This window comes from Schistocerca piceifrons, chromosome 3 (assembly GCF_021461385.2).
Source record: "Schistocerca piceifrons isolate TAMUIC-IGC-003096 chromosome 3, iqSchPice1.1, whole genome shotgun sequence".
Taxonomy (NCBI): domain Eukaryota; kingdom Metazoa; phylum Arthropoda; class Insecta; order Orthoptera; family Acrididae; genus Schistocerca; species Schistocerca piceifrons.
In genome coordinates, this window is record NC_060140.1 from 455,775,431 (window position 1) to 455,919,609 (window position 144,179).

The following is a 144,179-nucleotide window of genomic DNA, read 5'->3' on the forward strand; positions in this document are numbered from 1 at the left end:
AACAGCCTTGCAATATCACGCACACGAGGAAGAACTGTAGAGGGCAGAGTACCTCTAACTTCTCACAGCAGAATAAATAACTTTCCAACCAATTTACCATCCAAATTAACAGTCAGAATAATCATATGTAATACGTTAAGGCATTGAAGTAAGTTGATCTTGATATCACTCTATTTGTAACTTTAATATTCAGAGATCCTTCCATATGCATTTCCTCTTCAAATCCCGATTGGTCGGAGTGGAATACAAATTCCGTACTGAACGACAGGATCAGTTTGTTTTCCTCGTATACAAATTTTCGAGTCGATTCCACCGTTTGCTGCCCATTACCAAGTTGACGCTTTGTTCGAAATTTCGTTGCCTTACGTCTTCTAGTTCTGTAGCAATGTTTGAAGTTATGCGACCATCCACTGCTTCCCTTGATATCACTATAATCTACACTTGTAATCCATAACGTAGCAGATCACTATCATGCATTTCCTGCAAACTGTATTGAGCGAGTATCCTTGAAACGCCAAACAACAGTTTTTGTAGTAAGTGCGCCTTGTCCTCCCTGGAACATCCCCAGTTTTTCTTTTGCATTACACGTTCACATTGCTGTGGGTGTATTAGAAATCTGTTCATAATTGGTTTTTTTACTGTGCTGCGAATGAACTTTCAGATACTCAATTATGATTAGTACATGATCCTTGGGCAACGATTCTCCTCTACTACTTTTCACTACAAACGGAATTTGTAGCTCCGTGGCCGACAAAGGTGATGAACTACATGGCGCTACACGTGCTTCAGTACCACTTTCACTTGTTAAGCAAGTATCGTCATCATTGCAGTCCTCATATAAATTGTGCGCTCAGTCGAACGTGTATGAAACCACAGATTCCACGGACTCATCGTGCAGAAACTTTAATATTTCATCTGCCGCTTCTTTCTCACTCTGCGAAATTCCTTGGGTTCTTTCGGACAAAATGTCAACTTGTGCAACTGTTCTGGTACATATAGTGCAATATTTGCTTTGTTTAGCATCGTCATTGCTCTGCTTTATATCAGCACCACTAGTTATCTAGCACTGTCGTGAGTTACTCGTCGACTAAGCCGTTCAGCTAAGCTCCGTAGCCTCATGCTGTGCTCACCATTGGATACCTCCAGTACCGCACTCTGTTGCCTTTAGCATCCAATATCGCGGTTACATGGTAAACAATACGTGGGGCTTCGAATGCAGTAACCATCATTGGCCTTTTGCTACCTGGAGCTCAAGGGGATCCTTATTAGACTTTTTGTAATACACAAGAATTAAGTGGTATATGGGGACCTAGACTACTATGGCTTAAACCGATTATTGACACTGATAATTTTACTAGCCCAAACATGTCAAGAAAATGTACTTCCCTTTAATAGAACTCGCACTGTAGAGTTACTGACTTACTGACTACCTGGAGAAGGGGGCCCTGAAACTCTTTTGTCTACTAACTGTCATTTTGACTAGTATCATACACACTAAATATAGATGCACCAAAGCACCATTATATAACCGTTACACAAGTTGTAAGACTATAAACGTTCATTCCATAATGGTGATTTTATATAGTCACTGTATCCTAGAAAATTTCGTGTTCTGACACATGATTCTAACTTTCTTTAAAGCTAACTCTTTTTGTAGAATGTTTAATTATATAATATTTCCCCATGTGTTTAATTTATGATCTTCGACTAACACATTGAGCAATTCATCTAACGTATTACTTACTAATCCGTAAACCTGCTTCTCCAGGAAAATTAACACTTGTTTCAATTATTGCGATTATTCAGCTAGTCACTAATTCTTTCTTTTAGTACTCAGAATCCTTTTTGAACAATGAACAGGATCATCACCTTTCCTGAAAGTGGATATGGTGGCCATCTTCTATTGCCATTGACTTACAATATGTCGTATGATCAAGTCATGGCTCTTGATGCATTGTGCTCAGAATAATCTTCTTGGCGTGGTAATTTCGGCTATCAGAATCACCTAACAAATGCCATAATGCCACGACTAATAACAATTTACATTCGAGGCATATTTAATTCTGTTTCCCAGAAATTCTTGCCTTACTCACACACAGGATGTTGGCTCTCAAAGGCTCACTAACTTTATCTGCCGTAAAGCTTCCCGTGCCACACCGCATCTATACATATTTCACATTCTCGGCTACAGCTTTCCGTGGTGGAGGGACTTCCCCTCCCCTACTACAGTCCTATATTCCCTAAGCATCAAGGACTTAGATACGTTACAATTTAGTGCATGCACAAAATAGCACAGCTTAAGGAAATTACATTTACAAAAAATATTTCTAATTACATAAATTTACATAATGAGGGGGAATTTTTACATGTGCCTCAAGCAAAAGAACTTATCGATAATCGATGTAACAGTTACAGTATTCTTACTATCTGTTATAGTTTGCGCTACATGTGCACTTATATTAACAACTAGCTGACCCGACAGACTTCGTCCTGTCAAAAAGATTTGTAATATGGCAGTTTTTTTGCCTACATGTTTAAAAAAATTCTCCTGAACTGAACCGTCACCCTGGTGATAGGGCATTGTGAATAAAAAATAATTAAATAAAACATATATAAGGATTTAAAAGTAAGTAATCGCTTTATTGTTAATCATGTGAATCATAATTATTATTATTATCATTGTAGTGCTTTGTGGTATACGATGTTTTTTGTTTGATTACCTGGCGCATAGATAAACAAATCTGATGGTTTTCCAACACGGGAACAGGCAACATACAATTGACCATGTGAGAAACATGGGTTTTCTAGATTAATACCACAAACACTTAATGATTGCCCCTGGGACTTGTTTATAGTCATAGCAAAAGCAAGCCGCACTGGAAACTGTAGTCGTTTAAACTCAAATGGCACATCAGTCGGAATCATTGGGATGCGCGGTATGAGAACATCTTCTCCTTTATACTTTCCTTTGAGTATAGTTGCTTCTATCACATTGTTTAGTAATTTTTTTATCGCTAACCGTGTACCGTTGCAAAGACGCGGTTGGTTGATATTTCGCAACATTATAACCACCGATCCAACCTTTAATTGAAGATTGTGAGGTGGCAATCCTGGCAAATCCAGCGAGTTTAAAAATTCCGGTGGATAGTTGACCACATCATCTTGATTAGTAGCCGAATCAACTGATTTATATATCCTCAATTCGCCTGTAATTTGTTCTTGAATTTTGAAATTTAATTCATTTACATCTATGTTTTTTGCAGCCAGTATAGCTCGTTCGCTCAACCAATCATGGTTTCTGTAATTTTGAGAAACATCTGGAAACACCTTCTGAATAAGTTCATCTTTTGATCGAGTTAACTGACAAAAACTTTGAGGAAAGTTAATGCAGCCAGTCAACATGTCTATAGGAAATTTGCCATTACCAATGTCAATGAGTTGTTTAGAGAATATGTTTCCAGATTGGTCATTTCGCAACTCGACACGCATATTCTTGCTTAAATGAAATACTTTGACATGTTTCCACAAATTGGAGGACTTTAGACATGCATTGAGTTCATCAGCTGGCGTTGATCGTGGAATCACTGGCAATGTTTGACGAAAATCTCCTGCTAATAAAATCATTGCACCACCAAATCGGTTATTATTGCTCCGTAGATCTTTTAAGGTTCTGTCTAAAGCCTCCAAAGATTTTTTATGTGCCATCGTGCATTCATCCCAAACAATCAATTTACATTGCTGCAAAACCTTTGCCATTGCAGAGTTCTTCGAAACGTTGCAGGTTGGAGTTTCATTGCTTTGCATATTTAATGGCAATTTTAGTGCTGAATGGGCTGTTCGACCACCTTCAAGCAAAGTTGCTGCGATTCCCGACGAAGCGAGTGCAAGTGCAATTTTATTTTGTGAGCGAATTGTTGCTAATATTAATGAAATCAAAAAAGTTTTTCCTGTACCACCAGGTGCATCTAAGAAGTAAATCCCTCCAGTTTCATCATTTGTTACTTTCATAAGAGTTTCAAATACATACTTCTGTTGTTCAGTTAACAGTGGAAGATTTGTTTGAATTAATTCTTTCAAAGCGTTGAGATCATACAGTTTTTCTCGATGCAACTCTTGGTTAAAAGCGTCATGCATTGGACGATTGGGCGCGGTCAGGCCTAATTGAATCAATAGTTTGTTTGACATTATCAAGCACATGTCCTCAATTGAAATCAATGCTTCATTGTAAATTTCTTCACTGATTTGTATATTTGGATTTCCCATTCTATTCCGTATTTGATACAAAATATCATCACACATATAATCTTTGTACTTGATCCACAAATCAATTGGGTTTGATGGGAAGCATGTAGATATGATTATAGAAAACAATGTTCGTATTTGATGAGCGTGTGATGATATTACAGCATCATTGAGAGTTTGCTCCCAATGAGCGTCATTTTCAAGCAATTGCAAACGTTGACAGGCTTCTCTGTAGGATCCACACAATTCACCATGAACAGTTCGTAACTGTTGGAATGATGTTGGGCCACGTACATTGACTAATAGCAGTCGTAAATAAAAACATTCATCATTGCTTGGATGTACTGAATAAATCCGGCCAATCGCATCGGTGGAATATACATCTGTATATCCTGGAACTGGTTTTCCTTGTTTCCGTCGTATAAATCTCCTTGAGGATTGATTCCAGGTATAATATTTTGGCATTTCAGAATATAGCAATGTTTGTGCGAAATGATCGTTTTGGCATGTCTCAAAAAAACTGGTTAATGTAGTAGATGGTGGCTGAGCAGCTCTTTGTACTGCGTTCTGTGCTGTAAAATACACTCTTTGTCCATTTTCTAAATGCACAGCTAAGTGAACAACAGAAGGGTGTCTCTCATGAATAGGAAAAGAAAATATTCGCCAAACTGCTTCATTACTACTGACATAGCGGCCCCTTTGGTATTGGGTAACTTCATCATTGGAATTCTCTGCACCAATTCCAATCACAGCCATATCACTCCCTTTGGTTACATATTTGCAAATGTATTTAATAGATTTCACTGAATGGCAAGATTCAACGTTGATGTGTGCTTTGAATGTCTTTGATAAAATGGGTGAATATGGAACAATCCAACGATTATCTATTTCAATATCTTGTTGATTTAATTTGACAATTGTTGATTTTCCATTGTCTGCTGTCGATCTGCGACGATACAATGGATAACCGTCATTACCAGTAATTGTTTCCGATATTAATGTCCGTGGATATCGTTTTGAACATTTACCATCCATCATACACGGTGAATTTTGATTAAGAGTTCCACAGGGACCATGTATCATGTTTTTGATAACTACCTCATGCAATCCAGGATCTACTTGTACATTAGGGATTTCAGCTGATATCACTGCATCAACTTCATTTGGCCTTATCTTTTCAACCAACCAAATCAAAATGCGTGCATGTGGCAATCCTCGTTTCTGCCACTCCACAGAATACATCCAGCAGCGTGTCTCACCAAACACATTATGTTTTACGATGAAATCCATTAAAGATTTCAACTTTTGTCTAAAGACTCTGGCTGTAATATCATGACGATCAATGGGTGATTGCCCAGGGAATAACTCCTGCTTGATTTCTATCCATTGCGGATTGCATGTAAATGTGATGAACAAATCTGCTGTACCATAATGACGAACATACGACATGGCATCTTGAGCATATTCGTGCATATGCCGAGGGCTTCCGATGTATGTTGCTGGAAGAATAGTCATCCGACCGACATTCTGTGCATTTCCATCAGTATTAATCGCATCTCGAAGGTGAATATACTCTTCAGATCGGAGTTTGGTTTGATTCAACCTGATGAATGTTAATCTCTCCGTTTCAATTTTTACATACATGTCAACAACATATTTGTGATATAATCGCCGACATTTCAATATGTGATTTTCTTCATTTTCCCGAATCATTAGGCAGTATGAATAATAGTTCATTGAACTGACTTTTTTGTTGGTTTCAGAACCTGTAAATAGATTTTCTTTTAATAACATTCAAATATAAAATTAATATACATAATATAATGACTGAGATATTATCGCCATAGCTAAATTAATATTTTAGTTACCTGTAATGGGATTTATCATTTTTATTGAGAAATCGTAGCCATCTTCACCTTGCCAAAATATAATGGGATATTGCAGTGCATCATATGAGCGGTGTGTTTCCTTTATACGTTGTAATTGATCATTCCGACGATGTAAAACAATATCACGGGATTCCAAGTTTTCTCCAACTACAACGATAGCAACTTCATCAATAGTTGGTGCATTAAAACGTCTTGTATGTTGACCTGCAGGTGTTTTATCAGCTCTGATTACAATTTTGTGATTATCGGATGGCATCAGATCCAGGGCAGTTTTAAACAATATAATCAATTGATTGTGTTGATGAAATAAAGTTTGTAATTGTTCTACAATAGACCTCTTTACTAAATTGTTATGTGCACAACGCAGATCAATTTCTTGTGGTGAATTGCCCATAAAATAAATTTGCAGGAATTTGTTGTCGCTATCTGACACTGGTAACAGTGAACCTGCTCTGTGATATATTTGCCCTTGTATCTGTAAATAAAATAAAATATTATGGTGTGGTATAAATTAATGGATTGTCAGTGATCAAACTTAAATAATATTTGATCTTAAAAAGTATATATTTAGTTTGAACTAATATCTATCAAATATAAAATATAATAAAAGTGTCACTGAAACTGAATCACCATATAATATGATGACTAAGTGATATATAAGTGATTAAGAAATTGAAGATTAGTGACACATCTTAACTTTTGTGACAGAAAATTTTGTTCGCTAAAATAATTATAAGTAACTGCTATAATACATACCTTGAAAGTTGGCATAAAATTTTCCCGAACTACATTTGTTGCCCCAAATGAAGTCATTTGAAAGCAATTGTTATATTGTTGGATATGTGTCAAAAAGTGTATAGAATCTGTTCCTATTCCTGAAACCAATGAGTACAATGGTTCTGGTGGTGGGTCCAATGGTATCAATTTCACTTTACCATTTGCGCAACACAATCCATTGGCTTCGTTTTTGTATTTTAATGCCTTACAGTGTGAGCAAACCGAGTTCATAGAACCAATAACAACACATTGGTAGTTACTGTAGTCAATTGACACATCGTAACTGAAAGCAGCTCGATTCAAACTTGCGCGATTATTAGTTGAATGTCGCGCTCGCGCTTCACGCGTTTGTGATATCCGAATTCTTTCACGTTCATTTCCGTCGTCACGTTCTTGTGCCGTACGATTAGATCGGTAATTAGCTTGGTTTGTAGCATTTCTGGTTCTTCTACCTAAATTGCTTCGTCTTATAGGAGGCATATCAAATATAAATTAGTTTTTCACTAATCACGAACTAAACAAACACTAACTAAGTAAACACTCTGCACAAAACACGAATTTGTTTCGTGTATCAGTTGACAAAAGCAAACTCAGTAGATTAGGTCACAGACAACTTTTTTTTTTTTAAATTTTATATGACTTGAAGTCAAATCCTTTTAAGCCGTACGAATTGTAACGCGATTTTTGTTTGACTGATGTAATGACGTGGAAACTGATGCATTTTATCTCGCGTGCCGAAACTAATACAAAAGAAACGCGAGTTTCGGAACGCGACATTAAACTTCTCCAACTATGTATTCTGTGCTCCAACGCACACACGCACATTGTTTTGATAGATATGATCTTTGACGTTAGGAACACACCTACATTGCTTAGACAACAGTGAGTGCTTGTAATTTAATATGAACTTTATACCATAGCAATAAAGCTCAAATTGACTACGTTTTAGTTACAAATCATTTGTATAGGAAAAAGAAAAGGGCTGTTTTTAGGGTTCATTAATTCTAATTTTTCTCGCCGTAAAAACCATCCTTGAACTTCAACGAACATTTTAAAAAAAGATTTGGCCAAATTGGTCGAGGCGTTGTTGAGTTATGCGCTTACCAACACATTTTGCGATTCATTTTAATATGAACTTTATACCATAGCAATAAAGCTCAAATTGACTACGTTTTAGTTACAAATCATTTGTATAGGAAAAAGAAAAGGGCTATTTTTAGGGTTTTTCCAGCAATAATTCCAATTTTTCTCGCCGTAAAAACCATCCTTGAACTTCAACGAACATTTTAAAAAAAGATTTGGCCAAATTGGTCGAGGCGTTGTTGAGTTATGCGCTTACCAATTTTTGCGATTCATTTTTATATTATAGAAGATATAAATCTTTTCACTGTGTGCGCTACCGGCCGATCTGACGTCACGTCCAGAGCTTTCTAAATCTAAAACCGAAATCTAAAAATCTATGGCCCTGTCGCACCGTTGTGCTCAGCCACGCATGTTGTCTCCGCCTGGTGGTCGATTCCTCCGCACATCAAGCGAGCCGTGCGGACAGCTAAACTACCAAGAGGAAGTGGGTAAATGGTTCTCGTCACCATCGTGATGTTTTCCCTGTACGGCATGGGCTATTAGGCATGGAGCTTCCACGACGTCTGGGGGCGCCGAACTCCACTGCAAGCCAGCGTGCCTGTCGCTGAGAGAGCGCTGTCAGCAGGGCTCTATTCTGCTACGCCAGGGCACGTGTCCTCGCAGCGCCACGCGAATTTCCGTTTAGGCCATCGGTGGACCGTGCAGAGGCAGTTATACCCTGCACCTAAAGTCAGCAGTACCAGCAGTTCCTTCTCACTTCATCAGCAGTTTAGTCTCAGGGTACAATTTGGCTGTACCAGTAGTTCCGTCTCAGCACTACACGCTGCGACTCACACTACTTCGTCGTAATCTTCAGCCATCATACACCAGCGTCACCGGCCAAGTAAAGTTCCAGGTCTCCATGACGACGCCTACCACGACTATTTGGCTCGTCGTGTAGGCACGTCACAGTCACTGACACAGGAGAGATATTTCGACTGTATTTAGTCGTACGGATATGCGTCTAAGGAGATTAAAATGAAGTTTTGTTTTGGTAATAAACAGTTGTTTGAAAGTATCTTTGGTCACTCGTTAGTATGAGGATACATCAGTGGTGTCGAGGAAAAGATTTTATGAGCTCTATCAGTGCTCTTCTCGTCCGCCGTATGTCAGTGTGAAGAGGCTGTCTCATATATCTCAACAGTGGGTTTTGATGTTCTGTTCTCTCCTTTCGTCTGCGATTCTTCAGTGGCGACAAGTCTGTGTCCATGCGTGTTAAAATACGTTTCTGTCGTTGATTTCTCTCTTCCAGTCCGCTTTACGTGTTCAAGTTGGTAGTGTGACTTTTCGGTAATCTTCTATCGTCCGCTATAAAGGACATTAGCGATGGGACTGTTTTCATATATGACTTATACTTCTTACTTTTTATTAGTTTACTGGAGTAATGTTCCATCTTTCTCATTGGTTGAGAGGTGGTCTGGCAAATAGGTTTTCGAAAGATATAACCGCCATTTCAGTGTACAACAGGTTTTATTCTACTATCTAGATTTCGGCCTTAGACGATTTTCAAGTGATAAGTATCAAAACTCATTAGATTTGGGTAGAACACCAGTCATCGTTAACCTTTGTATCTTCAGTTTTACAAAGCAATATTGTCAAAAGTAAACGCGGGAGCATATATGTAATAGGCTGATTTACTGGCAGTTGTTGATTCACTTGACATGGTTGTGGAATAAAATAGATGACCAAATCGCAGGTTGAAGCTTCGCTACATAGGTTTCCACTTGTGCCTCTTCGTTTGTCTTGATGCGTCAATTCATTCTTCTTTTTAGTGTTGTCAGAAGCTGTTTAACCTACGTCGTCAACTATCTGCTGGATGTATTCCAATCTTTGGCTTCCTCTACAGTTTTTACACTCTACAGCTCCCTCTAGTATCGTGGAACTTATTCTGTGATGTCTGTGTTTTCATTCTGCCTCTTGTCCTTGTGTCGCCCATATACTCCTTTCCTCGCCAGTTCTGTGGAGAACCTCATTCCTTACGTTATCAGTCCACTTAATTTTCAGTATTATTCTGCAGTATAATATCTATAGTGCTCCGATTCTGTTCTTTTGACGTTTTCCCTCATTCGGTATTTCAATTACCTTAGAATGCTGTGCTCCAGACGTACATTCATAAAAATTTCTTCCTCAAATTAAGGTCTATGTTTGATACTAGTAGACTTCTCCTGGCCAGAAATCCCCTTTTGCCAGTGCTAGTCCGCTTTTTATGCCCAAGTAGCAGAATTCCTTAACTTTGTCTACTCCGTGATCCCCAATTCTAATGTTTTTCGCTGTAATCATTTCCACTACCTCTCTTTACTTTCGTCTTTCTTAGTTTTACTCTCTATCCATATGATATACACATTAGACTGTTCATTCCATTCACTTTCAGTGAGGATAGCAATGTCATCAGCGAGTCTTGTCATTGATATCCTTTTACGTTGAACTTTAATACCACTGTAGAGTCTTCCTTTTATTTCTGTCGCTTCTTTGATGCATAGATGTAACAGTAGGGTCAAGAGACTACTCCCTGTTTTACACCTCTTTTAATTTGAGCACTCAGTTCTTGGTCTTCCACTCTTATTGTTCCCTCTTAGATCTCTTACATACAGTATATTACCTGTCTCTCTCCGCCAGCCGCGGTGGCCAAGCGGTTCTAGGCCCGTCAGTCCGGAACCGCGCGACTGCTACGGTCGCAGGTTCGAATCCTGCCTCGGGCATGGATATGTGTGATGTTCTTAGGTTAGTTAGGTTTAAGTAGTTCTAAGTTCAGGGGACTGATGATGTTAAGATCTTAAGTCCCATAGTGCTCAGAGCCATTTGAACCATTTGTCTCTCTGCACAGCTTTCCCCTGTTTTTCTTAGAATTTCGAACATCTTGCATTGTTTGACATTGTCGAACGCTTATTGCAGTTGGACAAATCCTATGAACGTGTCTCCTCTTCTATGAACGTCTCTCCTCGTCCTTTATATAACAAAGAGGCGACGAGGATCAAGGTCCTCGTGTTTAAGCTGTTAGTGTGGTTTCTCCAACAATCGTCCCTCGATCGTCGTAGAGGACATTGCGACGGCACTGTTTTCTCTCGTGGTTTAAGGTTATTGCTGTGTATTAGCTTATTTGCTGGAGTAGCGTTCTTTTTTCTCTCATTGGTGGAAAGGTTTTCCTGCGAATAGACTTTCACTTCTGTCCGTCTGTTTTGATGCGGTATGGTATGGCTCTAAGCACTATGGGGCTTAACATCTGACGTCATCAGTCCCCTATACTTAGAACTACTTAAACCTGTCTAACCTAAGGACATCACACACATCCATGCCCGAGGCAGGATTCGAACCTGCGACCGTAGCAGCAACGCCGTTCCAGACTGAAGCGCCTACAACCGCTCGGTCACAGAGGCCGGCTTTTGATGCGGCAGTTTATTCCTGTTGTCACAAGCCGTATTCAGTGGTTTTAGTAGCTATCTGTGATACCTCCGACGCTTTCGGAGAGTCACTGCGTTGTCTTCCATTCATGTGCTGTTGTCAGCGGAACTAACCTCTTTCATGCTACTGGTTTGTGTTGCTGCCAATGATTAATTGGTGTCTTTCTGTGACAGTTCAGGTCCCATGACTGGCTGTGCATTTTCGTCTGCGGTTTGAGTGTGTTCTTCCTTTGTCACGTCTGTCCCTTCTGTCAGCACTGTCAGCGGCGCTAGCACCGTTGCGGCATCTGTCTGCGATGACGTCAGTCCTCCTGCCGGTCCGTCAGTTCCAGCCGTGTCCCGGCCGCCTCTCGTGCCACCGCCGCCCCCGTTGCCGTCACCAGCCCTGAGGACGCCGACGCCAGTGTCTTGTTACTGTCCACACCGCCGACATGCTGCGGCCGATTCTCCCGCCGCTGGCATCGCCATCGCTGTTCCTCTAGCCGGCCCAGTCGTTAAGGCTGACGTCACCAAGAACGTTCAACGTGGTCGCTCCATTGTGGTTGCCGGTTCAGCCACCAATTACCGATGGAAAAACCCGACCGGTTAAAACCGATACCGGTATTTTAATTATGAATAGTCGGTATTTTTCGGTATTTGCTTGGTTTCGGTTACAACAGATTAACATATTTTTTTCATTTCTTACTAATACATGGGGAAAAATAGTTTTGAAAACGAGTAAAATTTGTTCATAGAATTTCTGTTGGGTTGGATTGTCGGATTATTACAGAACTGGGAAAAGTGATCAGCTCCATTTTAATAACAACGCCTGCAGTTAGAAACTAACAACAGACACCCGACACAAGAATCGGTGCAACACTGCAGTGACAGCAATGAACATGTTGCCACGTGGCGTTCCCTATTACACGATTCGCTTGGATGTGCCACATGCAAGGCTTACCAACACGTAACCGAGCGAGGTGGCGTAGTGGTTACGACACTGGGCTCATATTCAGGATGACGACGATTCTAATCCGAATACACCTCCAGATGTAGGTTTTCCACAATTTCCTTAAATCATCCCAGGCGAATGCTGGGATGGCCCCATTGAAGGACATGATGTTTTCGTTTACTATCAATGACAGATTGAGAACATGTTCTTCGTCTCTAATGACCTCGATGTCAAAGGGACGTTAAACTCTAATCTTCCTTCCGTCCGTCCTTTTACCACCACCTAGTCTATACTAATTTTCTCGCTGGCTTCCTGAGACATCAATTGTACTGCAGACAGGTACCATCCGTAGTTTGGAAGTATTTTATGAAGTGCGGTGGCAATGAGGTAAATTTTTTCATCTGCTTTAAAATATTAATAACCTAAGGAAGCATAACAGACTGCGACATCCTATAAGGAGAAAACATCCACAGTGCTGCACCTTAGTTTCTCCCAGCTTATACAATGTTCACATAACTCACAGGAATGCAGGCGGGTGACGTCGTCACAACCTAAACGGCAGTTGTCGACGACGTTCCCCGGCTACATTCCCATCACTTATTTGATCCACAATGTTCTTTGGAAGAGTAGGTAAAAGTTATCCAGAAGATCCATTAAAAGAACAGGTAAGCCACAGTTACTGAGGGAAATAAAATCTCATGGAAAAGAAAGAGGGAAATTTATACAAAGGCCAGGGTCCAAGTCAAGATTGACAATACTTTCATAGTACAACAAATAATTTAATTTTTTAAGGGATGTCGTTCAAATATCAAGAATTATATACATCCTGACAGAACTTAATAATGCATATAATCCTAGAAGTATATGGGGCATTGTCAAATGTAAGACAGGACAGTCAGTCAGTATACAATACACCGTAACGATTAAAGTAAATGATAATGTTATGATAGAAAATTCCCAACAAGCACGTACTTTCAACAATCACTTTTTAATGTAGTAGTAAAACTGGGACTAAATGGTTTAATTCAAGAAACAAGAGAATTTATTAAAATTCCATTTCACAAAACTTAAAGCAACTAGAATTAGCAACAGCATCCATTGCTGAAATTATTAGAATTCTAAAAATTTTTAAAAAAGCAAACCTCTTGTTGTGCCGATGTAATTTCAGAAAGAATTATGACGAATTCTTACCACTTAATAAGTAATCTTCTTTGCAATGTATGTAATGCATCAGTGACTCAGAGAATTTCTTCCAGACAGGTTAAAATAAAACTGTTTACGTAGCATATCATAGTTTGGATTGCAGAAGTGTTTCTGGTCTAAGAATGCTATACATACATTCATTCATCAAACAGTACAAGCCTTAAATAATAAAATAGTGTCAGTTTCTGTGTTTTGTGATCTTTCCAAGGCGTCTGTGTAGATCACATACTCTGTTAGAAAAACTCAAGTTTTATGGAAACGATGACTTGAGAGACAATAGGTTGGAATTAGTAAATTGTAAAAAGCGGTGCTGAAATATTCAAACAATGTTGTAAGGGTAGAAAATTTCAGTGACTATGGAAACATCAGAAGGTGGTCCCCAGGGCTCAATTTTGAGTCTAGACTTATTTTTATGTATGTGAATGACCTTGCACTTGACATTCAAAAAATAGAATCGGTACTTTCTTTGGACGATACTAGCGTTATAATAAATACCATTAGAGAGAAAATCAATTCAATAGATCGTAAGTTCCAAAGAATTATATACTGGTTCTCAAACGATCAGAAAAGCGTGCACTATTTTTAGTGCTGTGGAACAAGTAGTCATACCAACAGTAGATGTAACACATGAGCAACAGTTAGTAAGCAGGAAAGGATGCTCCAAACATTCGAGTGCACATACTGATGAAAAATGTAAATGGAATAAGTGTATTACTTAGCTTCTCAAACAAAGAAGTTCAGCTACTTCTCCTTTTCGTATAGTTTCTATTCTTAGGAACAAACGAATTAACCTACTGACTTATTTTGCATATTTCCACTCAATAATGTCTTACGGAATACTTTTATGGGGAACTCACCACACAGGAAGAAAGTACTGACGGTACTAAGGCGACCAGTAAGAGTTATATGTGGTGTAAGCCCGCGAATGTCATGTAAGTACCTCTTCAAAGACCTAGGCATTTTAACTGCACCGTCACAATATATATATTCGCTAATGAAATTCGCCGTAAATAATCCATCACAATTTAAGAAAAACAATGAGGTCCATACAACACAAGAAATAATACGAGCTTTATTACCCATTACTGAAGCTTTCAGTGGCTCAGCCAAGCAGTTCAGTATACACCAACAAAAATATTTGATGATCAATCCAATCACAGAAAATTCTGACTGTCAGCAAAGCTAATTTAAAATATAATCTAAAGTAGTTTTTCCTGGGCAACTATATTCTATGACCGAGTTTCTACTGAAAACTTTTTGGTTGTCAAAAAAATTAAAAGTTAAAAAAGTAAAAAAGCTAGCTTTGAAGTTTACTGCATGAGTAACACTACAAACAATAAGGTGTTCATTAATGTCAACGCTAATGATGTACACATATCCTGCAAACTGACTTGTCCCGCGTCGTTTTTGATAATCGTTCAATATGCAATCCATAGTTTAAATGTCCCATGAATCGATACCGAGACTGTTACGCACTAGTTGTGAAACGCGGGATTTTTTACCACAAAATGTTTCGTGACTACGTTATCCCATTACCAACTGCTATAAACCCAAGGAAACAAGTCAATACATCGCAGTACTATACATACTGCCAACCATGTAAAAATACTTATATCACCCTGCAGTATAACACATCATAAAACGTCTACGCCATTAGACAACGTCAAAAGTGTCAAACATAAATCCTAGGACGTCTCATTTCGACGCGTTGTACACTCAAGTGTAGTTGTAAACTAAAGACAGCTGCATTCACCTACCAAATATAGTACTTTCCTTGTAACACAAATGACAGCACACAACAGTCATGAAATCTGTTAAGATTATATGTCCTAATATATCCTAAAAACCGAAAATACACCTCTGTTACAACGACTGCATCCATATAGAATGGCCAACCAAAACATTAAACAAAATGCTGCTAATTCCAATAAGTTGGTCCCTGCTTTGCAAGGAAGACATCGCTGACGTGGGCCCAGAAATACTTCTTGGACCCTTCTGTCGTCTCATTCAGCACGCTGATGCACTCCTTTCTTAAAGCATAAACAATTTCAACTTCCTCTCACTTTGATAACAACCACCCTTTATCCTCGAAGTGCAACAGCCTGATGCTGCCTGTGACGTTACCCGATGAATGGTGATTAATTTGAGTGGGTTCTCCACCGCCGATGAGCCATTCTCTTTTTTATTCTGCTCTTTAAACCTTCCTTCAATGTTTCTCTCTGTTTGCCCCATGTGCCTCATCTCATAATCCTGGCGCATCATATCACATAATCCCTCTTTCCCCCTTGAGCCAAACTGATAATTCAGCCTCTGTCCAGTTATCCAACCTGAAAGCAATTTTCGCCCCTTCGTCCTTCGCTGTTAAGTAACTTCGCCAGTTTATATGAGATGTTTCGCCGGTATGGCATGACTGTATATTTCTGCGGGCTTTTCTCGTTTTTTTTTTTTTTTTTTTTTTTTTTTTTTTTTTTTTTTTTTTTTTTTTTTTTTTTTGCACTACCTCCGTAGCCTTCACATCTATTGTAACAGTGTCAAAACCGTTTTCTACGAATATTTCCGAATTGTTTTCATTTCTTCGTCATTGCTCTCAGGACTTAGCGGAATGAAATTATACGAGTGCACAGTGTTTTTTTAATAATGCTAATCTGTGTTTGTGGGGATGACAGGAGATCTTAGATCTTACCAGTTGCTGTACCTGTGAATGTAGGCAAAGGCTTAGCCTTACGTAGATCGTAGTGGGGGAATTTTCGTCAGATGGTGGGCAAGAAAAGTTGCACATAGACTGCAGTTCTGTCACCAACCCTCACTCTATCCATCTGGTAGCAGATCTGGTTGGCTGAGCGGACGTGCAAGGTGGGCTGCAGACGGGCCTTGCTCATCAGACAAACGTAGACAGCTTCAAAAAACAGTAACTTCCGTATGTACCCGCCCTCTGTACAAGCCCTCTGACATTCCATACAAAATTAGGATTGACAAACTACATGCCATGGCAGAGTTTCATTGCTGACCTGGTAATAGCCTGAATAACCTACTTGACTGCAGCTTTAATTTTCGGTAGAATGATCGGCAGCAGTTAGTTGTTCCATAGTTTTCAGTTGCATCCTCTCGTGGTGGTGCTGCAGTGTTATTGCCCTGGCATATTCCCTCCTTATGTGTGGTTGGAGCTTCCCCTCAGGTTGGTTAATATTGGAGCTTGCCACTGTCAGTAGCGTGATGCCGACAGTCTGTTTCGTTAGTTGGAATAGTGTTGACGGGAAATTCTACTGGGTGGTTTGTCTCTGGAGCACCCTCCCTCGACGACAAGTCATCTCAAAAGTACACTTGGGAGCATCTGCAGTGGCCATGCGGTTTGGTTTTTTCCCTGTCCTGTGGACGGTTGTGGCTGTCTTGGTGGCGGTGGTGCGGGTTCTATGATTTCTTGGCCCCAAATAGCAAACATTGCCATTTAGCTCAAATCAATGGCTCTGACACTATGGGACTCTATTTCTGAGGTCATCAGTCCCCTAGGACTTAGAACTACTTAAATCTAACTAACCTAGGGACATCACACACATCCATGCCCGAGGCAGGATTCGAACCCGCGACCGCAGCGATCGCGCGGTTCCAGACTGTAGCGCCTAGAACCGCTAGGCCACTCCGGCTGGCTGCCATTTAGTGGCGCCATGTTTGAAGTAAACATGGTCACAGTAACTGACGACGGGTTCTTGACTGTAGATTGTACAGAGGTGAGGCTCTTCGTATTTACGAGTAGTTTTCTCCCTTGTTATGTGAACACCCCATTGACACTGGGATCACTGCGATGTGCAGATGCCACAGTTGTAGGAAACCCGCCTTATTTATCGCAACTGGCATTTCTGCGTGTCTGGCAGTTGGCAAGAATGCAGCTAGGAGGAGGAGGTATTCAGACAGTTACATTTCGCATACATGCAATAGATTTGACCAACTGTCGTAGTTGAGTGGTGAGGAGCCTCTAGTAGCTGTAGATGTAGGGAACATTCAGCAGTCCTCAGCAGTTAGGATTAATAGGTCAGTTGCAAAGTCTAACAGAAAGAAGAAGTTCTGCTACTAGGTAGTTTGCACAGTAGAGGTGTGGGCCAGCAGTTGCAGGAAGTGTTGGGGAGAGAGTACCATGTCACCATCATTGTGAAGCCTAGCGCAGTGTTGGCTCAGGTGACTGACAGCATAGGGGGATTATGTAGGAATTTTACGAAGGAGGATCAGGTAGTGATATTGGATGGAGAAAGGAACAGTCTTGATAGGGACGGAGAATATGATGTAGGTGGTGATCTGTTTCAGTGTCATGATCTGCCTCATCTTAATGCGGCTGTTAGATGCGTTAACATGGGGCTGGGGAGGGCGCTGATGGCAGAGGGCATGGGTCACATTTCAGGGGTGCCAGCTACGTCTATCAGTAGACAGGGTTTCACTAGGCGTGGCCTGCACCTCTGTTGGTGTGGGAAGCGGAGGCTGGCAAACCTTATAGGTGACAGTGTACAGAGTGGTGATGGGATCACTCATGGAAAAGTTAGAGCTGCACCTTTTTTTAGATAGGTATACCTGTTTAAAGGAAGTCCCTCTAACTAAGGGCTCACCTTCAGAGGACGTCATGTTTCAAGCAGAGAAGGTATTAGCGTATTTCATCAAAATATAAGAGGTATTAGAGATAAAGTTAGTGAACTGCTTACAGATGTTGACTCTGAAATTATTAGTTTGTCGCAGCACAACTTAAATAATTTGTTAATCGAGAGACTTTCTTTACCAGGATACAGAATAGCTGGCTGTTTTTCAAGGAGTTCCTTGCGGGCCGGGGCGTTATGTACAGTCTTAGACAGTAAAACTGACCGCCGGCCGGCACAGAGACTAACTCCGAGTCATTCACTTAAGGTGGCCAATAAAACTGACCGCCCCTGACAACTCTTAAGTCCGGCCATCTACACAATCTGGCAACACTGTAAGATGCGGAAGTGTTAGGAGGAAGTGTTGTCTACTTCCGAGATGTTCACGGACTGTGTGAGCCCGTGGTCTGGTGGTAATCGTTGTGCCTTCTGAACCTATAATCACCTGTTCGCGTCCAAGTGCACTTTTTTTTTTACCACAGTCGGTCTAAAGTTATGAGTCTGACTGAACATCGAAGATAATTCGCTTAACATTCTACCCACCAGCAATAACAAGTATTCCAGAAACAATTCCGCAGGTCAGCTCGTGGCTGTCAGTGTATGTGCCAATTGTCATTTTCGAATTTGAAGTTCTAGTTTTCATCTTGCAGTTATGCATTGGGTTTTGCATACTTGAAAATCATGAACTACAGTTAAGCATTGTAAAATTGAGTCGCAAGTGGAAATAGGTGTAACATCTGCAACACAACGTATACTTTTGGTATAACAGAGGGGTGAATGCAGAGGAGGCAGCTAGAAAGATTTCAACGAAGTGACTATTATTGAACGTCATCAGGTCGCTCATTGAGCATTCGTATGCAGTACTGTTACTGGTGACGTGTTATGATGCCTTTATCGTTAACTTCCTAAGAAGAAATGAAAGGCTGAGCCTCTCCCAAAGACATAAACTCGAGCAAAGAGTAGTGTGAACATAATATTTTACATCTGATAGCTCCAAAAGTGTGTTTTGGGCTACGAATTCTGCCCCAAGGACTGTGTGCAACACAGCTGGAATTTGTTGCCAACAACTGAGACACCTTTCGGTCTCAGCGTAAGAAAATCGAGCAACACAACTACATCACGCGTGCTACTGCATGATAACGCACTTCTTGATTTGAAAAAACAAAACTATCCAGGAGAATGAAATTAAAGTCGTCTCCCAGGCACTCGTATTGATAGAGAAGTCCTCTCTCAAGCACTTGTCCCTCTCGTCATATATTCGTAAAGGTTTACCTTTCCCGCTCTTGATCGATCAACCGTCAACGCAATTCATTTCTAGACGAAAATACTCTTAAAACTACTCTGGTATAATGATATCGTTGGAACCAGCAGGTTTCTACTGGCGTAGAATTTGTAAACAACTTTAGCATTGTCAGATCGTTTTAGATATCGTGAAAGGAAATTCTTTTGCTGATTAATTTCTCTTTGATGATTACTGTAGCGTTTAGTAAACTAATGGAAAAGCCAATTAAAATATTCACTGTACGAATACAAATTAAATTCAGCTTACTACAGAAACATCACGACGACAGACTATCTTAATAAAGCATTAAGTATCTGTAAGACGATCGAGCCTATTTCAACACGAATTAGTAGGACATTACCGACTTTTGACTTCGAAAAGATCTGTATTTACTTCATTTCCTGTATCATTCGCAATTATTATGAAAATGTGGCATTTCATAGATATAATTATGTATTCACAACAACAAAAAATATGTCGTCATTATGAATTTGGCAGTACCGTAAGGTTTTCGCTCTGACACTATGGGTTACTGAAAGTAGCAAGGCGCATTTTGCTCGAGCGTTGTCTTACGATTCCCTTATTGCGTTTGTATCTGCCTGCTTGTAGCTCTGCTACAAAAGAATTAAAAATCTGGCTTTCAGCGAGTCTCGAAAGGCGAACGAAAACAGCTTGCACCTGGTAGCCTGGTTATAATTTGGTTCATCCCAAGTATTTGATATCCTCGGTACCACCCATATGGGGGAGGGTTTTCCCTATCGGCCACACGGGATTTTTATTATTATTATTATTGTCATTATGTCATCAGCAAATCCGATATGGTGTATCTTCCCTCCACTGAAATAGATGTGTATTGTTCGATTCAGTATTTCCATCACATAAATATGGGTTATAATTACGTTACATTGCTGCTAGTAGACATATTTCTCACTTTTTCTTAGACAGTAGCTAGCTGTTACTCCACCATAGGAATTTATGTGCGCAGCATTGTTGCAATACAGACTTTCAAGTTATCCGACTTCTGTAATTTCATTTCGATACAAGATCGTCCTAATCGGATTCAGCTAGTCAGTCTTAATGTGGATATCCGACTACGACTCTCATCATATGATAGTCTGGGTGAACCACATTCTTAATCGGCCTGTTGAATCCAGATCACTTATCTGTGACAGAGAATTAATTCTTAAACACTGTGGAAAATAATAATCCAATATGCTTATCACAAATACGTTATTTAAATATAAATATATGAACTAACGAGATAACAATGTATTTACAGAAGCAGAGACCCATCCATCATAGTAGAGCAGTACGAGATTGGTTTCAGGGCCAAGAGAGGATAAAGCTGTTGCCGTTTGTTCCACGATCACCGAACATCAACCAGATAGAGAATATGTGGGCAGAGGTAACAAGGTCATTGCCATGTGTCCCTACAAATGCAAGCGACCTTTGGACGAATATAGAAAACGTATGGTGGGAAGTAAACCATCACGCTACACTGTCGACGACTTAATGAAATCTATTCCCCTACGCCCTCGAGCAATATTACGTAATGATCGTGGGTGGGTTGGTTACTAAAAGTATACTCGTCCACAAAACCCATGTGGACAATTATCTGATATCGCTCAAGCTTTGCTTCGTCGCAGCTCTTTAGCATACAGCAAGTCCATTTACTTTCAGTCCCCTCCTTACAATTCTTGCAATGCAAGGTAATTGAAAAATCTCATCCACTCGACGCCAACTGAGGAACTGACTGGTGCATGTGTTGTTCAACACACAGTAGTTGTCACCCTCACTGGAATCAATGAATGTTTGTGTGTGTGTGTGTGTGTGTGTGTGTGTGTGTGTGTGTGTGTGTGTTTTCGTGTTAACGCACAATCTGAATCAATACTATTAACATTAGAGAGACAACCGACAATAAATCTTGCATCAAATATGGCTGTAAAGTATTTTAATGCGATGGGAAGGTACAAACTGAATTTTTACCCATCCTACGTCCTGCGTATTACGTTAAGTAAGATGTATTAACTCCATAGTATCGTTAGCAGAGACAGTGCGCTCTTGTTGTCGAGGCTCGCGACAAGTGCAGCGATTAGCAGTGCCCAATGCCGCCGCGATTTGTTTATGTTGGCTTAGCGTGGACACTGCAGCAGACGCTTCGCCCTAAACAGAAAGAAATCACTTTGGCTCTGACTGCAGTAAGCGGATATCACTGCCTACGTGTTCTAATAGTAACCAACGTGAGACTCTACTCACAGGTGCCATGGAGCAATTTCAACGGGTATCATGTCATTAGTCATCAGAATATTAACCAGTGATGAAATGTCCACTCTATTTGAATCCCAAGAAAATAGGAACCTTCTCACAAAGGAATGCGAGGTGATATCAAAATTTATCCAACATACAAAAATTAATTGCAGGGCTTTCATGTATTCAGTAATAGCACACAAGGAAATATTATGTCTTGGAAGCGTATATTTCATTTCCTCTTCTCATATTAACGCCCTTGTTTTAATATGAAGTGAGAAAATAAACACGAAAAACTAAAGTTCCTGAGAAGCATATAAGTCATTTCCTCTTCTCATATCACAACTTTTGTTTTAGTATGAAGTAAAAAAATAAACAGCTTAGAGTTATGAAGCGTAATATGACACCAGATTCTTATCGTAGGCGCTATCGGAAACGCCAAAAGCAGGGAGCTGTCCATTCTTTTGTCTAACAGTCTGTTTACTTTCATGTATTACTCCCGCTAGGAGATTCTTATTTAAGGACTTCTGGGCATCAAGTTCTTCAGCAGAACAAGCCTTACGTTATTGTGCTAATTACGGCATGGAAAAAATGCAACAAAGACGAGTTCCGCTAGAGCAGTGAGGACATTTGCACATGTGTGTATTCAGCAATGCTGCCACAACACTTCACAGAATCCTTGCGGCAGGCAACACAACTGTGCGTGCACTTCAGACATCATTCAGTGAGACGTCAGGAGATGGATGAAGACGTCAAATTAACGTCGTTTTCCGAGTCGTATTCAATCCAGAATGAGGTGTTATTAAGGTAGTTGAGCGTCCTAGCAATTACACTTTTATGATTCCCATATGAGTATTTCGATAGCCAAAAGAACACGTTAGTGCGAAACTATCGGGAACTGCATTAATATCAAACAGCAAGAACTTGAGACAATACGTGGACTCTTCTCTTCGCTGGGTGACCTATTACTGTTATTTAGCATTCTCTCCGTCCTAGTTGTAATGCAAATGGAACTTCAGAGGCGCTTTCCGCTATTCTTGACAAACATCAGCAACCTGTAATCACTGAGAGTCACAACTGCGTGATGATAATGGTTCAGGTTGTCAGTAGTTGTGGTGGTGTTATGCTGTCAAACTGCTTACAGTATCGTTAATGGTGGCGCACATAATTTAGCGCTGACTACCTACTTAAGTAAAGATAGTGTTGTGGCGTTGTCGCTTGTCTTTAGTTGGCCTCAGCTTGAGCAGTATGACTGCAGAGATTATCGTACAGATATTACATTAATCCTGCAATGAAATGCTTAACAAATCTTACCCTGAGCTATGCAGCTGGAATGACTCATTACACAGGTACTCCATGTTGCACTTGGTTAAGTGACCAGTTCGCTGCAATCCTGCTTGTACTGTTCGTAAACACTCGTATACTTCAGAAATGATTCAAATGGCTCTGAGCACTATGGGACTTAACAGCTGTGGTCATCAGTCCCCTAGAACTTAGAACTACTTAAACCTAACCAACCTAAGGACATCACACACATCCATGCCCGAGGCAGGATTCGAACCTGCGACCGTAGCAATCGCGCGGTTCCGGACTCCGCGCCTAGAACCGCGAGTCCACCGCGGCCGGCGTATGGAGATGGTCTCAATTTGATTTTCCATAATCGTTCCGCTGTGGGTGTGGTTTCGTTTACAAAGTCGCACCATACAGCACTCACTCTAGTTGGTATAATTTTATTGTTGATATTTTTCCAGACGTTCCTCCAGTTTTTTGTAGGTTAGGTTACCGGAATTGGTTTGTGAAGACGATGTCTGGTAATATGATCATAAACGGTTCTAGTGTTGGTTTGTGCTCGTGGAAGTCTTATACAGCTCCAATCGCCATAGTACTTTCGGATGTAATCTAGGCTGGCGTGCTACATTAACAGGAGCGTTCCTATCCCCAGGATCTAACGAGAGGAACAGAAGTTTCGTGATGCCTGTCTTAGTTTAAAAGCACGTCTTTAATTCCAAGTCCTCCGTTTTGCCTCTGCAAAGTCGCCGTGTCGAAGGATACTTTGATGATATTTTGTTTCCACACATACCAAGAGGCTACAGCTTATATTTTTATGTGCAGTGACCTGCAGTATCGGTAAGACTGCTCCGACGTAATATATTTTTCTAAGTATGTATGTATTTATAATCTGAACTTTGTGCAGTCGGTCTAACGATCGCATGTCATGGTCCTTCAACAAGGTTCTGATGACATTAGGTTTCCGCTCCCAATTGTTCGTGGCCATGCGCTTGGGATTCGCCCTTAACTACAATCACAGTTGGAGTCTCTCTTCAGTTACATCTAACCAGTGCGCACCTATTGCACTATCGTAAGAACCGAGATACAGTATTTTGGTATTAAAATTTTGTAAATCCGGGTTCGAATCTGGTCATGCACAAATTTTCATCTGATGCTGTTGTTCTATTTTAATGCCCGTGACAGCCTGGACATCTGTCCTTCAATCTGTAATTGATTAAGAAGTCTGTCTATTTCGATTCGTAGTGTCTGTTATTTCGGAAACGTCCTAAGAACAGACACACACACACACACACACACACACACACACACACACACACACACACACATTTATATCATAAGTGCTATTCGGAAAACGTTTGGCAACTCAGTGATAGTGCCAGGCTGGAGCTGTATCAACCTACTCATTTCACTTGATATTGTTGTAATTTGCTGAACAATTCCTGTTTAATAAGTGACAGCGACAGTGTCTTTCATCGTTTCCTTTGTCGGAAACCTGCTTCTTCTGCCCTAGGCTATACTATAGCAATGAGTGATTGCTCACATTCTTGATACCTCACTGGACGTGCTACTGCGACTGTAGCCAAAGATTCAAATCCCACTGGAAAAGTGTGTTTCAAGTCAGATGGTTTTGCTCCTCCCCTACTGTCATTGAAAACGATCACAACGAAATTAAGTATAGGTATTCTATGAAACCCTTCAGTTCATACTGCGGTGCTGTGAAGATGAAAAAGTAGTTTTCACAATTATCAGAAGACTGATGGAATTTGTCAGATTCCACTAATTATGATTGCATCATTAACTGTTGGTTCACAGGCGCTTTTCTGCCGCTTATTGTAACTGTTATTTGTATGTTATAGCTGGAAGAATAGAAACATCAAATTTTCGCCATATGGAATGTTCGAATTCACCTTAAGTCTTCACGTTTCGAGCAAGGGTAGAATATCCGTCAGGAAAGCTGACAACAATAAGCCAGGCCATGCCTGTCTTCTGGTAGATGTGCCAACGACAGTGATCTTAATAACAATATTGTACAGCAAAGAGGCATTGCCAACTCAACCACTGGAGAAGCTCCAAAATTGTGAATCGTGTCTGGTGAATACGCTTTCAAGGTTTCGATCCGATTAAGACAGTAAAACACATATAATTGTCGCAGTTATTAATATATGACACTTAGTTTGCATTCAGTGCATCGATGTATTACAAGTAATTGCACTCTAGCCTCTAAACCTAGTTTCAGAAACGCGAATAAGACTCATGGGCATATAATGAGGATCTTGCTGCCCTTGCCACCCGCAACTTTGAGATGAAGCTATAGTCACTTCCGAGGTCACTCACAGAACACATCAGCTGGTATCCTTCCTGGCACTATAACTGAAACTTGGCAACAGCGCAGAATATGTTTGGCAACTCTATGACCGATGAGTTACTTCTTTGATGGCACAGAACTACCCTGCTAAATTCACTTGATATTATCGTGTCATTTCAATTGAATACTGTAAGTGATTTTCTCTTGAGACGTGACATAAGCATATCAGTTAATGCTTTTGAGTCAATGAAAGTGGTTCCACACGGGAAATACAACTACTCTCGTCTCTTATGTTGCGATTTATTTGCCATAGCGGCTACTGAGTCAGTAAGTACGTCAAAGACCCACACCTGTTCGCTAGCTCCTAGGTAACGTGCGTGACTGTCAGGTGCACGCTGCCTTTGTTCGCCTTTCGAGACTCACTGAATGCAAGATTTTTAATTCCTTTGTAGCAGAACTACAAGCAGGCAGATACAAATTCAGTGAGGGAATGCAAAATTCGTCTTGCAACTTTTAGTAACCCTTAGTGTCAAAGCGAAAAAACTTACGGTAATGCCAAATTCATAATGCCACTTTTATTTTCTGGCGACATACTTTTTTGTTGTTGTGAATACGTAATTTTATCTATGAACTGCCACATTTTCATAATACTTACGAAGCAAATCATGTGAGGTAACACTTCACCAACTTGTCGGGAAGGTGGAAAAAGCACCACCCTTTCTGGATGCTCTCTGTATCTTCCTGGATGTCGAGGGGGTTCTAGTAATACGACCTTCGAGTAAATGGTTAGAGATGAAGAACCTAGTAGTGAATGAACTCATGGATGAGCTGAATGCGAGAGACTACTCTTGAAAAGAATAAGTAGACGATTTATTCATAGTAAGACTTAGAAAATTTGATAGTATTGTTAAACCTATGTGCACTGAACATTGTGAAAAAGTATTTAAAGACAAGCCGCACGAAAATTGGTGTAGTATTATTTATGGGAAGCATGTCCAGCACATATACTGAAAAATTATGTTCCTCGATGAAACTGTAGAGAGGGTTGTAGTGTATCTAGAGGTAGCCCAGGATGGAAAACTATTATGAACACCTCACATAAAGAATATATTCACTGCGAAAGATAATCTTATAAGCACTAGAAGCTGCTGTAGGGTAAACTGAGGTCTAAACCCAGTACGTACTGGATATACACCTCTGCAAAAATACCAATGATAATTTATTGTCATATAATATGAACAAAGTCGAACAGAAGGTGGGTGCGAGGGAGTCTGGCAAAGTGCAGAGACTGGCCTGCTTTCACAAACAGACGGAATTAGCAGGACATCCACTCTTTGGATGGATATTAGGCTAGACATGCCCGCCTTACATCTGTGGCTTAAAGTGGTGGCCGCAGCAGGGACATAGAGGCTAAAAATTGTAAATAACTGGATATACTTAGAATATACGGAATCCCAAATCAGTATGGCGATGGCTGGGGAAATGCCGACTAACTATACAATAACTTCTAGCTGTTTCAATAAACCTTGCCATGTAACAGTTGGAAGCAGGGAGCAGTGGAAGAACAAACCACTACACCGTTCAGGAGACATAATATAGTGGTATACTGACAGGTCGAAAACAGATGAAACCACCGGATCTGGTGTACTGCCTAGAATCTCTTTAGGGAAGATGGCCACAGTATTACATGGTATCTTCCGTCAGCATGTGCACGGAGGAGAATAGAGTAGGGCCTACAAAAATCGTAGCATCTACTTTTATTCAGACAGCCAAGCAGCTCTGAAATCTCTATCAGCCCCTGCAACTAGACCGAAGGTCGTTGCAGAATGCCATGAATCATTTTCTATCGGACATGTCCGAAAGAACAGACACCACACATTTATCCACATACAGAGTGTTTCAGAAGGAATATTAGATATTTTAGCAGGTGGTAGTACAGACGAATTGCATAAAAAAGTTCCATATAAACGCGTCCACAGAGATACAGCTGTTAGTACGTAACCCTAACAAACTCAAAGCAAAGGCAACGAGGACATTCAAATTTGATTTTATAAAATTCCCCCACCAACTTCAATGCACAATTTACTTCTCTTAATAAGACCACTTGTTGGTCGTTCTTTTATGAGGGCTGCATTATTCATAATCCGAACGATCAAATCGGCTCTTGGGTTTACTTTTTCTTTGTAGACTTCGCCTTTAACGATCCCCGCAGGCAAAAATCGAAAGAGATAAGGTCCGGGGACCTTTAAGGCCAAGAAAAGTGCCCATATCTAATGATCCATCTTCCAGGAAATGTTAGGTTTGGATAATGTGTCACCTGACGACTAGAATGTGCAGGAGTCCCGTCATGCTGAAGAAACATACGCATTCTTGTAGCCAAATGAACCTCTTCCAATGACGCTGGAAGCTCATTTTCAAGAAAGTGTAGCCAACTGGGTCCTGTAAGGACCAACATACGAAACGAAAATGCATTGAACCCAGCTATCTGTATGTTCAATAAAAATTGGACGCATGTTATATGTCATTATTTCAACATTTGTCTATACTGCCATCTCCTAGAATATTTACTATTCCTTCTGAAACATCCTGTATAATTATTTGGGTCTCCACGGGTCATTGAAAGTTTTCAGTGCTAGACGCACGACATCGTCCGACCCTCGCGGGAATACAGTGTGGACGCAAGCTAGTGGAACAATGGCCGGGGGGTACCGCGCATGTTGTATGCGGCAAAAATGGGAATTCGCGTCTGACGAGGAGCGAGTGTAGATAGGTGCTGCAGAGAGGTTGACTGCTGTGTCATCATAGTGTCCACTGTCGAAGATTCGAATCCTCCCTCCGGCATGGGTGTGTGTGTTGTCCATAGCGTAAGTTATTTTAAGTTAGATTAAGTAATGTGTAAGCTTATGGACCGTGACCTAAGCAGCATGGTCTCATAAGTTATTACCACAAATTTACAAAATTTTAATACCAAAATACTGCATCTCGGTTCTTACAATAGTGTAATAGATGCGCACTGGTTAGATGTAACTGAAGAGAGTCTCGAACTCCGACTGTGGTTAAGGGCGAATCCCAAGCGCATGGTCACTAACAACTGGGAGCGGAATGTCATCCGAACCTTGTTGAAGGACCATGACATGCGATCGTTAGACCGACTGCACAAAGTTCAGATTATAAATACATACATACTTAGAAAAATATATTACGTCGGAGCAGTCTTACCGATACTGCGGGTCACTGCACATAAAAATATAAGCTGTAGCCTCTTGGTATGTGTGGAAACAAAATATCATCATAGTATCCTTCGACACGGCGACTTTGCAGAGGCAAAACGGAGGACTTGGAATTAAAGACGTGCTTTTAAACTATGGACTTCAACGGCATCCAACCCTTAGTGATTACCTTGTGACAACGCTAGCCGATGTCATGTATATGCGAATCAGGTTGTAGTTCATATTTAGTCAAATAACGAATGGTCAGTATACAGGTATGCAGGCCGGGGTGGCCGAGCGGTTCCAGGCGCTACAGTCTGGAGCCGCGCGACCGCTACGGTCGCCGGTTCGAATCCTGTCTCGGACATGGATGTGTCTGAGATCCTTAGGCTAGTTAGGTTTAAGTAGTTCTAAGTTCTAGCGGGCTGATAACCTCAGGAGTTAAGTCCAAAGGTGCTCAGAGCCATTTGAACCATTTCTGAAGTATACGAGCGTTTACGAACAGTGAGTAGGTTGATACAGCTCCAGTCTGGCGCTATCACTGAGTTGCCAAACGTTTTCCGAATAGCACTTATGATATAAATGCGTGTGTGTGTGTGTGTGTGTGTGTGTGTGTGTGTGTGTGTGTGTGTGTGTGTGTGTGCCTGTTCTTAGGACACTTCCTAAAGAACAGACACTACGAATCGAAATAGACAGATTTCTTAATTAAAGATTGAAGGACAGATGTCCAGGCTGTCATGGGCATTAAAGTAGAACAACAGCGTCAGATGAAGATTTGTACATGACCAGATTCGAACCCGGATTTACAAAATTTTAATACCAAAATACTGTATCTCGGTTCTTACGATAGTGCAATAGGTGCGCACTGGTTAGATGTAACTGAAGAGAGACTCCAACTCTGATTGTAGTTAAGGGCGAATCCCAAGCGCATGGCCACGAACAATTGGGAGCGGAAACCTAATGTCATCAGAACCTTGTTGAAGGACCATGACATGCGATCGTTAGACCGACTGCACAAAGTTCAGATTATAAATACATACATACTTAGAAAAATATATTACGTCGGAGCAGTCTTACCGATACTGCAGGTCACTGCACATAAAAATATAAGCTGTAGCCTCTTGGTATGTGTGGAAACAAAATATCATCAAAGTATCCTTCGACACGGCGACTTTGCAGAGGCAAAACGGACTTGGAATTAAAGACGTGCTTTTAAACTAAGACAGGCATCACGAAACTTCTGTTCCTCTCGTTAGATCCTGGGGATAGGAACGCTCCTGTTAATGTAGCACGCCAGCCTAGATTATATCCGAAAGTACTATGGCGATTGGAGCTGTATAAGACTTCCACGAGCACAAACCAACACTAGAACCGTTTATGATCATATTACCAGACATCGTCTTCACAAACCAATTCCGGTAACCTAACCTACAAAAAACTGGAGGAACGTCTGGAAAAATATTAACAATAAAATTATACCAACTAGAGTGAGTGCCGTACGGTGCGACTTTGTAAACGAAACCACACCCACAGCGGAACGATTATGGAAAATCAAATTGAGACCATCTCCATACGGCGACAAATGACGGCTTGTAGAAACTGTAGCGCACATCTTCTCATGTGAAAATAGAATCAGAATTTGGAACTGGACTTGAAAGAAATTAGCACTGTCAATAGAACCGCAGAAAGTCAAATACCGATACCTGAAGCTTTACAACCCGACTGGAAATGTTACCCGTCCGCAAAGAATAACAGTTATTCGTGGCTTCTGGGACAGTTTGTTTTTTACGTCATAACAAACAAAACTTAGAACTTAGTAGAGTACATGTTCTATATTACAGTAGAACATTTTAAGCTGAAGAAGAATAACAAATATAAGGAATGGCTTTAAATTTTTTGTCTATTGCTTTATGTGGGCTACAAAGAGGTGGGCAGTTTTATTCATTAGAAGAGGAATACTATTGTTACACTTTTCTTATTCCTGGAATATTCTTTTACTTAGGATCTAAAATCAGAACTGTTCTAATGTGGCAAAACCCCACCGGCTCCGAAATTTCTTTTATTGTTGAAGAATATATGGCTTCATTACAGACCTCATATGCATCCAGTGCATAATAAATTAAAATGAGAATATATTTCTGAATGAATATTTGTTATGTATTTTTCCGTCACCCTTTCCATTGTTATAAGTTATGTTCTACAAGGAACGCACGCCATTGGAGGCGGCAATCTGTAATTTATTTTACCTAAATTACCACTTCAATTTTGTTCTACAATTTAAAAGAATATACGGGTGCAAACATGGAATACATGGGAATAATGCAACTGCTCAGTGCCAGGTATGGGAGAGGCATTGTGGCCAGTCCTCGGTTCTTCGACCCCTGCCGTCTTTGACTCCCCTTACCTGGTGCTGAAAGTCTTCTCGGGCTGTGACAGTGTGGTCGTCGGTCCTTCGATTTATAAGATGCAATTGTTTCTTGAGGCAATAGAGGTGATTTGCGAACATTTGTCTTGTCATCAATGTAACAGGACTTCAACGGCATCCAACCATTAGTCATACCTTTGTGCCGGCGCTAACCCATGTCATATACATGCGAATTAGATTGTAGTTCATATTTAGTAAAATAATGAATGGTCAGTATACAAGTATGCAGGCCGGGGTGGCCGAGCGGTTCCAGGCGCTACAGGATGGAGCCGCGCGACCGCTACGGTCACAGGTTCGAATCCTGTCTCGGGCATGGATGTGTCTGATGTCCTTAGGTTAGTTAGGTTTAAGTAGTTCTAAGTTCTAGCAAACTGATAACCTCATAAGTTATGTCACATAGTGCTCAGAGCCATTTGAACCATTTCTGAAGTATACGAGTGTTTACGAACAGTACAAGCAGGATTGCAGCGAACTGAGCACTTAACTAAGTGCAACATTGAGTACCTGTGTAATGAGTCATTCCAGCTGCATAGCTCAGGGTAAGATTTGTTAAGCATTTCATTGCAGGATTAATGTAATATCTGTACGATAATCTCTGCAGTCATACTGCTCAAGCTGAGGCCAAATAAAGACAAGCGACGACGCCACAACACTATCTTTACTTAAGTAGGTAGTCAGCGCTAAATTATGTGCGCCACCATTAACGTTACTGTAAGCAGTTTGACAGCATAACACCACCACAACTACTGACAACCTGAACCATTATCATCACGCAGTTGTGACTCTCAGTGATTACAGGTTGCTGATGTTTGTCAAGAATAGCGGAAAGCGCCTCTGAAGTTCCATTTGCATTACGACTAGGACGGAGAGAATGCTAAATAACAGTAATAGGTCACCCAGCGAAGAGAAGAGTCCACGTATCGTCTCAAGTTCTTGCTGTTTGATATTAATGCAGTTCCCGATAGTTTCGCACTAACGTGTTCTTTTGGCTATCGAAATACTCATATGGGAATCATAAAAGTGTAATTGCTAGGACGCTCAACTACCTTAATAACACCTCATTCTGGATTGAATACGACTCGGAAAACGACGTTAATTTGACGTCTTCATCCATCCCCTGACGTCTCACTGAATGATGTCTGAAGTGCACGCACAGTTGTGTTGCCTGCCGCAAGGATTCTGTGAAGTGTTGTGGCAGCATTGCTGAATACACACATGTGCAAATGTCCTCACTGCTCTAGCGGAACTCGTCTTTGTTGCAATTTTTCCATGCCGTAATTAGCACAATAACGTAAGGCTTGTTCTGCTGAAGAACTTGATGCCCAGAAGTCCTTAAATAAGAATCTCCTAGCGGGAGTAATACATGAAAGGAAACAGACTGTTAGACAAAAGAATGGACAGCTGCCTGCTTTTGGCGTTTCCGATAGCGCCTACGATAAGAATCTGGTGTCATATTACGCTTCAGAACTCTAAGCTGTTTATTTTTTTACTTCATACTAAAACAAAAGTTGTGATATGAGAAGAGGAAATGACTTTTTGCTTCTCAGGAACTTTAGTTTTTCGTGTTTATTTTCTCAAAAAAAAAAAATGGCTCTGAGCACTATGGGACTCAACTGCTGAGGTCATTAGTCCCCTAGAACTTAGAACTAGTTAAACCTAACTAACCTAAGGACATCACAAACATCCATGCCCGAGGCAGGATTCGATCCTGCGACCGTAGCGGTCTTGCGGTTCCAGACTGCAGCGCCTTTATTTTCTCACTTCATATTAAAACAAGGGCGTTAATATGAGAAGAGGAAATGAAATATACGCTTCCAAGACATAATATTTCCTTGTGTGCTATTACTGAATACATGAAAGCCCTGCAATTAATTTTTGTATGTTGGATAAATTTTGATATCACCTCGCATTCCTTTGTGAGAAGGTTCCTATTTTCTTGGGATTCAAATAGAGTGGTCATTTCATCACTGGTTAATATTCTGATGACTAATGACATGATAACCGTTGAAATTGCTCATGGCACCTGTGAGTAGAGTCTCACGTTGGTTACTATTAGAACACGCAGGCAGTGATATCCGCTTACTGCAGTCAGAGCCAAGGTGATTTCTTTCTGTTTAGGGCGAAGCGTCTACTGCAGTGTCCACGCTAAGCCAACATAAACAAATCGCGGCGGCATTGGGCACTGCTAATCGCTGCACTTGTCGCGAGCCTCGACAACAAGAGCGCACTGTCTCTGCTAACGATACTATGGAGTTAATACATCTTACTTAACGTAATACGCAGGACGTAGGATGGGTAAAAATTCAGTTTGTACCTTCCCATCGCATTAAAATACTTTACAGCCATATTTGATGCAAGATTTATTGTCGGTTGTCTCTCTAATGTTAATAGTATTGATTCAGATTGTGCGTTAACACGAAAACACACACACACACACACACACACACACACACACAGACACACACACACACACACAAACAGTCATTGATTCCAGTGAGGGTGACAACTACTGTGTGTTGAACAACACATGCACCAGTCAGTTCCTCAGTTGGCGTCGAGTGGATGAGATTTTTCAATTACCTTGCATTGCAAGAATTGTAAGGAGGGGACTGAAAGTAAATGGACTTGCTGTATGCTAAAGAGCTGCGACGAAGCAAAGCTTGAGCGATATCAGATAATTGTCCACATGGGTTTTGTGGACGAGTATACTTTTAGTAACCAACCCACCCACGATCATTACGTAATATTGCTCGAGGGCGTAGGGGAATAGATTTCATTAAGTCGTCGACAGTGTAGCGTGATGGTTTACTTCCCACCATACGTTTTCTATATTCGTCCAAAGGTCGCTTGCATTTGTAGGGACACATGGCAATGACCTTGTTACCTCTGCCCACATATTCTCTATCTGGTTGATGTTCGGTGATCGTGGAACAAACGGCAACAGCTTTATCCTCTCTTGGCCCTGAAACCAATCTCGCACTGCTCTACTATGATGGATGGGTCTCTGCTTCTGTAAATACATTGTTATCTCGTTAGTTCATATATTTATATTTAAATAACGTATTTGTGATAAGCATATTGGATTATTATTTTCCACAGTGTTTAAGAATTAATTCTCTGTCACAGATAAGTGATCTGGATTCAACAGGCCGATTAAGAATGTGGTTCACCCAGACTATCATATGATGAGAGTCGTAGTCGGATATCCACATTAAGACTGACTAGCTGAATCCGATTAGGACGATCTTGTATCGAAATGAAATTACAGAAATCGGATAACTTGAAAGTCTGTATTGCAACAATGCTGCGCACATAAATTCCTATGGTGGAGTAACAGCTAGCTACTGTCTAAGAAAAAGTGAGAAATATGTCTACTAGCAGCAATGTAACGTAATTATAACCCATATTTATGTGATGGAAATACTGAATCGAACAATACACATCTATTTCAGTGGAGGGAAGATACACCATATCGGATTTGCTGATGACATAATGACAATAATAATAATAATAAAAATCCCGTGTGGCCGATAGGGAAAACCCTCCCCCATATGGGTGGTACCGAGGATATCAAATACTTGGGATGAACCAAATTATAACCAGGCTACCAGGTGCAAGCTGCTTTCGTTCGCCTTTCGAGACTCGCTGAAAGCCAGATTTTTAATTCTTTTGTAGCATAGCTACAAGCAGGCAGATACAAACGCAATAAGGGAATCGTAAGACAACGCTCGAGCAAAATGCGCCTTGCTACTTTCAGTAACCCATAGTGTCAGAGCGAAAACCTTACGGTACTGCCAAATTCATAATGACGACATATTTTTTGTTGTTGTGAATACGTAATTATATCTATGAAATGCCACATTTTCATAATAATTGCGAATGATACAGGAAATGAAGTAAATACAGATCTTTTCGAAGTCAAAAGTCGGTAATGTCCTACTAATTCGTGTTGAAATAGGCTCAATCGTCTTACAGATACTTAATGCTTTATTAAGATAGTCTGTCGTCGTGATGTTTCTGTAGTAAGCTGAATTTAATTTGTATTAGTACAGTGATTATTTTAATTGGCTTTTCCATTAGTTTACTAAACGCTACAGTAATCATCAAAGAGAAATTAATCAGCAAAAGAATTTCCTTTCACGATATCTAAAACGATCTGACAATGCTAAAGTTGTTTACAAATTCTACGCCAGTAGAAACCTACTGGTTCCAACGATATCATTATACCAGAGTAGTTTTACGAGTATTTTCGTCCAGAAATGAATTGCGTTGACGGTTGATCGATCAAGAGCGGGAGAGGTAAACCTTTACGAATATATGACGAGAGGGACAAGTGCTTGAGAGAGGACTTCTCTATCAATACGAGTGCCTGGGAGACGACTTTAATTTCAATCTCCTGGATAGTTTTGTTTTTCAAATCAAGAAGTGCGTTATCATGCAGTAGCACGCGTGATGTAGTTGTGTTGCTCGATTTTCTTACGCTGAGACCGAAAGGTGTCTCAGTTGTTGGCAACAAATTCCAGCTGTGTTGCACACAGCCCTTTGGGCAGACTTCGTAGCCCAAAACACACTTTTGGAGCTATCAGATGTAAAATATTATGTTCACACTACTCTTTGCTCGAGTTTATGTCTTTGGGAGAGGCTCAGCCTCTCATTTCTTCTTAGGAAGTTAACGATAAAGGCATCATAACACGTCACCAGTAACAGTACTGCATACGAATGCTCAATGAGCGACCTGATGACGTTCAATAATAGTCACTCCGTTGAAATCTTTCTAGCTGCCTCCTCTGCATTCACCCCTCTGTTATACCAAAAGTATACGCTGTGTTGCAGATGTTACACCTATTTCCACTTGCGACTCAATTTTACAATGCTTAACTGTAGTTCATGATTTTCAAGTATGCAAAACCCAATGCATAACTGCAAGATGAAAACTAGAACTTCAAATTCGAAAATGACAATTGGCACATACACTGACAGCGTGGCGCCGCGTTCACATGGGCGGCGCCGGATTTCAGGCGGCGGGAGGCGTCTGGCCGGTGGCCGGTAGCCGCTGCAGCGCGAGGAAACGCTCGAGCGTAAGCTGTTATGATCGCGGCGCAGCCACGAGCTGTCCTGCGGAATTGTTTCTGGAATACTTGTTATTGCTGGTGGGTAGAATGTTAAGCGAATTATCTTCGATGTTCAGTCAGACTCATAACTTTAGACCGACTGTGGTAAAAAAAAAAGTGCACTTGGACGCGAACAGGCGATTATAGGTTCAGAAGGCACAACGATTACCACCAGACCACGGGCTCACACAGTCTCTGAACATCTCGGAAGTAGATAACACTTCCTCCTAACACTTCCGCATCTTACAGTGTTGCCAGATTGTGTAGATGGCCGGACTTAAGAGTTGTCAGGGGCGGTCAGTTTTATTGGCCACCTTAAGTAAATGACTCGGACTTAGTCTCTGTGGCGGCCGGTCGGCGGTCAGTTTTATTGTCTAAGACTGTACATAAAAAACAGTATTCCATTTACGTCCAAGGTGTATCACGGCACTGTACTGAACAAATATTTCATTGTTGTGCAGGGCCAGTTGAATTTAGTGAATCTAAACTTCTAATTGTTGTTGTTTACAGGTCCTCTAACTCGGACTTCAGGGCATTTCTACTCAAGCTAGAGAGGGTTCTTGATTCACTTTTTGGGAAGTACCAGAAATTAGTTATGTGTCATGACTTCAATATAAGTTTTGTATATGATGGGGCAAGTAAAAGGATGTTGGTAGAGCTCCTAAACTCATGTGGTCTGATGCAGACCGTATGTTTTCGCAACTAGGGTGCAAGGGAATCGTAGCACAGCCATAGACAATATTTTTATTGCAGAATGAGATTTTCACTCTGCAGCAGAGTGTGCGCTGATATGAAACTTCCTGGCAGATTAAAACTGTGTGTTGGACCAAGACTCGAACTCAGTCCCGAGTTCTAGTCTCGGTCCAGCACACAGTTTTAATCTGCCAGGAAGTTTCAGTATTTTTATTCATTCTTCATTACTAGATGGGCATTCTGTTAGTAAAAGTGTGAATGGCCTTTCAGACCGTGATGCACAAATTTAAACACATAAATGCTTTTATACTCAAACAAATGTCACATACAATTAATTACAAACTATGTAGGAATGTTAATCCAACAGCAATAGAGGTTGTGTGTGTAAGGGTAATTGATCATTTTGTGTCTCACGATTTGCTATCAAATGTACAGATTGGCTTTAGAAGTCGTTTAACAACTGGAAATACTATCTTTTCTCTGCGAGGTACTGGATGGGTAAACAAAAGGTTTCGAACGCTAGGCATACTTTTTGATTTAACTAAGACGTTTAATTATGTTGAACACAGAATATTGCTCCCAAAGTTGGACCATCATGGAATACAGGGAGCAGCTCACAGTTGGCTCACCTCTTACTTTAGCAACAGATAGGTCATTATTCACAATGTTGAGGATGGCTGTAATGTGGGTTCTGAGAGGGGTACAGTCAAATGGGGGGGGGGGGGGGGGGGGTGCCCCAGGGATCAGTGTTGGGGCCATTCCTATTCCTTATTTATATAATTGATATGCCATTTAGTACCTAAGTTCATGGCTTGTAGGTAATAAACTAATTCTAAATCACAGTAAGACTCAGTTTTTACAGTTTATAACACATAATTCAACAAAACCTGACGTTTAAGGAAATTTTTTGGAAATTTTCGGTAAGGTCATATGGGACCAAACTGCTGAGGTCATCGGTCTCCTAGCCTAAACACTACTTAATCTAACTTAAACTAACTTACACTACGGACACCACATGCCACCCATGCCTGAGGGAGGACTCGAACCCCCAACGGGGGCCTGACGTTTTGGTTTCACATAATGGACAGATGATTAATGAGACTGAACAGTTCAAATTTCTAGGCGTTCAGATAGATAGTTAACTGTCGTGGAAAGCCCACGTTCAGCATCTTGTTGAAAGACTTAATGCTGCCATTTTTGCTATTCGAATGGTATCGGAAATGAGTGATCGTTTGACAGGTAAATTAGTCTACTTTGCTTATTTTCGTTCGCTTATGTCGTATGGTATTATATTTTGGGGTAACTCTTCCCAGTCGAAAAGGATATTTTTGGCTCAGAAACGGGTGGTTCGGGCAATAAGTGTTGTAAATTCACGAACATCTTGTCAACCCCTGTTCACGAGTCTGGGCATTTTGACACTGGCCTCTCAATATAATTATATATTTCTTACTGGCATTTCTTGTTGACGATATTAGCTTATTCCCAAGAATAAGCAGCTTTCACTCAGTTAATACTTGGCAGAAATCAAACCTGCATTTGGATCGGACTTCCTTAACTCTGGTGCAGAAAGGTGTGCAGTATACTACTTCATCCATTTTCAATAAGATACCACTCGAATTCAAAAAATCTTAGTGGTAATCCACGCTCCTTCAAATCGAAACTGTGGATTTTCCGCATGGGTCACTCCTTCTGTTCTATCATGGAGTTCCTTGAAAAATTAAGCTGATTCTTGTTGTATTGTTGATTGCATTTACCTAAATATATGGCCTGACTCTTTTCTAGTTCATAATTATTTTATTTTTATCTGTTTTTACTTTTATGTTGTAATTTCATGTACTGACACACTGTGGCTCTAGACCCAGGACTAGCATTAGCATAAACTACAGCTCAGTACCAAACTTAAGCAAATAGTTTCGGAAACTGCAGTTTCCCAGGTGATCGTCCTGAATTCTGACGACGGAAACGGTTTATAGCCTTGTTTCAGTAAATTTCAAGAGATTTGAAGAAAAACTCTTGTTCAGGGGCTGGAGCTCAAGACTGTAGTGGGTAAGAAGGCGATGTATCTTCATACCTAGCTCTTAAGCTACATCCAGTACACTAAATCCATGGGCGTTCTGTGGCCATCCAAGATTAGCAAGCAGTTTCCAGAAGATCGGTATTAGTTGAAATATTTCAGAAATTAGCAGAAAACGTCTACAGTGACGTAAGCCCTTTTACCATAGCAAATGTACTGCCAGTTGGTAAGTCATCCCCGAACTCCTTTTTTGCATAGATGCCTTTTTAAAAGACCATAGGCGGAATCGATATACCACCAGCATAACAACATGCACCATTTTACTGCCCTTTACGCGAGAACTTTGTTGGTACCTCTGAAAATTAACTGAAGACCAGTTTTATCCACATTGCAAATCTGATATGACAACAATTGAGCTTGGTTATACACCGAAGCCAAAAGATCAAAAAATGTTTCTCTGCCTGCATACTAAGCCAATAAGCCTGGCATAACCTAAATTTTTACCCTTCCTAATAACAATGTCAGGATTATGCTTCAGAAGTCCATTAAACCAATATCTTCCTGCTTGATCGCCAGAGAAAGGCATTTTTGTGCCCAAGACTGTGCTGATTTGAGTTACTTTCTTTCTTAGAAGCTTTATCGTGAATCGAAGACAAACTTACTGCAGCGTAACAACTTTGCCTTTAAGTTCTTTTTCAATGTTGGGACTCAACACAGGATTATTGGCGAGTTTCCTAGTTGGCGTCTTCCCTTCATACTTATTCAACCAGTCGCGAATAGTCCTTCGTGGGATGTTAAATGTCCTTGAAGCCTCCGAAACAATAATTCCAGATCTAATTGCTTCAAAGGTATTCCTTAGGTCCTCAGGAGTCCACTTTGCCTGAAGTTTTTTACAGGTCTTAACCATATAGTCACCTGGATGATAAAATTACAGAAACTGCGTTATTACCTACCGGTGTCTTATTGAAGTTTTATTCAATATACTGAAAAGAGTTTGAATATTTAAAATCTATTTGTATGCTTTAATACATGAAATAATTTATTTTAATCATATAGTAAACGTAACATTAGATGAGAATGGCATTAGAAATTTATACGTACCTCCGTTAACTCACGGAAAATATTCAGTGTCAATAGAAAGCAAACTTTTAACACACTACCTCGCTCTGACTACTGTCCAACTCACACTGAGGTTGCTATGGCTGCAAAGACGGTTCAGGCGTGCAGTGAAAGCTCTCCCCTTCGTTATTCGTTACTTCCACGTTACTGCTACGTTCGGAATATTTCCAAATATGCCATTAAACTACACATGGCATTAGAATCTCCACGGCCTTATTATCTCCCTTTAACATGTAACAATGACACAGACAAAAGTTGAATGACAATAAAATGTACATCGAAATATGACAGGTATCAGTATATAAAAGCTATTTAACTACTTCAAATTCATATACATATGTCAGTTATAATGTGTGTTGCTGTACCGATAAGTAAAATAACACATGACGTTTAGAAATGTATACAGTAAAATGTATTACATGTGAAATAGCGTGAGAAGATTACATATTAATCTCTATTAGTCAACAGCACCAGGTTTTCTTTTTTACCATTCGGAAAGCAATATAGAACAATTTAAAAGGTTATGATTAATAGGCACAATTTGATTGCATAACTAGACAATAGTAAATAAATGTAATATATATATATATATATATATATATATATATATATTAAAACTTGGGTAGATTAGTATAGGCAGTAGTGATAACCGTTTCAAACAGTTTGTAACGTGAATGTTAGTACAGGCAGTAATGACAACAGTTCAGTATGTAGGTTCTTTTACACAAGAAAGGTCAGTATAGTACAAATTATTTGTGTAGTATATATAAGAAAAGAGTTGAAGTGCGAGAATCATTAGCGTATGTAATGCGGTGGAGAAATTTAAGTTACAAAATGTTACAGTAATGAGGCTAAAATTGCAAAGGGTCAAGCTGAAGCCACTGGGTAAAACGGCGCTGAACAGTTACCATGTTACTGTGAATATCATTAGCTGGTTGTCGACTTCATTTTGGACCTCCTAGCCCTACTGCTTCTTCTTCTTCTCGCTATAAATTCTCCCATTGCTGGAGAGAGTAATATGACGTTCCAAATTACATTCCAGAGGTTGAAACTCTCATCATCGTGTTTCTGCAAACTGTCTGTTCGTAGCCCAATGTGGGGGCGACTGCTCTATGTGAGAGTTGTTTGCTCTGTTAACAGCTAATAGAATGAGATTCTCCTTGCAACCCTACCTGCTTACTGTCTAACGCGTGAATTAAATTCAAATTTACTAACAAAGTCTGATGACAGCTTGCCGATCTCTTTTCAATAATTTAGCGAAATTTCAGTTACACACTTCCCTAGGCTCTGGGATATTTTTCCTTAGCTACACCTTGTATGATTTATGTTTCTTATCTACAATGTTCTGAAAACCAGCTTTCCAGACACGTATTTATTCCTTGTCCCTCGTTTTTGTTACCTTCCCCAGTGCATCACTGGCTGCTTCCTAACGGCTCTTGGAAGGGTTTCACACAATGCGCAACTGGTGTCGTCTAAGAGAAAGGTCTAAAATATTGCATTCCTCGTCTAATCGCATCTCATTCTATTTTTCATCTTATAAGAATAGCGACCTTTGAAATAACCAAGTAATGATCTCTACATAAATCACTTTTCCTCACGAATGTCTAAAATACTGGCCTTCAGTTTCTTATTAATCACCAGATAGTCAATGAAAATTATGTACACTCTGGCACTCCAGGTGTAATTGTAAATAACTTACTTCTCAAATAAGGTGCCACCTTTAAATTATTGACAGTGGCAAAGTGTCATTTTCAATCAGTTTGCTAATTGGTACATTATAGAAGAAGAAACAGGAGTCGATTTAGAAGAGATAGGGGATCCAGTATTAGAATCGGAATTTAAAAGAGCTTTGGAGGACTTACGGTCAAATAAGGCAGAAGGGATAGATAACATTCCATCAGAATTTCTTAAATCATTGGGGGAAGTGGCAACAAAACGACTATTCACGTTGGTGTGTAGAATATATGAGTCTGACGATATGCCATATGACTTTCGGAAAAGCATCATCCACACAATTCCGTAGACGGCAAGAGCTGACAAGTGCGAGAATTATCGCACAATGAGCTTAACAGCTCATGCATCGAAGCTGCTTACAAGAATAATATACAGAAGAATGGAAAAGAAAATTGAGAATGCGCTACGTGACGATCAGTTTGGCTTTAGGAAAAGTAAAGGGACGAGGGAGGCAATTCTGACGTTACGGCTAATAATGGAAGCAAGGCTAAAGAAAAATCAAGACACTTTCATAGGATTTGTCGACCTGGAAAAAGCGTTCGACAATATAAAATGGTGCAAGCTGTTCGAGATTCTGAAAAAAGTAGGGGTAAGCTATAGGGAGAGACGGGTCATATACAATATGTACAACAACCAAGAGGGAATAATAAGAGTGGACGATCAAGAACTAAGTGCTCGTATTAAGAAGGGTGTAAGACAAGGCTGTAGCCTTTCGCACCTACTCTTCAATCTGTACATCGAGGAAGCAATGATGGAAATAAAAGAAAGGTTCAGGAGTGGAATTAAAATACAAGGTGAAAGGATATCAATGATACGATTCGCTTATGACATTGCTATTCTGAGTGAAAGTAAAGAAGAATTGAGTGATCTGCTGGACGGAATGAACAGTCTAATGAGTACACAGTATGGTTCGAGAGTAAATCGGAGAAAGACGAAGTTAACGAGAAGTAGTAGAAATGAGAACAGCGAGAAACTTAACATCAGGATTGATGGTCACGAAGTCAAAGAAGTTAAGGAATTCTGCTACCTAGGCAGTAAAATAACCAATGACGGACAGAGCAAGGAGGACATTAAAAGCAGACTCGCTATGGCAAAAACGGCATTTCTGACCAAGAGAAGTCTACTAATATCAAATACCGGCCTTAATTTGAGGAAGAAATTTCTGAGGATGTACGTCTGGAGTACAGCATTGTATGGTAGTGAAACATGGACTGTGGGAAAACCGGAACAGAAGAGAATCGAAGCATTCGAGATGTGGTGCTAAAGACGAATGTTGAAAATTAAGTGGACTGTTAAGGTAAGGAATGAGGAGGTTCTACGCAGAATCGGAGAGGAAAGGAATATGTGGAAAACACTGATAAGGAGAAGGGACAGGTTGATAGGACATCTGCTAAGACATGAGGGAATGACTTCCATGGTACTAGAGGGACTAGAGAGATTTATTATGTAAGTGATCAGGCAGTCACATTTACCTGACTTTTTGTGTTAGTCATTTCGGTTTGCGCCTTCGTCTTTATACAGTTAATTTTAAGACCAAGTTGTATTAGATTTTGTGTGGTTAATGAGTAAATGAGTGTGCGAACTACCAGTTGGTTCCATTTGTAGAATATTAGTAGTTTCCTAAGACACTGCAGAGTTTCCCCTTAGGGAGCCGAAAACTCTCGATTCTTTCATTCCTGTGAAGGATGCCGTGACGTGATTTATAAACGCCAACGTACGACCTACTTCTTCAAAAGGATCATCTCACTAATTCCATAACGTAATATATGATAAGTTATATATGGTAAATTTTATATAAAGAAATGAGTTACGCTTTATAGAATTATATTTTGGTTTCGTAGTTTTGTGTTAATGGTCATATATTTGTATTGACTGTCAATCTTATTGTGCTGCTCATGCCGTATAGCTGCACTATGTACAGCATTTGATGTGACCCACTAGTTATTTTACTAGAGCAGATGTACATCCCCCTAAGTAATCGGTTGGAGATATTATTTGTTAAACTTCCATAAACCAGAACAAGATCACTGTACATCCTGTAAAAATCTAACGTAGCCTTATTAATACTCTACGAAGAAGATCAAGATCTTTTACGTCCTTCGGTAGATTTTCTCTGTTTAACTGAATCGGTTTGCCACCTCTCCTAGTTGACCTACCCGACAATGACCTTATCTCAACTCGTGCCCCGGTGCAGTACGAATAATATCCGTTTCCTTTAAAGTTGCTAGCTTCGTAGCGTTCTTAGTTTGGTTGTAAATCTTCTGTAGCTCCGCATATTTTTGTAAGATTCATGAACTTCGTGGGGGCGACTGCTTTATTGCGGAGACATGAGCCCAGTAGTCGTCCTGCGAATCTTGCATCGGGTACGACCTAATATTTTGAAATATCCTTCAAGTTTGCTGTTCTGTCTTTTGAAATAATCTTCGGGAGAAACTGTAGACATGCCTAATTTTAATGAAGTCTTGTCTTGGATACATCCTCTACGTTGAGTATCTTCCGTCCGTTCTCCTGCTTTTTCCCACCCTTCCAATCTGCTTCTCTGACCTCAACAATAAAGCCAGCTCTATTGTCGAACTCTGGATATTCTTTTCGCACTTCTAAGCTAATCTCTTATGGCCATGCCAATTTTTGCTTCCATTTCTGCGATTTCTTCCAGGTTCTTCTGATTTTAAATTGCGGTTTCCTCTTCTTCCTACACTGCACTTTTACCCCGACTCTCATCCAACTCATATTACATAATATATTTTTTTTTTATTTTTCCCTATCATTTCTCTTAAACGATTCTCTTGCTACCTTACTCCAGATGTTCTTTCTCTGATAAACTGATTAACACTTAAACTACATGAATCTGGAAGTAATCTATGATATCCTGTTTTGCTGATTCGTAACGCTACCTGTCTTTCATATACACACAACTATCACTCGTTTGTATCTTATCCAAAATAGGTTAGTGATATTTCTCTATTTTATAGATGTTACATTCGTTCCCGGGTTTCCCCAAATTCCTTATGCCTTAGTTTGCAACGAAAACTAACTGCAGGATCTGCAGACTTCTTGCAGTTCTTCTTCACATGGAGTTTCTCCCCACAATGTGAAAACACCTTCTTGTGTCCGTACAGAACTTAGCTTCATACCCACAGTCTCTACACTCGATACAGCATGTGTGCACCGTTAAATAGTCCTTGATAACAATGGATCTAAAATCCACTGTGGACACCACCTCTCTGACTTCAATGGTATGATGTGTTTTGGATGTATTTTTGGGGCTTGTTATGAATTTCGCCATTACCTGTTGTTCGAATTCCTGTCTCCTGAAATCGGTTTATAGTTTCTACTCATTAATCCTTTTAATGACTTATTTTCAGCAAGATCTGACTCAACGTTAAACGAAATTATCAAGTGTCTCTTCTTCTTTGGTTGCTCCCATTTCAGTACCTCGTTTGACTTTTAATTCTCCAGGATCTTCTTGTTATCTGTCTCAGTCTCCGTATCCAGAATTAACACAATATTTGTGATAGTCATATTGTTAATTTTGGTCATCTACTGTCTAGGACCTAACAGACCGGAAAATCCCTCCACGGTTCTTCCTCGCCTCCTTGTTATTTCATCATTGGTTTCCTCGAGGTAGAAGCGAGCTCAGTGCATTCGTGGGGGCCTTACCACTATGCGAGCGCAGCATGTCTATCCAGAATACATCCACCTCGCACCGGGCCAACTCAAACAAGGCCGCTTAGTGAACGTAATGATCGCAGCTCTTTTTCGTGCAATAACACAGATTACACACTGCTGTAACGGTAACAAACAATTATTCCAGGAATTTGCTCCTCCCCCTTGCTCCAGAATGTGTACCATCTCCACCAACTGCATAGGCTAATCGATAGAGAGGAAGACCAATGATTACCGTCCCGTCGACGACTAAGTTATTGGAGAGTGAGCGCAAGCTTGGAATAGTGAAGGAAATCGACTACTTCTTTTCAGAGGAATCATCTTTAAATTTGTTTGACAACGTTAGTATAGTTTCGTAGCACAGAGCTGCATTCTTCTCGTTGTCATTTTTGCCACCAAAAATCCGTGTCTCAATCATGCAAAGGAAGTGTACGAAGATTAATCTTACAAAATACATACTTTCACACACTTCACCATCTTTGCTACCAGACACTATCATTCCAGGTGCAAATGTTACACGTAATGAAGACATACACAGTGAAATACTTGTTAGATCGCCACATTAATCAGGGGTTACTCTGGGGTAGTCCCTTTGCAAATGTCTTGGCTAGTTTTCCATCACATCCTTATATAGTTAGAAAGTCTTACCCCTCGTGGAAGGCGTCTCGCTGAATAAGAGGCTACACGCTGTTTTTAAAATTTTTAACTACATTTATCTTATATCTATATTCTGTTGGTACTAATAAACGAGTTGGCGGATGCCCATAATACCTAGAGGGTTACAAATTATCAGTTAAGCCTTTCGAAAATTTTAATTGGATTATTTTGTCCATAATAAATATTATACCCGTCATTAGTTTTCTAGAGTACTTTGTTGCTGGCACAAAATCCCACTGTGTTTCTCTTGGCCGTTGCAAAGCTTGCCTTTGTGTCCTTTACTACCTCACAGCTTGAGTACGATTTCCGCAACAAATCTTGCGCTTTAAATCCATTACCTGTTAAATACTCCAGCACCATTAGTGACCAAGCTTACGTCATTAAAGAGGAATCAATCCGTAGAACTCACATCCCACGCTAAACGCGTACTCGCTCCTCTTGCGAACGGGCGCAACCTTTCAGGCATCGTCCACTCCGTATCTACTTCTCAAGCCCTAACTAATAGTACACGATATCACTGTGAAAGCAACAGTTGTAGCAGATGTATCTGAGAATAATAGTAATTATTTTTTATAATAACAAGCCGTTGTAGAGAAACCTGTAAGACTGAGGAGTAACGTTTCCTTATCGAGTACATAATGATGTAGTTAAAAGATAAATAAGTGCAACAGTAAAAATTCCAGTTCACGGATGATGTTGTCTTTGATGAAAATAACGAAGACCCAGAAACGATCAATAGAATTAAGATGTTGCTTACCTAAAAAATTTGGTTCATGGTAATGAAATAAATTGTAAGATATATTTTCGACAAATTCGAATGTAGAAAGTCTATTATAAAAGAAGTAAACATAACTGACAAGTAGGCAAAATATTTCTGACAAAAACAAGGGACGAAGGAAATCTCTTTCGCTAAATATGCTAAATATGCGTACCCGTATTAATCATCCATTTAGAATTAAGTAGTTACTTAAATTGCAGATTTGAAATGCAGCAGTGTTCGAAAGTCGATCTTTGAACGAAGGAAGAGAATAAACAGGAAATGTTTGTAATGCGGTACCAAATTAGGAAAGAAAAAATGTATCAGCGCTCCTAAAATACATCGGAACCAGTAAATACGTGGATATAAGGCTTCCGTCCCCTCTAGTGAGCAATGTGGACAATTTTTGGACGTAAGCAAGTAATTTTTAACTTTAAAAGTTACCAAATTATTTTTGAAATGAAACCCACACATTTCATGTAGAACTGGAAGGAATGCTTCAATACTTCAACGAGATGAGGTGTGTCGGACTTGATCAAGATAATAACACAGCAGATCACTGTCCCGCTGTCCGAAGGAGGGGTCTCAGAAACCCCTGCTCCACACCTAATGTAAACAAAGACATAGCGTACGTATGGTTTGTGTGTTTACTGTTACCATTCTCATATCAAGAGCTCAAAACGTTGAACGTGAGAGATGATATATGCTGTTTTGTTCTTTTGGTAGAGAAATATTGCGAAAGTGGTTCGATGAGCCCACTTACAGGCACTAAAGCGTGTATCGAAGAGTAGCCATGTAGGTGTAGATGCAGATGTTCACCATTCTTTTCCGACATGACGACCCACAGTTCGGCTACCTTCGCTTCTGATGCTGTTTTCCTGAGTGTCAGTTGTTACATGTTCCATTATAAATTACTTCCATTATAAATCCTTACTCTGTCCTCTCCACTGACTAATAATAAATGTAGCATTGTAATATTTGTTATTTTGTGGAGATAAACAGCAGGACAAAGCCTATATTTCAACTATTGTAAAAATTTTTCATTAACTGGAAGTAAAAACAAGAAAAAAGCGTGTAACTTAGCCCACATCACACTTGCACTTTTGTCAAATCGTCAACAGATTTAAATGTGTTATCTGCTCTCCCATACTTTTAAAATCACACTGAAAGTTGTCTCCTCTCTTAAATATATGAGTCTTAATAACTATTCATCATCATTTTTCTTAAGGTTGAGGATCCATCAGACCATCCTTCTCTTTGATATGGTAATATAGTTGAATTTTTTGTGTGGGAAAACACATTCTCTTTATAGGTCACTGGCACGTCAGTTCAGAACACCATGCTGGAGATTACTACCACTAGTGGATTTCTTCGGTATTCCACAAACCTGCTGTAGAATGGAATAGAAGGTAGGACCGATAGAGATACTCAAAATACCCTCCGCCACACACCGTCATGTGGCTTGTGGAGTCCTCCTTGCTCCGTCCATCACGGGTTATTTTGCTGCCTAGGTAACAGAATTTCTTGAATTCGTCTACCTCTTGAGCATTACTTTTTATGTAAATTTCCACGCTGTTCTCAGATCTCCTATTTCTGATTACTTTCGTCTTTCTTCGATTTACTCTCAATACATGTTCTGTACCCATGTTACAGTTCATTCCATTCAACACATCCAGAAATTCTTTTTCATTTTCTCTGAGGACAGCAGTGTAATTAGTGAATCCTATCATTGATACACTTCCACGTTGAATATTAATCCGACCATTGACATATTCATTTCCGTCATTACTTCCTCAATGTTTAGACACCCGTCTCTTACACCTTTTATAATCAGAGCAGTTAGCTGTTGGTTTCCAGTCTTACTTTTCCCTCTTGGTTCTTGTACATTTTATATATTAACCGTCTTTCCAGATAGCTTACGGACATTTACCTCAGAATTCCGAATATCTTGTACCATTTTACACTACTGGCCATTAAAACTGCTACACCAAGAAGAAATGCAGATGATAAACGGGTATTCATTGGACAAACGTATTATACTAGAACTGACATGTGATTACATTTTCACGCAATTTGGATGCATAGATCCTGAGAAATCAGTACCCAGAACAACCACCTCTGGCCGTAATAACGACCGTGATACACCTGGGCATTGAGTCAAACAGCTTGGATGGCGCGTACAGGTGCAGCTGCCCATGCAGCTTCAACACGATACCACAATTCATCAAGAGTAGTGACTGGCGTATTGTGACGAGCCAGTTGCTCGGCCACCATTGATCAGACATTTTGCTGGTCAGGGCAGCAATCGAACATTTTCTGTATCCAGAAAGGCCCGTACAGATCCTGTAACATGCGGTCGTGCACTATTCTGCTGAAATGTAGCGTTTCGCAGGGATCGAATGAAGGGTAGAGCCACGGTTCGTAGCACATCTGAAATGTAACGTACACTGTTCAAAGTGCCGTCAATGCGAACAAGAGGTGACCGAAACGTATAACCTATGGCATCCCATACCATCACGCCGGGTGATATGCCAGTATGGCGATGACGAATACAAGCTTCCAATGTGCGTTCACCGCGATGTCGCCAAACACGTATGCGACCATCATGATGCTGTAAACAGAACCTGGATTCATCCGAAAAAGTTACATTTTGCCATTCGTGCACCCAGGTTCGTCGTTGAGTACACCATCGCAGGCGCTCCTGTCTGTGATGCAGCGTCAGGGGTAACCGCAGCCATGGTCTCCGAGCTGATAATCCATGCTGCTGCAAACGTCATCGAACTATTCGTGCACATGGTTGTTGTCTTGCAAACGTCCTCGTCTGTTGACTCAGGGATCGAGACGTGGCTGCACGATCCGTTACAGCCATACGGATAAGATGCCTGTCATCTCTACGATAAACCGCAATCGCGATAGGCTACAATCCGCCCTTTATCAAAGTCGCAATCGTGATGGTGCGCATTTCTCTTCCTTACACGAGGCATCACAACAAAGTTTCACCAGGCAACGCCGGTCAACTGCTGTTTGTGTATGAGAAATCGGTTGGAAACTTTCCTCATGTCAGCACGTTGTAGGTGTCGCCACCGGCGCCAACCTTGTGTGAATGCCCTGAAAAGCTAATCATTTGCATATCACAGCATCTTCTTCCTGTCGGTTAAAGTTCGCGTCTGTAGCACGTCATCTTCGTGGTGTAGCTATTTTAATGGCTCGTAGTGTACATTCTCTAACGTTTTTCCAGGTATACAGATCATTTGAATTTGTCTTGATTTTTCTTCATTCTTGCCTCCATTGTCAACTGCAACGTCAGAACTGACCCTCTGTTACCTTTAGCTTTCCTAAATCCAAACGCAATGTTGTCCAACATATCCTCAAGTTCCTATTACATTCTTCTGTACATTATTTCTAAGCATGAGCTGTTGACATGGTTATGGCAAAACTCTCGCACTTGTCATCTTTCGCTGTCTTCGGAATTATGAGTATGATGTTTTTTTTCCGAATGTCAGTTGGTATGTCGCCAGTCATATATTCTACACACAAACGTGAATAGTTGTATTGTTGCCAATTCTCCCATGGCATTTAGATATTCTGAAGGACTGTTATCTAATCTTTCTGCCTTATTTGATCTTGATTCGTCCAAAGCACTTTTCAATTCCGAATAATATTGGTTCCCCTGTCTCTTCATTTGTAGCACATCAGTCAAATCCTCCTCCTTCAGAGAGGTCTTCAATGCACTCTTTCCACCTATTCGCTCTCTCCTCCGCATTTAACAGTGGGATTCTCATTGCACTGTTAATGTTAGCACCCTTGTTTTTAGTTTCGCCTAAGGATGTTTAGACTTTTTTATATATTTTCTTTTCAGATTTCTTCACATTATTCTTGTAACCATTTCGCCTTAGATTCCCTGCACTTAATATATATTTTATTTATACGTCACTTGTACTTCTGCATTCGTGACTTTCGCTAAATATTTTTATTCTTCCTTCTTTCGTTGATCAATTGATGTATTTCTTATGTTACACATAGCTTGTTCGCAGTTACCTTCCTGGTACCTACATTTTTCTATCCAACGTCTGTGATAACTCTTTTCAGAGATGTTTCGAACTGAACTGCCTTCTGAACTATTCATTACAGCAGTATCGTAGCCACAGACAACTTCTAGAGTCACTTCATTTCTTAGTACTTCCCTTTTCCTCTACCCCACTTTTTGATCATTGATTCGTCCTGACTAGTCTCATAAACTTCAGATGGTTCTTCATCATTGCCAAACTATGATCTGAGCCTATATCTGCTCCTGGGTAAGCCTTACAATACAATATCTGATTTCATGATCTCTGCCTCACCATGGTGTAATCTAACTGGAATCTTCCTATATCTCCCGGCCTTTTCCATATATACCTCCTCCTCTCGTGATTCTTGGAAAGAGTATTCGATGCTACCATCTGAAATATATTCCAGAACTCTGTTAGTCTTTCTCCGCCCTCATTCCTCCAACCATGCCTGTATTCTTCCATAACCCTTTATTCTAAGCTTTCCCCTACAACCAGGTTTCTATTTACCATGACTTCTGCGTGCCGAATTACTCATTCAATACTCTTCCATTGATCGTGCTCTAGGGAGCGTCTTTGATTCACAATGAAAACGTTCTCGGTTTCGGGTTCGAAACCTGCCACCGCTAAAATTTAAATTAATAATCAGCATTGGCGGCCGAACAGTTCCGGCAGTGTGAAGTGTTTGTGTCTGTCAGTAGTGGTTTATCTTGTAGTGAAGTCGAAGTAGATACTCCGTGCGAATTGGTATGGGTGGAGGTTATACTTAACAGCCGAACTAAGTTAACAATTGGCTCCTTCCACCGACCCCCAGACTCCGATGATATAGTTGCTGAACAGTTCAGAGAAAATTTGGGTCTCGTAACAAATTAATACCCAACTCATACGGTTATAGTTGGTGGGGACTTCAACCTTCCCTCGATATGTTGGCAAAAATCCATGTTCAAAACCTGTGGTAGGCAGAAAACATCTTCCGAGATTGTCCTAAATGCTTTCTCCGAAAATTATTTCGAGCAGTTAGTCCACGAACCCACGCGAATTTTAAATAATTGCGAAAACACACTTGACCTCTTAGCCACAAACAATCCAGAGCTGATAGGGAGCATCATGACTGATACAGGGATTAGTGATCCGAGGTCGTTGTAGCTAGGCTCAATACCGTTACTTCCAAATCCACCAGAAACAAACGCAAAATAATTTTATTTAAAAAAGCGGATAAAGTGTCACTAGAAGCCTTCCTAAGAGACAATCTCCATTCCTTCCGAACTGGCTATGCAAATGTAGACGAGATGTAGCTCAAATTCAAAGATATAGTAGCAACAGCAATTGAAAGATTCATACCTCATAAATTGGTAAGAGATGGAACTGATCCCCCGTGGTACACAAAACAGGTCCGAACGCTGTTGCAGAGGCAACGGAAAAAGCATGCGAAGTTCAGCAGAACGCGAAATCCTGAAGATTGTCTAAAATTTACAGACGCGCGAAATTTGGCACGGACTTCAATGCGAGATGCCTTTAATAGGTTCCACAACGAAACATTGTCTCGAAATTTGGTAGAAAATCCGAAGAAATTCTGGTCGTATGTAAAGTACGCAAGCGGCAAGACGCAGTCAATACCTTCGCTGCGCAGTGCCGATGGTACTGTTACCGACGACTGTGCCGCTAAAGCGGAGTTATTGAATGCAGTTTTCCGAAATTCCTTCACCAGGGAAGACGAATGGAATATTCCAGAATTTGAAACACGAACAGCTGCTAGCATGAGTTTCTTAGAAGTAGATACCTTAGGGGCTGCGAAACAACTCAAATCGCTTGATACGGGCAAGTCTTCAGGTCTAGATTGTATACCGATTAGGTTCCTTTCAGATTACGCTGATACAATAGCTCCCTACTTAGCAATCATATACAACCACTCGCTCACCGATAGATCTGTACCTACAGATTGGAAAATTGCGCAGGTCGCACCAGTGTTTAAGAAGGGTAAGAGGAGTAATCCATCGAACTACAGACCTATATTATTGACGTCGGTTTGCAGTAGGGTTTTGGAGCATATATTGTATTCAAACATTATGAATCACCTCGAAGGGAACGATCTGTTGATACGTAATCAGCATGGTTTTAGAAAACATCGTTCTTGTGCAACGCAGCTAGCTCTTTATTCGCACGAAGTAATTGCCGCTATCGACAGGGTATCTCAAGTTGATTCCGTATTTCTAGATTTCCGGAAAGCTTTTGACACCGTTCCTCACAAGCGACTTCTATCAAGCTGCGGGCCTACGGGGTATCGTCTCAGTTGTGCGACTGGATTCGTGATTTCCTGTCAGGAAGGTCGCAGTTCGTAGTAATAGACGGCCAGTCATCGAGTAAAACTGAAGTGATATCAGGTGTTCCCCAGGGAAGCGTCCTGGGACCTCTGCTGTTCCTGATCTATATAAATGACCTGGGTGACAATCTGAGCAGTTCTCTTAGGTTATTCACAGATGATGCTGTAATTTAACATCTAGTAAGGTCATCCGAAGACCAGTATCAGTTGCAAAGCGATTTAGAAAAGATTGCTGTACGGTGTGGCAGGTGGCAGTTGACGCTAAATAACGAAAAGTGTGAGTTCCAAAAGAAATCCGCTGGAATTCGATTACTCGATAAACAGTACAATTCTCAAGGCTGTCAATTCAACTAAGTACCTGGGTGTTAAAATTACGAACAACTTCAGTTGGAAAGACCACATAGATAATATTGTGGGGAAGGCGAGCCAAAGGTTGCGTTTCATTGGCAGGACACTTAGAAGATGCAACAAGTCCACTAAAGAGACAGCTTACACTACACTCGTTCGTCCTCTGTTAGAATATTGCTGCGCGGTGTGGGATCCTTACCAGGTGGGACTGACGGAGGACATTCAAAGGGTGCAAAAAAGGGCAGCTCGTTTTGAATTATCACGTAATAGGGGATTGAGTGTGGCAGATATGATACGCGAGTTGGGATGGAAGTCATTAAAGCAAAGACGTTTTTCGTCACGGCGAGATCTATTTACGAAATTTCAGTCACCAACTTTCTCTTCCGAATGCGAAAATATTTTGTTGAGCCCAACCTACATAGGTAGGAATGATCATCAAAATAAAATAAGAGAAATCAGAGCTCGAACAGAAAGGTTTAGGTGTTCGTTTTTCCCGCGCGCTGTTCGGGAGTGGAATGGTAGAGAGATAGTATGATTGTGGTTCGATGAACCCTCTGCCAAGCACTTAAATGTGAATTGCAGAGTAGTCATGTAGATGTAGATAAGGAGTCACCCTCATTCTGCCAACGGCCTTGTCAAAGAGGGCGGAGAAGCGGACAGAGATTCAGGGCACACTCTTGCCCCTGGGGAGGGAAACTGTCCCTAAAGGTGGAAGAATCAGAAATGATCGACGACATGAGGACGCTGAGGGCAGTGGAAACCGCTGCATTAAAGACACGTAATTTGTATCCACAGTACGTGTGGCCTGCAACTGAAAAAGTGTCATGATAACCCCTCCATTGGCAAAAGATTTCCGAAAAGGCCGGGTGATCCGGGAAGATTTCAGTTAGATTACGTAATGTTTAGACGAAGATTCCGAAATCAGCTAATGGATTGTAAGGTGTACCCGGGAGCAGACGTAGACCCAGCTAACAATGTAATAGTGATGAAGAGTAGCTGAAGTTTACGAGATTAGTCAAGAAGAATTAACACGTAAAGAAGTGGGATACGGAAGTACTAAGGAATGACGAGATACGCTTCAAGTTCACTAAGAACTGTACTGCAGGCAGTACAGGTGAAGATGAATGTACAACTCTAAAAAGGGCAGTCACGGAAGCTGGAAAAAGAAAGATATATACAAAGACGATAACTGCAAAGAAACCATGAGTAACAGACGAAATACTTCAGCTGATCGATGAAAGAAGGAAATACAAAAATGTTCAGGTAAATTCAGGAATACGGAAATACAAGTCGCTGAGTAAGAAAATAAACAGCAAGAGTATGGAAGCTAAGACGCAATGGCTGCATGAAAAATATGAATGGATCGAAAAACAAATTATTACCGGAGGGACTCACTCAGCATATAGGAAAGTCAAAACAACATTCGATGAAATTAAAAGCAATGGTGATAACATTAAGAGTGCAACCGGATTCCATTGTTAAATGCAGAGGAGAGTGTGTATAGGTGAAAAGAGTACATTGAAGGCCTATATAAGCGGAAGATTTGTTGATGTGATTGGAGGAACCAGGAGTCGATTTGCAAGAGATAGGGGATCCAGTATTACAGTCACAATTTAAGAGAGCTTTGGAGGATTTAAGATCAAATAAGGCAGAAGGGATAGATCACATTACAACAGAATTTCTAAAATCATTAAGGGTTTCAGAAAAATATCATCCACACATTTCCGAAGACTGCAAGAGCTGACACGTGCAAGAATAATCGCACAACCACCTTAACAGCTTAGGTATCCACGTTGCTGACAAAAATAATATACAGAAGAAGGGAAAAGAAAATTGACGATATGTTAGATGACGATTAGTTTAGCTTTGTTGTTGTTGTGGTCTTCAGTCCTGAAACTGGTTTGATGCAGCTCTCCATGCTACTCTATCCTGTGCAAGCTTCTTCATCTCCCAGTACCTACTGCAACCTACATCCTTCTGTATCTGTTTGGTGTATTCATCTCTTGGTCTCCCTCTACGATTTTTACCCTACACGCTGCCCTCCAATACCAAATTGGTGATCCCTTGTTGCCTCAGAACATGTTCTACCAACCAATCCCTTCTTCTAGTCAAGTTGTACCACAAACTTCTCTTCTCCCCAATCCTATTCAGTACTTCCTGGTTAGTTATGTGATCTACCCATCTAATCTTCAGCATTCTTCTGTAGCACCACATTTCAAAATCATCTATTCTCTTCTTGTCCAAACTATTTATCGTCCATGTTTCACTTCCACTTCCATCCTTCCACTCCATACAAATACTTTCAGAAACGACTTCCTGACACTTAAATCTATACTCGATTTTAACAAATTTCTCTTCTTCAGAAATGCTTTCCTTGTCATTGCCAGTCTACATTTTAAATCCTCTCTACTTCGACCATCATCAGTTATTTTGCTCCCCAAATAGCAAAACTCCTTTACTACTTTAAGTGTCTCATTTTCTAATCTAACACCCTCAACGTCACCCGACTTAATTTTGACTACATTTCATTATCCTCGTTTTGCTTATGTTGATGTTCATCTTATATCCTCCTCTCAAGACACTGTCCATTCCATTCAACTGCTCTTCCAAGGCCTTTGCTGTCTCTGACAGAATTACAATGTCATCGGCGAACCTCAAAGTTTTTATTTCTTATCCATGGATTTTAATACCTACTCCGAATTTTTCTTTTGATTCCTTCAGTGCTTGCTCAATATATAGATTGAATAACATCGGGGAGAGGCTATAACCATGTCTCACTCCCTTCCCAACCACTGCTTCCCTTTGATGTCCCTCGACTCTTATAACTGCCATCTGGTATCTGTACAAATTGTAAATAGCCTTTCGTTCGCTGTATCTTACCCCTGCCACATTTAGAATTTGGAAGAGAATATTTCAGTCAACATTGTCAAAAGCTTTCTCTAAGTCTACAAATGCTAGAAACGTAGGTATGTCTTTCCTTAATCTAGCTTCTAAGATACGTCGTAAGGTCAGTATTGCCTCACGTGTTCCGATACTTCAACGGAATCCAAACTGGTCTTCCCCGAGGTCGGCTTCTACTAGTTTTCCCATTCGTCTGTAAAGAATTCGCGTTAGTATTTTGCAGCCGTGACTTATTAAACTGATAGTTCGGTAATATTCACATCTGTCAACACCTGCTTTCTTTGGGATTGGAATCATTATATTCTTCTTGAAGTCTGAGGGTATTTCGCCTGTCTCATACATCTTGCTCACCAGATGGTAGAGTTTTGTCAGGACTGGCTCTCCCAAGGCTGTCAGTAGTTCTAATGGAATGTTGTCTTCTCCCGGGGCCTTGGTTCGTTTTAGGTCTTTCAGTGCTCTGTCAAACTCTTCATGCAGTATCATATCTCCCATTTCATCTTCATCTACATCCTCTTCCATTTCAATAATTTTGTCCTCAAGAACATCACCTGTATAGGCCCTCTATATACCACCTTTCTGCTTTCCCTTCTTTGCTTAGAACTGGGTTTCCATCTGAGCTCTTGATATTCATGCAAGTGGTTCTCTTTTTTCCAAAGGTCTCTTTAATTTTACTGTAGGCAGTATCTATTTTACCCCTAGTGAGATCAGCCCCAACATCCTTACATTTGTCCTCTAGCCATCCCTGCTTAGCCATTTTGCACTTCCTGTCGATCTCACTTTTTAGACGTTTGTATTCCTTTTTGCCTGCTTCATTTACTGCATTTTTATATTGTCTCCTTTCATCAGTTAAATTCAATATTTCTTCTGTTACACAAGGATTTCTACTAGCCCTCGTCTTTTTACCTACTTGATCCTCTGCTTCCTTCACTACTTCATCCCTCAAAGCTACCCATTCTTCTTCTACTGTATTTCTTACCCCATTCCTGTCAATTGTTCCCTTATGCTCTCCCTGAAACTCTCTACAACCTCTGGTTTAGTCAGTTTATCCAGGTCCCATCTCCTTAAATTACCAGCTTTTTGTGGTTTCTTCAGTTTTAATCTACAGTTCATAACCAACAGATTGTGGTCAGAGTCCACACCTGCCCTGGAAATGTCTTACAATTTACAACCCGGTTTCTAAATCTCTGTCTTACCATTATATAATCTGTCTGAAACCTGTTAGTATCTCCAGGCTTCTTCCATGTATACAGCCTTCTTTTATGATTCTTGAACAAAGTGTTAGCTATGATTAAGTTATGCTCTGTGCAAAATTCTACCAGGCGGCTTCCTCTTTCATTTCTTAGCCCCAATCCATATTCACCTACTACGTTTCCTTCTCTCCCTTTTCCTACTGACGAATTCCAGTCACCCATGACTATTAAATTTTCGTCTCCCTTCTCTGTTTGAATAATTTCTTTTATTTCATCATACATTTCTTCAATTTCTTCGTCATCTGCAGAGCTAGACGACATATAAACTTGTACTACTGTCGTAGGCGTGGGTTTCGTATCTATCTTGGCCACAATAATGCGTTCACTACGCTGTTTGTAGTAGCTTACCCGCATTCCTATTTTCCTATTCATTATTAAACCTACTCCTGCATTACCCTTATTTGATTTTGTGTTTATAACCCTGTAGTCACCTGACCAGAAGTCTTGTTCCTCCTGCCACCGAACTTCATTAATTCCCACTATATCTAACTTTAACCTATCCATTTCCCTTTTTAAATTTTCTAACCTACCTGCGTTATTAAGGGATCTGACATTCCACGCTCCGATCCGTAGAACACTAGTTTTCTTTCTCCCGATAACGACGTCCTCGAGTAGTCCCCGCCTGGAGTTCCGAATGGGGGACTATTTTACCTACGGAATATTTTACCCAAGAGGATGGCATCATCATTTAATCATACAGCAAAGCTGCATGCCCTCGGGAAAAATTACGGCTGTAGTTTCCCCTTGCTTTCAGCCGCTCGCAGTACAAGCACAGCAAAGCCGTTTTGGTTAGTGTTACAAGGCCAGATCAGTCAATCATCCAGACTGTTGCCCCTGCAACTACTGAAAAGGCTGCTGCCCCTCTTCAGGAACCACACGTTTGTCTGGCCTCTCAACAGATACCTCTCCGTTGTGGTTACATCTACAGTACGGCTATCTGTATCGCTGAGACACGCTAGCCTCCCCACCAACGGCAAGGTCCATGGTTCATGGGTGGGCAGTTTAGCTTTAGGAAAAGTAAATGCACCAGACGCGCAATTCTGACGTTGTGGTTGATAACGAAAGCTATACTAAAGAAAAATCATATACAATACGTACAGTCATACTCAAAAGTATCCGAACAACCTGAATTGCATTTCGCCTGATTCGCATGCGACCGGCATAACGCAGCTGTCTAGCAGGTCTTCTAATCGCTTCTTGGTACAGCCGTTTGACTCTTGAAAATGGTTCCAACAAGTCACCACTAGAAACACTGTCTCTGTATCTCAGTAACTCATGATTTAATGTAATACCACGATGCTACAAATATCAGGGAACACCTTATCAGAGATAAGACTGTCCTTAAGCTTGTAAGCTCACATTTATTACAATAAATGACATACCTGAAATGTTACCACTCTCATTATTACGACAGATAGGTAATGCACGTAGTAAGTTCGTCGTATTCATGATTTCCTCTTCAAAGTAACATACACCACTTATTATTCAACACAAAATTATATTAAAAATTTAAGTTGTCCACGAGCAGCTAGTTGAGAATATGTATGAACTTCAAATGACACGACGAACTGTCTCGTTCTGTTTATGGATTCAAACCCAGGTCAGGCAGACTAAGCAAAGATTTTGTGACTGACGCAAACTAACAGTCATTCCTGATTAGGCATACAAAGAGTGATATACCGCCATTTTAGACAGTATCAGTTAGCAAATATCAACTTTAAATTACATAACACAAACATTTTTTACGGACGCAAATTCCTCCCCAGCATCTCTTGTCCCTGTTAACGAACTACGAGAGGTGTTAAATACTGCTTCTTCACAAGTAACTTACTTGAAATGCCGTGAGGTAAAGCTTTGTGTTAGACAGGGATTCGAACCCAGAACCTAATCGGATTGATATCGAAACACAACCAACTGTGATTTCCTTGCCAGTAGCTAGATGTTTTAACTGCAATGACGAGAAGAAACATTAATTTTTTCCTTCCTAGTACTCCAAGCCGGCAACTATCGCTGTTATATTCTAGAGAAAACGAACGATAAATATGGGTTTATTGCACCAGCAGCGACATGTGAGCGCAGGACGGAGTGGCCGTGAAGTTCTAGGCGCTACAGTCTGGAACCGAGAGACCGCTACGGTCGCAGGTTCGAATCCTGCCTCGGGCATGATGTGTGTGATGTCCTTAGGTTAGTTAGGTTTATTTAGTTCTGAGTTCGAGACGACTGATGACTTCAGTCGCATAGCGCTCGGAGCCATTTGAACCATTTTTTTGGCATGTGAGCATGTTTGAACTAGAAATAATATGACGAGAGAGCCCCACACATGTCGTTGTTGACTACACACAAAGAGACTTCAGCTACCGAATTTTTCTCCACCAGCAGCACGGAATAACATCTTATTATTATCCACCAACAGATAGGTGTTCTCATGCTAGAGCTTGATAATACATAATGAAATCTTTAGTGCCGGGCCAGGATTCGAACCCATTCACACGTAATATGTGGAGATGTTGAGAAATCTGCAGTTTTGCACAAACAACAAATTGTAGCGGAGCTGTATTGCCACGAAAGGATCAAATTCCGCGTTAAGGGCGATCTGAGTTGCATTCTCAGTTCAGAACCAATTTCACCGACATACAGAAGCTCAGATAAAAGATGGAGAAAGTGTCCTGTGACTATACATAGCGTTTGTTTCGTCACTAGAAATACATAACTACTATAAGAAAGGTTCCTGGTGATAGAGTTTCTACATGTCGCCACTCCAGACTTTATTCTGGTCCAACCTAAAGCCTACTTGGCAGAGAAGGAATATCATCTTTAATGTGAATTTCAGACCACACTGCCAGTAGATCTTCTTCACTTGGTGTAGTCAGAAGCGAATGGAATCATTGTCTCCGTATCTAAAATCGTTGACACGAGTCGGAATCGAACCCAGACTATAGGTATAAGACCTTCCATCAGTCCAACAGACCACCAAACCCTCTTTACTCTGACTCATGTAAGGCCACACTGGATGAGAATTCTGACACACAGGCTCCCTGTAGTAAATTGCAGCATGTTCAGTAAATTCATTTACTTGGTTGACCGAATCACCATGAACTAGCTGCCTCGGCTACCCAGTGCATACATTCGACTCTATTTTGTAATCACCGAAATAAAATCACGAAACTGCCACCTACACAGAACTGCCAACAGTGTAGGATGCAGTTCTAGGCGATCAGTCCGGAACCGTGCACCTGCTACGGTCGCAGGTTCGAATCCTGCCTCGGGCATGGATGTGTGTTATGTCCTTAGGTTAGTTTAAGTAGTTCTATGTTCTAGGGGACTGATGACCTAAGATGTTAAGTCCCATACTGCTCAGAACCATTTAAACCATTTGAAGTGTAGGATGCAGAAATCTAAATAGGAAGTGTTCCTTTCCACTTGAGCTATTCTATCGCGCTATCTGTTTGTAAAAAACACCGTGAAGCGCAAAAGAAAAGCTGTAACTGTTTCTCTCATTGTCAGAAGTCTATACCCGGCCATTTGCATTACCTCGCAGCGCTATGGTATGCAGAAGTCCTGGAGGAATTGTTGTTCAGCTCTGGAGCTGTTGGAGCTATGTGTCAGCTAGTAGCGTAAGGTACGTGTTGTGCACCATGTATAAGATGTCGCGATTTCGAATACATTTACTACTAAACTTTTTTAAAACGTAATTCTGCTGACTGCTGAAGTTACCAATCTAATGGAGCTTTGAACATAATTTCCTGCACTTCTCAACCCAAAATAGTCGCATGTGGAAAAAGGGCTAACTTCTGTGACATTTTGTTCTTTTCAGGTTTAATAGACAGCCAGGCAGCAGATGCATCTCGAAACTTTTGATTTATGTATGGGGAGAGCGCATCGTGCCCAAATACATCAGAAAAGTATTTTCTACATTAGCTGTCGTGTGGTAGTGTCATTTCTCCAAACATTGTTTGACACCTTTAACTCAGAATAAGTTTTCTACATGCATGTTGTTGTGTCGGTAGCTGGGCCGACTCCGTGAAGTTGAGATGGCTGAAAAGGCAAGCTAGACTAACGCAGACTGGCGTGATGTACTGGAACAGGATACGTAATTAATGTTAGGAAGAAAAGTACGGAGCAGGATTAATACTTATCTTTAATATGATTGTGGTACATCGATCTTGACGATACACAGGAGACTTTAAGTACAATCACTGTATGGCTAATGGCGCCTTGCTAGTTCGTAGCCATTAACTTAGCTGATGGCTATTCTGTCTCTCGGCTAATGAGAGAGAAAGGCTTCGTACATCTGGTCGGTAGCTAGGTTCTCGTACAACTGGGCGGTAGCTAGGTTCTCGTACAACTGGGGCGAGTGCTCTCTCGTATCACGAGACCTGCCTTGGTGGTGGCGCTAGGTCTGCGATTACACAGTGGCGACACGCGGGTCCGACATGTACTAAATGGACCGCGGCCGATTTAAGCTACCACCTAGCAAGTGTGGTGTCTGGCGGTGACACCACACATGTAATCAATAAACTGCATGTGCAGCGTCAGACTGTTATAGATAACATCAGAGAATTCGCATATATCGTTGATGATTAATTTCGCTCTCATGTTTACTATTGTTTCAAAAACACTAAAGGAAACCTTACGAAAACTGTGCACTGTATTATAAGAAATGAAATAAAACTACCCACGATAACCTTACGACGAAAGTCTGTTTCAATAAAACTGAGTATCTGTACACAAGCACGCCTCTATCGACACGAATTAGTAAAATACTACTCACTTTGATTTTGATTGGGTCTGTGTTTAATTGGTATGCTGGGTCATACTCAAGAGGTATGCAAATGTGGCATTTCATAAATACAGTTTTTTTCCAGAGCCCCGAAATTTGCTTGTCAGCAGCGGAAAGAGGCGTTACCTGTTGTGCAGCATTGTAAATTATTCACCATTGCACTATGAGCCGAAAGCATTTTCTTGCGATTTCCTTATTGATGTTTGATCTGACTGCTTATAGCTCTTCCACAGAAGGGGTAAACCCTTTAAAGTCAGTGAGACTGGAACCGCGAACCATAACTGACGCTTTTTCACAGGTCAGCACGTTACCACAGAGCTGGCGAACAGGTATGTGCGTCAGCTTCCTCTTACGAGGCCAATAGTGGCTAGAACTCATAAACCGCTATTAAAAGGACGAGATTAGTTGCGATTTCCACCTGCAACGTCTTTCCTGGGCTGAATACCGTAAGTTTACAATGTTTTGTTACACCTCAAGCGATAATAACTGAGATTATTCAATGGAAATGACAGGTAAAATCAAGTGAACTTTGAGGCTTAATTCCGTGCGCACAAGGGAGTAACTCGTCGATCACAGAGTTGCCAAACATACGTTCCCTTGTTGCCAAACCTCAGTTACAGTACCAGCAGGAAGAAGACGAACCGATGTGATCCTACAGCTGGCTGCGAAGTGACCATAGCTGGTGTGTCGAAGTCGCAGCTGCTACGGCCTGGAATACATAATGCGACTGATTCGCATTTCTGCAATTAGGTTTAGGGACTGGAGCGTAGTTACTAAACATACTCAGAATTGACTGCAAACTATGCATCATAAATGAGTAACTCTCGTAGTTGTTTTTACATTTCTTTCGCAAATGTACTCAAAACTAAGAAACTCATTCCCAGGTGTTTTCGTGCTTCGCCGATAGTCGAGCGACTAAGTGTAAGGTCAATGAGTCGGATACGAGTTTTGCAACTGTGAAATACTTTATAGAAGCGTATATTAAATTTGAACTAATACTGCGAAAATTTTGTGCTTGGAGAGCTTCGAATGAAAATCTTTCTGTTTATTTCAAAGGAAAACAATTGATTTTTTAAAACATTGTCTGTCATACACAACTTGAAACAGCTGTTGTCAATCAAATCATATAGAAGAACTGACAGCGACGTATATCGGAAGGCAGTAAGATATCTTGCCTTTTGGTTTGGCGGTACTCGACAGCCATTTCTAGGAGCAAGTAAATGCAGAAAGGCAGCGCGTTTTTGTTATCTAGTAGTGTCTTCATCAATTATTTTAGTTTTAACGTAATCTGTGAGTAATTGCTGATGTTTGATATTAACATGAAAAGGATTCCGTAGACAGGGTAAGAACCTGTTCTTGGGAAACTACTTCTATATTCACCAAAAGGTATTAAATGATATTCAAGGACGTGTGTTCAAGCAGCGGTATGAATAACATGATGATAATAATGACGGTAATAATCGAGTTATCCGGTAACTTCACACTTCACAGTGGATTTTCTCGAACTAAGGAATCTGCTAAATTTGTGAAAATTCAAAATGGCTTTACTTCCAGCCTATAATGCCTAGAAGAGTCCTTACATCCTGCTGACATGAGAATAGCATAATCTCCGCGTCAGAAGCTTACTTCTACTTAACCATTTAATAGACCCGCATTTTTTCTACCGTTACTAATTTTGTAAGCTAAGCACATCATCCGTTTCAGCACACTCTCGAGGCTGGGAAATGTGGCCACAATGGTCTGGAACGAACTATCACAGGTGCACTGCGTGGGTTGAGGAAGTTACTTTGAAGGGGCAGAAACAGATTTATTTTACCTCTGGTAACCTCAAGAGAAAGACGTTATAATCCATAATCCGCATTTAACATCACGTTCCTTCATTACCAACTGGGCAGAGCCGGTTTACGTTGGGAAATGACATAGCGGAAGTCATAGCAAACAGAAATACAGTCGCCAGTAAACTCATTTACATTAGAAAATTTTTTTTTATTTGATCAACCGATAGCCATTTAAAGGAACAGGTCTCTTATTTTATTTGTACTTGATTGAACTAGAGACGTTGAAAAATTCGGTGCTTGACTGTGATTCGTATTCGTATCTCCTCGTTCGAGGATCTGAGTCTCTCAGAACAGTATAGTTCAATCATTTCGTTCCTTTTCCCAAGACTGCAATCTTCTCTAGAACTCCTCCAAAGGATCCAGTACAAAAATATTCATAATTACATTACAAGCCCTATCAAGTGCACACCCACCTGCTAGTGAAAATTAACGTGCATTTTTAATGTCTGTTCATGTGTTGCAAACAATCGCATTAGGTGTCGTCGTTTCTGGTCAAACACGCACACATCTTACTGTTGGTGAGTAAGCAACTGATACTTAAGCTATATTCGTGGATGCACTGTAGGTCTGCAGTTCGATTGTCGCTTAGGCACAAAACTTTCTATCCTTATTTTAGATTCAAACACCTAGCAGCTCGTAAGAAAAATCGATACATAACATTTGATTTTTCTTAGTCAACAATCCGATTACGTGTTGGGTTCGTATCACCGTCACAGAACTTCACACCTTGCACTTCATCTTTAAATGCATGCACACTTTGTTACTTCAGAATGGAGGTATATCAGACATCTTTCGTGGTTAGCTAACAGGGACGAAAGGGTCTTGATGGGGGTCCCGGTTTATTACACAAGAGATTCTTCCATGTGCGCACGGAATTAAGCCTCAAAGTTCACTTGATTTTACCTGTCATTTCCATTGAATAATCTCAGTTATTATAGCTTGAGGTGTAACAAATGATTATAAACTTACGGTTTTCAGCCCAGGAAAGACGTTGCAGGTGGAAATCGCAACTAATCTCGTCCTTTAAATAGCGGTTTATGAGTTCTAGCCACTATTGGCCTCGTAAGAGGAAGCTGACGCACATACCTGTTCGCCAGCTCTGTGGTAACGTGCTGACCTGTGAAAAAGCGTCAGTTATGGTTCGCAGTTCCAGTCTCACTGACTTTAACGGGTTTACCCCTTCTGTGGAAGAGCTACAAGCAGTCAGAACAAACATCAATAAGGAAATCGCAAGAAAATGCTTTCGGCTCATAGTGCAATGGTGAATAATTTACAATGCTGCACAACAGGTAACGCCTCTTTCCGCTGCCGACATGCAAATTTTGAGTCTCTGGAAAAAACTATATTTATGAAATGCCGCATTTGCGTACCTCTTGAGTATGACACAGCATACCAATTAAACACAGACCCAATCAAAATCAAAGTGAGTAGTATTTTACTAATTCGTGTCGATAGAGGCATGCTTGTGTACAGGTACTCAGTTTTATTAAAACAGACTTTCGTCGTAAGGTTATCGTGGGTGGTTTTATTTCATTTCTTATAATACAGTGCACAGTTTTCGTAAGGTTTCCTTTAGTGTTTTTGAAACAATAGTAAACATGAGAGAGAAATTAATCATTAACGATATATGCGAATTCTCTGATGTTATCTACAACAGTCTGACGCTGCACATGCAGTTTATTGATCACATGCATGAAGAAAACTTATTCTGAGTTAAAGCTATCAGACAATGTTTGAAGAAGAATAAAATGACACTACCACACGACAGCTAATGTAGAAAATACTTTTCTGACGTATTTGGGCACGATGCGCTCTCCCCATACATAATACAAAAGTTTCGTGATGTATCTGCTCCCTGGCTGTCTATTAAACCTGAAAAGAACAAAATGTCACAGAAGTTAGCACTTTTTCCACATGCGACTATTTTGGGTTGAGAAGTGAAGGAAATTATGTTCAAAGTTCCATTAGATTGGTAACTTCAGCAGTCAGCAGAATTGCGTTTTAAAGAAGTTTAGTAGTAAATGCATTCGAACTCGCAACATCTTATACATGGTGCACAACACGTACCATTACGCTACTAGCTGACACATAGCTCCAACAGCTCCAGAGCTGAACAACAATTCCTCCAGAACTTCTGCATACCATAGAGATCCCAGATAATGCAAATGGCTGGGTCTAGACTTCTGACAATGAGAGAAACAGTTACAGCTTTTCTTTTGCGCTTCACGGTGTTTTTTACAAGCAGATAGCGCGATAGAATAGCTCAAGTGGAAAGGAACACTTCCTATTTAAATTTCTGCATCCTACATTTCAAATGGTTCAAATGGTTCTGAGCAGTATTGGACTTAACATCTTAGGTCATCAGTCCCCTAGAACTTAGAACTACTTAAACTAACCTAAGGACATCACACACATCCATGCCCGAGGCAGGATTCGAACCTGCGACCGTAGCAGGTGCACGGTTCCGGACTGATCGCCTAGAACTGCATCCTACACTGTTGGCAGTTCTGTGTAGGTGGCAGTTTCGTGATTTTATTTCGGTGATTACAAAATAGAGTCGAATGTATGCACTGGGTAGCCGAGGCAGCTAGTTCATGGTGATTCGGTCAACCAAGTAAATGAATTTACTGAACATGCTGCAATTTACTACAGGGAGCCTGTGTGTCAGAATTCTCATCCAGTGTGGCCTTACATGAGTCAGAGTAAAGAGGGTTTGGTGGTCTGTTGGACTGATGGAAGGTCTTATACCTATAGTCTGGGTTCGATTCCGACTCGTGTCAACGATTTTAGATACGGAGACAATGATTCCATTCGCTTCTGACTACACCAAGTGAAGAAGATCTACTGGCAGTGTGGTCTGAAATTCACATGAAAGATGATATTCCTTCTCTGCCAAGTAGGCTTTAGGTTGGACCAGAATAAAGTCTGGAGTGGCGACATGTAGAAACTCTATCACCAGGAACCTTTCTTATAGTAGCTATTCACTTCTAGTGACGAAACAAACGCTATGTATAGTCACAGGACACTTTCTCCATCTTTTATCTGAGCTTCTGTATGTCGATGAAATTGGTTCTGAACTGAGAATGCAACTCAGACCGCTCTTAACGCGGAATTTGATCCCTTCGTGGCAATGCAGCTCCGCTACAATTTGTTGTTTGTTCAAAACTGCAAATTCCTCAACATCTCCACATATTACGTGTGAATGGGTTCGAATCCTGGCCCGGCACTAAAGATTTCATTATGTATTATCAAGCTATACCATGAGAACACCTATCTGTTGGTGGATAATAATTTTGATTTTTAATGTTTTTTCATTCGTTGTCGATACTAAAGGTATCTGACGTTTTTGACTCCTAGTGGGACACAGAACTATTTTCGAGATCACTGTAAGTTCAAGATGTTGTTCTGTGCTGCTGGTGGAGAAAAATTCGGTAGATGACGTCCCTTTGTGTGTAGTCAACAACGATATGTGTGGGGCTCTATTCCCAGTGAGCACTGAACTTTTCGTCATATTATTCCTAGTTCAAACATGCTCACATGTCGCTGGTGGTGCAATAAACCCATATTTATCGTTCGTTTTCTCTAGAATATAACAGCGATAGGTGCCGGGTTGGAGTCCTAGGAAGGAAAAAATTAAAGTCTCTTCTCGAGATTTCAGTTAAAACATCTAGCTACTGGCAAGGAAATCACAGTTGGTTGTGTTTCGATATCAATTCGTTTAGGTTCTGGGTTCGAATCCCCGTCCAACACAAAGCCTTACCTCACGGCATTTCAAGTAAGTTACTTGTGAAGAAGCAATATTTAACATCTCTCGTAGTTCGTTAACAGGGACAAGAGATGCTGGGTAGGAATTTGCGTCCGTTGAAAATGTTTGTGTTATGTAATTTAAAGTTGATATTTGCTATCTGATACTGTCTAAAATGGCGGTATATCACTCTTTGTATGCCTAATCAGGAATGACTGTTAGTTTGCGTCAGTCACGAAATCTTTGCTTAGTCTGCCTGACCTGGGTTTGAATCCATAAACAGAACGAGATGGTTCGTCGTGTCATTTGAAGTTCATACATATTCTCAACTAGCTGCTCGTGGACAACTTAAATTTTTAATATCATTTTGTGTTGAATAATAAGTACTGTATGTTACTTCTAAGAGGAAATCATGAATACGACGAACTTACTACGTGCATTACCTATCTGTCGTAATAATGAGAGTGGTAACATTTCAGGTATGTCATTTATTGTAATAAATGTGAGCTTACAAGCTTAAGGACAGTGTTATCAGTGATAAGGTGTTCCCTGATATTTGTGGCATCGTGGTATTACTTTAAATCAAAAGTTAATGCGATACAGACAATGTTTTCTAATGGTGACTTGTTGGAACCATTTTCAGTAGTCAAACGACTGTACCAAGGAGCGATTAGAGGACCTGCTAGACAGCTGCCTTATGCCGGTCGCATGCGAATCAGGCGACATGAAATTCAGGTCGTTCTGATACTTTTGAGTACGACTGTACAAGAACCTAGGGGGAATAAGAAGAGCGAACGACCAAGAACGAAATGCTCAGATGAGAAAGGGTGTAAGACAGGGATGTTGCCTTCCACCCTCACTGTTCATCCTATATGTTGAAGAAGCAATGATGGAAATAAAAGGGGGGTACAGGTGTGGAATTAATATTCAAGATGAAGGGGTATCAATGATACGATCCGCTGATGACATTGCTATCCTGAGAGAAAGTGAAGAAGAATTATATGATCTGCTGAGGGGAATGAACAGTGTAATGGCCGGCGGGGGTGGCCGAGCGGTTCTAGGCGCTTCAGTCTGGAACCTCGCGACCGCTACGGTCGCAGGTTCGAATTCTGCCTCGGGTATGGATGTGTGTGAAGTCCTTAGGTTAGTTAGGTTTAAGTAGTTCTAAGTTCTGGGGGACTGATGACCTTAGAAGTTAAGTCCCATAGTGCTCAGAGCCATTTTTAACCATTTTAACAGTCTAATAAGCACAGAATATGGACTGAAAGTAAATCGAAAAAAGACGAAAGTAATTAGAAGAAGCAGAAATGCGAACAGCGAGAAGCTTAACATCAGGATGATGGTCACGAAGTAGATGAAGTTAAGGAATTCTGCTACACAGGCAGCAAAATAACCAATGACGGATGGGGCAAGGAGGGAATCAAAAGCAGACTAGCACTGGCAAAATGGGCATTCCTGGCCAAAAGAAGGCTACTAGTGGCAAACATAGGCCTTAATTTGTGGAAGAAATTTCTGAAAATATACGTTTGGAGCACAGCATTGTATGGGTGTAGAACATGGACTGTGGGAAAACCGGAACAGAAGAGAATCGAAGAATTTGAGATGTGGTGCTATAGGCGAATGTTGAAAATTAGGTGGACTGATGAAGTAAGAAAAGAGGTGGTTCTGCGCCGAATCGGAGGACGATAGGACGTCTTTTAAGAAATCAGGGACTGACCTTCATGATACTAGAGGGAGCTGTAGAAGGTTAAAAACTATAGAGGAAGACAGAGATTGGAATACATCCAGCAAATAATTGAGGACGTAGGTTGCAAGAGTTACTCTGAAATGAAGAGGTTGGTGCAGGAGAGGAATCCGTGGCGGGCCGCATCAAACCAGTCAGAAGACTGATGACTCAAAAAAAAAAAAAAAAAAAAAAAAAAAAAAAAAAAAAAAAAAAAAAAAAAAAAAAAAAAAAGGATCGTTACATGTTTTCTGTGCCTCCTCATTCCGCCTCCGGCGTCGGAATGAGTTTCTGAACTACTCTTTCTCTTGATTGGCGACGTGCACTACGACCAGGTAACAGGTATACTTCAAAAAAGAGACAGCATTGGTCGTATATTTTTTACTATTGCAAAATCGATTTTCTGTCACTGAGTGACCATCTTCAGTGCTATATTGTATAACTTAAATTGGGATGCACTGTTGTCACTAAGCTTACGGCAATCACATAGACTTCAGAAGTCTATGTGATTGCCGTAAGCTTAGTGACAACAGTGCATCCCAATTTAAGTTATACAATATAGCACTGAAGATGGTCACTCAGTGACAGAAAATCGATTTTGCAATAGTAAAAAATATACGACCAATGCTGTCTCTTTTTTGAAGTATACTCTTTCTCTTTTGGGTTTGCTGTCCGTTCTGACAGAAACAACTTTATCAGTGAAGTGTTCACAGTATCTCACCCTCTGCGCTAGCTACCCATTCATGACGAATCTACTCCCGTTATACGATTTCCTGCTGCCGCTGATGTTGCCTTTCTCTCGTCGTACTAGAAATCCTTGTCTTCTCTACATTTCACTTTACTGAGCCCCACTATTTATAGATTGAGCCTTAGTACTTCCCTTTGCAGAATTTCTAGCTTCCCTACCTTGTTCAAACTTCTGACGTCCGACGCCCCGTTTCTTAGAAAATTGGTTATTCAACCTTTCTTCATGGTCACCTTCACCATGGCGTTCCTCTCACGGAGATCCTGATGGGGTCTCGTCTGGAATGTTTTGTCAATGGAGAGTTCATCATGACCCCTCTCAATTATATTCCACATGTACTGTAGATACACATTATGTGTCTTGAAGGCAGCGGTTTCCATTGGCTTCTGTATCTCGAAGCCGTTGATCGTTGCTGATTCTTCCGCCTTTTAGGGACAGTTTCTCACCCCAAGAGTGCCCTGAACCTGTCAGCTGCTCCGCACTCTTTGACGAGGCCATTGGCAGAACGAGGGTAACTTCTTCTACTGGACGTCTTCGGCTGCTATTGTTGATGGCTTTTATTCAGAACTAGCTGACCCGACAGACTTCGTCCTGTCAAAAAGATTTGTAATATGGCAGTTTTTTTGCCTACGTATTTAAAAAAATTCTCCTGAACAGAACCGTCACCCTGGTGATAGGGCGTTGTGAATAAAAAATAATTAAATAAAACATATATAAGGATTTAAAAGTAAGTAATCGCTTTATTGTTAATCATGTGAATCATAATTATTATTATTATCATTGTAGTGCTTTGTGGTATACGATGTTTTTTGTTTGATTACCTGGCGCATAGATAAACAAATCTGATGGTTTTCCAACACGGGAACAGGCAACATACAATTGACCATGTGAGAAACATGGGTTTTCTAGATTAATACCACAAACACTTAATGATTGCCCCTGGGACTTGTTTATAGTCATAGCAAAAGCAAGCCGCACTGGAAACTGTAGTCGTTTAAACTCAAATGGCACATCAGTCGGAATCATTGGGATGCGCGGTATGAGAACATCTTCTCCTTTATACTTTCCTTTGAGTATAGTTGCTTCTATCACATTGTTTAGTAATTTTTTTATCGCTAACCGTGTACCGTTGCAAAGACGCGGTTGGTTGATATTTCGCAACATTATAACCACCGATCCAACCTTTAATTGAAGATTGTGAGGTGGCAATCCTGGAAAATCCAGCGAGTTTAAAAATTCCGGTGGATAGTTGACTACATCATCTTGATTAGTAGCCGAATCAACTGATTTATATATCCTCAATTCGCCTGTAATTTGTTCTTGAATTTTGACATTTAATTCATTTACATCTATGTTTTTTGCAGCCAGTATAGCTCGTTCGCTCAACCAATCATGGTTTCTGTAATTTTGAGAAACATCTGGAAACACCTTCTGAATAAGTTCATCTTTTGATCGAGTTAACTGACAAAAACTTTGAGGAAAGTTAATGCAGCCAGTCAACATGTCTATAGGAAATTTGCCATTACCAATGTCAATGAGTTGTTTAGAGAATATGTTTCCAGATTGGTCATTTCGCAACTCGACACGCATATTCTTGCTTAAATGAAGTACTTTGACATGTTTCCACAAATTGGAGGACTTTAGACATGCATTGAGTTCATCAGCTGGCGTTGATCGTGGAATCACTGGCAATGTTTGACGAAAATCTCCTGCTAATAAAATCATTGCACCACCAAATCGGTTATTATTGCTCCGTAGATCTTTTAAGGTTCTGTCTAAAGCCTCCAAAGATTTTTTATGTGCCATCGTGCATTCATCCCAAACAATCAATTTACATTGCTGCAAAACCTTTGCCATTGCAGAGTTCTTCGAAACGTTGCAGGTTGGAGTTTCATTGCTTTGCATATTTAATGGCAATTTTAGTGCTGAATGGGCTGTTCGACCACCTTCAAGCAAAGTTGCTGCGATTCCCGACGAAGCGAGTGCAAGTGCAATTTTATTTTGTGAGCGAATTGTTGCTAATATTAATGAAATCAAAAAAGTTTTTCCTGTACCACCAGGTGCATCTAAGAAGTAAATCCCTCCAGTTTCATCATTTGTTACTTTCATAAGAGTTTCAAATACATACTTCTGTTGTTCAGTTAACAGTGGAAGATTTGTTTGAATTAATTCTTTCAAAGCGTTGAGATCATACAGTTTTTCTCGATGCAACTCTTGGTTAAAAGCGTCATGCATTGGACGATTGGGCGCGGTCAGGCCTAATTGAATCAATAGTTTGTTTGACATTATCAAGCACATGTCCTCAATTGAAATCAATGCTTCATTGTAAATTTCTTCACTGATTTGTATATTTGGATTTCCCATTCTATTCCGTATTTGATACAAAATATCATCACACATATAATCTTTGTACTTGATCCACAAATCAATTGGGTTTGATGGGAAGCATGTAGATATGATTATAGAAAACAATGTTCGTATTTGATGAGCGTGTGATGATATTACAGCATCATTGAGAGTTTGCTCCCAATGAGCGTCATTTTCAAGCAATTGCAAACGTTGACAGGCTTCTCTGTAGGATCCACACAATTCACCATGAACAGTTCGTAACTGTTGGAATGATGTTGGGCCACGTACATTGACTAATAGCAGTCGTAAATAAAAACATTCATCATTGCTTGGATGTACTGAATAAATCCGGCCAATCGCATCGGTGGAATATACATCTGTATATCCTGGAACTGGTTTTCCTTGTTTCCGTCGTATAAATCTCCTTGAGGATTGATTCCAGGTATAATATTTTGGCATTTCAGAATATAGCAATGTTTGTGCGAAATGATCGTTTTGGCATGTCTCAAAAAAACTGGTTAATGTAGTAGATGGTGGCTGAGCAGCTCTTTGTACTGCGTTCTGTGCTGTAAAATACACTCTTTGTCCATTTTCTAAATGCACAGCTAAGTGAACAACAGAAGGGTGTCTCTCATGAATAGGAAAAGAAAATATTCGCCAAACTGCTTCATTACTACTGACATAGCGGCCCCTTTGGTATTGGGTAACTTCATCATTGGAATTCTCTGCACCAATTCCAATCACAGCCATATCACTCCCTTTGGTTACATATTTGCAAATGTATTTAATAGATTTCACTGAATGGCAAGATTCAACGTTGATGTGTGCTTTGAATGTCTTTGATAAAATGGGTGAATATGGAACAATCCAACGATTATCTATTTCAATATCTTGTTGATTTAATTTGACAATTGTTGATTTTCCATTGTCTGCTGTCGATCTGCGATGATACAATGGATAACCGTCATTACCAGTAATTGTTTCCGATATTAATGTCCGTGGATATCGTTTTGAACATTTACCATCCATCATACACGGTGAATTTTGATTAAGAGTTCCACAGGGACCATGTATCATGTTTTTGATAACTACCTCATGCAATCCAGGATCTACTTGTACATTAGGGATTTCAGCTGATATCACTGCATCAACTTCATTTGGCCTTATCTTTTCAACCAACCAAATCAAAATGCGTGCATGTGGCAATCCTCGTTTCTGCCACTCCACAGAATACATCCAGCAGCGTGTCTCACCAAACACATTATGTTTTACGATGAAATCCATTAAAGATTTCAACTTTTGTCTAAAGACTCTGGCTGTAATATCATGACGATCAATGGGTGATTGCCCAGGGAATAACTCCTGCTTGATTTCTATCCATTGCGGATTGCATGTAAATGTGATGAACAAATCTGCTGTACCATAATGACGAACACACGACATGGCATCTTGAGCATATTCGTGCATATGCCGAGGGCTTCCGATGTATGTTGCTGGAAGAATAGTCATCCGACCGACATTCTGTGCATTTCCATCAGTATTAATCGCATCTCGAAGGTGAATATACTCTTCAGATCGGAGTTTGGTTTGATTCAACCTGATGAATGTTAATCTCTCCGTTTCAATTTTTACATACATGTCAACAACATATTTGTGATATAATCGCCGACATTTCAATATGTGATTTTCTTCATTTTCCCGAATCATTAGGCGGTATGAATAATAGTTCATTGAACTGACTTTTTTGTTGGTTTCAGAACCTGTAAATAGATTTTCTTTTAATAACATTCAAATATAAAATTAATATACATAATATACTGACTGAGATATTATCGTCATAGCTAAATTAATATTTTAGTTACCTGTAATGGGATTTATCATTTTTATTGAGAAATCGTAGCCATCTTCACCTTGCCAAAATATAATGGGATATTGCAGTGCATCATATGAGCGGTGTGTTTCCTTTATACGTTGTAATTGATCATTCCGACGATGTAAAACAATATCACGGGATTTCAAGTTTTCTCCAACTACAACGATAGCAACTTCATCAATAGTTGGTGCATTAAAACGTCTTGTATGTTGACCTGCAGGTGTTTTATCAGCTCTGATTACAATTTTGTGATTATCGGATGGCATCAGATCCAGGGCAGTTTTAAACAATATAATCAATTGATTGTGTTGATGAAATAAAGTTTGTAATTGTTCTACAATAGACCTCTTTACTAAATTGTTATGTGCACAACGCAGATCAATTTCTTGTGGTGAATTGCCCATAAAATAAATTTGCAGGAATTTGTTGTCGCTATCTGACACTGGTAACAGTGAACCTGCTCTGTGATATATTTGCCCTTGTATCTGTAAATAAAATAAAATATTATGGTGTGGTATAAATTAATGGATTGTCAGTGATCAAACTTAAATAATATTTGATCTTAAAAAGTATATATTTAGTTTGAACTAATATCTATCAAATATAAAATATAATAAAAGTGTCACTGAAACTGAATCGCCATATAATATGATGACTAAGTGATATATAAGTGATTAAGAAATTGAAGATTAGTGACACATCTTAACTTTTGTGACAGAAAATTTTGTTCGCTAAAATAATTATAAGTAACTGCTATAATACATACCTTGAAAGTTGGCATAAAATTTTCCCGAACTACATTTGTTGCCCCAAATGAAGTCATTTGAAAGCAATTGTTATATTGTTGGATATGTGTCAAAAAGTGTATAGAATCTGTTCCTATTCCTGAAACCAATGAGTACAATGGTTCTGGTGGTGGGTCCAATGGTATCAATTTCACTTTACCATTTGCGCAACACAATCCATTGGCTTCGTTTTTGTATTTTAATGCCTTACAGTGTGAGCAAACCGAGTTCATAGAACCAATAACAACACATTGGTAGTTACTGTAGTCAATTGACACATCGTAACTGAAAGCAGCTCGATTCAAACTTGCGCGATTATTAGTTGAATGTCGCGCTCGCGCTTCACGCGTTTGTGATATCCGAATTCTTTCACGTTCATTTCCGTCGTCACGTTCTTGTGCCGTACGATTAGATCGGTAATTAGCTTGGTTTGTAGCATTTCTGGTTCTTCTACCTAAATTGCTTCGTCTTATAGGAGGCATATCAAATATAAATTAGTTTTTCACTAATCACGAACTAAACAAACACTAACTAAGTAAACACTCTGCACAAAACACGAATTTGTTTCGTGTATCAGTTGACAAAAGCAAACTCAGTAGATTAGGTCACAGACAACTTTTTTTTTTAAATTTTATATGACTTGAAGTCAAATCCTTTTAAGCCGTACGAATTGTAACGCGATTTTTGTTTGACTGATGTAATGACGTGGAAACTGATGCATTTTATCTCGCGTGCCGAAACTAATACAAAAGAAACGCGAGTTTCGGAACGCGACATTAAACTTCTCCAACTATGTATTCTGTGCTCCAACGCACACACGCACATTGTTTTGATAGATATGATCTTTGACGTTAGGAACACACCTACATTGCTTAGACAACAGTGAGTGCTTGTAATTTAATATGAACTTTATACCATAGCAATAAAGCTCAAATTGACTACGTTTTAGTTACAAATCATTTGTATAGGAAAAAGAAAAGGGCTATTTTTAGGGTTCAATAATTCTAATTTTTCTCGCCGTAAAAACCATCCTTGAACTTCAACGAACATTTTAAAAAAAGATTTGGCCAAATTGGTCGAGGCGTTGTTGAGTTATGCGTTTACCAACACATTTTGCGATTCATTTTAATATGAACTTTATACCATAGCAATAAAGCTCAAATTGACTACGTTTTAGTTACAAATCATTTGTATAGGAAAAAGAAAAGGGCTATTTTTAGGGTTTTTCCAGCAATAATTCCAATTTTTCTGGCCGTAAAAACCATCCTTGAACTTCAACGAACATTTTAAAAAAAGATTTGGCCAAATTGGTCGAGGCGTTGTTGAGTTATGCGCTTACCAACACATTTTGCGATTCATTTTTATATTATAGAAGATTTAAGCAGTGCGGGCGTTCGAAACCGAGACACATAACGTTTTGATAAGTATTCAAAGATGCTATTCCTAGACCATGGGTGCTATGTTGATAAATCATTATAAATCAGTTCTGTGGTACTGCGATATTCCCCGGTCAACTTTTAGCTGCACTATCGCGTAGGTGATGTGAAAGCTACAAAAAACTGACAATGATCTTGATGATACAAACAAACTCCACTCTTGTCTATTACAAAGTTATAACAGCCCGAAATTTTCGCACTATTTTTCGAAAAATATTTGTAGCAAAATTTCAAGTAACCTTCAGTAGACGAATCAAAAGGCAGTATTGCAGATATTATTTGAGATGAGAGAATAAATAACAAATGCACTTCTGCAGATGAACTTTAATAGACAGTTATTTAGAAAACGGGGGAGAGTTTATTCTGCTTACGAAGTCCGAAGTTTTATTTATTTCTTCTGTATAATTTATTTTTAACCCTGAGTATATCTAAGCACTCCTCTGGATGATGACATCCTAGATTATCAATGCACTGACCAAAACAAGAAAAAAAATCCAGTAAACATGTGCTCTAAAATGCATTCCTTAATAGCTATGAGCACTTGTTCGTCTTTGCTACTTTGAAACACAACTCTTCTAATGGTCAAGTGCTCGTAAGTTTTAAGGTATGCGTTCTAGAGCACATCTTTGCTGGATATGTTTTTCTTATTTTGGTCCATACTACCTCTTCCCAAAATATTGAAAGCAAAGAACTTGCAGTAGAAGAGATTGTTTTCACAGTGTCGAAGATGAAAAATTGCTCGTAGCTCTTAAGGTATGCATTTTCGACTGTGTTTTTACCGAGACTTATTTGATTCTGGTATCGCGTACTTTCAACTATATGCGTTTACGCGTTTCTAAATGTTTGTTGTGGCTGTCAACTGTTTGTCTACATTGCGAATCTAATTTCTGCTGAATGTTAGTTTTGCCTAGAAACGAAAGCCTAAGTGTATAATTCACGATCGAGCGGGGTAGCGCAGTGGTTAGCACACTGGACTCGCATTCAGGAAGACTCCCGGGTCCGGCCATCCTGATTTAGGTTTTGGTGATTTCCCTAAATCGCTCCAGGCAAATGCCGGTATGGTTCCTTTGAAAGGGCACGGCCGACTTCCTTCCCCGATGAGACCGCGGATCTCTGAGTTTGGTCTCTCCCCCCAAAACAACCCAACCCATTATTCGCGTGTTGTTTGACATTTCATGTACTTTCATTTCAGACCATTTACGACCAATATCAGTTATTAAGGTCTTAACATCAATCTTCATCTCCCCCAAATAACACCCAAGGAAAACAAAAAACAGTGTGGTTTTCTTCACAACCAGGAATCCACTTGTTCTTTTGGTAAATTTGTCCACTGAACGTACTGCATCGGCTTTTTGTTTGCTGCTGCAGATTCAGATTATGGAGTGGTCTACCTAGTGTTTTTATCTGAATTTTTCACTGAGATTCCTGTCGCTAGACGGTGTTTTTAATAACTCACTTATTTTGTTCATGTTTGCTACTTTCACTGTCAAAGGAATTTTGACGCTTGTTTGGAAAATAGATGCTCAGCTGGTGGTGAATTCATTAGTTTTTTTGTTCTGTACCGATAGCTCTGCTTTTGTAAAATATACAGATATTGAAATAATGCCTCTTAGTTTCAAATTATAAGGGCATAATTATGTTCAAACTATATATAGCTATTTATAACGGTATTCAAGTTATTATTTCTGTATTCAATTTAATTAAGCATTACTTTATGTTTACGAATGCATTAGCATTAACTTGAAGAAAGATTTTAACACTGGATTACAAGTAGTTCTGCACACTACTGCACTCTAGTGGAAGGAATATAAAGCTCTAAGTTAGAGCAGCTGTGGTTCAACCTCCGCCGTAACAAGCGTGTAGAAACCGACGGTCGAGCCCTACACTCAGTGCTAATGAGAGCAGACGGTGCCAATCTGCAGTTGGCTCCAAGCTTCAGAAAACCACTGCGAAGTGATGCCGTGGCACAGCGACACTATCTCTGCAGAGCCACCCCTGCCTTACGATTCAATTACATTGGTTTCTTTACAGCTTTGTTGTCATCTCTGGCTTTTGATTTATTTGTTATTTTATTTTTATTGTTTTGTTCTAGCTACACATGAGTAATTTGCGTTCACAATAACATTATTTACAGCTTTGTTGTCATCTCCGGTTTTTGATTTATTTGTTATTTTATTTTTATTATTTTGTTCTAGCTGCACATGAGTAATTTGAGTTCATAATAACATTATTTACAGCTTTGTTGTCATCTCTGGCTTTTGATTTATTTGTTATTTTATTTTTATTATTTTGTTCTAGCTGCACATGAGTAATTTGAGTTCATAATAACATTATTTTGATATTTTGTATTTTCATGTTTTTTTGTAGTGGGCAGTGGGAATTTTGGTGGTGGTTGTTCATCCAGGCGTTCTGGGGTTTGTTCTTTCTACGTTAGTGGCAGCATTGTGAGAATTAATTCATGGAATATTTCGCTTGTATTTTGTGCAAGTGTCCTGGCTGGGTTAATTTACTTTTGGTTCTGGGGCTCTGGTTGTTTGTGATTTTGTTGTTCTTATGGATTCCATGCCTGGGCTGTCTTGTACTACGCGTCTTCAGTATTGTGCTCTAACGTTTGTGAGTCTGGTTTGGAGAACCATTCTTTTTGTTACTCTAGAGTATATGTCTCTTCGTTGCTGGTGAAGCATGGTAGTTTTGCAAAACTTAACATTAGGTGTCTCTCTGTAGCATGCAGAGCTTTTGTGACAGTTTTGTTTATACCTGTCAATGCTGGTGCTATCCGTTCTAAGCTCAGTCTTATGAATGTTTTGTATGTGTGGAGAGCAGTCTTGATACTACATCCATGGAATATCTTTTGCACTTGCCTGATAAGCCTTTGTCTTTTTCAAATTCTGTTTGACAGGAATTGTAGTTGGGTTTTCCAGTTTAGATTTTGGTCCAGGTGGGGTTGTGGGGTTGTGCTGTTGTGGAGACGTTTACCCTTGATAATTTTTTTTTTTTTTTGTGGTTCTACTTCTCCCACTAGAATAAAGAAAAAGGGCTTTTAAATGCTTAATTATACCCTGTAGTTCTACAATTGTTGTGCATCAAAAACTGTTTTCATACAAAATTAATGGTTCCCTTGCTTGACATTATGAAGCTTAGAGATTCACATACATACTTTTTAATACTTTACCTGTTTGGCATATTCATGTGGCTGTGTTTTTAGCCTTAGGTGTGTGTCCCATAGCTGTAGTTGGATTTCCCTTCCTTTGTGTTCTTTCTTTTTTCATGCGCCTTTGGTCAGTTTTGCTTGATTTGCTAATTTTCCGTCCACTCTTCTAACTTTGTTAATTGCGTGAATGTGTGTGTGTGTGTGTGTGTGTGTGTGTGTGTGTGTGTGTGTGTGTCTGTGTGTGTGTGTGTGTGTGTGTGTGTGTGTGTGTGTGTTGTAATATTTCTGGCTTATTCAGCCATCATATTAGGCTCCAGGAAGCTATTCCCAGGGCAGTGGAGATGCAAGGAGCATAGAGATGACGTAATGTGGGATGAGGTACCGGTGACAGATGTTAGATTCGGTACCATTCGCGTGAGAAAGACCGCCTGCATGATGCTGCTGCTCTGTGATTGGCTGCTGTGTTCGGCGGTAGGGCGCCAAAACGTTAAACTTTAGTTGTTATTATTAATTAAATCTGTTATCCAAATTACTTCATTTTTTAAAATAAACATCTCTCAACAGCCAGCTATCAATCAGTCATTGCAAAATTATTAAAATCAAAGTATTACTAAAACAAAAGACTGACGATATTACTGCCAATGCACTTCGGTGGCGTTCGGGTCACGCCTTCCTGGCTTGGCACACGAAGTGTCTCGGGCAGTCCAGCTCTCCAGTTCTGACCGTTCCAGTAGACAGACATGTTGTCTGTGGCGGGATGTATTTCATGTTATTTTAGCCAGATGTAATGGCTGTGGAAAGATGTGTTCAATACGTTGTGATCAACAATAGTTTCTCGTGTCTATATCAATAAAAAACGCAAGTGGCATCCTAAATGAGTTATAGTTTATTCGTAGCAGCAGCTCCTTGCGAAGTTAATTTCAGCCTCAAGAAAAATAATCCACGACCCGCGTGCTGTTTTCTGCACTGGGGACGTCATCATCATGAAGACAGCAGGTTAGTGAAGTGTATAAGAACATACGTATTCTTCACGTGTACTGCATGCACAGTACAAATGTGTTCAGTGACATATCATCTGCAGTAATGCAGAGGAGGTAAAGAAGGATGAAAGTATTAACACTATCTCACTTTTATTCCTTTTTTCTTGCCGTAGTGTGTGTGTGTGTGTGTGTGTGTGTGTGTGTTTGTACCCAACAACATGTAGGTGAGCGCTTTTTTCTTTCTTGTTTCAGAGAGGTACGTGTGCCACATTAGGTACCTATAGAAGTGGTAATATTATTGTCCCTTGTCTTACCCCTGCCTGTGATGTGAAGGCATCTGACACCTGGTCTCCAACGCTGATTTGCACTGCTTCTCTTTTCAGTTTGAAATTAATGTTATCATTTTGGTGGGGTTTACAGATCTGCCAGTTTGCAAGATAGCCCTGCGTATCATATTTTATCAAAGGCTTTCTCTATATCGAAAAATATGGCTAAAGAGTGCAGTGGCCTGTCTTCATTGCTTCTGTGATGCACCACAGGTATTACTTTGTTTAATTCTACGTCTTTTCTTAGGTGGCCTGTTAGAGTTGTTTCATATGCTTTGGCTATGGGGTGCACACAGAGTGGCCGCATGGTTTGCGGCATCATATACCAGATTGCACGGCCCGTTCTAACAGAGGTTCGAGTCCTCCCTCGGGCATTGTTGTGTGTGTTGTTCATAGCGTAAGTTAGTTTGCGTTAGTTTAAGTAGTTTGTAAGTCTAGGGATCGATGACCTCAGCAGTTTGGTACCTTAGGAATTCACACACATTTGAACATTTTTGGCTATGGGGTTTTTAAGTAATTTTGGTCTCCTCACAGTGGCTTGAACTCTGACTAGCAGCCGTGAGTCAAGCAATGCCACTGGTACTGTGTATTATTTGCCTTGTGTTTGGAAGCGATCACCGATATTTTTTCCTGTCTTCTGTCAAAATATGGCCCCGCTGAAAGAACCCCACTTAGGTTGTTGCGATTGAGGGGATCCTAGCGTGATCTGGTTGTCGTTCAGGTGCTGGGGCTTTTAGCTGCCATCTGTCTGTATACACTACCTGTGGCTTCCTTTCGTTCGCCGCACAACGAATAGAACACTGGAAGAGAATGAAGTCGGCGAGAAACATTTTGAAACAAGCGTTTCTGTCCAGTGACTTGTATGACCTCAGCTAACAGTTTAAGCTGTCAAGCATCATTCGATCTGTCTGTGCTGTTGTGGGGCCGTTTACCCTTGGTAATGTTGTTTCTGATGGTTCTGCTTCTCCCACTAGAATAAAGAAAGAGGGTTTTTAAATACCCTGTAGTTCTAACAATGTGTACTATTGTTTTGCATCAAAAACTGTTTTCATACAAAATTAATGGTTCCTTTGCTTGACATTATGAACCTTAGAGATTCACATATGTAGTTTCTAATACTTTACCAGTATTGCGTATTCCTTTTTTTGTGAGTGCCTTATCTACAAGTATTTGCTTGTATTGCATTGTCCGCTCTCATTAATATGATCACCACCTCCGTTCGACGTCAAAGTGCAATAACCATTAACAGACGACAGTTGGCAGCACTAGCAGTGAACGGTATGCAGTGTGTGTCGCTGTGACGCGGACAACACTGCAATCGTTTTCGAATTGCGGAAACGGAGCGATTTATTCGATATCCAAGAGGTCATGATCATTGTTTGTCGGCCACGGATGGAAGCATTTTCAAAACTGCAGAGTTCGTAAACACTTCGAGTACCGCTATCATTGAAATATGCAGTGTATGGAAAAATGGCGTTACCCAAAACTGAAACCGAGGTAACTGTGATAAACCACGGGCCATAGATGACGGGGATGGACGACGGCTGCACTCGTACGGACGATTAGACGAGCAACTGTTGAGACTGACCGCCTATAACAACCAAGGGCTACCAACAGTGTCTTCTCAACGAACGTTGCTGCGTCTGGGTCTCTTCAGCAAGAGCTTGGTTCACGCACTCACGCTGACTGCTGATTATCAGTGACGAAGGCTGGAATTTGCAGGCCATTATCACAACCAGACGTCCAATGAGTGGCGACAGGTGGCCTTTTCAGATGAATCACGTTTTATGCCTCATTAGACAGATGACAAATACGCTACAATAATCGTCGCAAGAGTCCGGGCCCAAAGAAGGAGCGCTATGGCCTGGAGGACAAAAAAATGGTTCCAATGGCTCTGAGCACTATGGAACTTAACATCCGTGGTCATCAGTCCCCTAGAATTTAGATCTACTTAAACCTAACTAACCTAAGGACATCACACACATCTATGCCCAATGCAGGATTCGAACCTGCGACCGTAGCGGTCACGCAGTTCCAGACTGAAGCACCTAGAACCACACGGCCACACCGGCCGGCCCTGGAGAACATTCTTGTGGCATTTCCATAGGTGATCTAGTGATTCCGGGAAGCACAGGTGGGCAGCACAGGTGCGGCTCTCTCCTTGCAGTCTATGTCCACCCCTACAAGTAGTTTTGTGGCGGTGTTCGTAGCGACAAACACTTGACTGTAGAAATGGCTTACGAAGTCACCGCCACACTTTTAATAGTGGGCCGACCGGTCCGCTGGAACAGTAAACAGAAAGATGAAGCCCCAAACACTCTGATTAAATAAAAGTCGGTACTTATCTTTATTTACTGAAGATACAGAAACACAGTAATGAGCTCGGTGTCTACAGAGATCTGTTTAGTTCGAGTCGGAGCGGCTAGGTCAGCGTCGGCTGACGACAAACAACAACTCTGCTGCGATGAACACACAACTGACTACCCAGTACACAATTCGGAGGCGAGTATACAACTGAGCGGCGAATACAGAACTGTCCTAGCGCTCGCGACTCCAGCGCTTAAGAAGCCAGAAGCCAGCGGTGGCGCGCGCTGACTTGCGGCGATTTCCTGTATCGCTGGCGCTGCTTATGCGGACGGCGTCCGGACTTTGATGCTGCCAACCTTTTGGCAGCGGGCTCGGGTGGCATTACTGGCTAGGACATAACAAGTAGTTTGTTTCTGCTCGGCATAATGGCATCTGCAAGCAGGAGAATGCAACGTCCACACAGCTCACTGTGTACGTGCGTGATTAAAAGAGCTCGACGATGAGTTTACTGTACTGCCCTGGCCGTCAAGTTCGTCGTATTTAATCCCAACTGGGAATCTGTGGGGCCACCTCGATAGAGCTGTTCGCGGCGTGGATCGTCAACCGAGCAAACTAGCGCAATTGGCCACATGCAGTCGACGCGGCATCGCTCCACATACCAGTCCGTATCTCCCAGAACCTCATGTCTTGCAGTGGTCCGCACTCCAAAAAATGGTTGATCAGGCGTTTGGCAAGTGGTCACATTAATGTAACTGGGCAGTGTTTCCCTAGTCCTTTAGAAACCATGTATGGATAATTTAATGCGCTCAAGAGTTGGTGACAGAGGTCAGCTGTATATTGTACAATGTGTGCGTTGATTGACCTTTAGCAGATTTATGCTGGTGGAGTTCGAGCACTTGACGAAATAACATTGCGTAGATTCCACCGTTTTTGTGTAACATTGGCCTCAAATCAATTTCTTTTGTTTAGTTAAATATTTTTGTGTGTTTGATCCATCCACACGCAGCTCCTCATTCTCCATCGTTTCAAACAGTTAATCTGACGGTAGTGGAGAGAGATCAAGGCTTGAATTCACTAAGTAAGTTCAGATAGATTTAGGGTGCAATAAGTATGCGGATACGACAAGACATGGACAAGAAGAGAGGTTTGTAAAACCAGTAGGCTAACGAATGAATATGTAAACATCAATGACACAATTGTTTTTACAACTATACTTCCGTATGGATCCACAGCCTCTAAATGATTTACAAATGAAAACATGGTCCGTTGTAAGCTGTACATTAATGTTGTTTATTACTTAGTGTGATTAGCTAATTACTAAATTGCATCATCTCCAAGCATATGCATGAGATCAACTTCTGTTCATCACGTCTTAGATTGTGTAAATGTCATATCCATCTTACAGATATACGGCTGTACGTCAGAGGCCATCAATATAGTATGATTTGGTTTCTGCCTACATAAATTTACGGATTACGGTGTGCAGCCACATATATGTAAGTGAATGCCATATTTACACAATGTAGGCCGGCCGGGGTGGCCGAGCGGTTCTAGGCACTTCAGTCTGGAACCGCGCGACCACTACGGTCGCAGGTTCGATTCCTGACTCGGGCATGGGTGTGTGTGATGTCCTTAGGTTAGTTCTAGGGGACTGATGACCTCAGACGTTAAGTCCCATAGTGCTCAGAGCCATTTGAACCATTTTTACACAATGTAAAACGTTATGCACGTAAGTGTCGCGCAAGTAGTTAAAAATAACGCAATGTTGAAATCAGCTGATCGCACCAAATAAATAAAAAACACTAATACACAACCTATAACGGATCACATTTTGATTTGTACAGCTATTTTTTATATACGATGAAACTGCACTTGTGGTCTGAGCAAACTGTATCGAACGTCTGAAGTGATCATCTTCATCTCCAGGAGCTTCACTGGAGGATGGTGTTTAGGATCCTCTCGTGCAGCCCTTGGATCTATGGATGGCCACCTGAGACGGTCGAAACCGGCTGAGCCGTAGTAAAAATTGTTGTTTTGAAAAGCGCGCCGCAGCGCGTAGTGTAAACGAGTCGCTTTCCGTTTCTGGCGGTGGCGCCGCTGTGGCATTCGCAGCTTTGGTGTCGCCCTCTGGTGGGAAAGGGGAAAAGTTGCCTGTTCACGTGCATTTAAGGAGCGCTATGAGCTCCGCAGGAGGTCAGTCGGAGGCAGTTGGTCAGCCAGGGCAGTCTGTTAGTCTGGGCGAGTCTGGTCAGTTGGTCAACCAAGTTAGTCTGGGTCTGTCTCTCGTCCGCATTGGTAAGGTGGTTAGTGTCTGTCGGTCGTCCGGAGTGCTAGTATATGTTAGGCCGCCAGTCTGCTCGAGTTAGTCCGGGCAGTGGTCGTTGGCGGTTGCATCGATCGGTCGGTCGGTCGCGCACTAAGACACAAGATGACTTGTCCGTCTTGAGCGTCGGCGCATGTGAGGTCGCCACGTCAGTCCAGTGGGCCGCGCCGTATAGCGGCCGACACGGGAGCAGCAGGAGTCAACCGACGACGTCGGTCTGGTCGGTCCGAACTGCGACGCCGTGAGACGGGAGATGGGCGCGCCTTCCTGTGGCCATTGAAGCGTCTGGCAGCGGACGGTTCGGGAGAGCGTTTTGGGGGTGCTCCGCCAGGTATTCGCCAGAAATCCCAGTTTATTAGAAGTTAAGTGACTGGAGATATGCTGTTCATTTACTTGTTAAATTCTACATGCTTTCTTGGTCAGTCTCTCGTCCCCATATTGCTCGTCTGTCTCTCGTCCGCATTTGTTAGGCAGTTAGTGTATGTCTGTCTGCTGTACGCTAATAGCTACCTCTGTCGTGTTTGTAGGATTCGGTGTTAACGAATTTATAGAATTAAGGTAAAGGCCGAATTCCTGAAATATATTTTTGTCATGCCTATCATCTTGCGAGGCGGTGCATGTGTAATGTAGAACATGTTGTACTCTTTATGTAAGTCTGAATTTCATGGGGTTTTATTTAAATAGTCATTTTTATAAAGTTGCCACCCTTCCACCGTAAGAGCCCTTTTAAAAACAAATTGCACTTTTGGTGGCAAATAATTTCTTAGTGTGAGTGTTTGTACCATTTCCATCTCTCTTATGGGGTGTATAGTTAATGTGTTTGTGTGAGTTGTTAAAATTTTTAGCTTAAAGTAATCTGGTGTGTTGCAGATTTGCACCAGTGTAGTTTTTCAGAGGTCGTTGTGAGCGGTGGTGACTACGGTCGTGTTGAAAGGGGGCGGAAGCTTCTCAGCCCGAAGGCTCCTACTGTTTTTGAAAAGGATTTTAGGAATAAAATTCACATTTGTTGAAGGTAATTTTACTTTCCATGAGTTAATTCCTGGCAACTACTTCCACGCTCACCTAGTGTGATTAAATGTGTTAATGTTCTTGGTGAATCGCTAGTAAATAAAGTAAATTCTTTAAGAGAAAGTTTTGAAAAGCTAAATCCACGGTTCACCGGCTACATGAAGAATTAATGTTTATTAAAATCTCCTGGCAGAATAGAACTGCTTGGCGGACCGTAACTCTAAGCTGGGGTCCAAATCCCAGGTTCATACACCAGTTCGCCACATTCCCTTACCCTGCAGGAGATTTTAAATCAACAGTAATTAGACTAGTTTTTCACTATAATTTATTTCTTATTTTTATAGAAACAGCAGTACTGTCCGTTTCAAAATCCATTCTACAGCTATTCACTGACTGTGACACTGTTTCTAGTCTTGGTAGCAGAGCTGAAAGGCTTCAACTGGTAAAACCGTTAACATGTCGGCCATGTTCCTTTTAAATGTCCTGTAAAGTCCCAAAACGAAGTGCTTTAAGACATTTTTCACTTTCAAGAAAACAAAAAAGTCATACAAGGACTCAGATCAAATGAGGAGAGAGGGAGGGGGGCGAGGGCTGTGGATAACAGGAATGGCATTACAAGCAAAACCTTCCGTTGAGGAAGTGACCGTGTGACATGGGGCGTTGTCATGGTGCAAAACCCACTTTCTGCTATGCTCGATCTCACTCAATTCATCCTTTTCCTGAGCCTTTGAAGGACATCTTCGTAAAATACTTGCTTGACACTTTTCCCTGGAGGAACAAATTCATTATGCACTATAATTCTGTCAAAAACCCAAATCAGTGTTCCTTCGATCTTTGATTACCTCTTCCGAGCTTTTTCTCGGTCGAAGAGATGTATTATTGTGCCATTCCTCACTCAAACATCCACGATTCAACATCTGTGATCACACGATTGAACCATTCTAGGTCACTGGTAATCCTTTCAGGAAGATCATGGCACACGTTTCCTTGATTGTCCTTCTGCACAGTTGTGAAATTTTTCGGCGAAATTTTGTCAAAGCCTTTCACATGTGTAAAACTTCGGTCAGATCTTGATGTACGGTGAAAGTGTTTAACAGGTTACCCATCACCCTTACTGTCAAACGTCGGTCTGATCTCACAAGAGAATGCACACGTTCGACGTCTTCGTCGGCTTTTAAAGTTGGTTTCCCCGTTCGAGCTTCATATTCAACGTTTGCGAAGCGTTCCAAAAATCATTTCTGCCAGCGAAAATCTTGTGTTCCTGATAAACAATGTTCCCTGTAGGCCTGTTTCAGCTTTTGAAAGGCCTCCTCCACGGGTTCCCCAAGTTTAACACAAAACTTGATTGCATAACGTTACTCTAAACTCCGCTGTTTAATTTTGGTAACATATAACAAAAACATCGCAGCAATGATGACGCTCTCAAAAATCACATGACAGGTGTACGGAGATAAAACTCGGACTGAGCATCCGTAAGGCATAAACCTACCGGTCTACACACGTAGAGCAACACGGCGTTGCCAGATCGCTCGCAGTGCTGTCAGTCTCTTTACCTTTCTCACATACCTCGTACGTTTAATAATCCAGGAGTTTTGAGATCAGCACATACTTCACCGCAGAGTGAGCATTATTTCTGGAGATACATGTATTATCTCGGAAAATAAAAGTAATCTTAACAAATGCGGCAGTCACATTCCTTTCCAGACGATAAGAATGTCGTTCTTTCTAGCCGAATGCTAATAAAAAAATAGGAAATCGTCGAAAGGCAAGTAGATAACCATCTGCGAGAAATAACGTTGCCCATGTGGTCTGTAAACTGATCACCCAGAATATTGCAACTATCTACGTAATAGCCGGTGTATCCATCTTTGGTACGGATAACTGTGGCGATTCGTCTTGGCATGCAGGCGATAAGAGCTTGATAGGTCGCTGGAGGGAGTTGGCACCACAACTGTACATAAGGGTCATCTAATTCCGTATACACCGGGGTGGGTGTCGATGAGCTCAGCCGCCACGTTCCATCACATCCCAGATGTGTTCGATCAGATTCAGGGCGAGTTCGGAGGCCACCACATCAATTGGAACTCGCCACTGTGTTCCTCGAACCACACCATCACACTCTAGCCCTTGTGACATGGCGTATTGTGTTGTTGAGAAAGCCAATGCCGTCAGCAAACATGATCGTCATGAAGGGGTAGACATGATCTGCAACCTCTTTGCCGTCCTGGTGCCTTGCACGAGCTCCACTAGACCCATGAATGCCCACGTGAATGTTCCCCAGAGCATAACGGAGCCGTCGGCATCTCGTCTTGATCCCGCAGTACAGGCGTCAGGTAGCTGATACCCTGAAAGACGGCTGGCCGGAGTGGTCGTGCGGTTCTAGGCACTACAGTCTGGAGCCGAGCGACCGCTACGGTCGCAGGTTCGAATCCTGCCTCGGGCATGGATGTGTGTGATGTCCTTAGGTTAGTTAGGTTTAATTAGTTCCAAGTTCTAGGCGACTGATGACCTCAGAAGTCGCATAGTGCTCAGAGCCATTTGAACCATTTTGAACCCTGAAAGACGACGGATACGCCCCCTCATGAAGCATGTATCCGGATTCATCAGACCATGCACTCCTCTGCCACTGCTCTAACGTCCGGTGCCGATGGTTCAAATTCAAATGGCTCTGAGCACTATGGGACTTAACATCTCTGGTCATCAGTCCCCTAGGACTTAGAACTACTTAAGCCTAACTAACCTAAGGACATCACTCACCTCCATGCCCGAGGCAGGATTCGAACCTGCGACCGTAGTGGTCACGCGGTTCCAGACTGAAGCGCCTAGAACCGCACGGCCACACCGGCCGGTGATGCCGATGGTCCATGTGCCAATTTCTGTCGGAGTTTCCATTGTCTTGGTGTTAACATTGGCCCATCCATGGGTCATCCATGGGTCATCGTTAGGAGTATTCGGTGCACTGTGTGTAGAGAAATATTTGTACTCTGCCCAGCATTAAAGTCTGATGTTAGTTCCGCTAGAGTTAACCGCCTGTTCTGTTTTACCTAACTGCCCAATGAACGAAGTGCGAAATATGTGATTAAGGCTGGGTGCCCAATCCCACTACGTCTGGATGTGGTTTCTCCTTCGTTTCGCCAGGTGTTGAAGCACTCATAGAACACGCGACAAGTCTTGCAGTTCCCGAAATGCTTGTGCACAATTTTCCCTCGGTCAAACTCAGAGAGATCGCGAGCCTCACCCTTTCGACACACGAACAGAACGTTCATTGACACGCGCACAGTGCAGTCATTCCTCGTCAGGTGCTGTTGCTCTCCCCTGGACGGGATTATATCGATAGTAGGTCGGTAGTCATAATGTTCTGGCTGATCAGTGTGTGTGTGTGTGTGTGTGTGTGTGTGTGTGTGTAAGAACCAGTGGCGCGCGTGAGCGGAGCGCAGTCCCGTAGTCGGCTACTTTCCCGATCCCTGGGTTCGGTTCAGTTCGGCTCGCCTCGGCGCGACCGTAATAGCGCGCGACGGCCGCCGAGTGGTCCACTCTTTCCGATTACTGCTCCCGTAATCACATTTACGGCCGGCGCCGGCCGCTTGCACACGATCGGCCCCGTCTGGACGCGCGGCAGACGGTCGGGGCGGAGAGTCGGCGCGTTAGCGGAAGCCTTGCCGCAGACGTCGTCCCTTAAAAGGAGGGAGGGAGAAAGGGGCTGGGGAGACGTCGGCAGCTAGCATGCAGATCGCGTCGCGTCGCCGGATCCACGTAGGGACGCGAGGGTCGCCGCCCGCCTGAGTTACCGGCTGAAAACAAAAGAGGAGTCCAACTAGAAAGTAGGTGTCCGGACTGCTTCTGCCTGTGCAAGTAGACGACGACTAAAGTCCAGCTTTCGTAAATAGAGCTACTGTCTCCCTCTTGTTCGCTACCTGCACTGGTCCATATCAACGTAAACAGGATGCGTGTTTCTTTGTCTACTGGCACAGAATCGTCCGACGGTTGTGCAGTAAATAGTGACTCACACATATTTCTTCTCAGAACATATTCATTCCGTTAAAATTTAGCGACTTATCAATCGGCATTTGAGAGAGGGAAGCATTATATTCACTCCATCAACCCATTAGTACGTAGGAACAACTTGTATTTTGAATGGGCATATAGACAGGTGCTCTCCATTTCTAATGATTTAAAAATAATGAATTCCCTGTTCTAGAAAAAAATATATCCACTAATACACTTCAACTAGTACAGGATACAGGTCAGTTATAGATAGTGTAATAGTCAATAGAAGAATACTAGGTTAAACAAGTCATAGTGTGAAGACGTTTTGATATTGGCGCTGGTCACTATCGCATAATGTATCAAATTGTCAGTTTCACCAAATGGAATCAGAAGCGAGGAGAGGTTTATAAAACATAATTACTCCAATGCGAAACGTCGAGGGTGTATCTTAGAATACATTAAGAAAAGAATTAACAACTAGCCACTCGGGCCACTATTCAAGAATAATGGACAAATATTGAAAGAAGTTATTTGGAAATCTGCAAATGAAGCACTAGGAAACAAAAATAATTATCGCCGTTGTTGTCGATTAAAAATTTGGTCAACAGAAACTGCGGAAGCCATAAGAGAAAAAAAAATATATATATATTTCTACACTGGAAAATAAAGTCTATATACACAAAAGGAATTACTGCAAAATCTGTAAAAATAGCCCAGCAGCAAGCTTGTACGGCTACATGAGTAATATAGAACATGATAGTTACGACCATCACCAGATAGCTTATAAGGCATTCAAAACATCAAATGAAACACAGTTATAGAATTCGTCTCATAATATTTCGAAAGAATAGTGTATTAAATACTGTAAAAACCTATGGTATGATGCTAACATGGAAGAGAGGAAAGAAAAAGATCCATAAATGGAGGTAGAAGTCATTGACGATATAATAATAAAATAAAATTTCTATCGTTAATATTTCTTTGAATTGAAGCTACATCTCGTCTACACTTGTTATTGTTATTTGGGAAGATGTGGAGATCGTCTGTCACTAAGGCGCCAAGCGAATTTTTATCTCCTTTTTTGAGTAGAAGACCAACACAATCGAAAAGAAATAGGATTAGATGGAATTAGACTTAATTAAATATGGTGCATTGTAAGCACACCATAAATTATTACATTTGTTTAACATCTGCATCTACATGGCTACTGTGCAAATCACACTTAATTGCCTGGCAGAGCGTTTATCGAACCACCTTCATATTATTCCACTCCCGAACAGCGCACGGAGAAAACGAATACTTAAATCTTTCCACTCGACCTCTGGTTTCCTTGATGATTATTATGATGGTTTCTCCCTCTGTAGGTCGGTGTCAACAAAATATTTCCCTATTCGGAGGAGAAAGATGGTGATTGAAATTTCTGAGAAGACTCCATCGCAACGAGGAACGCCTTTGTTTCATTGATGGCCACCCCAAATCCTGAATCATGTCCGTGACACTCTCATTCCTTGCTGCGCTTCTTTGAGCTCTCTGGATGTACTCCTTTAACCCTGTCAGGTATGAATCTTAACACCGCGCAGCAGTACTCCAAAAGAGGGCGGATTAGTGTAGGCAGTCTCTTTAGTAGATCTGTTGCATCTTCTAAATGTTCTGTAAATAAACGCAAACTTTGGTTCGCTTTCTCCACAACATTTTCTGTGTATTATTTCCAGTTCAAGTTGTTCGTAATTGTAGTTCCTAGACATGTAGTTGAATTTACGGCCGCAAATCTCGGGATTTTGTGTTCTTTTAAATTCGACGCGCTCTTCTGTTTCTGTAACAGTTTTCTGACATGTTTTGTGTATCATGAGGAATCAGCTCCGTCGTTTTTTTAATTTATTTGGTATAAATGTCTCAATTTCAATCGATAATATTTCTTTGAATTCTAGCCACATCTCGTCAACACTTACATCGTCTCTCACAAAGACGTCAAGCGAATTTTTATCTCCTTTTTTTGAGCAGTTATATTTTTTATTTCACAGTGATAAACTGGGCGCCTAGCACTGTTACGGCCATTCCTCTAGTGTCGGAGAGACATCATACTTCACCTGCCGTGAGGCCCTCGCTGAGGAGAACTGCGACTCCACTCTTAGTTGGAGAGGCGTGGGATAAATAAGCCGTATAATCATAAGACCCGGGAAGTGGTCGAAGAAGATGTCTTGGAGAAATACGATGTCAACGTCTGCTGCATTGAGCACGTCTTGGAGCAACGACAACTTCGTACGTGTCCGAATAGCGTTAACGTTCATGGTCGCTAAGCAATAGGTCTGTCGATAGTCTCCTGCAAAGGGGGCCACCGTCAGCGTCGCCATGAATGTTGGCTCCTGTAATCTGCAGCCAGCGTTGCTATTCGAGAGGGGCCACTGCGGTCGTAGAATCGTCTTCAATGTCGTCCGCACAAGTCCAGTAACTTAACCGTGGCTGTGGTAGGATACTTGCGAGCTGAGTCACTGTTGTTTCTGGCTGTGTACCAGTGGCGGGCGCTGTGATCTGTTTGCCCGAGGGAGCGGAAACGGGTGTGCCGAAGTCAGCGAAAGTAACAGGTGAGGGCTATTCTGTGTCATCCATTTTTTTTCCGTCTCGTCGGCCGTCCGGCCGTCAACCGGAGGATTCGTCCGCTGGAGGAAATCGTCTGAGAGTGTACGACGTCGCTTCTTACGTTCCCTCGGTGACCTCTTTTTACGGACGTGGGTTTCTGTGTCCCATCCCTCCCAGACGGAAAATCAGAGGTCGGTACAACCCTAGCATCGAGTTCCATTATTTCGTCCGAATCTTACTGTGGAGTCGATGGGCAGCTTTCTGCAATCTCTGTGGACAATGTAAAGGTGTTGGTCAACACAGGACGTGTGACGGGTGTGCATTCTGACGCTCCGTCTTCCAAGTGGCCTTTCATCTCCCATGACGGTCGACGTGTCACCCCTGCGTAATTCAGGGGGAGGGCTGTTAGCGTAGGAGGTGGTATCGGGTCACCTAGTGGGATTTGTGTTACGTGATGTTTAACACACACCGAGCGTACGTGACCTCGTGGCGACAACCAGAATAGCTACAGGGCTGTCCAATGTACATTACGATTGTTCGACATCCACTATGACTAAGCAGGATGCCACGTGTTTCGTTAATTCAATTTTGACTTGTCGGATGCCGTTTAGGATCGGGTAAGTCTCTAACGTGTTCCATTTTTCAGCCACGTGGGTAATTACCGTCCCATGTGGTCGATAAGCTGCGGTAACTTCGTCCAGTGGCACTTCGAACGGGAGTTACTCTTAGTGTGCGTCATCCTAGTCCTGTATGGTCAATGGTAACCGCCCCGATGTGACCACCGGAATCTTTGTTTGAACTTGAGTGTTCGCACATCCGTTCACTACAGCGTCACATCACTCGTCATCGACCAACTTGACGTAGACGACACTGCTTGTGTTGGATACATAGATACCGAAGATGTGGTATGGTGGTATTTGAACTTCGTCACGGATGAACCGATCGATTTCAAAGGCTCGTGGTTTTGCTGGTCGGGCTGGAAGCTGATATTGATGGTCATCTTTCTGTAGGAATGCGCCGTAGCGACCCACAATGGAACCTCCCCATCACATCCCCCTCAGATTTAGTTACAAGTTGGCACAATGGATAGGCTTTGAAAACTGAACACAGATCAATCGAGAAAACAGGAAGAAGTTGTGTGGAACTATGAAAAAAATAGCAAAATATACAAACTGAGTAGTCCATGTCCAAGATAGGCAACATTAAGGACGATGTGAGATCAGGAGCGCTGTGGTCCCGTTGTTAGCATGAGCAGCTGCGGAACGAGAGGTCCTTGGTTCAAGTCTGCCCTCGCGTGAAAATTTTAATTCTTCATTTTCAGTTTATGTGACAAACTCTTAAGTTTTCATCACTTTTTGGGAGTGATTATCATATCCACAAGAAAACCTAAATCGGGCACGGTAGAAGAATCTTTTTACCCATTCACCAAGTGTACAAGTTAGGTGGGACGACAACATATTCCTGTCATTTGACGTATATGCCGTTACCAGTGTCGTATAGAATGTGTCAGACTAGCTTTCCTGTGGAGGAATCGGTTGACATATGACCTTGCGATCAAATGTTTTCGATTCCCATTGGAGAGGCACGTCCTTTCGTCTACTAATCGCACGGTGGCATCCTTTTGCGGTGCGGTCGCAAAGCACAGACACTAAACTGATTACAGTGAACAGAGACGTCAATGAACGAACGAACAGATATAACTATGCGAAAATAAAGAAAGTAAACTTTTCACTCGAGAGAAGACTTGAACCAAGGACCTCTCGTTCCGCAGCTACTCACGCTAACCACGGGACAACGGCGCTCCTGGTTTTACACCATCCCTGATGTTGCCTATCTTGCGCATGGACAACACATTGTGCTTATTTTTTTCATAGTTTCACACAACTTCTTCCTGTTTTCTCGATTGATCTGTGTTCAGTTTTCAAGGCCTATCCACCGTGCCAACTTATAACTAAATCTGAGGGGGGTGCGATGGGGAGGTTCCCTTGTCAGTGTCAATGGACGCGAGTACTAGCTGCGGCAAGGAAGTAAACAAACTACACGCGTTGGCGACTCTGTGGAATGGCCGCAAACAACACTTCCTCGCTGTTTAGCTGCCGAAAACACTGTTGCACTTGTGCTCTCTGCAGATACAGAGACTATCAAAAGTCTTCAAATAAAACATTTCCAGGAGTCCACGTCCGACAGCATAAATTCTACAATTGTCAGGTAAGTGAAGCAGGTCCACATATAAACAGTGAATAAAAGCTCCCAGGCGCCTAGCCTCCCCGACTAGTCGACTTAGTGAGACACTTGTTAGGGTGGTACTGTCCTTACGTGTCCCCTACGATACTTTTTCTCTCCACCGGTGTGCACCACCTCCCACGCCCGAGTCGCAAGCGACGATCAAAGTTCAGAACAGAGGCCAAGTACCCATATCCAGATACTCACCAAGGCTCAAGCCCCTTACCAAAATGTCTGCACCCTCCATGATAGGGTTCTAGGCGCTCAGTCCAAAACCGAGCGACTGCTGCGGTCGCAGGTTCGAATCCTACCTCGGGCATGGATGTGTGTGATGTTCTTAGGTTAGTTAGGTTTAAGTAGTTCTAAGTTCTAGGGGCTGATGACCACAGCTGTTAAGTCCCATAGTGCTCAGAGCCATTTTGAACCTCCATGATAGGGAAGCCAAGGCTAACTACCCTCCTTTGGAAACTGACAATGTCTTCTCTATTGTGGAACCCTTAACTGATATGTAACTTGGGGTCAGACTCACTCCAAAGCGGGTTTATATTGAATCTGCACAAGGTATGTGACGGAGCCTTATAATGGCACACACAAAATTTCTATGTAGAGCACTAGCTCCTCATATAATTTGTTCATTAAATTAATTAACCAAAGTTCCCCTCCACAAATGCTGATGGCAAAGGATCCTGGTGTGTGTGGATTTTCAACAAATAAATGCTGTCCTAAAAATTACATTTACTTTGTAAGGAGTATGCTTCGCCGGCGATGGGCGAAGCATGACAGAATCTCTGACCAGAGAGTAGTTTATTGTTAGTTGTTGCTTGTCGCTAGTCTGCGCGAGTCGACAGTTGTCAGTCTGCAGTAGTCGGTCGGCTTTAGTAGCGAGTGGACGGTAGTAGTCCGTGGGGAGTCGGCATGCGTCGGCTGTGTGCTCTGGTCGCGACTCTGGTCAGGATTCTGGAGGATGAGTATTGTTGTAGAAGATAAAGAAGCAGCCTTGCGCATAATTAATAATGTACGTTAATTGTAATTTAATTTGTCCAAAGAAAATGCCCCAATAATAATTTTTATAATATAAAGTAACTCATTTAAAGAAAAGCTTTCATTTCAATTTCCAAAGCATTATCATTGCTTCCAAGAATCCAAAAAAAAAAAAATACATGGGCCAGCATTTCACGAAGTTGTGTCGTAGAATGTATAATTAAGAGCAGATATAATTGCAGTTTTTATTGAGGTAAGAGTTTTTGCTTTTTTATTCAGTATACAGGGCCGAAGGTCAGCGCTGCTGTCCTTATAAAATTTACCGGATATTATTTGCGTTAGGAGGTTACATTTTGTTCATGGTCAGTTACCATTTCTATCAATTTTGTGGGGAGTTTACGCTTGGCTCCATTTTGCATTATTATTTAACATTTTTTGTGTGAGGAGGTTACACTTGGCTCCATTTAGCATTTTTATTTAACAATATTTCGTGCGGAGAGGTTACAACTTTTTTGAAATAGAATACAAAATTGGTCATGAACTTATAAAAGAAACAACCATGTATACTAACGTAAACCAAACATGTAAATGTTTCTCACATGACAGAGGTGTTGTCAGGAAGCTATTACTGTATGGAATCTAGCGTGCTTCTCTGCTATGACAAGGAGCATCAAAGAGGACAGGTGAAACTTATAATTTCGATAAATATGTAATCTGATGCAACACCACAGTATCACCTAATGAGTAAAGTGGTTCCGTGGGTTCCATCACTGAGAAATCTCAGTTAGAGTTCTGGTGACTGAAAAATCAACAGAAATCCTACAGGCCAGAACTGCATATGTTACAGACAGTACAACGCTAGGCGGTGTACTGTTGATGGCTGATACTCATTTTGGACTCCACTGCATGGAGACCTTGGAGACCAATCGAAGCGCGAGACCGAATAAATTGTTTGTCTGGGTGGCCGGAAAAGTGAAACTGTGAAAAACATTACTATGCAGCAGGGGCGGTAAAGTACGCAAGCGACTCCTGAGGCGGCCAGGAACCAACTCTCCCAAACTTTCTTCCATCCCGTGCCCAGAAAGCGACCGCTCTGCTGCGCCAGAAACTCGTCGCCGAGAACCAAAGTTTTCGCCAGTGGTGGTCTTACAACAAATTTGTCAATACTCCCACTAACGGCCGCTGTGGCCGTGCGGTTCTAGGCTCTTCAGGCGCTGCTGCTGCGGTCGCAGGTTCGAATCCTGCCTCGTGCGTGGATGTGTGTGATGTCCTTAGGTTAGTTAGGTTTAAGTAGTTCTAAGTCTAGGGGACTGATGACCTCAGATGTTAAGTCCCATCGTGCTTAGAGCTAACTTTTTTTTGTAGTCCATCAACCTAGATGCCAATAATATTCCTTCCCGCCAATTCCCGACGGTGACTGCAAATCTGTGCTCACTTAATAGTCGAGCAGCCTACCACAGCCTCTGCCAAGACTTTGTGCACGAAGCTTTGTCTATCCTGTGGAGCTTAGCGACCATTTCTCCGAAATGCCCCACAGCACAAAGCAAAGCCGTGGCGCCTAGCCGGTTCGTTACTGCCCAAAGTATGGGGCTTCCCCGAGAAAGCTGACCCCCCGCCACTGTAAAAATAGCGAGAATCTGTCGCTCTGGCCTCTCAGACCCAACACCAAAAGGGAAAGCCGGCAGCCATGCGCCCGGACTTTGTCCTCAATTCTCCAATAGCCCCCCCCTCACACCTCCTGCTATTGTGAGCAGCACAAAAGTTTGCACTTATCTCCAACCTGAAATGGACAGAATTATGATATGCATGAAACCTACTCGCGATCATGTATTTGCTGGTATGCAGCATCAAGTTCTCTACTTTGGATGACAGTATACAAATTCAGATTTTAGAAACGCGAGGTATGCTGGTTTTATGGCCCTTAATAAGAAGGCCTGTCATCTTGCATTACCCCTCTGCTCGCACTAAGTTTTTACATAGCGTGCATGAGTCACTTCAGAAATGGGGACAGTTTGGCACACTATATGCCCAAAGGAACCAAAGAGTTCAGTAAGGAAACAAAGGATGAGAACTGCCAACCCTCTAGCCATTCATCACAACATGGCAATATTCTCTTGGACACCACACTTGTTCACTCATTTTATATCGCACATTTGGAGAACTGGGCACCAGGCTGCTGTCCAAGATATTTGAAGTGAGTGTTCCAGGTTGGACTGAGGTCCTTACAATTAATGCACACAAATAGCAAATTACAATAACCAAAAGTTCTATTAGTACCACTAAGAAAACATCTGAGACATCCACAAAGAAAAAGAAATGGAGACCACATTTCTGTTTGGAGGTGTTTGTTTGATTTTAATGTGCAATCATATTCATTTTCTCGAAAAACATATGCAGAACAAGAGTCAAACCCCAGACATACAGGTCGTAAAAGTAGGAAAATGAAACACAACAAATAATGGTGGAAAGTATTTATACAAAGTGAATAGACTATTATGTACATAGACATGTAGATTACCACATAAATGAGTTGATATCTATAAGATCATTTAATAATGGGAGCGAAGGTAATTATATTGGTGTAGACATTGAACATCAGTGTGTTTCACAGGGAATATGCACAAAGAAAAGACATATAAACATGCGATGAAAAAGGAATGGTGAGATCATTTGTGAAAGACGTATTAGAAATCTGCCATTAGAGTTTCTGCAAATGTGTGTAAATCTTAATTGGAACTGAGTTGTGTTTTAGTCACCACACCAATTAAATGCCTACCATAATGACTGTAATGTAAAGAAAGTTCCACATGCATACCTCAATCCAAAACATTTGCCACATGCAGTGTCTTGAGTGTAGTGTGGTTTGTCCTGATAGAAGGTGTACATCGTCGTGTCGAGGTTGGGGTGAGAGAGGGACAGGAGATTGGAGATGGTGCGTAGTCACATGTACCATGAACTGGAGGGCATTGTGGAGCGATGCAGCTATCAACCACACAGAACCTCGCCAGGCTGCCATTGGGTCGCTGTTTGAAGGCGAGACACTTGGGAACAGATGGCTCACTACTGCGTTGATTACTGTTGTCTGCACTGCATGACGATGTATGCATTCCCCATATGACGTACTGTTAGGCATGTTCACAAATTGAGTAGCGAGGCGTACCTTGATTGGAACCCGTGTGTAGACATTAATTGCATCAATTCAGTCCTCATCTGTGAGCCCGACACCTTCAGGTGTATAATCAGTTAAAGACCTAACGTCAAAACACTCCAACGGCCTTCCCACTGTAGTAACACTGGTTCCCATCAGATCACCGAAGTTAAGTGCTGTTGGGCTTCGCAAGGACATGGCAAGCACACGGCCACCAGCGACTGATTTCATTTGGTTCCCAAATGACGTGTCATACTAATTGTGGTTATGCATCTCAAGGTAAATGGTACTGGCGTTTATCTTAATTACTTCTCTATCAACGTTCAGACATTTGATGAACAGACAGACACGATAAGTAATGCAGTTCACCGAGGATAAGAGAGCCAAGTGAATCCGGGCTCAGAGGACGTTATGGCTAATCCAACGTCTATAAGCGATTACGATTTGGAGACTTCGCTTAATTGTAAGTCCAATAGTGTCCTTTATTGTGTAACCAGGTGGACAGAAATTCTTCTTCTTTGTGTTCAGCTCTGTGACTGGTTTGCTATAGTACGCTATTCCACTCTTCTGTCTACTTTCCTCATAATTTCCGAACACTTAGCACACTATACATCACTCAATTTGCTGGATCCGGTAGTTTCTTCCCTCAATAGCTCCTTCTGCTGTTGTTCCAATAACGTTACTGCATCACTATATGTGTAGATCTCATTCCCTATATTCTCCTCTGTATCTTTTTACTGTCAAATCTGTCTGAATTCACCTCATCTTCAAAGTCTTTCTGTTGCACCAAGTGTCCTTGGCTTCTATCCGTCTTCGCTCTCGGTTTCCTAATATTAAAGTTCCCTACATTCGTAGGGTCACACATCAAGTGCTTTCACGATCCGCTTCCCTATTTCCAGACTGACGTTCTTGCTGGTGATTAAGTTATTTATCAAGTTAAATGCATTTTTGGCTTGGTGCATTCTGTTCACAACTTCGTTCCGGCTGCTACAATCCCTTGTGAACCTGCTTCCAAAATAGGTAAATTCTTCTATCACTTATAACTTTCCAGTTCTCATACCTAAAGGCTCATATGCTGCTTCAGAAATGCGTACCATCCCTTCTGTCCTTATATTTTATGCAAATATTGGCAATGATAACTTAAGTAAATAGCTATACACGATGTCTTGCGGTTAGTAGGTGTATTAGCTACTAATAGACGTGACATCTTCCTTACTTTCCCATAGTTTATACTTAGCGAGGTAGCGCAGTCATAAACTACAGGGCTTTTAGCTAGAAGAACGGTGGTTCGAATCCCCATCAGACCATTTAGATTTAGGTTTTCCGTGATTTCGTTAAATCGCTTAAGGCGAATTGAGAGACGATTTCTTTGAAAGGGCACATCCTTCCGCAATTCTAAGGGCTGCTCCGTGTCTAATAGCATTTCTGTCAACTAAGCGCTAGGAATTAATCTTCCTGTCTCCATTGCTTCTTCTTTTTGCAATATTTGTATGTAGTAACAAAGGAAATGCACAGGAATCTGCTATTACTTGTTACTTAATGACTGAGGCTCCCATTACGGAAGAAGATTGAAATACTAACGATATTATGAAACAAAAGGAGGAAAAATGTGTTAGAAATATTGGTCACATGTTTAATGCAAGTACGTATTGCACTGTATGTTAAATATGCGACATACCAACGATCTAAACTCTTCTGGACTCTACAACACTAGTTATTCCATCATCACACAATTTAGTCAAATGAAATATCGTGTAGGTAGGGCCTCACTTCGGGTAGATCCGTCATCTGGTGCAAGTATGTTCAATTGATAACACTTCGGCGATTTGCGTGTCGATGAAGATTATATGTTGAGGAAAACAACGAAACACCCAGTCCCCGAGCGGAGCAAATCTCCGACGCAGCCGGGAATCGAACGCCGGCCCCTCACATGCCATTCTGCCTCAGCTATAGCGGTGGTCACAATTTACACTGACATTGCATGTTCGTTTAGCGGGTAAAATTAAGCCCAGTAATTTTATTTAGCCACATTTACGAATGAATGATATTTTGGTGTGTTAATAAGCATTGTTCGATATTTGAGTGTACGAATTTTAATACAGTTGTCGCATGTGAAAGATACATTACTGTTATAGCAGTTCCAGCTCTTTCATGTCGACTTCAGAGTGAAATATTTGTTTAGTCTCGTGTATCAGTGCTAATAGCTGCGGCACTTAACAGTTTATCCTCGGAGATCAGTTACAAGATAATGACGTGCTTAAGAGAAATCTATAGAGAAGAGAGGAAATGTCTTAAAAGGGCAGGTTATAGATTGGCTCTGTCTTATTTTCCTTACTTAGATCTGGGTTTAACTTTATAAAGCGACTGCTGAGTTTAATTTATCTCTTCGATCAGTTAAGTGCGCCGTACGTTAGCTTCTGGATTGGGACGTGACCCAGATTTAATTTATACTAACGCGCAAGTTTAATGGTTGATGATCCGGTACAACGGTCACTCTATGTTTTTAGATTACTATCCACACTCGTCTAGCCACTTCAACTACGTAATACACCAAAGGTAAGACGCAAGTACACATACAAACAGATTAACATAGAGCTTTCCTACTGCGCAGTAGAAAACATTCGTTTGCATAATTAAAGTACAATAACGACATAATCTTTGAGTGGATAATGTCCACTATTAGTGGACCTGCTGCAATGGTGGAGAAGATAAGGGGTGGGGGAATCCCATGAAAGACTGATGTACAGTTTTCCGCTGGTTTTCTCTATAAAACTTAAGACACTTCTAGGTAAGATAACTACAAATCTGAGTTTGAATCACACATTTTAGTCGTCGTTCCGTTGAAACTGTATGTATTTTGAGAGTTTGAAGCTTGTATGAAAACAATAACTATTGAAAGTGTCCTGTAATCCCCTTTCATTATTTTATTTGCTTTCTAATCATAGAGAACTCTCTGGCACGCGTGTGTGAATGAATGTGGGTGTGTTTCATTTTGCTATAAGGTGGTTTAGTCTGCTGCAGAGAATCAGCGGTAGTCGTACAGAATAGCCAACCCTTGTAATTTTCAGGTAGGCAAAGAGGTTTGCTTCCCTCGTCTGAAAGTTACCGATGTTAGGTTGGTGGCGGAAGCCTCACCTCTGGGTTTTCGTAGCCACGGGGTCGCATGGGAGACGTTGGAGTGTCTGGTTCCAGCTCGCCGAGGGTCTGCAACCGAGGTCTCTTCCAAGAAGGGTGAATTGATTAAACCGCATGGCGCATTGTCTCATAGCGAAAGGGGAGCTTTTAGCTTTTGGTCTTGCGTTTCGTCTTATAAAGATTGTTTTACTGGGTCGCCGCAAGAAATGCAACGCTTTTGCAGACTTTCAGTTTGATTCCTAAAGCCGACTTTGGTCCGTAAGAAGAACGTAGCACAAAGGAATTCAATATGTTGAAGCAATCTCACGTAGGAAGTGAGCCCTCGGTTCGGCGTGAAGCTTTGTGTGCCTGCGACTGCGTGTGTGTACATTCTATTATTTCCCGAACCTTGGTAATTTTTGACTCTTCGTGAATCTTCTTTATTTCATTAGTAGGTGTCCGTTGGAAACCATCCACGTGGGTTAATATCAGAGTTTGTTGGCCCTCTTCCATTACCCGTTGTCTATTCAAATGTGTCCCCTGGAAAACGTTAATTGTTCGTGACAGCATGGTTTAATGTTACTAAAGTTTGGCCACGGAACGTAGAAATTGTGTCTCCGCGAACCACGTGGGCACACGAGTCTGTTGTGAATCGTATAGAATTTCACAAGTAATTGTACTTAATTACCAGGCAACAGCAGTTATGTAGATACCTTTCATCAATGTTTTAAGGAATAAATAAATTTACCTCCAATCTTATTCATTGTACCGATGTTACATCTCCGTTACCTACGCAATTTATCTTGTAGTTTTCCTTGTTAGCCCATCCACGGTGTTTCCATGCTTACAGGTCCAATAATTAGGGTTCCCTTTTTATTTTAAACAAATGCTTTAGAAAAGATCTTGTTTTCAGGAATGTTGCTGCATGCTGCTCTTCTGCGAAGTGTCCACGCACTGTTTGCTTTATTTTAATATTTGGTTCACGTGAACAATGCCGGGATCATATCAATAATTACATCCCATTCTTTATGAGTGACTTTATAATGAATGTTTTATGAGTTTTTCTTATGAATAAATTTAGTAATTTTCCGATTCAGTGCAACCTCTTGTCATGTGGCTAGAGTTGGTGGCGACCCAGTCTTTCACGTTGACTTCAACGTCAGATAGCATTTTCTTATTCAAAGTGCATTTCGCGCACCTTAGACATAGCAACCCTTTACTCACGCTACTTACTCTATGGCACTGTAATATGTAACCACACAGGATATTTCGAAGCTGTAAATTTTCTTTCTATTGTGAAATATAAGAAATTGTTAAGCCAACAGACAATAAGTGAATTGATACCAAATTATTAACGTCTTTTTATGGTCTATAAACAACATTGCCACATTAAAGGTTTTCGCACCAGTCGATCTCTTACTTTCCTAGATGTATGTTGTGAGGTAATGTATGGATAACTGTGTATAGATTAATGAGAAAGTGGAGAATTTAAAACACTATGATGTTAGCAAAGAAAATTATTTCTGTAGCACTTATTACGGCGAAGCAATCAAAAGATGGGAAATATTAGGCACGCCTACATACCATATAAGCAAGATGTAATTGGACATTTGAAAATGTTCTACTTGAAACAACTAAGGAAATATATACAATTCTTGACGATGCGTCAAGGCTGTGTTCATTGACTTCCAACATTTTGTCATACGTTGTACCAGCTTCTGTGCGGCTTAGCAAATCCTTTGTCTTATAAGACAGGCATAATCCTGGAAAGACGACGTATAAGATCTATTATCCTACCTCCTGAGAATATAAAGGAGATGCTACTCCCTGTTAAGGACAGTCTCGGCCTCACGATCCCTGGGATTTATGACATTTCTCGTGAGTGTGGTAGCAGTCACATCGGCCAGTCCATTCGCACCGTTTCCGAATGCTGTACAGAACATCGATGGCTTAAAATCGTGAAATGGATTAATCTGCAATTGCTGAGCACACCCTCACAAACACGAAATATTATTTGACGAAACAAAAGTTTTGTCCGAGACTCCTGCATGGCGGGACTTTGTAATTAAAGAGGCTGTAGAAATAAGAATATGCGACAGGAACTTCAACAGTGACAGCGGATGTAATCCTAGCGGTACATGAAAGCGAGCTCTCGGTGCAAAGGAGGGAGAGATGTTCGTCGCAATGTTTACGCAACTACGGAAGCGGTGGCGCCATCAACGCAAACGTTGACGCCATCCGCAACAGCATGACATAATTACCGACCAATCAGAAGCCATCAGAGCAGCTGCTTTGATAATCAGTTGGTCCTGATGAAGACGACAGAGGTAACCGTCGAAAGATTAAGGTTTTTACCTTGAATTTACGAGCAAGGAGTCGGAGAACGTTTTATACAAGAGTATTTTCTTTCATTAGCGGAAGCAGTTGATATTGTGGAGCTTGCTGTACTTTTGCGTAAGATGAAACATCGCAGGATTGGAGCGAAAAAACTCTGCTGAGGTTAACTTCGTAACTGGAAAGAAGGAAGCAAATAGTTGTCTTGCAATGTCAACAAACAGAGAATAGATTTGAATTTGGCCACCGCAGCCATGTAAGGAGCGAGGGACGGGGTGGAGGGGGGAGGGGGTACCACGAGGTTATGTGCAGAGTTCGTAGCTGTTCTTGACATACAGACTCAAATGGAATATTCAGTATTCAGTGATATGACAAGAACGAAGAATCGAAACAAAAAAGTCTGTTTAACATGGGCTCTCAAATGCATATGCTAAGACCTATGCACCTAGTCTTCATCAAATTCTTCTACTGCTAGCTCTTTGCTTTACGTACTCGAGGGAAAGAAAGTGTGAGCCATTAATAATAATGATAATAATGATCTAGTAAACGTGGGCTCTAACACATATACGATGAGCATTTTTTCAGTAGTACAGATGTGTTTCACAGTAGTTGAGATGAACAAGTGCTCGTAGCTCTCAAACTATCGTATTTAGAGCCCCTATTGGTTGGCTTTTTTTTTTTTCGCCAATACTGTGACATCTCAAAGTATGGAAAGAAAACGGCTTGTAATAAGACATTTGTATCCCTTTATTGAAGACAGAGAACTGCTTAGTGTGTCCGCAGCTCGTGGTCGTGCGGTAGCGTTCTCGCTTCCCGTGCCCGGGTTCCCGGGTTCGGTTCCCGGCGGGGTCAGGGATTTTCTCTGCCTCGTGATGACTGGGTGTTGTGTGATGTCCTTAGGTTGGTTAGGTTTAAGTAGTTCTAAGTTCTAGCGGACTGATGACCATAGATGTTAAGTCCCATAGTGCTCAGAGCCAACTGCTTAGTGTTCTTAAGGCACCTACTACACATTTTTGCTTCGATTGATAGCTCCTCTCGTGTCGCAGGTTACTGAGCATTCCACCTGGAACACTGTGTATCAATGAAGTGACACTAAACTTATGACTCAAAAATGTTGACACAAATAGCATGGTGATGCACTTGCGACGTAATATAAATTGTGTTTCTGATAGGATAGTGGATAAAATCAGTACGTGGCTTTCAAAATACGGATCGAGTTTTAACTACAACAAAACTCAATACATACAGTTTCTGACACGGGACTCCTGTGAGGATCAAACTTTTCGTTAGGTAATCAAACCGTCAGTGGCCAAGTTTCCTTTGAAGCATCAAGTCCAACATCTTGTGCGGAAGCTGACTGCAGCAACCTTCAATATAAGAATAGGTCCCTGTTTTCTCTGCCCGTGAGGGTTTGTTTATTTTGATTACCTTCATTCTGTTATCTCTTATGGTGTTACATTTTGAGGCTACCGTGTGCATTCACCAAGAAAATTCCTAGCCCACAAAATGGCAGTCAGTACCGTGTGTCAGTTCATGAATTTCATGCAGGCAGTTGTTGTCTCCGAATTATACTAACTCTGTCATGTATTACACATATTCCAACACGGGATGTGCTATTGACGGTGATGACACATTCAAAAGAAAAACCAAGATTCACTCAGTGAACACTAGACGGAAAAACGCTGTGCACTTGATAACACCTGCGTAATCATTGCACAGAAATGGGTGCACTATTCAGCACGTTTCATTTTCAATAGGATTTCAGTAGAACTCGGAAAAACAGAGTGTTAAACCCCAATTATTGAAATCCAATACTGAAATGTTCCATTGCACCACATCCCTATTCTGTGCAGCAGTTTCTCACAGTCGTTCAGTGCTTTTCTCTTAAACGTGTTGAACAGGGTGGTTATTATTAAAAATAGACTTTTCGCCCAGTGCAGACGGATACTACTTGCAGCATCGGTACCCAGTTTTGTGGGAATGATGATCAGACTGTGAGCTGAAGGATTTGCGCTTTAGTTACGTCAGTATCACGATTTTCCGTTAGGTGTCGGTACTGGTACGGAGACGTAGGATTTAAATACAAGCAGCAGTGTGCATTGCGGTTGCAGTCAACATGCGTCTGGTCAAGTTGAGCAAGGAATTACTCGTAAAACTGTATCATCAAAACGACAGCAGTAGAGCTGCCTGCTCTTCGCAAGTATAGACGCGTTAAAGAAATACGGAGAGGTTCTCTCCCCTCACCGGCGTTGAAGAACATGATTCGGAAGTTCGAATTAACTGGCGATTTGGGAATTGCTTGTGGGAGCGTACGACGGCCTTTTGCGCCCCAAATTGTTGAAGAAGCTACTGTTTACATGGCTGAGAAATGGTTCAAATGGCTCTGAGCACTATGAGACTCAACTGCTGTGGTCATAAGTCCCCTAGAACTTAGAACTACTTAAACCTAACTAAGCTAAGGACATCGCACACATCCATGCGCGAGGCAGGATTCGAACCTGCGACCGTAGCGGTCGCCCGGTTCCAGACTGTAGAGCCTAGTTTGTCATAGGGCCAATCTGAAATAGCAAAATTTTAATTATATCCACCCTGTGCACAAGTATCTTCGCTCACAAATTTTGTTAATTCCTTAATTCTTTCCCTTATAAATTTTCAAATCAACATTATGTAGACTATGTACTGCCTAGTTCAGTAATCGTTGAGCGTGGGCTCGCATAGTCCTACAGAAATCGAAAAAACAAGGAAATAGAAATAAATAAATGGAATGTAAATCAAATAATCTTAAATCAACGACTAGTGCTTTTGTTAGCTAAGTTCCATTCTTTCCAAATTAATTTCAAATCAAATTATCTAACAATTCGGATTCTTTAATCAGTGACTAATAATTTAAGACCAAGCAAAGAGATGTTGGAAATACACTGCCATGAGCAGTAATACCCAATAATCTGCTAGCAATCACTATTTTATTGCTTTTGTATTACTGACTTTACTGTGAGTTGTGTCTTCGACCACACGATGTGACAGTCAGTACAGACAATATGAGGCCATTCTCCTACGACATACTGACATAGAGCAATTTTATTTTGAGTGTTGGTCGTAAAAGAAAAATAGAGGACAACTTGGGATGCCTAACGAGGCCTCAGATGGCCGTCATACGAAGAGTCGTAAAGTGGAATTGCGACGTACGTGCGGCAATAAACAGGCGGAAAGTTCCAGCCAGTGCAAACCGGAAGGAATGTTCTCGGTGGAGCCGCTCTTATCTTACGCTTCTATTCCGCTGCAAGACCATTGCCCTTTTATTAATGGTGGCAAATGTAATAAAAATAAGCCTGTTACCTAAAAACTGTGAAGACTGTCACATCGTTAGCAGCCACTGTCATGAACGTTCCGCACCTGCGACTGTTTAGTTCAGTACAGTTTGTATATCATTTGTTCCAACGAAGGAAAAATAAGGTTCTTTTAACATAACATGAGGTTAGATTTAATTTTACAAATTATAAAAATAGGTTTATGTATTATACTTAACAGATTGTCAGTAAATTTATTTCTTGAACTTCCCATACCCATCTTCCCCATATGGAATAGCTAAGTTTATTGGAAGAAACATAGAAGATCTAACAAAGAACGGCGTGTTTCGCCATGCGATCGCTTGCTCGACTCGAGAGCGTTACAGAAATGCTCAACGATCCTGAGTAGCATACGCTACAAGAGAGGAATTGTGCATGACACAGAGATTTTCTGTTGAAATTTCGAGGGTTTACATTCCAATAAGATCAGGCTTCAAATTATTTTTCCCATATACTTCTCGCGAAACAACCACGGCGAGAAAATCAGAGAAATTAGAGCCCATATGGAGCTTCACCAACTGTCATCCTTCTTGGGCGCCATTCGTGAAAGAAACAACAGAATGAAAGGGGGTAGATAGGGGTACCAAGCGTACCCTCCGCCAAATACAGTAAGGTGACTTGTGGACTAAAGATGTACATATGTTGTTGTTGTTGTTGTTGTTGTGGTCTTCAGTCCTGAGACTGGGTTGATGCAGCTCTCCATGCTACTCTATCCTGCGCAAGCTTTTTCATCTCCCAGTACCTACTGCAACCTACATCCTTCTGAATCTGCTTAGTGTATTCATCTCTTGGTCTCCCTCTACGATTTTTACCCTCCACGCTGCCCTCCAATACTAAATTGGTGATCCCTTGATGCCTCAGAACATGTCCTACCAACAGATCCCTTCTTCTAGTCAAGTTGTGCCACAAATTTCTCTTCTCTCCAATTCTATTCAATACCTCCTCATTAGTTATGTGATCTACCCATCTAATCTTCAGCATTCTTCTGTAGCACCACATTCCGAAAGCTTCTATTCTCTTCTTGTCCAAACTATCTATCGTTCATGTTTCACTTCCATACATGGCTACACTCCATACGAATACTTTCAGAAATGACTTCCTGACACTTAAATCAATACTGGATGTTAACAAATTTCTCTTCTTCAGAAACGCTTTCCTTGCTATTGCCAGCCTACATTTTATATCCTCTCTACTTTGACCATCATCAGTTATTTTGCTCCCCAAATAGCAAAACTCCTTTACTACTTTAAGTGCCTCATTTCCTAATCTAATTTCCTCAGCATCACCCGACTTAATTAGACTACATTCCATTATCCTTGTTTTGCTTTTGTTGATGTTCATCTTATATCCTCCTCTCAAGACACTGTCCATTCCATTCAACTGCTCTTCCAAGTCCTTTGCTGTCTCTGACAGAATTACAATGTCATCGGCGAACCTCAAAGTTTTTATTTCTTCTCCATGAATTTTAATACCTACTCCGAATTTTTCTTTTGTTTCCTTTACTGCTTGCTCAATATACAGATTGAACAACATCTGGGAGAGGCTACAACCCTGTCTTACTCCCTTCCCAACCACTACTTCCCTTTCATGTCCCTCGACTCTTATAACTGCCATCTGGTTTCTGTACAAATTGTAAATAGCCTTTCGCTCCCTGTATTTTACCCCTGCCACCTTTAGAATTTGAAAGAGAGTATTCCAGTCAACATTGTCAAAAGCTTTATCTAAGTCTACAAATGCTAGAAACGTAGATTTGCCTTTCCTTAATCTTTCTTCTAAGATAAGTCGTAAGGTCAGTATTGCCTCACGTGTTCCAGTGTTTCTACGGAATCCAAACTGATCTTCCCCGAGGTTGGCTTCTACTAGTTTTTCCATTCGTCTGTAAAGAATTCGTGTTAGTATTTTGCAGCTGTGACTTATTAGGCTGATAGATTAATTATTTGTAAGCAGAAAACTGAGTACAATTACAGCGAAGTTTTCCAAGAAATGTAAGATGGCAACAATTACCGAAACAGACCTACAATTTTTCAGTCAGCAATCAGAACCTTAGAATAGAGTGTAATAGATTTAGTAACAACTAGACCACTGACAGTTAACTCAGCTGCAAAAAGATATCAGCAGTGAACAGCAGTAGGCCTAACGCCATTCCAGACTGTCGTGGATTCAGATGGTCATTGTTGAATAAACAGCTTTGGGACAATAATGCTATTGAGACAAATGCAGACCGGGGAATTACTGTAGTCATCATTCAGAATGATGACCACATTAATGAAACACTAAAACTAAAAAGAACGTTCTTAAATTCCAACAATATGCTATGAAGAAAATGGATAACAGTATGTTTCCTTTCAATAATGATGAAACATTCAGATATAAGATTCTGAACACGTGAACGCTGGAACAACTAAATAGATTAAAGCAGGAAACTGGTGCAACCAATTCTAAACATATCAGATGTCAGGGCTGTAAGCAAAATAAGAGAGTGACAAACTCGTGAGAGTATATATTTTGCACTAAATTTACTTGATTAAAAATCACATCGAATCAGATAACATGACTAAAGAGGAACATTCTTTTGACGTCATTAAGAAGAGCTTAAGTGTGAATAATTTTGTCACAGTGGAATATTGGAATTAGTAGAATTTGTACGGTTGCTTCTCGGTTTTAACTACCTCAATTTTCATGGTAAAAGATACCGACCACCTAACGGTTTAGCTACAGAAAATAGTGTAACTAGAACACTGGAAGATACTTTCATAAACAATTAGGAAAAGAGGAACTTCTTGCCAGATTAAAACTGTCTGGACTGAGACTCGAACCCTGAAACTTAATCATTTTTCGAGTCCTGGCCGGCCACGGTGGCCGAGCGGTTCTAGGCGCTTCAGTCCGGAACCGCGCGACTGCTACGGTCGCAGGTTCGAATCCATAACTTGAGGGACAAATTTTGTGCAATATTCACAAAGATAACTTACTTGATTCCGAATGGAAGCAAGTGATAGTCTGTTTCTTGGATTTCTCATTAGCAAAAGGACACACCGATGCCATTATTAACACACAGTCCGATCATCCACAAAAATAAAAACAAGCATACTTCCATGCTCTGGTTATTGGGATATTAAGAAAAAAAAGGTTCAAATGGCTCTAAGCACTCTGGGACTTAACAGCTGAGGTTATCAGTCCCCTAAACTTAGAACTACTTAAACCTAACTGACCTATGGACATCACACACATCCATGCCCGAGGCAGGATTCGAACCTGCGACCGTAGTAGCCACGTGGTTCCGGACTGAAGCGCCTAGAACCGTTCAGCCACCACGGCCGGCTGGGATATTCAAATTGCCGCCAAATGAAACTCAAATTAACCAGTGATGTAAAGTCTTGTGTTAATATCTTATATAAGAAATAAAATACGGAATCAGTCATGTGACATCACTGTACAAGAAGAGAGAAGAGAAACTAAAGTATGTAGTATACAATGCCAACAGCGAAAGTGAATAAAGTCTGTAAGAAGGATGAAACATTTTCCTCGGCTACCCTTAAGAAGACCACGTGATTTAAACAGGGGGGCGTCGCGGTTCTGACCATCGCAGAGGCGTCAAAAGAAGGAGCGAAATGTGAATAAGAGGTGTTGTGATGACGTTTCCATCCTGTGACACTTTGGGCAAAATCTTGGTGTAATTTGCTGCCAGTGTGTCATTATTAACACATGAATTTATGAGCAGCTGCTTTCGTTTCGTCTGTATCGACACATTGCTGTTTGAAGCGCCATCGAGCGTAAGGGTGGCGTCACAGGGCGCTACTCTTTTGCAGCCTTACGGAGGATGATTTAAGGCAACTTTGAGCTGAATTTCACAACTTCTGTATCGAAATGGGAGGCACTTACGGAGTTTTGAAAAAGTGATCGCCTAGCTTCGGACTGTCTCCATTTGTGTAATCGACCCGCAAATTATTATTGCGGTTGTCATTCGCACTTTCACAATGTACTGTCCTCATATCACTGTATCTATTGAAACATGAACAAAGACACAAAAGAAGATATACAATGTAATTTTAGATCAAGCACCCTGAGGTGACAAAAGCCATGGGATAGAAACATGCAAATATACAGATGGCGGCAGGAGACCCAAGTTGTCAACAACGCATTGTGAAAGCTAGCGGTGGCTCCAAAGTGGCACGACTTGCAGTTACATGGAATGGACTGGATCTTGGCTATGGAGATGACAATGTGCCGTGTCATCCGGCCACGACTGTCCGCGATCGGTTTGAAGAACATTCAGGACTTTTCCAGCGAATGATTTGGCCAGCCAGATCGCCCGACATGAATCCCATCGAACATTTATGGCACATAATAGAGCGGTCGGTTCGTGCACAAAATCTTCTACCAGCAACGTCTTCGCAATTACAGGCGGCTAAAGAGACAGAGTGGTTCAATATTTCTGCAGGGGCCATCCAACGATTTTTTTGATTCCATGCCACGTCGACGTGCTGCACATAGCCGGCCAGAGGAGGTCCTACACTGCGATAGGAGATAACCCACGACGTTTGTCACCTCAGCGTATTAAAATACGGGAAATAAAAACTAAAACTCAGCGAAAGAGAAATAGGCTATTATCAACTGAAACTGGCCGTCATAATAAAGCGGCAGCTGAGTGTCACGTATTTAATAAAATCAATAAAAGGAATACAAAGAAGATAAACACGGAGACCTGCCTAGAAGACTTATGATAAAGCCTGCACTTATGGTATGAACACAAATTATTCTTATTCAGGTAATAGAAGCTACATCTACGATGACTTAATATACAAAGCCCTCTAAGACATTTGTGCGTACCTTACCGGTAATATCCTTCCCTCTATTGTATATTTGCGCTGCAACTCAGCAACGAGTACGTTAGCGCCCCGCTGGTGTGCACGGCGTGCTCCGCTTTACCGATTTTAGAGCGTGTGTTACTCGTTTGAGTCTTCGTGTTGCCGCTGGACAGTGTACAACCTCACACGCTACACCGTTACAGTGTCTTACGCTGTCCAGACTAGCTCCGTCGGAGGTGGCACACTCGGTGAAGTGCATTAGCGTCTACATGCTACAAGTTGGGCTGATGACAAACTGAGGTCAGCTGAAGGTAAGGACCTAACTCTCGTCGTTTTCTTTTACTGCACTACAAGGGAACAACGGAAAATATCTGGTTAGAAGCCTTTAAAAACGCACGTCTTTGTCCTCCCTCTGTACCACAGCAGAGTGACTTGTGTGCTTGCACGTATGGCCATGTAAAACGAAACTTTGCAAAATTTTATCCAACTAACAAATTTAATTGATTTTTGAGTGTCCTGGCAGAGTTTTTTCTCTCTGGTTGCGTTTCCTATTATAACAATTATAGCTCCCTGCCGGAGTGTTAAAAAGTTTTAAATCACTGCCTTAGTGTTTAAGAAGTGTTTGATACATATATGCGCACTATTTCGTGTGTTACTCTAATTATATTTCGGTATTGGCATTAATTATTGCCTGTCTGTGGGTCTTAAATAGTTCGTTTTCTTAACAGAATTAGATGTTTGATAATATTTACTCAGAACGTCTTGCGTTTTACTTGGTCTCTGTATAATGTCAAGTTGTCTTTTTCATATTTTTGTGAGTATTATTGTGTATCTTTCATCGATTTACATGTTAGTTTTTTTAATTTAGTACTTACCATGTACACCCAGTTTAATGACTCAAATTGCCAAATGTGTACATAGAGGCTTGGTGGAGAGGCCAGCTCCTTTTTGAAAATATTGTCTGGATTAATGGAAATTGTTTCAAATTCTTAAAGTGCCCTCATGGCATGAGATTAATTCTGATGTATTTGTTGTTAAGTCTCACGGCAACAAACCTGTAGAGATTTTGTTTTTGTGTAGGACTTGGTTCAAAGTAAACTAATTTTGTGGGCAGTTATATTTCTGTGACTGGCATCTTCCATTCCCAGCTGCTCGCTCTCCTACACCTCGCCCTCATTTCACAGTCTGCACTAGGTCCACAACCCACTGCATTTTGAACTAGCTATGCTTGTGTGCCGGAAGCAGCCACCATGGCATATATTTGTTCCTGTCTTACTCGAATTTTCCCACGCTCGTAACGGAATTCTGAGTGTTATTTTGCCTGCACAGTCACACTACACCTCAGTCGCCATTTTTTCTTTTGGAATCACTGGAAACGTTTTATCGCACGTTTTCACTCTTTTTGCCAATGTGGTGGACTCTTATCTGGTCATCGGTCTCCTCAAGCGAGCGTTTGAAATATCTTCAAGAATTCGCAGTATGCAGTCCAAATTCACTGGAGTGCAGCGTATACCAGAAGTAACTCGCACTGTCGTCTTCTGAACAGTGTTTACAACTGTGGTGTGTCCTCTAGACTGTGTCGCTCCATCCATCCAGTGGGAAGTAAAGTGCCGGTTGTTCAATAATTAATATAGGGGTTTCAATGCTTTGTGGTATTTATTACCTTCGGCTACGAGTATAAGTAATACGTCAAATGAAGGAACAACTCAAACAGTTGTGTTTTATAGCTGTTTACCACTGATTTATGAGTTGATTGTTTGTAGTACGGGACGACCAAGGGTGACTGAAGAACATGTCGAACCAGTGGGAGAGTCTTTCACGCTAAGCTCCGAGAAACCAGTTAGGAAGGCTAGTCGTGAATTATCAGTGACGCTAAAGTCACTGGAGTCTTTTAATGAGACGTTTACAGCTATGTCGTCATCGTTTGTAATTTGCAATGCTTCACGATGATGAAGATTTTCTGGATAGAATCGTCTTCAGTGATAAATCGACATTTCATCTCAGTGGAAATGTGAGCACACATATTGTGGAGCGAATCCCTGTGGGATGGTACAGTTGAGACGAGATTCCCCTAATCTGAATCATTTTTTATGCCATATCCCGCCCCTTTTTCTGTAAATCAACTGTATGTTTCTTGTCTTGATGCACTAAAACTATGGCTCTTTCCTCAATTGGAAGAAGCTGAACCACAGTCTGTGGACTGGCCACAAGAGGCCGGGTGACAGAGCCCGTTTCGCGTGGCCTCCTCGTTCGCCATATCTGACCACCGCATCCGACGCTGTGCGGATTTTACCCTTCGGGGTTGGTAAGGGGTCACGTGTACGTGCCTCCGTTACCAGTTCATCTACCTGACTTATGCATCAGGACTCAAGCAGTTGTTGCAACAATTACTCCAGACACACTGAACAGGCTTGGGAAGAACTCGCCCATCGACGCGATGTGTCCTCTATGACGAAATGTTGCTCACATCGAACATTTTTAAGAAAAACTGTTTGAATTGCTCTTTCGTGTGTTGTATTGTTTTTAATTGTAATGTGAGTGTAATAAATGTTACAAAGCCTTATAACATAGACATTCTTTATGAAACATACAGCATTCTGGAGTGGACGAGGTTTTCGGCTCATACGGTGATGTCACAGGCGACTTCTGAGAAACAAGACATGACAAATATCGTTTGCTTTTGGAGTAGGTATGTAGTTGTGGGTGCGCTAGATGAGGAAATTCCTATTTTGCAAAATTATTAACCATTGTTCTAATACAACTACAATTCACACTAAAATCGCCAGTTACAAGAAAATAAGTTGGAGATGAGAGCATCAGCAATGGAACTTTGATGAAATTTTTCAGGTGTTTTTAATATCTTAGACAGTGAGAAATGATAGTTCGTTATGTAGTTAGATAAATGCACAAAGTATGTGTATGCTCAATTTTTTCAAGTACATTGCATTATACTATAATGTTTTAACAAGAATTCTAAAACCTTAAGAAAGCATTTCTTATTCCAGATATACATAGCGTTGTTCCAACACTGATACTGTTGCATTAAATCTTGAGATTGTTCCTCACTGTCAAATTACCCTTAGCGTTAAATATGGTAAAACCTTCATACCGTGTACTAATAGTTTTGAACCTTCTTACTGATACCTTCCTTTCCTCGAAGCCTGCGCAAGCAGTAAATATGGTAACATTTGCATCTTCCTTTGAATTTATACTAACATTAAAGAAACATTTCCCAGACGTCTCAAGCTGCACTCACATAGCCGATTTTTTTGTTTAACAGGAATATTAGTGCGGAGAGTCGTCCAAGAAGTGCTGTACAAGCCTCGATAGCTCTACTTTCGTAAGGCATGTCTCTCCTCTAACGGTCAAGTACTGATGACCTGTTGAATACTTTTTCTATACTCTGCATGACACTATGTTGGAGGAGAAAACTTCCAATAACCACATTTACTGAAGGAGTTCTATAATGTTTTCTAAAATAAAATTTCTTTCTCCACATGCTAATTTGGTGAAGTTGTCTCATTTCTGTTTCTTTGTCGGGAATGCTATGGTTCTTGAGAACATGTGGGATTGTAGATGTGTGTCAATGATCACCTTCAGTTTCAAGCTAAAGAAAAACCCATGACACAGGAATTTCCACACCTCTGGGTAAAAAAAGCGCCCAGCTCAAGAAACAAAGTAGAAATTCCTTCAAACAGCTCTGTCTCTTAACAGTTCGTCCGTCACTAGCTATGTGTCTTAATAGCATATAACTCGATTCCACTTGTGTTCGAGCGTCCTTGAAGTCAGTAACGTACTTCGGTTAACTGTCACCTTCGCATTCCTTTCTTTAGGGAATCAGCTATTTACGATGCCTTAAAGAATACTTGGAGAGTGTTCCTCCAACTTTTCTCCTCATTTCGGAGTTTAGTTCGTTTCATTCTAGCAGCTTTCCTTAGCACCAACTTCGCATTGCTTCCAGGTTTTTCTTATCGTACTTTCTCCTGTTTCTTTTCATGCCCATGTGTTACTATCTTGAAGAGACAATCATATCCTTACTTTTAGAGCAATAGTCGATGTACCGCCTTCCTCTTCTTCATCTTCTTCTTCCATTTCAAGAAGTGGTATTGGCTCGTTCCGAAATCAAAGGAATTTAATAAAACTGTTGCCTCCATCTTTTCATTGACCATCCTATAGCCTGCCATCCAGTTTGGTTAAAATGTAATGCTTGCCATAGTGGGCACTGCGGTGGTATCCTTTTTGTGTCATTAAACCAGTGGTTTTGGTAATGTCTAATTCCTACTGTTGTTATTGTCTTCGGGACTAGCTGCTATCTTTAGTCTTCACTTCGCACTCTTTCTCTTAAATGTTAGTCCAAGAGGTGACTTGAGGGACAGTATCCCAGCTGCTTCAGTTCTTAGAATCCCGTTTTCTGTACCATACATGAGAGCAGACTTAGCCGCCTGGTGGTGCAGTCTTGATGTTACTCCTTTCCTCACATTTCTGCCAAGGTACCTCCTTATACAACCAATTATACACATAGTATTCTATTTCGGTAAATTTCAAATCAAGTCTGAATTATTTTTGTATATTGATATTTCTGTCTCGAAATATTTAAGTGAATTTACCTGATCTATTACATTGTTGTTTATCACTGTTTTCCATCTTCTTCCGTGCTTGCCATAATTCCATAATTCTTTTTTTATTTCACTAAGTTTGTAAAATATTATTTAATTTAACAACATTTTATTGTAAAGTTCTTAACTGACTACTGGGAGAACCAGGTCGTCCACAAATGAAATTGTGTTAATAAATTGGTTCCTTCTCGAGTGCATCCTGCATATATATATATATATATATATATATATATATATATATATATATATATATATATATATAAAGCAACAAATAAACTGGTATAGACGTGCATATTCAAATACAAAAATGTGCAAACAGGCAGAATACGGCGCTTGGCAGGTTATCAAACTTTAAGTCAGTTTGAGCGTGGTGTTATTGTCGGCGCAAGTGCGATGAAAACAGCATCTCCGAGGCAGCGATGAAGTGTAGATTTTCGGACAACCGTTTCACGAGTGTATCGTTGATATCGGGAATCCGGTAAAACATCAAATCTCCGACATGGCTGTGGCTGGAAAAACATCCTACAAGAACGGGACCACCGACGACTGAAGAGAATCGTTCAACGTGACAGAAGTATAACCCTTCGTCAAATTGCTGCAGGTTTCAATGCCGGGCCATCAACAAGTGTCAGCGTGCGGACCATTCAGTGTAACATCATCGATACGGGCTTTGGGAGCCGAAGGCCCAGTCGTATAGCCTTGATGACTGCACGATACAAAGCTTCACGCCTCGTCTCTGCCCGTCAACAACGACGTTGGACTGGGAACATGTTGGCTGGGAACATGTTGCCTGGTCGGACGTGTTTCGTTTCAAATTGCATCGTGTGGATGGACGTGTACGCATATGGAGACAACCTCATGAACCCATGGACACTGTATATCAGCAGGGGAACATTACAGCTGGTGGAGGCTCTATAGTGGTGCGTGGGGCGTGTGCAGTTGGAGTGATATGGGACTCCTGATACGTTAGATACGACTCTGACAGGTGACACGTACGTAAGCATCCCGTCTGATCACCTGAATCATGTCCATTGTGCATACCGAAAGACTTGAGCAATTCCAGTACCACAATGTGACACCCCACCCGTGCAGAATTTCTACAGAGTGGCTCCAGGAACACTCTTCTCAGTTCAAACAGTTCCACTTGAGCATATCTGGTATTCCTTGCAACGTGCTGTTCAGAAGAGATCTCCACCCCATCGTACTCTTACGGATTTATGGACAGCCCTGCGGAATTCATGGTGTCAGTTCCCTCAGTAACTACTTCAGACGTTACTCGAATGCATACCACGTCGTGTTGCGGCACTTATGTGTGCTGCGGGGGCCCTACATGATGTTACACAGTTGTACCAGTTTCTTTGAGTCTTCGGTATATGAATACGGAAGAGCCAAAGAAACTGATATATATAGGAGGAGTCGCTAACTATTGCCACCCCACCTAGAATAACTCCGAAAGTGTAATAGGAGCTGAAAAGTTTGTGCGACAAATCTTGCATGGGACAACGGGGGTCATAATATTACGTCGGTTTTTGTTGCTAGCTGTGGTGGCGTCAGAGATATGAAGGACAACTTTGTTGTTTTAAATGGGATGTTATAGTTTGATATTTATTTTCTGATAGCGGGTATCGAGACGAATCCAATGATGTGTAACAGTAGGGTCATTGAAGGTGAACGATGGTCAAAATGGTGGCATGAACGTCTATTTACGGAAGGTGCTCAAAGTGATGATTACTGTTATCAATGCAGTGCTGCAATCTTCTTATCGTGGAGTAAGTGGTATTCCTCATCACGGCGGAACTTACAGAAGCACATGCTCTGACCTGTCTCTTATGTCGTGCAAATAGTAAATAGTATCCATCCAACGTGAGATTGACATGTAAAGACCATTCGACGGTTTCGCAATACAACACAAATAGCAGTGATAATATTAGTATCGTCGAATCAAGCGAATGTGGATGATGTATTCCTTCGAAGAACAAGTCGATATGCTTCTCATTTACGGAGAATACCAATGAAATTCAGTGAGAGCTAGAGACTTATATGCTGAAAGATATCCTCAGCGTACTCACCCTACACGTCGTACATTTAAATACGTATATGATAAATTGAGAACAACTGGATCTTTAACACATCGGAAACATATCCAGCATAGGAAGGTTACCAGCGAGGAAACGGAAATTGGTATTCTTGCCACTGTGGTTCGAGATCCTTGTGTTGATTCGCTTCAAATCGCAAGGGAATCTGGCATGAGTAGTGTTGATCGTGTCCTGCATAGCCATAAATATCGTCCTTATCATATCAGTCTCCACCAAGAATTAACTGGTACGGATTGTATGCGTCACATTGAATTCTGCCGAAGGGCTCAACTTCAGATTCAGATGGATGACAAATATATTAATTTGATTTTTTTTACTGACGAGGCTACATTGACGAACCAAGGAAATGTTAATTTGCATATCATGCATTATTGGGCAACTGAAAATCCATGTTGGCTGCGGCAAGTTGCACACCAAAATCCGTGGACGGTGAATGTATGGTGTGGGATTCTGGAGGACAAAATTATAGGCCCCTATTTCATCGAAGGAAATCTTAATGGTAGGAAGTATACCACATTCCTGCAAGAAACATTACATCTGTTACTGGAAGAAATACCTTTAGGAACAAGGAACAGAATGTGGTATCAATCCCTTGGGTGACCGGCACATATTTCGCTGATGGCTAGAAATGAGTTTCAGAGGCAGTTTCCAAATCGATGGATTGGACGTGGAAGAGATGTGTCATGGCCAGCTCGTTCGCCAGGCTTGACAACTCTGGATTTTCTCTTTTGGGAGGATTCGTAAAAGACATTGATTATAAAGACATTCCAACTACACCTCAAGGTATGCGAGAGAGTATTGTCAGAGTGTGTGCTTCGGTAAGTGCCGATGTGATAAGGAATACCACTCAATCCATGATAAGAAGATTGCAGAACTGCATTAATACCAATGGTCATCACTTCGAACACCTGTAAATGGACGTTCATGCCATCTTTGTGACCTTCGCTGACCTTTAAAGACCTTACTGTTGCAAATCATTGGATTCATCTCGATTGTCGCTATCAGAAAATAAGTACCAAACTATAGCATCTCATAAAAAGTTGAGGCCAAATTTTATTTTATTTTTATTTTATTTATTTATTTTTTTTTTTGAGTTACCAGTCTTCCAACTGGTTTGTTGCCCCTCGCCACGAATTCATCTCTTGTGCCAATCTCTTAATCTTAGAGTTGCACTTGCAACCTACGTCATCAGCTATTTGCTAGATGTGGCCGTGCGGTTCTAGGCGCGTCAGTCTGGAAGCGTGTGACCGCTACGGTCGCAGGTTCGAATCCTGCCTCGGGCATGGATGTGTGTGATGTCCTTAGGTTAGTTAGGTTTAAGTAGTTCTAGGTTCAAGGGGACTGATGACCACAGATGTTGAGTCCCATAGTGCTCAGAGCCATTTGAACCATTTTTATTTGCTAGATGTACTCCAATCTCGATCTTCCTCTACAGCTTTTGCGCTCTACAGCTGCCTCTGGTACTATGGAAGTTATTTCCTGATGTCTTAATCGATGTCCTGCCATACTGTCACCTGTCCTTGTCGCTGTTTCTTTCACATATTCCTTTCCTATCCGATTCTGCGCAGAATCTTAACATTCCCTACCTGCTGCGTCCTTTCCATGTTTGCATTTGTAGCACATCGTTGTTCTTCTTCTGACGAGTCCTCGTAACTCTCGTGTTTAAACATTTTTCCCCATACAAAAGCTTTTCATTTCACCAGTAATCCTCTTCCACCCAGAAAGATTTACTTCGTATGTGAACAATTTCACTCGAGTTCGTTTTTTTTTTTTTTTTTTTTTTTTTTTTTTTTTTTTTTTTTTTTTTTTTTTTGTATCAGTTCTATGTCTTATCGCTGCGAACCAAGTGACGTGTTGCAGCCGCACCTTTCAGGTCTTGAAATATGCTTGATTCTTTGTTACATTATTACCCTTATGAACTTAATTTTGCAAATAGTTTAGATTTCATGCTGGTCCTTTATCTCTATCTTTCGTAGAATTTCGAACAATTTACTGCACTTCACGATCTTCAGTGCTTGCTCTACATCTGACATTGTCGTGAAAGTAAGCTAGGTGTCCTTCATTTATTGCTTCTATCGCTAACAATCTGAAATTATTAAGACAGGCTAAGCTGACTTTATACTGTAGTCGAATAAAGAAACAACAGGCTTATATGTGTGTTTGCCTTCTATTTGAGAGTGTTTGTCTTCCGTAGCACTCGTAAAAGTCAAACGTCATTTCCTCATCATCATCATCATCCACTTTGAAATCACAACAGTTCTGCTTCGTACAGCAAGAAAGCCAGAACGTTAAGAAAGCAAGAGAAATGTTTAAAAGTGAAAATAAGAAGTTTACCCCAGTTTCCTGTATAATTACTAAGATGGTACAAATTTCAGCTCTCGCTTCTTATCACATAATTCGAGCTGCAGAAAAGATTCTACATGGTAGCCAGTTTCTGTTTCTTCACAAAATTTGCTGTCAAGGGAAAATATTCAATAAAGCCACGTAGTACAGCATAAGGAAAGAGCACATTATTCTTTTATGATCATGCTTCTCACTCATAATGAACAGATCTCGATATATACGAACAGGAAAGTTAAAGTATATCATTCTGAAAACTGTGTTTTTATATCTTGAAAGACATTAGCAAGAAATTTTCCAAAATTGTGCAATTTGTTACGTGACTGAGGCAAATAGCTTATCCAGCCCTCCATCTCTAAGGACCCAGTGGCTTTTTAATCTTCACCACCTGTCTGATCAGATGTCATCTTGTTACAGCTTGCATACTATTAAGCGGCTATGCTGGAAGCTGGAACCTGGAATGGGAAACCATGACGACTGATGACTAACTGCACCAACGCCTATTAAAAAGCAAGATAACCGGGAGTCCCGTGATCACGGTTAAAACTTAATCGCGATTAAGTTGTCTCTGTGCTGCACCAACGTTAAACGTCGATTACTGAAACGTGGTTAGCTACTCGGGAGTTTGACCGCGGTTAATTCCGCGTGTTACAAGGGAAAGCGCCCATATACATGCAAAGATGATATTCGCTGTCTGCCTGTGGTAAGGGTGTTGTAACCGCCTTGGTCTGTGGTACCTACGCGCGCTTTTCATATTGCTGGCATAACGTGAGCGTTGTTACTGCACTATAGAGAACAAGAAAATGATGCCGAATTTTTCCAAATTCGAAGTAGACATACTTTTGCAGTTGGTTGCCCTTCAGTTCAAGTATATTAGAGTGTTAAAAACGGATGGTTGCACAGTTAGGGAAAAACTGGATGCATGCTAAAATATAGCAACACAATTTAATTCAACTCCAGGTAAGATTAAATTTTATTTGAATCATAAATCAATAAACATCTGTTATTAATGTAAATTAAAAGACTATTTTTCATGGTGCTTAGATCAATATTGAATAACAATTCAAGATACAGACAACAAAACTTATACTAGCTACTGTATAATATACCCATTTCAGATGTAACAAAAAGAAGGTCTGAAAGGCTTAAAACATGTTACGAGAATTTGAAGAGGAGGTTGCGGAAGGATTTGGCTGAAGAGAAGGTTGAAGTCTATAAAACAGGAGGAGGGAAGACAGTACCCGTGCCTAAAAGCAGTCCACACGAGGCAAAACTACTGGAAATAGTTGGCCTATCATTGAAGCGACTGGAAAATGCCTTTGATTCGGATGCACAGTACAGTGTAATAATTGATCTAAATATAGATGTAGTTGATGATGCAGCAGTTGGTGATGCCAGCAGTACCATAAACAGTAATGAAACTGTGACTGCTGTTGAAGCTGGCGAAAGCCTGATCCCAGCACAGGTTGTTATGGAGAATGTTCAACAACCCTTCTCCGAACCTTCAAGTGCAGAAACATCGGAGAAGGACGCCACCGAAACCTAAATCAACTTCCACCTCTGCACTCGCAGTATGATGCAGAAGAGGATAGAAGTACTCCAGCAGCAGCTGGAAATGATGAAGAGAGAACTATGAAAGAAATGAGAAAAAAATCTCAAAATTTTGGCACTAAAAGAAAAATTTAAATTTGTCCACTATAATAATTTCAAATAAAACTAATTATTTTTTGTATGTATTAAGTAACAGTTTACCGCAGTGAAAATGTTCAATTATAGTGCGACGAACTGCTCGTCCTGATAATGTGTCATCACGATACATTTGTTGACCGGGAGGCATTGGCTCATTATCGTCTATATTTGGGCTCCTATCCCTCAACAGCCGCATAATTTCCGTATCTTCTGGTGGCTCTTCCTTGCTTGTGCTCCTTGCAATATTATACAAAACAGCTGTACTCACTATAATTGCCATTGTCTTTTGTGGATTACACCTTATTACCATAGATAAAATGGGGAATCTCCTCTTCCACAAACCATATTCTCTCTCCAGTGTTCGTTGTTGTAATGTGAGACCTTTTATATGTGCTCTGCCGCAACTTGTGGATTTGAAAGTGGTGGCATGCATAGACGCTATCTCCTAGTAAGTGACCGACTGGTATTTCACCATTTTCAAACTGTGCCCTCCAGCGCAATTACGAAATATTGTACTATCATGCACAGAGCCAGGCCACCGAGCGACAATGTCCCGTATTATTAAATTGTGGTCGCTGATTGTTTGAGAATTAAAGGAGAAATATGATTTCCCATTGGTGAAAAGTTCTGCATTCCATCCCCCAGGTGACTGAATCCTTATGTGAGTGCAATCCACTGTACCAATGACTCCAGGAAATCCAGCCAGTGTTGAAACCATCCATCACAGAGCGAACTTCCGCTCGAGAAGAAAACTTTATGTATTGACGAGACATTGTTGTTATGATCCCCGACACTTCACTTATAATTCTCTGTGCCGTTGCAGAATGTACATTAACACTGTCACCAATTACTATGAAATGCTCCAGTTTCGTATGCCCTTAATGTCATCAGAAGTCTGTTCATGGGCGAGACCGGATTATTTCAGTAAGTTGGAAATTCTTACCTATCAAGGATTTGATCCAATAACCACCATAATGTCTCTTTTGAAAAACGAAACCTCTCTTCTAATTTCCGGTCACTGTAATCTTCGAAAGGATTTCCCCTTTCCACAAGTACACCAACATGGTTGCGACGATTTATATGTTGAAGATACAGAATTTCTTCGTCTCCTAGGCCATCCAAAACGTCAAAACGCGCTGTCATGTGACGTGTTTACAATAAGTTAACCACAATCAATTCAAGACAATCGACCCTTCGAGTTTGGTTAACTTTAATCACGATCAAATCCCTCGATTAACTTTGATCGAGGTTGGTGCACCCGAATATCGTGTTAATCAGGGTTAAATTCTGACTTGACCGTGGTTAACTTTTAATCGGCGTTTCTGCAGTCGGCCCTGACTGTTGCTTATCTAAAGGCTTCTCGGGACAACAAAAACATGATTTTCATTATTGCGAGTAAAATTTTAGAATTTAAAATGCCGTCATGATCTACTCACTAAGAGGGATAATCTTGTGTTAAGAATGTAATACAATGCTACAGGTGTTAACAGTTAGAAACTGTGTGTTTGTCTTGAGGCAGTGTAACTAACGGTGCGCAAATACCCTGATTTCATTCATCCAGTATTTGAGAATGAGAGCACTTAGTGACTACCAACAAATTTTACACAATTCCAACCTTTACGACATTTTCACGCTGATACTCTGCGCAAAATGATGAAAGACAAAGTTTATCGTTTGCCACAGGTTCGCTGTTCGTGCAGTAAAACTTCACCGTCACGCTTTACGTCTTAGTATATTGCTTCTGTACTATTGACTGTGTTCGCATCACAGTTGGCGTATAGTATCCACATACACCACTGCATATACCTGCACAATTATATTATTGTACGACACACAGCTGAGAAGATACGGCGTCATCGACATTTAGATGCAAGAAAGACTAGCTTCTGTTTAAAATAGCGCGCAGTAAAACTTTAACATAAAGCCTGAAGTTAGAATTTATTACTTCTTTACTACTAACTCTATTCCCAACTCTCTTTGCAGACAGTATTTACATTTATCACTGAATGTACCTGCAAAATTATATGATTGTACGACATATAGTTCGAGATATGAGATCATAACCGTCGAAATGCGTGAAAAACTTGCTTTAGCTTAAAACGGAATGGAAATTACACAGACTATATTGATCCAGTGTTTCATAATGAGAGCACTTCGTGACCTTCAACAAACTTCGAGGATAATTTCAAACCTCTTCTTAGTTATTCTCAAATATTCATCTCATTGTTAATCAGACGTTTGAAGCTGTTTTATTCGGATGTTTACTGGTTGTCTTTGTTAGTTATACAATACATAGCCCTAAAGACCGATACCGACCTATTTATCCACAGAGCTCTCGTTTCCAGTCCTCTCCATCCTCCTTTCTCTCTACTCCTCTACTTCGATGCATAAATTACTGAAGAGCACTTAACGTGCATTACTGCGATCATGTCCCCTTATGATTCCTCGTAGCAGACACTGCAGTCGAGAGAAATGTAAACTAGACGCTATGCTGTCAGGTAGCTGCTATCGAGCACTGAGGAAGCTTCCACCAACGGATGCATTACGTCATTAGCGCGATCCATCACGCCGCTCTGATGCATTTATCTCACACCAGAGGAGAGCCTGGCTCTTGAGCAGAAAGCCATTTCACTATGCACTGAAGATAGAAAAGTACTGCTTAACGCTTACGCGCATATTATTTGTAGATCAGTTTAAAGACTTCTGGTGTGATAGAACTGGATTATTTTCGTTTTTCTTTTCTATACTTGTTGTTCGCTATATAAAGGTCATAGACATTAGACACGATGAAGATTTGCTGTTCTTCAACAGGTACACAAACGGATCGAAACATCCTGGAAGGTGTTCCAAAGGATATGTGTAGAGCGGTGCCGAAGATGGAGAGAGGGGTGTGGGGTGTGGGGGGAAGGCTGCATAGCAATCTTTGGGCACATAAACACTCAAGCATTTCTCTCATTCACTATTATCACTCACCAGATGTCTACATGGTTCACAGTGTGAAGCATCGAACTGACGATTCGGTTCCGTCACTGGTTTGAGGTTGCTCTTGTAGGTACAAAGTTTCTAACAACGACATCTTCCCGTAAAGTAGACTTTCTACTATAATCGTGGCAGATTTTAATTAATACTCCAGTCTGAAGAGATGTGAACGTCGAGAACGTTTAATACAAGGCCGACTCTTCGTCGCCAAATGGTTCAAATGGCTCTGAGCACTATGGGACTCAACTCTTGAGGTTAGTCCCCTAGAACTTAGAACTAGTTAAACCTAACTAACCTAAGGACATCACAAACATCCATGCCCGAGGCAGGATTCGAACCTGCGACCGTAGCGGTCTTGCGGTTCCAGACTGCAGCGCCTTTAACCGCACGGCCACTACGGCCGGCTCTTCGTCGCCACGTCTATATAAGTCTCTTTCGTGCTATGTTGCTCTGTGCGATTCTACGTCTTTAGTAACACATTCCGATACGCCCTGTCGACAATTAGGTCATTAACAACGGAGTTCAAGTTTATATTGGAGGAAACGTAGGAAAAGAAACCGAATATATGCTCTTCTAAGGAACCATTGGTGTGAAATTTATCACAGCAATAATTAAAATATGTAGATGGCTATTGTGTGTTAATATCAGTTTCAATAAAGCGTAAAGTTTATAAAACAAAAAAAAACAAAATAAATCACTGAAAACTGATGACGTACTGAAAGTCTCAGAGTGTGCATGATTACTGAACAATGGATTGTTCTAACCTCATTACTAGAGCGTAGAGAAACAATTAGAGATTTTTATTTGAAAAGTTCTTTTTATCAGATAGTCGTCGCGCCACACTTATTTCTTTTTTAATTTGCCTAAACCACGTAAATATTCATGGTAAAATCACAAGTCTTATAACACATTTAGAGAGTAATCTCTCATCTTCAGGTACTGTACACAAGATCTTTAAGAAAATACCAATTTATAATAAAGAACACAATAATAGTCTGTTTTACCTTACATTCATTCCTCTTCATATTCTTCACGCAGCGATAAACCACAGGCTCATTTCTATCTGCATATCATCTCCTTCCGTTAGCCGGTGCAAACCCCTCGTATCACGTGTTCTGTTGTGTGTGTTCTGGGAGAAACTGATTGCCATCCTGGGGCATTAGAGGAGGAGGAGGAGGAGGAGGAGGAGGAGATTAGTGTTTAACGTCCTGTCGACAACGAGGTCATTAGAGACGGAGCGCAAGCTCGGTTGAGGGAAGGATGGGGAAGGAAATCGTCCGTGCCTTTTCAAATGAACCATCCTGGCATTTCCCTGAAGCGATTTAGGGAAATCACGGAAAACATAAATCAGGATGGCCGGAGACGGAATTGAACCGTCGTCCTTCCGAATGCGAGTCCAGTGTGCTAACCACTGCGCCACCGCGCTCGGTGGGGCATTAGAGATGTGAGCCATCTACGCACTGGGCTCCTAGCTCTTATTGTGGCAGCGATGTAAAAGTACATCGCTGAACAACGAATTTGATGAGGCTCTTGATGAATGTTATTGACTTTCTCCGTAAGACTTCATCAGCCCTGCAACCCTCCCAAACCGAACCACTTCCCCACATTGCAGAGTATCGGGCGCCTAGACACTTCAGCCTTTCAATTCTCTTAAAGCGTACCGCTTTCTCCACATTGTACATTCCTGGGCATACACAAACATTGATAAAAACCTCTGTATTGAAATTCATTAGCCTCAGTGAAATTCAGGGAATTTATAATCAGTGATGAATAATCAAAATTCAAGATAGAAGACAAGTACTTCTGTCACAGTAACGGAAAAACAGTGTTACATGAATTTCAGATGAATAAAAGCAATCTGACGAAGTCGAAATGTGAAAGTAAGAATCACTACACCCCTCGATGGCAACGTGCGCCGTGTCATAATCTGTCAGACATAGAACAGTGGACAGTAATCGGACTACTGGAATTAAATTTGACATATTACAACAATTCACTTTTCATAGCAGATGCTGCTATATTGTGCAGTCAGTGGCCACCAAAATATAGGAAGCGGTGACGGACGAGTATTGGATAACACAGCGTTATGTCACAGCATGGAATTACTCTGTTAGTTCGCTTTCTGATAACAAATGGAAGACTGTGACCACACCTGTTGGTTGATGCTGGAGCAATGAGTCGAGTGTGTACCTCTCTCGGCCTAGGTCTGTTACGGGCCTTGTCCTGCATTTATCTAAATTCAAAGAGGGCTGTGATTCAGTAGTATACCAAGGTTAAACAACAAGTTTTTCCTGAGTTGCCTTAAAATCTTACGGCTACTACACTTTCCTATAGACAACAAGATTATCATCCAACAATCTGAATGTGCTGTTAACCACATCTGCTAAATCTTGTCATGATCTCATGGGACCAAATACGTTTCTTGTTGTACGTTCACCACTTAGTATAACATCTCGTATTCTGTTAGTCAAAACTTCTTCAGGTCAGTCACATTTTTCTGGGAGACCCCACTACCATTCGACAGTGGGGTATAGTATCTGACAGCTTTGGAAACCTAGAAGACGAAACCTACCAGTTGAGTGGCATCTTCTCTTTGCAAGGTTCCACATGTTGAAACAGCGAGCAGAATTTCGCACGAGCGTTTCCTCCTAACCTCTTAACTGACAAACATGAAGCTGTTCAAATGGTTCAAATGGCTCTGAGCACTATGGGGCTTAACATCTGAGGTCATCAAGCACCTAGAACTTAGAACTACTTAAACCTAACTAACCTAAGGACATCACACACTTTCATGCCCGAGGCAGGATTCGAGGCTGCGACCGTAGCGGTCGCGCGGTTCCAGGCTGAAGCGCCTAGAACCAGCCGGCCACCTGAGCCGGCCATGAATGGTTAATTTCTCAATATATACACTATTAAGTCCTTAATACATAAACGGAAATGTTTTTTTTTCTGGCGTTATTGTCATGTTCTGCCAAGCACTGAGGGAAAATTCGGTAAAGGAAAATAGGCCTTTTTTAAAGTCCAGACGACTTCTTCATTTTGAGCAAGATTCATCTCCAGTACCAGGAAACTTTCATCAACAAATGTCAGTTGGGGCATTTTGCGAGAGCAGGGTCCATTGGTCTGTCTGCCATTTTTCGCGACATTATCTAAAATTAATCAGCAGATTATGTAAAATACTCCACCAAAGTTTTGTTTCATTACAGTTCATGTCCTCAATGCTATAAGGTCAGTGCATCACTTCTCATTCAGTTTCTGAGCGGCTTCTTACGTGCATGTCCGCTCACTTGGAGCATCGAGAATTGGTTCAATTCTAGGCTGTCTAACATCATCCCGAGTTTGAAACAGAAATACTGTAATCGAATATTGAAAAACCTGAGACTGTCAAGAGTGGCGTTTAGTTCATTGAAGCCAGAAAAAGGAAAGGATGTCACGGATTTTTTAAGTACGAGGGTCCTTCAATAAGTAATGCTCACATTTAAAAAAAAAACATTAATATAAGTAGACAAACGTCCTTGTAGGTGCTTCACATTTGATGTTTGTTCTGTGAGAGCGTTTCGAACAGTTCTGGCAGATCGCAGAGGTGCAGTACAGCGTCAAGATGGGGTCGACGACTCACGTTACAAGCAGAATTCTTGTGTGGGGAAAAATAAACCGTGGTGAACACCCATAAACGTTTGTGTGCAGTGTATGGCGATCTGCAAATGATAGTACAGTTTTGCGATGGGTAAAGAAAGTTACCGCTTCAGTAAACGCATAAACAGAGCTCCATGATCAGCCACGCTCGTTCGGATCCCATTATTCGTGCATCACAACTAGACAATTGGCTCTACAGTTGTCGGTCAGCTTTGAAAGTGCGTCTGCAATAATCGAGACTCTCGGGTATTCAAAGAGGTGCTCACGACATATTCCACGAACGCTCACAGCGGAACACAAGATTCAAAGGTAGGCCATTTCATCTGAATTGACGAAGCATTTTGAGACCGATGGAGAGACCTTTCTGTCGCGGATCGTTGTGGGCGACGAAAGCTGGGTGCACCACTTTGCACTGTAAACAAAAAAAGCAGTCCATGGAGTGGCATCCTCGTTGTTCACCACAAAAGAAGACATTCAAGACAACCCCCTCTGCCGGGAAAGTCATGGTGACAGCCTTCTGGTATTGGCGTCATTCTCGTGGATATGATGCCAAGAGGGTCAACCATCAATTCAGAGGCATACGTGAAGACTATGAATAAACTCAAAAACCGTTTCCGACGTATTCGACCGGACAAGAATCCAGCAGGAATCTTGCTCCAACACGATAATACATGCCGACACACAAGTCTGAGAACCCGGGAACACATCGCTAAATTGGATTGGACATTATTGTCTCATCCACTCTACAGCCCAGACCTGGCACCCTGGGACTTCCGTCTCTTTGGGCAGTTAAGATTCTCGAGGGGGTGTACGCTTTGAAGATAACGAGTGTGTCAGTCATACAGTGAAAACAATGCCACGCCTACACGACAAGAACTTTTACCAACAGTGAATATATGTTCTTCCACAACGTTTGCGAACGACCATTGAACGTGATGGAGACTACGTAGAAAAACAGGACGTGGACAAGACAAGTTGAGGTATATTGTCACCAAATTCTGACTCTTAACAATAAATATGTTCTGACAAAAGAAATGTGGGGCATTACTCGCTGAGCGACCCTCGTACATGTACGATGAAAGTATTTCGCTGTTACGAAATATGCTTGAAGCGAGTCACCAGCAGTTACACGTTATTTAGAAAATAGATGTACATGCAGGACAAGCAGAAGAAGAGAAACGAAAGATGATTCAGTAACTAGAAACTACAGCAGAGAAAATGTCAATCGTAATTTATAGACCGTAGGACAAAGCAGTGGTATTTTATTTCTGTGGTTGTTATCAGTTTACTTTCTGTTATTTCATTTCTGTACCTTTCTGATGGTTCCCTGATCGTAGGTATTATTACAATTAATATTAGTGGTATGTTTAATGAGTTATGAGAAGTAAAGCAATGTTTGACGGAAGAACCTACTGACACTGATCTACGAGAAAAGGGCGGATAAATGTTGATCAGAAATACTACTTTTCACATTAAAGACATAGGTTAAAGCTTCTACTAGCATTATGGAAAGATTTCCATAATAGTAGTACACATCATACTAAAATAAACTTGTGCATTAGAATCAGGCTGTTATTCAAATACATTCAAAGTAGGTATCTAAAGTGCCATATCTCAAATAATTACTTCATCCTATGATTATTTCTTACGAAAAAAATGTCTCAATAGTAAGAGGGTGTAGCTGTCAAACTTCCTTATCCGTGAATTCTTTTTTGAATGCGATATTTAATATCTGTTACTGTCTCCTGTATTTTATCACCACACTGATCCAAAAGGAAGACTAGTACCAGTATTGGATCAATTCATGACACAGCAAAGTACAAAAACTTCTTAAAGTATTCGGATATTTTTCCTACCAGGATGTGCCTAACGAAATTGATTATAGTATTTTACGTGGATGTACAATTTTTCTCCGTAATTCTCCTTACTTCATACTTTCTACTTATAAACTAAAGTGGTTCTTTACCATCTTTTACTGCCATAGTGTATATGAATTTTTATAGATTATAGTTTATGAGACTGAGTTTTTAGCTACAACGCCTCTACAAAAATAAGTGACATGAACTGCCAACGCAACTGGTTGTCCTATACATCGCCAGAGAAGAACATCCCAATCAGTTCTACAAATGAAAATTCGAATCGAAATAGTGTTGAGGGTGCGTGATTTTGAATGCAGACGATCTTGAACGTGACATGAGGTTTCGACTGTTCGCAGCATGGTAGTTTGTTACTCCTAATATAGCATCAGTTTTACTCTAGATCGCTTCGTTTCCGTGACATTGCTTCCCTAGATGGAAAATCAAATCCCCGAAGGTCTAGCTGGCAGCGTCTAACTGCACCTTCTTTTTCCTACATGACTGGCTGAAACTCTACAACGGAAAACTCACTAATTAAGCTGGAGAAGTCAGGCCCATTGGGTGTTTATGTATCAACTCTGCTAGTTAGAAGCAGCCTAGCACCATCGACCCTAGCCCAGGTAGACTTGTAAAGGAAAGAAGGAAAACATGGAAGATACTGCCGAGAGGCAAAGTTACAATTAATAATGAAAGAGCGCTGGCAATTCAAGGCCATAATGCAAGTAGTAGAAGTATCTGAGAAGATACAACAGAAGTTAAGTGAGCCAGAGATCCTTAAGAAAGAGGAAAGGACATAACCGTCCGCTCTATTATTCATGTATACGAGAGTATTACACAGAACCTACTGCAATGGTTTCTGTCCCGTTCCTTGGAAACCAGGCAATGCAGTGGACCAAGAAATACGGGGCATGTTAGACTGGAATCTCATTGAACCTTCAAACAGTCCCCACTGCAGTCCATTTCTCGTTGTGCCAAAAGCAGGCAGAAAAGTACGTCTAGTACTCGATGCTCATGCAATTAACACTATTATTGTACCTGTATGTACACACCCAGAAAATATAGATGAGCTGATTCAAAAGTTCAATGGAGTGAAGTATTTCACAACAATTAATTTACGTCTTCATACTGGCAGGTCAAGTTACTTCAAGATTCAAGAAAGTATACACTATTTGTATATGCCGGTAGAATTATGATTTCAAGGTTCTTCCTTTTGGTTTGAATATCAGTGCAGGAGTGTTCATATCCACAATGGATGCGGATTAGGATCTGAACTAAGGAATAGGCTAACTTTATTTGTCGATGACATCCTGATAGCTGCAAATACCGGGGAAGACCATGGGAATATACTGACACGAGTATTAGAGATATTTTCTAGTGTGGGAATAACAGTGAATCTACAAAAGTCACATTTCTGCCTGGAGAAAATAAAATTCCTACAACATTTGATGAATTCAAGAGGTATTGTACCTGATGAAAAGAAGATCAGTACAACAAAAAAGTGTCCTGTTCCTAGAACGAAAAGGCATATCAAAGTATTTCTAGGTCTTGCATCGTTTTTTTGTCGAATCAGTGAAGATCAATCGATGAATTCCGAACTGTTTTAAATTGTTTAAGGAAGTATGTGCATTGGCAATGGACTGAGGAATGTCAACGAGCATTCAAATCCATCAAGTAAGGTTTGTCCAATGCAAAGATTCTACACCACCCTGATATGTCAGTTGAATTTGGATTAATGACTGATGATTCATCTGTTGGTTTGGGTGTATGTCTATTCTAAATTCGAATAATAAATAGCTAGCCCACCTTTTGCCCAACAGCTTTTACTAGTAGGACACTGTCAAGTTGCGAGAGATCTTATACCACAACAGAACAGGAGGCTCTTCCAGTAGTGTGACCATCAAGCTCTTTGCTTTTTACAAACCTATAAGCTATTATATGCGACATTAGGAAGGTGGGTGGTCGCTCTTCAGGAGTACCAATTGTATTGTATATATGCAAGAAGAGGATTATATCATAGCAGATGCGTTATCCCTTCTTCCAGAAGGATTAGAAGAAGGCATCGACTCGGATGAAAATGAAGACGTGTTTCCGATGTTATTGATAAGCTACTAGGTAAACCGAAAATGCTATTTAGAGTTGTGTGGAGATATGATCAGACTCCAAAAAAGTGATCCAGGGTGGATAACATTCGACAGAAATTAGAAGATCCTCAAGAAGATAGAATAAGCCAATACTATAAGGTAATGAGTGGTGTACTATTTCATCGGTGGAGCAATATGAGTCAGAATTGGTGTGTGTATACCCGAAGAATATGAGGAGAGATTAATAACGTATACTCATAACACTTGGGGACATTTTGGTGTTGCAAAATGTGCACACAAACTGAGAATGTACTGTTACTTCCCAGGCTTATGTAGGAAAGTATGGAGGGTACTGAAAAATGTATAATATGTCAGAAAACAAAACTGAACAAAAGAGGTAGCAAAAACCTGTCAAATCCGATGACTCCTAAAAAAAAAACCGCTAACTGTTATATCGGTTGATTCCTTTGGACCGTTGCCGAGGGCTAGAGGTGGCTGTGAATATATTGTAGCCTTCTTGGACGTATTTACCAAATATGTAAAATTCTATCCAATGAAAACTGCTGCAGCAACATCAATTCTGAATCGTCTATTCAATGACCACATTCTGCATGCTGGGAAGCCGAACGCGATTTTATCCGACAACGCTACAAAGTTTACCTGATATAGCTGGTGGCACGCATTAGCCTGAGCAAATATAAAATAATCTTGACTTCTAAATATAATCCGAGCGCGATCCCGATTGAGAGAGTTTTTCGTGAATAGAACAGATTTATGCGAATCTGTTGCCATACGAAAGAAACAAGATGGATAGAATATCTCGATATCTTTGAGGAAATCATAAACAGTTTACCTCATATCACCACAAACATTACACTGGCTAAGCTAATGTCTGAAAGAATAGAAAGAAATGAACGGACACATAAGATTGCAGAGATACCACAAGAAGAACCCACTGGCAAGATAATATTAAAACAGCATTAACAAATCCCACCGAGAAGGTAAGAAAAAGGAAGATAGGTTTTGACAAGGGGATATTTCAAAGACAACCCTTTCGCATTGGGGAAAGAGTATTATTACATACACATCCAGGTACATCATTAGTAAAAGAAAACAAATAAGAAATGGTAATTAACTTATGGAGGAGAGTTTGAGGTAATTACGATAACAAATCCAGAAGCATATCTATTAGGACATCCTGAAACAAGAAATATAAAAGTATTACATATCCATCATGATTTTAAAAGTTTCATTCGTGGAGGAACGAAGGAATAGCAGAGAAAGAAAACAATTGTAACTAAGAATAATATAAGCAATTTTTTAAATTTCAGATAAGGATATGATGATTCAACAGAAATGTATAAGATATGATTCATAGCCTGATTATATAAATATACATGATTTCTTTCAGCAACATGATTTTTAGTTTTATTAAGGAAAAGTTTATTATGATGTTTCTTAACTTCAGTTAAGATTATAGTGGATATCTGTTTCAGTTTTTTATGAAAATGAAAATGTTAGTATTAGGTACATGAGAATATTCACTTCAAGAGCATATGACTACATATACTCAAGCCAACGGCATATGACTGCAGATGATTAAATATTTTAAAGACAAAAGTCAGTTCACTTGGTGGTGGAGTTTTTAAAAAATTTTATTGAGATAGATTACAAACGGGGATATGAGTTAAGGACAGTGCTGGAACAGGTTGAGCAAGGTATGTGTGATTGTTGTGGGGAGTTTGAAATTAAATTGTCATTATTTAAAATAAGAGTTATTACAACAGACTAAGAGAACCGACTGGGCTGAATATACGTGGATTCGGGAGTAGTAAATAAATTTGTAATTGAATACTGTAAAAGTTAGAACCAGTTTTGAAGATTGGCAGAAGTGCGGAATAGTGACGTAAACTGTGAACAACACGAACTTCCAATCAAGTGTAGTCTGTTACCAGGTGTGAAATAAGTTATGAACACGTGCTGGTGCAGTGTCATAAAAAGGAACTAGCGAAGAGACGCAAGAGTAATTATCTGTGCGTTAAAGACCAAAGATATACTCAAGTGCGGCATATACGATAACGATTATTGCACTTCATTAAAATAGTATGTCAAGACACTATCACCAGAGTTTACCACGGAAAACGTGAATGTGTTGATATGGTACTCTGACATCATAAGTGACTATATAACGACAAATATTGGTGAATGTGATGAAAGATTATACAAATTCTGAGGAATAAAGTTGGGTGATACTTCTTCCGAATCTCTGAAATCAGACCAGTAGCGGGAGCATGAAAAGTATATATACTAACCGGTTCTCTCACAGCGCTTTTCCATCAGCAATTATTGGCATTGATACTTGTTCTGGGGTATGTTCACACTCCACCGCCCTGTGAATGGCCTTATGAGGGTCTGATCCAGCCTTTCTTCTACCTGAGGATCAACCCTGTCCCTGACCATCCCTACCATCCCACACACAGCAGTAAGAGGGTCCTCCTTCGTCCCTCCCCACACCTTCCCTGCACCTTCCATGAGACGTCGTCCTGACGTCGCTACCAAGAAACATTCACATTTGTTTATACCAACTCCGGTAATGCAAAAAAACATTACATAAAGACACTTTCAGACCTGTCAGTTAAAACTTTTAATAATTTTTGTAAATTACTGAGTGGAGCATAACGTTAAATCAACCTTGTTCCAGGTTTTCCACGGTTTCCCTTGGGAACCGTCGCCCTAATGGAAAGGCTATTCAGATGGGACGTCCATGGCCAAATTAGCCGTTTACGGTTACTTAAAAGGTTAATGTCAAATTATTTAACCCTATAAGTACCGAGTGATTATGAAAGCTACTCAGATTACATAAGCGGCAAAAGTTGTCAACCACCGAAAGCACATTCCACTCCATAACATTCTAGTAGAACAGTAGAGTAATTTTTTATTGTAATTTTGGTCCAGAATTGTCTAAGGAAAGGAATTCGCGCCCAAGTAGGGCGCCAGAACCAGTAAATGCCAGACAGTTAAATTAACTTCCGCCCATTTGGGCAGCAGAAGGCGCAGGAGCAATACATTACAACAGAAAATGATGGGAATACATATAACAAAGGGCTGGGCTCACCTAAAACGTGTCTCAAGCTTTCAAAAATTATAATAGCAGCATACAAATTTAACGGACTGGCCAGCTGCTTTAATCAAAGGAAACAGATAACTTTATTAGCCATGGCATTCGGAAATGAAACAGTACGCCAAGGTCGCTCTTTGTTTTGATTTAGTTCTGAAGTGAGGCGCTTGATTGCTGGCATGTATGACTACACGGTGAGGACTTCTTTGTTCTGTAAGTACAGTAACAACAGTTATTATTACCATTATTATTATTATTATTATTATTATTATTATTCCGTACTCCCTGCAACATACGAAATAATATTAATAACATTCTTACTAACACGAAAGAGCACAGCTCGCATAAAATAATACGCCAAGCTTGCATGAGCAGCAACGACCTACACAGCAAACGCTCGTCCAGTGCAGTTAAAAAGAAAAATTCGGAATTCAGCAAATAAGTTACGCACATAGAAATTTGCGATACGTCCTCAAACCGGCCTTGGGCGTCCTAATACAACTTATTGACGAGATCACATTCACCCAGTTGTATGCATGACGCAGAAAACACACTTGCAGGGTGCGACCTAACGCCGGGATGACGGGGGCTCAGTACACCTGTTTAACGAGTCCAAGTCACTGCCCAGTGACTGAGGTAGAAGCTCGCCACAAAGGTGGTAACGCTTTTATGTAAGAAGAAATTCCAGGCCAGGTTCCCGTTTGTCAAACGGATGGTTCCGTGGTTAGCAGCAGATAGTCGTCTCTACACCAACAGTACTCACGACAGCCTGCCGTTTCTGCCTCACTGATCAGTCCTCATGGAAGCTAAACGCAGCCACACGAACAGCAAACTCCCAACTACAGACTATGTCTCAAATAAGTGAAGTTATACCATGCACGCTGATATATCGCCATTCAGCGCCACATTACAGCCCCCCTTGCAGAGGTGCGTCCTCCAGATACCCAATAGCCAGGCAAAGGCATTTCCACAGAGCAGCTGCTATTGTGTTCTCATTCGTATGGCTCAGATATTGCTTGTGCATGGTTCAATACTACCCCTCCCCCTTAAGTTATAGAAGGGGTTGGGTCTGATGAAGATCAGAGGGTTACCCTGCTTATCACCATACTGGTTACCAAAGCTATATATAACTCGGTAATATGTGCCCTGATACAGTTTCGTGTGGAATGAACATGGATCAGGAAACTCACTGTGTGATACCACCCTGACTATTTAGTATGGCCCAACAAAGCAGGGCAGCACTTTGGAATTCACCTATTATGACCTTTGCTGTGTACTCAGAAGCTCTTTACAAACACAGCATCCCGCAAACTTAGTGAGATAGGACCCCTTCCCTTATTGCACCAGGCAGCTTCGCTAAAGTGGGCCTGTCAAATATTACTCCCGCCAGCTTGCCAGTTTTCCCTGATGACCTTAAGGTTATTATGGTCAGGCAAGAGAACTTCAATGGGATTTACAGGGAAGGCAAATTCAGCTAAGCAGATGTGGTACATGCATTTCATGTGCAATGGTACTGAAAGCGAAATTAAACCACCCAATGGACTGATCTCACGTAGTCTGAGACTGGTGGTGGAAAATAATCAACGCTGACTTTGAATTCAAGTTAATGCGCTCAGAAAATGAGGGTTTTGGGTAAAATGGGTGACACAAAATTTCTTAAACTCTTGAGTCAAGAACTCTGGTACATTCTTGCTAACCACAACGTTCGGAATCCCAAACAGAGAAAAGGTGGGTTAAACGCTTCATAGTAGCGCTTATGGTACCTGATCTACTCGGTAGCAACCAGACAAACTACAATAAAGTGTCAACTACAACTAAAATGTACTGTTGCCTTGCTCTCGTACACTCTTCGCATTGGCCAACCAATTTTCTGCTATCGCCTTTTAAGGTGAGCCACCTAAGACGTCTTTCCATTTTCGTTGTCGTTTCGTATGCCCTTAGGTGCCCTCCCCCCCCCCCCCTCCCAAACACACACACAGAGAATTATATATAGAAGCACCAGAATACAGGGGAAACAAGTTCCTTTGTTAGTCATCTTTTGTCCTTCACGTCATAGTGCTTTTTATACCAGAACATTCCTCTATTTTGTGAATGCACCAGCGCTTCTTTACTCCATTTAAGTGATTATTTTGAGCTGTGTAGACAATGTTCAGCATCCAGCCTCTCTGCTAAGCTACAAAACAGTCCTGTGATATCCCTGAGGACTGCTCCCACACAAATCGGCTCCTCTGCGTTTTCAGGAATTCGTCCACCTCGACCTCATTCTTTTCATATGTCTCACTTCAAAACATGCGCCGAGATCCTAACATTCCATCTTATGGGGTCTTGCCAAGGCCTGGGGGAACGCCTGGTTATCCGTTTCGAAAGCGAATGACTTGTTCTCAAGATAAAACTTAAATCGCTCCTTCCCTAAGTGCATGGCCAGAGTCTCTAGCTATTAGCTGGATTATTTGTATCTCTACCTCGTAGGCAGGTATTTACTAATTTACTCTCCGTGGCCAGCAAGGATATGGGTGCGTACATGACTTTCTTCCTCTCCTCTTCACTTTCTTGAAGGAACACAGCCACAATATCAGAGTAAGGCACATCTGTCTTCAGGACAAATTCGCCATCAAAGACTTATTTGGCTAGCATAGGTGACACTATATGATTGCAGCTAGACATATACTAAAGATGGAGATGAGAAAACCTGTTGGATATTTAAAAAATTGCATCCACTCATCAATGCTGGTAGCGAAAGGTGGCTTGAAGCTTAACAAGAAGACGTTGAAGCCCCTTCTATTTTATCAGTACCTAAGCCATCTGGTGGATTTATCCCATTTACAATTCCTGCAGATGCATTACATTTAGTGCGGATCTTTAGCCAGAGCTGCAGCAGTTGTAGCCCCTAACAGCGAAAAATTTGCAAGAGCAGCTTGAGGAGATGAAAGATATAAAACGATGGAGGAATCCTCTCATTATCATAAAAGCAAAACATGTAAAATCACGACAGGGAAGGATTTGGACTCTTCATATTAAAACCTGACAGCTTTTCTACCCAAGATACCACTTACAAAAAGATATCTGCTTTGTCAAAAAATTCCAATATCCAAGATTTTGTGGAGAGTTTATGTGGATACGATACCAAAGACAATGTGAAATTCTAAAGAAAATGTGATTCTAAATCTAAATGTTGTTTGAGGATCTAGTACCTACTGGTTTGGATTACGTATGAGATTTTGACTCATTCAGGGACTTACGCCTGCTTGAAGTATTATGACAGTGCTTTACCAACAACCATGTGTTCTAGAATTTTCAACTGTACCAAGACTGATTCCTCTGTGTACATTCCTGTATTATGTTGCTCCTGACGACTGTAGAAATACAAACTGCAAGCATATTAGTACGTCAATTGAGGATTGGTTGTGATAACATACACTCTAAAGTTAAAAGAACGATCAACAGTACAAACTCTCACAATACCAAGTTGGGGATGGGGTGAGGGGGAAATACTTTGTGCCCCCTTGTGAAAATATTGTAATGTAGTCAGTTAGTTTAGATTTTAAACTTATGAAAAAAATGTTTGTCGTTTTTGGTGAATTCTTCTACCAAATTCCTTAAATGTTTTAAAATTTTCTGTTAAACTTAATCCTAAAACTTAAATTTAGTTGTACATGTAACTTTCTAGAATGAATTAATTTTTCTCAAATTTCTCAGGTTCAGGATGTTACTTATACATCAGTATCTCTTTAAATAGTATGTTGTGAGTAAAAGTCAACAACAGTTAACGAAATTTCCATGTTATAAGTTTTTTGTGGTGACCATACGGTCCACTCAGCTTGGTAGTACACATTATTGGAACTTCATTGGTATTGCTGAGTGTGCTAAAGGTAATTCTACGTTCTGGATCCTACTCATTCAGTAATACTTTTTTAAAAATCTTGTTGTTAACATAAGTCGACCAGTGTTAGCGAATCTTTTCTTTTTTTAGGGTGGGCACAGAGTACCACCCCCTACTTGGTGTTACACGTGATGGAAAATGTGTTGGCATTATTAGCGTCAGAAGAAATTATTTCCCACTATTAAGTCGAACCCAGGGGGAATGGTGGGTTACATTGATTGGATGTGACCGCGTTCCTAATATAAGAAGAGAAAACAATAGACTACATCTATGAAATGATAAAATTGTGGCAATACCTGCTGGCCCATACGATATTGACGATTTAAAAGAATTGACAAAAGAATCTGTAAAATGGTGTAAGTCACGCACAAATGTTAACACATTTAAAAAAAGGAATGGAAACTACATACCAGACAATAGATTTTAAGCAGGAAGGTTCAATAGGGCCACAATTAGGTTTCTGACGGAGTGAAGTTTTGTAGAAGAATTCCGGTGAAATGTACGCGTCAGAACACGCTGTGGATATACTAACGGTTACCACAATTCTTATTGAGTGTGGTGTTACAATGAATGTGTATCTCAACGACAGATTAATCAGCACAATTTATGGATTCTCCCCTACGCTGCACCCAGGATATAAAATTGTTGAGGTTCCAAGCAGCCCCATTTTTCCCACTGAATTTTCAGACATTAGACCAGCTGGGAACGAATACTGTGGATTGGGATGCGAATCGTGTCAGTTTTCAAGGACAGGAAATCGTGGTGCATCTACATATGAGCATCATGATGAGAGGTGTAATACCACTACATACAATGTCAGAACACGGTTTGCTGCAGAAGTATAAGATGACAACAAGGGTTAATTGTTAGTTCCTTACATCGAAATGCCTGAAACCATGGAATGGCATCATTTACTATAACAAACCCAGTTTAATACGTTGATCAAATCACATACCATGAGTACTTCTCCCACAAATCTTTTGCTTTGGCAGCGTTTAATAATAACAGTGAGATAAGGATTCTTGTTCAACACCAGAATGATTTAAAAATTCCGAGCAACAGTTCCATATACTGATCTACAAGATGCAGACTGGTTCGTAGATGAATCAAGAAGTGACTTTTGTCGTCTTAGCGTGTATATACCACTGAAGTTATTTCTGGTTCGCTTTGAGTTTAAGGAGTGCATCATCGTGAACACTTAGTAAGAACTAATTCTGATACAAAGTGCAGTTGATAATAACAAATAAATTCAATGATAGCCGTGGTCTCAAAAAGGTTAAGATTTTGTTGCAGACATTGTATGGAAAATCCCTTATATTTCTGTAACAGACGAGAACCATTCGCAAGTTTTATAAGTACTGAATTCAAGTATTCAACTGCCATTAATATTCCATTTATGGCAATAACTTAACTATCCAGATTCAGTGATGACGTCTGTCCGAACACTAAAACAGCTGTTCAACTACGAGTAGGAACATGTCAGTTCATTATTGTGCTACTGCAAACCGACAGGAGAGGAAGTCTGAAAAAGAATTTCAGCATATTCGACAATTGTAAAGGAACCAATGCTAAAGTGTACTTGAATTCTGGATTTTATCTATACAATAATTTTCAGTTTGATTGTGGTAATAATATTCACAACCTACTGTGTGACACATGTGCAAGGATTTGATGCATGACTGGTTCATAGCAACTAAAGGACTTAGTTCTGTCCTCATGATAGATTCTACAAAGCAGAATGAAAGCCTAAAATCAGGACCAACAGCGATCCACAAACAATTTGAATCATCAGAAAATATCCCCAAAGGCATAGAAGCACATACATTATTGCTGCATGGAAGTGTGAATAACTACTAACTGCTCACTGGAATTCTGCAGCGAATTCCATAAATGTAGAGCTGCTACTTCGCATCTAATACATTTCATCATGACACTTCAAATAATAAACATTATTACTGACACACAGGGCTTCTAAAATGAATTTGGGCAATCTATATTAATGACATCGCCTTTGCTAGTTTCACAAATTTTGGATGAGTTACCGCAATGTGCTCGCCCAATGCAGCGTCACCCAACCACTTCAGAGAAGTGAACTGTGCCAAGATTTGTAAAACCGGATCATGATTAGCGCATTTATGGTATGGTAAACACTGGGACGAACTTGAAATTTTTTATGAAGGTATACTGGCATCACTCCAAATCCTTGACCACAATGATGCATTTGCTTATGTGAAAGGCAGTGAGAAGGTATTATTTATGAATGACATTTTCTAGAATACTTCCATTGGTAATATGGAATGACTCTACCACATGCGTGGAGAAGTAAAAGATAATGGTGCTTTATGTAATGTACAATTACTTTTGAGTTGGGTGACAAATAAATCAAATAAAAAAAAATGTATGTCTACTCACTTCATCCTCCGCCACTGACAGCTACGATGTGTACAGGTG